The sequence below is a fragment of the Manis pentadactyla genome, chromosome 7, assembly GCF_030020395.1.
Source record: "Manis pentadactyla isolate mManPen7 chromosome 7, mManPen7.hap1, whole genome shotgun sequence".
Lineage (NCBI taxonomy): Eukaryota > Metazoa > Chordata > Mammalia > Pholidota > Manidae > Manis > Manis pentadactyla.
Genome location: NC_080025.1, coordinates 63,737,934 through 63,882,112, shown reverse-complemented (window position 1 = coordinate 63,882,112; position 144,179 = coordinate 63,737,934). Strand labels below are relative to the sequence as shown.

The 144,179-nt window shown below is 37.3% G+C and overlaps 1 protein-coding gene across 2 annotated transcripts; it reads right to left on the bottom strand.

Moving 5' to 3' along the window:
* Window positions 1–41,091: 41,091 nt before the first annotated feature.
* On the bottom strand, window positions 41,092–120,295 carry GNAI1 (G protein subunit alpha i1). 2 transcript variants are annotated; one of them, XM_036897979.2, is made up of 8 exons: window positions 119,866–120,295; window positions 67,299–67,341; window positions 67,069–67,210; window positions 58,322–58,479; window positions 55,199–55,327; window positions 51,047–51,176; window positions 49,946–50,099; window positions 41,092–43,151 (listed from the first exon to the last, which is right to left on the bottom strand). In XM_036897979.2, exons 1-8 carry the CDS (start codon window positions 119,981–119,983, stop codon window positions 42,961–42,963), a joined length of 1,065 nt encoding a protein of 354 aa, XP_036753874.1. In that variant the 5' UTR covers window positions 119,984–120,295; the 3' UTR covers window positions 41,092–42,960. The 2 variants fall into 2 exon arrangements, with proteins under 2 accessions (XP_036753874.1, XP_036753875.1); XM_036897980.2 differs by lacking the exon at window positions 119,866–120,295 and adding an exon at window positions 119,397–119,806.
* Between the last annotated feature and the right edge of the window lie 23,884 nt (window positions 120,296–144,179).

Below are 144,179 nucleotides of genomic sequence, written 5' to 3'. Positions count from 1 at the left end.
GGATTTCATCATGAAATTGCTGACAGCACAGTTGCCAATTCACTGACATGAATGGGGATGGGACACCAGTGACAAGGGCGTGCCTCCTGATGGGATGTCTCTGGCACTTGTGAGGAATGGGCTAAGATACATTCTTTACTTGGGTGGCTATTGCTGATCATCACTGAAGAGAGAGAGGATGGTCTCAAGGTGATAAATCACCAATTAGAGATGAAATGTGAGAGTCAGAGAGCCTCCTTGGCATCCTTATGAGAATCCTACCCTCCTGCAGCCAGACAGAGGGAAAGGAGAGGAGCAGACCCATGGTGTGTCTGTAAGAGCAGGGGAACTTGGAAGAGGGTGAATTCTCACCTCTGAAAGTTCTTCCATACTGTGGTGGAACTCCAGTGGGAGAACTGTCGATACTATTGAGCACCATGGACTCCCAGAGCCCATAAAACTCTGAACCTATAGATGTGACTCATCCCCTCAAATTAAAAGCTAGTGGCTGCTTCCGTTACTTGAAGATTATGCAGAGGCTTCAAATGAGGCAGCTGCCTCACAATGGGATGTCTGCCCCCTGCAGCCTCTCCTCCCCGTTCCCCTGGAGGCTACCATCCTAATGGCCAAACCCACGTGCAGCTCCATGGGTATGTGCTAGGTCTGCCAAGGGAGAGAAGGACTATACATTAATGTACCAACAGATGGGAATAATACATACCAGCAAGAGGTAGGAGTATAGTCTCAATCCTGAGGGCACTAGACCAAGGGAGACCTGGTCTATACACAAAGTTGAATAGAGAGGGTCTACCAATGTGGTCTAATCTCATACTCTGCAAGATTTAAATTCTAACAAGTAGCTTGAGAGATGATGTTAACATATTACTAAGGAGGCTCTTGGAAGCCTGAAGTAAAGTAGAAATGCCAGAACTGTCAGGGAGATGGTGGAGGAAGAGATCAGTGGGGATGTTGGGATCTAGGTTATAGTGTTTAATAGTCTGAGTAAAGTGGATGCAATATATCACAGTGAGTGGCAAGATCAGAATGGGACCTAAGGGGTCCCAGCCCATGGAGAGCTATGCAAATAGTTAATATAACACCATATTCCCAGAGGCAACATTAGGGCATTGCATAATTTAAACAATAAAAATAAATAAATATATCAAGGATTAATGACCAGGAAGATGGGAGCCATTGCCTCAAAATTCAATTTTCCAAACCTGAGCCAGTTTCCTGACTTAGAAACTACTGAGTGAAGAGGCCCTTCCCAGTGGGGAAGAGCCTGCAAAACTGCAGTTATATTCAGTAGTGTTTCCCTTAGAATGTCCCTAAAGGAATCTATAACCATTTACTTGGGTAACTATGCATTGTGGGATGAGGTTATCAAGGTTTTTAAAGGTCACTGGACACAGTGTATGAATATGAATTAATTTGAATCCTGGGGACACAAAGCACCAACATTCATTCCACCCTTCTCCCAGGTGGCATGGGTGCCTATACAGGAAAAGGAACAAATGAAGTCCTGGCTGTATCCAGTTCACAGTCAGTCCTCTGACTCCAGGTCTGCACCCCCACATGGTGGCTATTTCCTTGGTCCCGGAGTGTATATTTGAAATGGACATTTGATGATGGGTGGAACTCTTACCTGCTTCCTTGACCTGTAAAGGAAAAACTGTCTAGACAGGTTACTCCGACCTGCACTCATTCCTGCTCTCTAGCTATGACAATAAATAAAAAGCAATGTCTTATGTCTGGAGGGATGCAATTCTCAGACATTTAAAGAAATCAGTGTGGTTGTCCCCATCATATTGCCATTTACTTTGCAAAATTTAGATTATTGTGGTTGCGATTGGCCTGTGGCAAATTTAACCAAATGTAGTACCAGTTGCAGCTGATATGCCTGATAGGGTGTGTGCTGGGGAAGATGAACACAAACTCTGGCTCATGCTATGCAGCTATCAACCTGGCAAATACCTTCTTTCTCATTCATATGAGAAAAAGGATCAGGAGCTATTCATACTCATGTGTGATAGATGACAGTACACATTTATGGTTTGCCCAGGACAATGTTAACTCTCCAGCTATCTGTCATAATAGAACCTGAACAGTGGATGTTTCAAGAGATATTGTTTTAATCTGATAAGATGAGAAAGCAGAAAACATTATGTCGGTAGTAAACACATGCACACTGTGGGGTGAGAGATAAACCCTCTCCTACAATGTTTACGCAGACTGTCCTATCAGTAAAATTTTTAGGGATCCAGTAATCTTGGGTGTGTCAGGACATCTTTTCCAAAATAAAGGACAATTTACTGCATCTTGCATCTTCCACAAAAACTAAAAATCACAACATTTGTTAGATCTCTTATGATCTGCATTGGAAAAACTGCTGGAACCCATTGTCCAGCTAACATGGGAAATTGCCATCTCTGGGTAGAAACAAGAACAGGAAAGAGCTTTGCAGGAAAGAGCAAGTCCAGGCTGTGGTACAAGCAGTCCTGTCCCTTGGACTGTACAAGTGGGGACTCTCTAGTACTAGCATTATCCGTAGTGAGAATGGATACTGGATTTTGTAACCCCAATAGGAAAGAGCATCTGATCCTGGACCATCAAGTGATTATGTGACCAGTGTCCTTCATAAGCTGCAATCACCAAGTCATAGTTGAGGGACCCCAGCAGTCATGCACTGTGAGATACAAGTGGTGCATCTGGAAGTGAGCCTGAGCAGAGGCAGACAGCATCAGTGAATTGCCTGTGCACATGGCCGGCATCTGCAGTCTTCACCACAGCTCCCCAGCACTCATTCCCTCAGCTCACTTGTACTGCCTCATGGAAAGCTCCTATGGCACTGCATCTACAGAGGAGAAAAAGAGAGGAGCAGGACTAATGGATGGGCCAGCTGGTAAGGTAGGTGAGAACTAAAAATGGGCGTTTTTACACTACAATTAACTCAAGGCTGGCCATGAAAGACACTGGTAAGGAGACAGTCTTGCACGGCCAGAGCTCCCACTGGCGGACCTGGTCAGCCATTCAGCCATTTCATACAGAAAGAGACGTGGGCCAAGAGAGGTGCCTCAACCCTGAGGTTGAGTGCCTCCTTAAATGTCACACCCTAGCTGCCTGCCTTGCCTCACACTAGTCCTGGCCCTGCAGAAGATCAGGGGTTCCACTGGTCCTATCACATTACCACACAACTCGGAACCACTCGGCCTGACAGACATGGATTGTCCTGTTTAAAGCATTGCTGAGGTGCCAGCTTGGAGAAGATGTCTTATGAGAATGGTGCTGCCTTCCAGGGTGTCGTATAAGCTGTGTTCCACGAAGGCAGAGTTCAAGTGCTTGGGAACCCAAGGGTTAAAGCAGGAGCACTCTGGTTGCCGTCACTCATCACCGTCGGTCTGGAGGGGAGTTGTGTTTTCCACTTTTCCACTCATGGTTGTAGGTTCTCCAGCCTTACAGACCCTGCCCCCCAGCAGCAGTACCACTGCACTTCTGACACCTCTGCCGCCCAGCCTCCCCGGGTCCTCACACCGCCAGACAGGCAGAGTCGCCGTCCCCTCAGGGGTGACTGAGCCCATTTCCAGAGAAGGCAGGACAGCTGCCACTCAGCGCAGGGAGTGCGGTATATGTTTGGCCCTCAGCTGGTCCCCTGGGCTTCTGCTGGCACTGCCTCACCCAGTTTTAACAGAGCCGAGAAAAGTACAGCGTCCACAGCCTGGAACGGCACAGTCCCAGGGGCCGCACCTCCATCAGTGACGGTGACGGTCACCCACCGAGCTGACTACCGAGCGCAGCAGTGGGGTAGCTGAGGGGCCGGGATCTAGAATGGGTGCCAGAGGAGGAGACGGTGTTGGTGGTAGGTAGCTTCCAGACCAGGTGCAGCAAAAGGGGCTTGTAGTCCATGCCACCAATCCTTCTCTGTTTCCCCAGGAAACCAGGCCAGCCTGAATCCTGGCAAGGCTTTTCACTGACGGGGTGAAATTACATAAGAAGCAAGCGAATGTGAGCCCCTCAAAGCACAGAGGTAGCGGAGGTCACGGGGCTCCCCCTCCGGGCGATTACTTCGTCCTTCTGCCCGGAATCGCCATCTGCCCCAGGAGGTTGTCCTCAGTTGCAGGGCCCCGCCGTGTATAAGGCAGCCCAGGCGGAGGCCTGATGCGGGGATTTAAAGGCCCACCTCCCTGCTTCGGCTGGAGAGCCCCAGCGCTCCCCCCAGGGCCAGCAGAGGCCTGGGTAGGAGCCACACCGCAGGTCACCTTCCCCATCCGCTGCATCCCACCTCGTCCTTCCTCACCGGGGCATCTCCCGAGGGCGCATCACCACCCCCTTTGGTCTGGAATTCTCCAGTTGCAGAACCTTTATCCAGAAACCCATGTGAGACCTGGGGTGGAAGGCAGGCTTTGCAGGTAGAAGAGACTAGAGGGGAAGCAGCAAAGCCGGGAACAGCAGCTCTTCAGTCAGGAGGAGAGAAACGGGGAGGAGGCGCCAAGAAGCGGGGGGCTCTTGGAGCTTTTACTGTTACTGGCTGTTTGTTTAAGACAGGAAAATCTCATTTCAACATTATTTTGCAGTACTTGGTTCTTTTCCCACTTACATAAATTGCTACTTTTATCACAAACTATATCTTCATATATTTATGAGCCTATTTTTAGATTCTTCTGTTCTTTGTCAATTCCTCATCCAATGTTAATTTGATAAAATGACTGTAGTTTTATGTGACATTTTGATAAGTGGTAGGACAAAATCTTCATTCCCCTTTTATTAAAATTTCAAAATTTATTTCATATATATCATATGCTTTACTTTCTATATTTATTTCCCAGATGTCTTATCTTTGTGTTAATATTCAAAATTTTACCATTTTCAAAAATTTTGTGTTTGAAGAGCTATTGATTTTATTGATCTTTTATTGATCCTCTTATGGAATTTAATGAGTGTTTGCATTAGTTCATATTCTTTGTGGTTTTTTTACAGATAGCAATTTTTCTTTTTACAATAGTTCTTATCTGATTTATTTTTGGTTACCCTTAGCTACTACTACTGTCCTCTGAGATGGAGATTTGAGCTCAGGAAGAATTGGGGGCAGTGCCCTTGGGACGAACACCTGTGGGAGGGAAGGAATCAAGATGGGGCAGAGAGAGAAGGAGGGCAGCACACATCACATAAGTCCTTAGTCACCCACACGGTGCTCAGAGGCTCAGACGATCCTTCAGAGCTGTGGCGCTGGGACTCCAGAAGTCCAGCCACAGATGCTGGCTGACTGTGAATGGAGCACGGCCCTGGGCCAGGTGACCTGTATCACATGATGTAATTCCTGAAGAGGGCGAGGGCTGCAGGCTGTGGACCCAGCGGCACTCACGACCACATCCCTGCAGCAAGGATCTAAGCGTAGCTTTGTTTAACCTCCCATCTCTACTTTCCCATCATGGGGTTACGCTGTGGAATTTTTGTTTTGGTCTTTCAGAGAGAAATTACAATTTTTGTTATGCAGCTTTAATTTTAAGAATTTCAAAATTTATGTTCTTATAATAAATTTGTAATTCATGTTATTTTAGTATTAATTTTGTTCTCAATGGATGGCATCTTCATAACTGTTCTTTAACAGTGACTTCTGATTAATGAATTTTTGTATGTACTTAGGAGTACATAAAGTATACATTTGTTGGGTATTTGCTCATTTGAGAGACTCTGATGCCTTAAATTAATATCATATTTGTGAAACAATTTTTCCATCAAAACTCAGCAGATATCACTTCATTGATTTCTGGTATAAAATGCTGCTGAGAAGATATCAAAGGCCAGGAGAATCATGGAAATGCAACTAATCAACTCTCCTAAATGCAATATTTTAATATTTAAATGACAAATAATTTACTTTAATTGTTTAAAAAACAAAAGACTCAGTATAATATTTGAGTGGAGCTAAAGTGTATAAAATAAAAGACATAAGTCTTCCTTTCTCCCTTTCTTGTCTCCCAGTTTACCAGTGAATGTCTGTCAGATGTACCCACTTAACCAGTGTAACATCTATCTCTCTGTAATCATTTTTTAAAGTTACAAGATGTGATTGTGAATATACATATTATGCTGCACTTTGCATTGTTCATTCAATAATCTATCATAGACACTTATTCCAATATACATTTTTTTTTACATAAAGAGGTTTTAAATTTTAATTTAAATTAAATTATGTTTAATTTAATCTGTTTATTACTGTCTTGCCAATGGGTTTCAGCCCCAGGCAAGTGCACTATGGATTCAGTGAGAACGAGGAATGACAATGAAATGTTCTTTGGGTGAAAAGGTTTATTACCCGGCTTTTTCTCCCAGCGATAGGTCAAGCACTAGAATTACGTCTGCATCCAACAATCTGCAGGTCTGCAATCCTCCTTCATCTCTCTGCCTCTGCCCAGAGCACCTGGTAGAGCTCCCTGTATAGTGACTTAGTCAAGAACAGCCAATTGCCGATGGGTGTGGTAGCAGTAGCCCAGCAGCAGGCCAGTTACATCAAGTAGTTTAGTTTCAGGTGAGGATCCTGGCCATAGGAACCTTCACTCTATCCACAATTATCTTTGTAATTTCTTCTATGTAAGTATTTCTAAATATGTACATGGGACCTAAAATGTGTTGAGATATTGCAGCAATGTAGGGCATTTAATTTACCAAGAGCAAAGAATATTACTTTTTAATCTCCCAAAACATAACTAAAATAAGGATTCAAAAGAAAATTGCAAAGAACATATTGTTTAACAGCCTGGTTCAGTGTTAATGTGATTATCTGATTATCTTGGGCTACCCAAATCAGTGACAGCTTCAATGTCCATTTACTGTCATTTTGTAAAATAGAATTTTTATACCAGAGGTATTCTGTGTTTCAATGCCTTATTTTAAAATGTCTGTATACATGCAGACCTGGCAGAATTCAAGCAGGCTGCAATCTTAGTAACTTGCTTCTTTCCATTCACTGAACTCTGATTTATAACAATGCCTTCTACCTTAACTGTTGCTTTCCCCTATGGTTATAACTTTAATATCCTTTGTTTCTATAGCCCTAAATTTTTTCTTATTTTCATTTTTATCATTGCATATTAGTACATTCATTTGTCTGGGGAGTGTGAGACTTCCTTCTGTATTTTTAGAATGGATTTCAGTCTTCATTCTTTGTATTTTCATTTGAAGCATGCTTTATTCTATGCAAGACTCTATCTTCCCCACACAGATGTGTGGCCCTTCTTGTAATCTCTGTTTTTACTTCCAAAGCCAACTTTTTTATTGATCACTTGCATATATAGGGATAGTTTTTAATGTGTCCATGTGGGTTTTTCCATTTGGTTGCATTGCCAAGAGAGCAATGACTTCCTTCACTGATACACTAATTTTTTGGCTTTGTTAAGTCTCTTGATTGCATCTGTATTGTTAGTTACATTGAGCAGTCTGGTCTCATCATGATCACCTCACCTTAACCTTCAAATTATTTTTTCTCTCTCAATCTCTCTCTTTTTTTTGCTTTTCCTAGACTTTAGATCCTACTAATCCATTCATATTTTTTATATAATTAGGGCTTGACTAATTTCCATAGTTTAGGACAAACTACTACTAAAACTAACCTGCATATCTATGCTACCTTTTGTGTTGGCAAATGAACGTGATTTCCCCTCCTCTAATTCCCCACCCGTCCCCATTCCTTTGTCCCCCACGCTGCACCCACCCCAACCCCCGCTGTAACAGCTAGAAACCTGGGAGACTCATTTGTTAGACTCTGGACTAGGAGGTTCCAGTTTAGAACTAATCAGAATCCACGTCCACTAACCAGAAGTACCTGCTGGAGGTTTGCAGGCAGGAAAAGCACAGAGGCCATTCTGCTCCTCTCTGGGCGGCAGTGGCCACAAGTATGGGCCCCAGCAGGGCTACTACAGCAGCCTCTGGGCATTTTCCTGAGAATCATCAGCCTCCGTTTGCACAGCTTTTCAAAGTATCATCAGGGAACTTGCAACAGGCAAGTTCTTGGACTTCCAGACCTAAGCATTCAAAGGCTCTGAAGGTAAGTGTTTTACTGAGTCCCCTGCTTGGTTCTGTGTACCTGTGACTGAGAAAAGGGGCAGAACTGAAGTAAAAGCATTGATTTGGGGCCTTAGAATTGTGATTTAGGGAGCACAGATTCAGGCAACAAGCCAAATTGTGTCCCACTAGGTAGTAAAAGTTCGGTTATTAAAGACAAAAGGAAAATGCTTGTATACCTTTGTGGATAAAGTGAAGATTCCTGTGGCCAGGATTCTCACCTGGCCCTGGTTGGCAAGCTCACTACACAGGTGTAGGCAATATGTCGTTATTGACCCTGTATAAAGAGCTTTGCCCAGTGCTCTGGGTGGCACGTTGGCATGGCTACAAGGCTGCAGGAGAGCAGAGATGAGACTCGAGTGGTGGCAGTGCCAAGGACAGACACTGGGACGGCTGTGCGAACAGAGAGGCAAAGAGGCAGAGACCAGCTTGCTGCGTGCAGACTCACTTTGAATGGACGGGATTCTACCGATTGACCTGCTACCATGGAAATAAAGTTGGGTATAACCCTTTCAGCTCAAGAACATTCCATTGTCATTCCTTGATCTCACTGAATCCATAGTGAACTTGCCCAGGGCTGAAACCCATTGGCAAGACAATCTTGTTAACAAAAATTTTGGTCTTGGTGGCAGAAAAGCTGATCTTGGCTAAGCATAACTGGTTGCTAAGTCTATCCGTAAGTGTTACTGTAACAAGCTGCAGGTGTCCCTGCAAAGTCTTGGGAGTGTATGTGGTTTGGGCCTGTTCAAAAGTTGTTGGTTCTACCAGCTGAGAATGATCAGGCCTCCTGACTCTATTCTAAAACTCTATTCAAAGTAAGTGACCCAATTTTATTTTGCCTTTCACATACCAATGTTGAGAACCTCTAAAGCCTATTGTATTGCAACAGATTATGGCCAAGTTTTCAGACTTGGTTGTTACCAGAATTACCAGGAGTGATTCTGAAAACTACAGGTTCCTGGGTCCCCCCTATGCCTTCCCAGAAGTAAGACTCCCCAGCTAAGAGCCTATCATTCTGTGTGCTTAGAAGTATCCCCAGGTGACTGATTGTTCGTGAAGTGTGGAGAGTTGGTTGAATATGCTCTGTGTTTATCTCAGTTTCTTATTTAAACAATGCCTCTCTTTCCTTACAGTTGGAAAAGAAGGGAAAAGCGATTATAGTTTAATGAAAAACATGTCATTTGTTTGGGAAAAAATGCTTGCTCAGCATATGTCTTGCCAATGGGTTTCAGCCCCGGGCAAGTTTGCTATGGATTCAATGTGACCAAAGAAATTGACAGCAAAATGTTCTTGGGGTGAAAGGGTTATACCCAACTTTATTTCCAAGTGGCAGGTCAGTCACTAAAATCCCATTCACTCAGAGCAAGTCTGCATGCAGCAAGCTGGTCTCTGCCTCTGGGCCCCTCTGGGCTTCTCTGCCTGTACAGCCGTCCCACACAGCCATCCTCTGGGCCTCTCTGCACAGTCGTCCTGCACAGCTGTCCTCTGGGCCTCTGTCCTTGGTGCTGCCACCACTCCAGCCTCTGCTCTGCTGCAGCCTTGCAGCCCTGCCACCGTGTTGCGCCCAGAACACTGGGCAGAGCTCTTCATATAGAGTCAACAGCCATGTATTGCCCACAGGTGTGCAATGAGCTAGTCAACCAGGGCCAGGTGAGAATCCTGGCCACAGGAACTCTCATTTTATCCACAGCATAAAACCCCCTTTTTAGAACTTTTAGATTCTACATTTCTCCATTTTTCTGTAGAATGACTTGCCTCACAGTCCCAGTGATTTAATCACAATCACTGTTGAAATTGCAGATACCTGGGCTCCATTCGGACTTACTGAATTGGATCCCTGGACACAGGGCATAGTCAACAAACATGCCAGCTCACAGAAATGTGAGAGTCACTGAACAATGTTTCCCTAGTTCACACTCTACCAGAATGTACCCCAGACATGCTGTTTACACTACAGGGCAAATGGATAAAGGGAATCTACAAGAAGTGCTGGAATGAGCCCTGGGCTTCAGGTTCCTGCAGGGTACATGATGGGGTGGAAATAAATCATCTCCAATTTCTCTTCCTGTTCAGAGTTCTGTGAATAAAATGTGTTTTTCAACCATATGCATAGACACTTCCAAGAACCATAAATAATGCAGGGCTTTCCCTGGGCCTCCTGCTGACACGGCAGTGACTGCACTGGCTCGAGGCAAATGTTTCAACTTTACCACGTTTGTCAGTGTAAAACAAAGGGGAGAGTGGTAGTTGTGCCCAAATACTCTGTTCATGCTTTGAGCCATTAAAAAATTTGTGTTTTTTTTTTTACTCAGAATATTCAAAATGGTGATCATACTCTTGGACAATCTTACAAGATGACTGAGGTAGATTTTACTTCCAAGTAAAAATACTGAATACTTACAGTAAACATTAAGAAGTCAATAATGTCCAAAACCATCCCATTGTATCTCAATGTCTAATTTTAGTCAAATTTAGAATAGATTATTGTAAAACAATCTATGTTAATATTTTATTATGGCTAACATGACTACATGTTTAACCATTGAAGCTTTTTATAGTTTTGAGTTAAAACGTGTCCTCTTAACCTATGAACAAGTAACGATAAACAATCTATACACTTAAAGTGACACTAGACCTCTGTTGAGAACCATCTAGGATTGGTATTTAGTAAATGTTTCTTGAATGGTTATTAGGTACTCCACAAATTATTTCTCATGCAAATAATGATTTTTTAAAAGTACCTTTTGTATTATGAATGATTGAATTATGAACAGTAAACCTCTCTATGGGCTTACAGAGGCTTCAGTTTTTTCTATCTATAATTTTTAAGGTATCTTAAAATAATTTCCCATTGCCCTGAAATGCTGAAATTGCTCTGGTAAATTAATAGCTCTTAAGGGCATAGAAGTGACATCTATGAGTTGCAGAAACCACACTCTTTCTTTTGTAATGGAATGTTGGTGTGTGCAGGGACCTCTTATTGAAGATGGGTGCATCAGAAAAAATTTGGGTAAAGGTAAAATCCAGCAACAATCCAAAACTGATGAAAAGTTCTCATTCTTGGTGACTTATCTGGAATGATAAGTAAATAAAAAGTGTTGGTTTGTTGGTATTTCTTCTCAGTCTTTAAGATGCTCCCAAAACATAATTTAATATTCACTTTATTTCTAGAATATTCCAGTCTCAAAAAGCGTTCTGAGTTAATGACAAAGAAAGGGCAAAGCCATGGTTAGTGGTCATGGTCCAGTAAAGCCAAGTGTGGTCACCTTCAAGGTTCTCTGTCCAAGATCCATCTGTTTAGCCAGATTTTTTTTCCTAATTGAGGAGAAGTCAGCCAGTTCCTCAATTTCAAAAGGGCATCATTTCATTATTTTGATGGTTTTACTTTTATATTTATAGTACTGGTGTTTGACATTGGTACATTTTTAGAAATAAGAGTCTGTAGTGGTTATTATATTTTTGGCTTTTGAGTAGATTTTATTCTGTTACTGCTAACAATAATACTGGTGCAATAAAATGTATAGTTTGTACAAAACATGGCAAATATATTTTTAATAGTATTTTTTGTAAATTATTCAATATGAAAATTCCTTGCTATCTATAAGACTTCATTTACTAGTTGGCCTAAGAAATGGTTAATTAATGTGCTAGGTAGAAAGAATAATTTTAAGAAGGTTGACATTGTGTGGCTAATTTTTTTTAAAGAATGTAAGTTACTATATAAAAAATTAAGTTCCTGACCCAAGTTGTACTTAATGTGATTAAACCATGCACAATTTTAAAAAAAGAGTAGACAGTACTTTTAGAAGAACTTGGCAATGATTTGGGTAAATTTGAGAAATCATCAGGCTGGACTATTAAATCAAATTTCCTTGTTGATATTTTGCTGAAAGAAAAAGGACCTTTTGTAAACTAAGCAAGGTTCCTAGAGAATTGAAAGAACAGTAATGCTCCATAAAGAATAAGAAACCAGCTTGCCTAGAATGAGATGTACTTGGTTCTGACTCAGTCATGAGACAGATAAGCCAGCCCCAGGTCCTGGATTTTTTTTTTTCTTTGTAGGTAATTATTTTTTATTGAAGGGTAGTTGACACACAGTATTACATTAGTTTCAGGTGTACAACACAGTGATTCAACATTTATATACATGATAATTCTAGCTACCAGCTATCACCATACAAAGTTGTTACAATATTTTGACTATATTCCTTATGCTATACATTACATCCTGGTTACTTATTTATTTTACAATTGGAAGTGTGTACTTCTTCTTTTTTTTTTTTTTGAGAGGGCATCTCTCATATTTATTGATCAAATGGTTGTTAACAACAATAAAATTCTGTATAGGGGAGTCAATTCTCAATGCACAATCATTAATCCACCCCAAGCCTAATTTTCGTCAGTCTCCAATCTTCTGAAGCATAACAAACATGTTCTTACATGGAGAACAAATTCTTACATAGTGAATAAGTTACATGGTAAACAGTACAAGGGCAGTCATCACAGAAACTTTCGGTTTTGCTCATGCATTATGAACTATAAACAATCAGTTCAAATAAGAATATTCGTTTGATTTTTATACTTGATTTATATGTGGATACCACATTTCTCTCTTTATTATTATTATTTTTAATAAAATGCTGAAATGGTAGGTAGATACAAGATAAAGGTAGAAAACATAGTTTAGTGTTATAAGAGAGCAAATGTAGATGATCAGGTGTGTGTCTGTAGACTATGTGTTAATCCAAGCTAGACAAGGGCAATAAAACATCCACGGATGCAGAAGATTTCTCTCAGAACAGGGGGGGTGAGGTTCTAAGCCTCACCTCTGTTGATCCCCAATTTCTCACCTGATGGCCCCCCTGTGACTGTGCCTGTCTTAGGTTGTTCCTCCCTTGAGGAATCTTACCCGTCTCTGGCTAACCAGTCATCTTCCGGGGCCATACAGGGAAATGTAAAGTTGGTAAGTGAGAGAGAAGCCTTATTGTTTGAAAAGGTTAGCTTTTTACTTCTTTGCAGATTTATGCCCTGTGGCTTCTATGCCCAGCATTTGTCTTGAGGTATCTTTACCACTTGGAAGAATTATGATACTCGGTAAATTCGATATGAGGCATGAATTCTGTTTAAGGGTTGTAATTAGGAAGGAAGAAGAAAAGCTATAGAAGTAGCAGGCGGAAGAAAACTTGGGAAGATTGATTATTTCTTTGACATATCTTCTTGTAGAGTAACTTCAGCATGTATAGGTTTTAAACTACTAATTAAATTGCGCACACATTAACATAATAGGAGTACAGTTACATAACCAAAGCAGACCTATAATTACCAGCCATCTCCAGTGAAACCAAGAAAACCAGTTAGGCACCTTAGGCATTTGTGAAAACTTATCTATGATATGGTGGATATTGTCCAACTGAACTTGAACAGTCTGAGAGAAATCAGACAAATTAAAACAACCCATTCCTGGGGACTGTTCACATCCCATATGTTCTTTTAACAGTAGATAGTCTGTAGTTGTAAGATTTTGGAGCGCTACAATTTGCACTTCTCCTAATTCTTGGTTGAGTTTCAACAGTATAGATCCAGTCAAATTTGTTGTTTTACTGTATGCACAGGCCAGCTTAGATATCTCCTTCTTCATTCCCATGGCAAGTCCAGGAACTGGTGGGATGAGTGCATCTACAGCTGTAGCAGCGCATGGATCTTTGTTGGGGTTTTTTGATGATCATCTTCTGGTATGAGTCTTCCAGAGAGTGCTGATGTTGGAAGTTCTTTTTCATATCGTACCTTAGTTCATTTTTGGGGTAGCCAAATTAGGCTTTGATCCTCTGTATAAACACAAACAGACCCTTTGCCTACATTTTTATGTGCCCTTTATACCATTGTGTAGAACTCATTGGAGGTCACCACACAGGAACTGCTTTTTTGTTGTTGTTATCATTAATCTACACTTAATGACGAATATTATGTTTACTAGGCTCTCCCCTATACCAGGTCCCCCCTATAAACCCCTTTACAGTCACTATCCATCAGCATAGCAAAATGTTGTAGAATCACTACTTGTCTTCTCTGTGTTGTACAGCCCTCCTCTTTCTACCACTCCCCTATGGATGCTAATCTTAATACCCCTCCTTTTCTCCCCGCCCCTTATCCCTCCCTACCCACCCATCCTCCCCAGTCCCTTTCCCTTTGGTACCTGTTAGTCCATTCTTTAGTTCTGTGATTCTGCTGCTGTTTTGTTCCTTCAGTTTTTCCTTTGTTCTTATACTCCACAGATGAGTGAAATCATTTGGTATTTTTCTTTCTCCGCTTGGCTTATTTCACTGAGCATGATACCCTCCAGCTCTATCCATGTTGCTGCAAATGGTAGGATTTGCCCTTTTCTTATGGCTGAGTAGTATTCCATTGTGTATATGTATCACCTCTTCTTTATCCATTCATCTATCGATGGACATTTAGGTTGCTTCTAATTCTTGGCTATTGTAAATAGTGCTGCGATAAACATAGGGGTGCCTCTGTCTTTCTCAAACTTGATTGCTGCATTCTTAGGGTAAATTCCTAGGAGTGGAATTCCTGGGTCAAATGGTAAGTCTGTTTTGAGCATTTTGTTGTACCTCCATACTGCTTTCCACAATGGTTGAACTAATTTACATTCCCACCAGCAGTGTAGGAGGGTTCCCCTTTCTCCACAGCCTCGCCAACATTTGTTGTTGTTTGTCTTTTGGATGGCAGCCATCCTTACTGGTGTGAGGTGATACCTCATTGTAGTTTTAATTTGCATTTCTCTGATAATTAGCGATGCGGAGCATCTTTTCATGTGTCTGTTGGCCATCTGTATTTCTTTTTTGGAGAACTGTCTGTTCAGTTCCTCTGCCCATTTTTTAATTGGGTTATTTGTTTTTTGTTTGTTGAGGCGTGTGAGCTCTTTATATATTCTGGACGTCAAGCCTTTATCGGATGTGTCATTTTCAAATATATTCTCCCATACTGTAGGGATCCTTCTTGTTCTATTGATGGTGCCTTTTGCTGTACAGAAGCTTTTCAGCTTAATATAGTCCCACTTATTCATTTTTGCTGTTGTTTTCCTTGCCCGGGGAGATATGCTCAAGAAGAGGTCACTCATGTTTATGTCTAAGAGGTTTTTGCCTGTGTTTTCTTCCAAGAGTTTAATGGTTTCGTGACTTACATTCAGGTCTTTGATCCATTTTGAGTTTACTTTTGTATATGGGGTTAGACAATGGTCCAGTTTCATTCTCCTACATGTAGCTGTCCAGTTTTGCCAGCACCATATGTTGAAGAGACTGTCATTTCGCCATTGTATGTCCATGGCTCCTTTATCAAATATTAATTGACCATATATGTCTGGGTTAATGTCTGGATTCTCTAGTCTGTTCCATTGGTTTGTGGCTCTGCTCTTGTGCCAGTGCCAAATTGTCTTGATTACTATGGCTTTATAGTGGAGCTTGAAGTTGGGGAGTGAGATCCCCCCTACTTTATTCTTCTTTCTCAGGATTGCTTTGGCTGTTTGGGGTCTTTGGTGTTTCCATATGAATTTTTGAATTATTTGTTCCAGTTCATTGAAGAATGTTGCTGGTAGTTTCATAGGGATTGCATCAAATCTGTATATTGCTTTGGGCAGGATGGCCATTTTGACGATATTAATTCTTCCTAGCCACGAGCATGGGATGAGTTTCCATCTGTTAGTGTCCCCTTTAATTTCTCTTAAGAGTGACTTGTAGTTTTCAGAGTATAAGTCTTTCACTTCTTTGGTTAGGTTTATTCCTAGGTATTTTATTTTGTTTGATGCAATTGTGAATGGAGTTGTTTTCCTGATTTCTCTTTCTGTTGGTTCATTGTTAGAGTATAGGAAAGCCACAGATTTCTGTGTGTTGATTTTGTATCCTGCAACTTTGCTGTATTCCGATATCAGTTCTAGTAGTTTTGGGGTGGAGTCTTTAGGGTTTTTTATGTACAGTATCATGTCATCTGCAAATAGTGACAGTTTAACTTCTTCTTTACCAATCTGGATTCCTTGTATTTTTTTGTTTTGTCTGATTGCCGTGGCTAGGCAGGTCCTGGATTTTGTCATAAGTTGTAGACTCTTTTCAGACAGAAACATAGGTCAGACATGCCACTCTAATGATTATGGCAAATATGCTTTTTCTAAATCATGAGCAAGAGTGGATCATCAGATTATTACATATTTTTTCATTGCATATTCCTCATTCTAATAACATGGCTTTCCCTTGTGTGAAACAGAATAGAGTTTTTAAAAAGCATAATCAGCATAGAAAATATTTTGAGCATATTCTTCAAAGCTCCATATTATGTCTCGCATCTATAATAAAAGCAGACCATAATTTCTCAATCATTGCTTCCATCTTGGTGTTTTTTAGTACACAGGATGGGAAACTAAAAAAACACCACACATCTAAGTCAATAAAAGAATAAAATAAGGAAAGCAAGTTCCTCCAACAAAAATATTTTTAAAATCTCATTTCCAGAATGATTTCCTAAGCCTAGTGGTTCTCAAAGCCTGGTTTCTGGGCCCTCAGCAGCAGCACCTTCCTACCTGCTACAAATGCAGATTCTCAGGTCCCACCCAGACATACTGCATCAGAGACTCTGAGAGTGGGGCCTATGAGTCTGAGTTTTGACAAGTTTTCCATATAATTCTGATGTCTACTGAAGTTTGAGAACAACTACCTTAGACTGGGAACAGAAATTAGCAGAGCTGTAATAGAGGGCTGAATTTCTGGGTTGATGCGTTGATTCTCACTGGATCTCAGTCCTACCCACTGATCCTGCCTGGGAATGTATTCAAGATACCAACCCAAATCAGCTGAATCAGAAACTGTGCTTTGGCATCAGCATTTTCAAATGTTCCCCAGTGGGACTGGCAGCAGGACTGTTAATGAGTCACTGGGCTTGTTCTCCAGGAGAACCACTTGCTGTGCCCTCAGCATAGACTCCGGTCATTCCTGTCGCCCTTTTCTGTTCACCCTGCTTCCTACTCCTCCTCATGACCCTGTAGCTGAAGCTCCAGACAGCCAAGGAGAGCATGGGTCTGCTGCCAGAATAGCTGTGCATAAGTTGCTCCAATTGGGGAACTTTTATATTCAATTTAAAAACCAGCCCACTACCCCTTGGATTATTAAATAGACTCCACTACTGTTCTGCTTGCTCTGTCCTTTCCCTTTTCAGTCCATTCTCCACATAACACTGTAGTCACTGTATTTTTTTTAAATCTAAAACACAAATCTTATGTCCAAGCTCTTAAAAATTGCTTGAAAAGCTCTGCATAAGCTCCTGCCCCATCTGCCCACTATTCCCCTCCCCAATTCCTCCTATGCTGCAGCCATACTAAATGTTTAGTTTAGTATGTTAGTTTGAATCCAGCATGTTCTCTTTTTCTCCTATTAGCAGAAACACGTTCTCTCTACTTGGAACACTACATCCTGACTATTGGTCACCTCACCATCCCTCATTCATCCAAGTCTTTGATACGATTTCTTCCAAGAAAATGTAATCATCCAAGCTTGAGATAACACTCTGAAATACTTTAGAATCTCCCTTATGCCACTCTCTTATAGTTTGCTTACTTATCTGAAATTCCCAGGGGACTGGAAAATTAAAGAAGAAATTCATGTAGTTATTATTAATTTTTCTTTCCTACATCTAGCAGAGATCGTATGCATGTTTTTAATAAACCTTTAGGGGTAAATGAAATGATAAAATAAAGAAACCTAAAGACAGGTAACAGCCAAATAGCAAATGAAAAGTAAACAAAATGTGAACCAAAGGTAACAGCATGCTACTATAGATTCAGTAATGAAAGTTGTGCATTTAGTGTGCAGTGGTAGACATGGGGCCCAGATAACTGATTTCCCAGGTAAATGTCCTTTTTCTTACATCATCCTGATACTTTAATCCTTTTCTTCCATCCTGTGTGAAATAACTTCCCTCTGGCAAAACAGTTCAGAGATGCCATTGTGCCATTAAAGGGAAGTCCATACCTCTTAATTTGTCAGCATTTCCTGTATAGGCATACCTTGGAAATAGTGGGGGTTTGGTTCTGGACTACTGTAGTAAGGTGAATATCAGAGGAAAGAGAGTCAAATGAATTTGTTGGTTTCCCAGTGCGTATAAAATTTGTTTATCCTGTAGTCTATTAAGTATGCAATAGTATGTCTAAGAAAAACAGTACATATACTTTAAATATTGCTAAAAAATGTTAACCATCATCTGAGTTGTCAGTGAGTTAATCTTTTTGCTGGTGGAGGGTCCTGCCTTGCTGTTGATGGCTGCTGACTGATCAGGGTGATGGTTGCTGTAGGCTGGAAAGGCTGTGGCAATTTCTTAAAATAAGACAACAGTGAAATTTGCCACATCAATTGACTCTTTCACAGATGATTTCTCTGTAGCATGTGATGTTGGTAGCATTTTACCCACAGCAGACTCAATCCACTCAATCCCTGCTGCTGCTTTATGAACTAAGTTTATGTTATACTCTAAATCTTTTGTTGACATTTTAATGATTTGTCACCAGGATCTTCACTAGGAGTAGATTCTGTCTTGTGAAACCACTTAATATGCTCATCCATAAGAAGCAGCTCTTCATTCATTAAATGTTTATCATGAGATGCAGCAATTCAGTCACGTCTTCAGGCTCCACTTCTAAGTCTAGTGCTCTTCCTGTTTCCACCACATCCACAGTGACTTCCTCCACTGAAGTCTTCAACCTCTCAGTCATCCATGAGTGGTGGACTCAACTTCTTCCAAACTCCTGTGAATGTTGATATTTTGACCTCTTCCTGTGAATCACAAATGTTCCTACTGGCATCTAAAATGGTGAATCCTTTCCAGAAGAGTTTCAGATCCATCAGAGAAGTCACTATCTATGACAGCTATAGCCTTATGAAATGGATTTAAATAATAAGACTTAAAAATTGAAATGATGCCTTGACCCATGGGCTTCAGAAAGGATGTTATGTTAACAGGCACTTAAATAACATTAATCTCATTGTCCATTGCCATCAGAGCTCAGGTGACCTAACCATCAAGTGCATTGTCAATAAGCAGTCATATTTTGAAAGGAATCTCCTTTTTGAGCTGTAGGTCTTAACAGTGAGCTTAGAATATTCATTGAAACATCTTGTAAACAAATGTGCTGTCATCCAGGCTGTGTTGTTCCATTCATAGAGCACAGGCAGAGGAGATTTAGCATAATTCTTCAGGGCCCTATAATTTTTGGATGGTAAATGAACATTGGCTTCAACTTAAAGTACCAGCTGCATTAGCCCCTCACAAGAGAATCAGGCTATCGTTTGAAACTCTGAAGCCACAAATTGTGGAGATACTGGCCTGAGGCTGACAGTAGCCATCTTCTCTGCCTTATGGAAAAGCTTGTATAAGAATGAACTCACACACAGAGGGAAGAAAATCCCAGAGATCCAGAAATTGAGTCTGACAGCTTTGTTGGAGACCCTGGACTGATGTTCTTCAAAGTCTACCCCACACGTGGACTTTCCAGGTGTATGAGTCAATATTGTATTCATTACCTACTTATTTGCTTACTTAAGCCAGCTTTAATTTTCATTTGGTTTCATTTAGAGAGATGCATTTGCTGATGGGTAGACCCTTTCACTAGGAGGAGGCGAGGAATGGCTCAAGTACTGGAGAAGGTTTTTGTCAGGATCTTGGGAACATGAGTCTAAGGATTCCGGAGGAGTTAAGTGATGTTTTGGTGAGCCACAGACTTGAAGCATTACTAGGGCTTTCAGCAAAGTTAGCAGTGATATTTTATATCCAGTTACACTACTGGGAAGCGATCACTAGTAATGCCATATGGGCCACAATCAAATGATAGAGGGAAAGGGTTTGGCAACCAAATTTGACTCTAGGAGCTTTCCTTGAGGTATTGCTCTCTTGGAATTTGAAGGGTAAGACCAATGACAAGTATTTCATAATTCACCACAAGCAAATGTTGGATGTTGGAACTTTTCAGAAAAAGAAGTCCTTATAAATACCAGCAACAAGGTAGAGACTTGTAGTTATTGTGATTTAAGGCATAGATTTAAGTGTAATCTCAGAGTGCTTATATTGAGAAGGAAGTGAGGAGAGGTCATTCCAGAGAAAGAAGTATTGAAAACAAAACCTTGACACACTCATGAGGCTTTGAGAAGACCAAACTGACAAGACGAGGTGAAATTCTGGAGGAGTTTGTGAGAAATAGGGCTGGCTAGTTATAAGAAGCCAGGGTTAGGGTACAGCTTGTTAAGCTTTCATGGTAGGTTTAGAATGAATGGCATAAGGGGGGTGGTTTATCAAATAATAAGTTACCACCACCGGTTTAGCTTGCTTTCAATATAAATACAATCACACTTTCTATTTTTTTCTGTTGTTTGTGTTTTCAAGTTTCCTTATACAGCATAAGGTTCTCTATTTTCCTTTTTAAGATGTCTCCTTACACTGGTGCCCTACCCCCACTGAAATGTCCAAGCACCAAGGAGCTTACACAACACAAAGGAGATTATTTCAGTTTCCAAACACCAAACAGGAAGAGAGGTCATAAAGTCAGATTTGTCCACATCCACTGTTGGTTTATGCACCGGCATCTCACACAGTCATGTGTTTCTCCCCTGTACAAGGGTGCCCTTGCCAGTCCAGGCACCTGCACAGGATGGAGTGGTGACCATCTTTCAGCTTCAAGGATACAGATCTTAACTAAATATTTGTTTTCTCAGACACTGACACCTAAAACAGGACACCAAAGCACAGTATCTGGGTCTGAAATTCTGACTCACTAGGAAGTAAGAGCACAGAGATGTTCCTAGAGGGTAAACTCAAAATTCCACAAGCTCTGCCTCCCATCAGCTGATCATGGAGTAAACTTTGCTACCCTGCTGCAAATTGGCTACAAGTTTAACAGTACTACATGTTCTTGAGGATGTGAATAAACTGCAGGTTTTATAAAATACTGCTAGGAGTACATATTGCTGCAACCACCTTGCAAAACAATTTTACATCTAAGAAAGTTCAAGACGTGAATATGCTTGTACTAAATAATCCCTCTCCTTAAGTATATGCTTATAATGAGCATGTTCATTGCAGTATTGGCGAAAGAAGGGGAAATGATCAGAATGTCTAGCAATGGAGAATGACTACATAAATTATGATGTGGTCATATAATGAATTAAAAATCAGCAGTGAAAATAAATGAACAAGAGCTCCACATGTCAACATAGATAAATCTCACAATGTTGAACAAGAGCAAGTCATAGAGGAAAACATGCCATCTGAGGCATACATCATTTCAAAAATATGAAAGACAGTATGTAAAGGATATGTACATGTGGTAGATTAACACACGGGAGTGGTAAACAAATCAAGTTTCTGGTTAGGAGGGGATGGAGAGTGCTGTGATCAGAAACAGGCACATGGGGTGGGGGGGCTCCCAAGACATTGTTCAGTCTAACATTAGAGAGAACACAGTGATTTAGTCGTCTTTAAGCCATACTTACACATTATGTTTTGTACACACCCATCTACATACAAACACATATATAATTTCATAAATAAAATTTGTTTAAAGACTCATTTAAGTTGTCTCTGTAGTTATATAAGTACAAGTTCAGTCAGAAAATCTTCATGGCTCTCTGGACACCGTGGCTTGCAAAACTATGGGGAGGTGAAGAACCATTTGCATAAGCATCTCAAGGGCTTTCTGAAAAAGGAGAGACCGAAATACCAAATCTACCCTAGCTGTTCTCTGCAATCACAGATATTTGTGACATGTTATTACACATCGGGATGCTTCCTCTGCAAAGGCTTTCCTGCGGACGGTGACCGTCCACGTCGTCTTCCAGCAGTTTAACCTTCCTGGCCTCTCCAGGCCATCTTGACTCCAGAGAATAGCCTCTGGCTTACCCAGCTACTCAACTACTGTTCAGCATTTCTACTTTTCTAACTTTTCTCCTGCTCTCTTCCTTTCTTCACTTACTTTCCTACCTTTTTTTTTTTTTACTTTAATTCTCTACTTGTCAGTCAAAGTCCAAAGTACGACAAGAAGAGAAAAAGAGAAGTACTTCCAAAAAACTGTTCCAAATATACTCATTGTGTCCTGTAGGTGTTTGAGAGGGGTGAAGCCTCCCTTATTAAGTTAGCATATCTAAACCAGTTTTGTTTTGTAGCAGGACTTAACAGTCTTTAAAACTTTAAGAGGAGGATAGAGTATACTGTTTATATCCAAATTTGACAAAAAATTTCCCTGTTTTCCAAATGCCTATCTTGCCTAATACTATGTAATGGAAAAATTATGGGAAGTCCTGAGTTTGAATCATGACCAAGAATGTTCTCATAGTAAAAAGAGATGGAGTTAAATATCATACTTTTTCTACATTAAATATTGATAATAAAATATTTTAATTCTTTCTACAGTGGATTCTTTGTTGATATGGATATAACAAATTTTCCATGGTAAATACTGCAGTTTAGTGAATGCTCTCTCAGCATAATTATCTTTAAAATATTTTTACATTTTGCTTTCTCTCCCAATACTGAATGAGTCCTTACTCTATATTAGATACTCTAATAGTGCTAGGGACCCAATAATGAACAATACAGGCAAAATTATTGCTCTCATGGAGTTTATATGTAAGAAAAAAAAAATCACTGGAAGTTAATCACCTTTCTATTAAATGCACTTAATATAATAGTAAAATTAGGAACAAAATTTTAAGGCTACTTTAATGTGATTTTTAGTCCCAAGTCTTTTTTTACAAATTATTATACCTCTAATTCAATTAAATGCCTGACTTGGTTACCTGAGTACTCATTATTTGAGCTCTACATAGGGCTCAAGCTGCATAGAGAAGAAAAAGTCATTATACAATGAAAAATTCATTTAGAACTTTTGCTTGTTGGTCCCTGCTCAGAACATCCCCCCTCTATCAGTAGGAGTACACTGCATCACTGACAGCAACAGCTTTGCTCATCCAGGGTTTTAATTATTGTATTTGCATGTTATGACCTGATATTTTATGCAAATATGATTCAACTATGAAGTAAAATTACCAGTGTCATTGAGAATATAAGATTTAATGCAACTGATGAAAATAATAATGGGAAAATACCATAATCAAATCTCATAAAGAAAATTATTTGGCATAGTAAGAATTGTTAATTAAGAAAAATATTTATAATCATAACCAGCCAAATAAATTATTCAGGGATGAATTATTAAGGAAGATGCTTGAGAAATTTGGAATGCCCTTAAATGTAGTTTCAGAAATAACTCTTTAAGATCATTCCATAAAAGCCAAATATGAAGGCAGTCATACTTTATCACATTTTAAAAATAATACTGTACTGAAAGAGTTAACTTGCTTTACTCTTTGTTCAACAAAGTAGAGCGCAGTTGAAATGGTAATCTAAATTTTGTTAAACATAACACACATATTTTTAGAATTTAAAATTTCATCTGTCAAGAAAACAACTTTGTTTATCATTATTTATTGTGGAGTTTTCTCCCTATTCGAAAGGGATCAACTTTAAAAGCCTTTTCCACTGTCCATTATTCTCAGATAGTGATTTCCTACACTGGTATTCTCCTAATTTTAACACATATCTAAAAGTCACATTGATGTTTGGAGCCCTATTTTCTCAGTAAGTGAGGTCCTGATTCTGATTTTGGAAAATGTAGTTAGCTGACCTAGCCATGTGCCTGGGGTTGTTAAAATACTGAACATTTCATTTTTAATAGGATGGTATTTGGCTCCCTTTACTATGCTCTTGGTGCAAAGTAATGAAAACAACGAGTCTCTGCGGTAGACTGACTAATGTCTCCCCAAATATGTTAATATTTTAATCCCTGCAACCAGTGGGTACATTACATGGTAAAAAGAACTTTGCTGATGTGATTCCATAAAGGAACCTAAATTTGGGGAGAATACCTTGGATTATCCAGGTGGGCCCAATGTAATCACAAGAGTCCTTAGAAGAGGTCAGAACACTTACGGAAAATGTAAGGATGGAGGCTGAGGCCAGAGAAGAGATTAGACTGCAGGTTGTTCTAAGATGAGGAAGGAGCCGTGAGGCAAGGAATCTGGGCACCTCCAGCAGCTGGAAGAGGCGAGGACAGGTTTTCCCCTGCAGCCTTCAGATGACATGCTGTCCTGTGGACTCATTGTAGACTTCTGACCTCCAGAACTGTAAGAGAATATATTTATATTACTTTAAGCCACTAATTTGGTGGTAATGTGCTACAGCAACAAGAGGAAACCAGTATTGGAATTTTTTCTGTTTTTGACCTTCTGCAAACTCAAGGGAAACTTAGCTTTCCCCTGTCCAGTTCCCTTTCAGAAGGACCTTGGCAAGGAAGGAGAAATGGCTTACTTGCCTTTTCTAACTGTTCTTTTTAGGGGTCAGTGTGAGAGTCTCCCTCTGCGAGGCCTTAAGTCTATCCCCTGGCCTCTCATATCAGGGTGCTTTCATTTACCATGACCATAGATCAATTCTGAAGTTGCAATGGAATGAAATTAATAATTATGCTAGGAAAATGGGGATAAACTGATACTGTGTTGGGACCAGTGGTCACCCTACTTACATTTCCACTGTAATACTCATTTAATTTTGCTTTAAAGTTACAGTTAAATACAGTTGAATATAATAATTTATATTCTCTCTTAACGTCTGTAGAAATTTAAAAAATTAAAACCACTATCCACCCAAAATGTTGCTCTTGGTCTTTTGAGACCTAAATTTAAATTATTGGAATTGATTTGGGCAAAGAAGTGTTATTGGAAGGAATATATTCATCTTTATTTATTCTGCAGTGTTCTGAGATATATGTAATTGACATATACGTACTATAGAAGTTAAGGTATCCAGCATAATGATTTGACTTAAATATTTTGTGAAATGATTGAAAGTTTAGTTACTATCCTCATCTCATACTGAAACAAAGAAATGAAGAGAAAACAAAGGTTTTTTTCCTTATGATGAGAAGTTTTAGGATCTACTCTCTTACCTATCAAATATACCAGATAGCAGTGTCAACTACAGTCCTGTTGTACATTACATCCCCAGCATTTATTTTATAACTGGAAGTATTTACCACCTTCCTTCAATTTCCCCTTTCCCTCCTCCCCAAGCCTCTGGTAACTACAGTCTGATTTTTCTTCTAGAAATTTGGTTGCTTTTGTTTTTTTTTTAGATATTACAAATAAGTGAGATCATATAGTATTTGTCTTTAACTAATTTCATTCATCATAATGGACCTCAAGGTCCATCTCTATTGTCAGAAATTAAAGGATTTTTTTTTAATGGCTGAAAAATATGCCATTGTATATATGTGTATGTCACATTTTCTTTATCCATTCAACCTTCCACGGACACTTACATTGCTTCTCTCTCTTGCTATTGTAAAAAATAGTGCTACAGACATGGGGGTATAAATATCTCTTCTACAGTATTTTAATTTCCTTTGGATATATTCCCAGAAGTAGAATTGCTGTATTATATGGTAGTTCAATATTTAATTTTTTGATGGAATTCCCATGTGATTTTTCATAATGACTGTATCAATTTACAATTTACAGTACACAAGGGTCTCTTTTCTCAACCTCCTTTCCTTTTACTCTTTTTGATGATAACCATTTTAACAGGTGTGCAGTGATGATTCATTGTGGTTTTGATTTGCATTTCCCAGATGATTAGTGATGTTGAGCACCTTTTCATGTGTCTGTTAGTCATTTGTATATCTTTTCTGAAAAAATGTCTACTCAGTTTCTTTTCTCTTTTATAATAGTATTGTTTTTTGCTATTCAGTTGTATGAGTTCTTTATATATTTTGGATATTAACCCTTTTTAGTTTTATGGCATGCTTAGGTTCCATAGGTTGTTTTTTCACTTTGTTGTTTCTTCTGCTGTGTAGAAGCTTTTTAGTTTGAGGTAGTCTCACTTCTTTATTTTGATTTTGTGGTTTGTGCTTTAGATGTCATATCCAAAAAAATCATTTCTAAGGCCAATGTCAAGGAGCTTACCACTTATGTTTTCTTCTAGGAGCTTTATGGTTTCCAGTCTTACACTTCAGTCTTTAATCTATTTTGAGTCATTTTTTGTGAGTGGTGTAAGATAGGCAGTCTGGCTTCATTCTTTTACATGTGAATATTCAATTCACAGCATTGAAGAGACTGTCTTCTCTGTCTTGTCAAATGTTAGTTGGCTTTATATACCTGGGTTTATTTCTGGATTCTATTGTGTTCCATTTATCTATGTGTCTGTTTTTATGTCAATCCCACACTTTTTGATTACCATGATTTTATAATGTAGCTTGAAATCAGAAGTGTGTTGCCTCCTGCTTTGTTCTTCTTTCTCAGGATTGCTTTGGCTATTCAGGGTCCTTTGAAGTTCCATATATGTCTTAGGAGTGTTTTTTCTACTATAAAAAAATGCTATTAAAATCTTGATAGGATTGCATTGACTCTGTAGATGGCTTTGAATAGTATGGACATTTTAACAATATTCTTTTTATCCATGAACACAGATACCTTCCCATTTGTTTGTGTTGTCTTTGATTTCTTTCATTAGTGTCTTGTAGTTTTCAGCATATAGATCTTTTACCTCCTTGGTTAAACTTAATCTATTGTTGGTATATGGAAACACTGCTAATTTTTGTATGTTAATTTTGTATCCTGCAACTTTAGTGAATTTGTTGATGAGATCTAAATGTTTTTTTGGTGCAGTCTTTAGGATTTTCTATATATAAAGTCATGTTATCCACAAACAGATACTTTTTCTTTTCCAATTCTGATACCTTTTCATTTTCTTGCCTAATTGCTCTAGCTAGAACTTCCTGTATTACGTTGAGTAGGAGTGGTATGAGTGGCCACGTTGTCTTGTTCCTGATCTTAAAGGAAAAGCTTTCAGTCTTACTATTAAGTATGATGTTAGCTATGGGCTTGTTATATAAGGCCTGTATTGTGTTGAGGTATGTTCTTTTTATACCTATTTGTTTAGAGTATTTATCATGAATGCATGTGGGTTTAGTCAAATGCCTTTTCTGCATCTATTGAGACGGTCTTATTCTTTTCTTTCATTCTGTTTATGTGATGTATTGCATTGATTGATCTGCATATGTCAAACATCTTTGCATCCCAAGGATAAGTTCCACTTGATCATGGTGAATGTCTTTTAATGTGCTGCTGAATTTGGTTTCCTAGTATTTTGTTGATATTTTTCACATTTTTATTCATCAGGGATAGTGGTTTGTAGTTTTTTTTACAATAATCTTTTCTGGCTTTACTGTTATGGTAACACTGGCCTCATAAAATGAGTTTGAGAGTATTCTATTTTCTTTTATTTTTTTGGAAGAGTTTGAGAAGGACTGGTGTTAATTCTTCCTTAAATATTTGGTAGAATTTTTCAATGAAGCCATCTGGCCCCCAGCTTTTCTTGATTGAGAGAGTTTTATTACTGATTCAGTCTCTTAACTAGTAATTGTTCTGTACAGATTTTCTATTTCTTCCTTATTCAGTCTTGGTAAGTTCTGTTTCTAAGGCTTTTTCCCTATCTTCTAGGTTGTCCAGTTTGTTGGCAACTAGTTGTTCATAGGTGCCTCTTATGATTCTTCGTATTTCTGTGTTTATAATATACCCTTTTTCATATGTATTTTATTTGGGTCTTCTCTCTTTTTTTCACCTAGCTAAAGGTTTGTCAATTCAGTTTATCTTTTCAAAGAACAAACTCTTAGCTCTGTTAATCTTTTAGATTGTTTTACTGTTCTTTATTTCTGCTCTAACATTTATTATTTCTTTCACTCTTTTAACTTTGGGCCCCATTTGTTTTTCTTTTTCTAGTTCCTTAAGGCATCAATTTAGGTTGTTTGAGATCTTTCTTGTTTCTTAATGTAGGCATTTATTGCTGTGAACTTGTTAGAACTGTTTTCATGAATCCCATAAATGTTGGTATGATGTTTTAATTTGTCTCAAAATACTTTTTTATTTTCCCTTAATTTCCTCTTTTATCCATTTGTTATTCAGAACAGTGTTGTTTAATTTTGATGTTCATGAGTTTTCCAGTTTTCCTCTTGTTATTGATTTCTAGTTTCATAGCATTATCGTCAAAGAAGATACTTTGTATGATTTCAGTCTTTTTGAATTTGCTGACTTGTTTTTTGGTCTGATGTATGGTCCCCATAGAAAATGTTTCATGTGCACATTCTTCAATAGCAGAAGAATGTTTATTTTGCTATTGTCAGATAGAATGTTCTGTATATGCCTGTTGGGTCCATTTGGTCTACAGTGTTTTTCAAATCCACTGTTCCCTTACTGGATCTCTGTCTAGATGGTTACCCATTGCTAAAGTGGGATATTAAAGTCCCCAACTATTATTGATTTGCTGTTTATTTCTCCTTTTATTTAGCTCTGTTGATTTTTGACTTATTTATTTAGTTCTTCCCATGTTGGGTGCATAAATATTTACCATTGTTATATATTCTTGATGGATTGACCCCTCTATCATTAAATAATGACTTTCTTTGTTTTTACCATTCTTAACATCCATTTTGTCTGATATAAGTGTATAGAAACCCCTCTTTGTTTGGTTAAATGTCTTTTTCCATCCCTTTACTCTTAGTCTACGTGTGTCTTTAAGGCTACAGTGAATCTCTTTTAGGCAGCATATTGTTCGATCTTGTTTTTTATTCATTCAGCCATATTATGTCTTTTCATTAGATAATTTAATCCATTTGCACTTAACATCATTATTGATAGGTTAGGACCTTTACAATTTTGTTGATTTCTGTTTTGTAGGCTCATTGTTCCTTGCTGTTTATCCTGCTCTTTTTTTGTGTTTTCATGCCTGTTGGTATCAGTAAGCTTTGACTATTTCATCATGTTTTTTGTGTAATTACTACAGCATTATCATGAGGCTTACATAAAATATCTTAAAATTATAAAACCCTATTTTAAACTGATAACCACTTAACTATGATAGCATTCCTAAACTTCACAATTTTACTTATCATCCCTTTCACATTTTAGGTTACTTGATGTTAGTCTACATGTTTTTTATATTGTGTGTTCAGTAAGATTATTATAGCTACAGTTATTTTTACTGCATTTGTTTTTTGACTTTTAAACTAGAGTTCTAAGTGAATTAGGCACCACCTTCACCATACTATGGAGTATAAGTTTGACTATATACATATGTATATATATTATTACCAGTGAATTTATACTACCTTCTTATACTTTTATGATGTTAATTAGTGTCCTTTTACTTCCACTCAAACTCCTTTTAGCATCTTTTGTAAGGGAAGTCTAGTTGTGATGAAATCCCTTAGGGTTTTTTTGGTGGGGTCGCAGGGGGGATTATCTTCCTTCATTTCTGAAGAATAGCTTTGCCAGGTGTAGAATTCTTGTTTGTAAGTTTTTTTTCCTTTTAATATTTTTAAATTATTTCCTGGCCTAACAGTTTCTGTTGAGAAATCTGCCCAAAATCTTATGGGATTTCCCCTGTATGTAACCTCTTTTCTCTAGCTGGATTCCAAATTCTTTCTGTCTTTGACTTTTGACTATGTCTTGGTTTGGCCCTATTCAGGTTCAGCCTATTTGGGGTTCTTCGGGCCTCATGAAATTGATGTCCACTTCTTGGTCCAGGTTTGGGAAGTTTTCAGCCATTATTGTTTTAGATATACTTTCTCTTTCCCTCCTTCTGGAATTTCCATAATGCAGATATTGTTTCTTTAGTGTTTTTTTTTTTGCTCTTTGCCACTCTTTTTTCTTTTTTTCTGATAATTTCAAATTTCCTATTTTTAGGTCACTTACAATTTCTTCTGCATTGTCAAGTCTGCTTTTGAAGCTCTCTGTTCAGTTCTTCAGTTCAGTCATGTTTTTCAGTTCTAGGGTTTCTGTTTGTTTTGATGGTTTCTATTTTTTTGTTCAACTTCTTGTTTTATTCATGCTTTGTTTTCCTAATTTCATTTAGTTGTCTGTTCTTGTAGTTCAATAAACATCTTTAAGAGAATTGTTCTGAACTCACAGGGTGGCAGAACAGCTCTGAGAATTCCACTGCAGTCTCTGTGGAACGAGACCCCCAAGTGGGAGCTTCCAGGAAGCAATGCACAGTGCTTGGGGACCTGGACATCTACCTGAGGCTGTCTTTTCTTGCTGGATGATGTAGAGACTCAGGGGAGACCTCTCTGCATGGTGCTTCCCTGGCTTGGGGGAGAGGTGGTGAGGTCCACGTGCAGCCGTTCCTCTCACCCCTCTAATACAGTCTGTCTTGGTTCCTGCAGCACGGGGCCCGCCACCATGTTCTAATTTCCTCAGTGACATCTCATCCAGGAATAGCTGTTGGTAGGTTTGTTTGTTTGTGTGTTTTGAATGGGGAGAAAGTTAGGAATGACCTATGTCACCATCTTGGTGTTTTCACTCCTGAATTTTTAAGTTGCTTCTTGGTTAGACAATAACCAAACTGTCTATAAGTAGAGCTGGGAGCTGTATTTTCCTTAACAGTTAAAATACTTCACAACTGGCCTTGACAGTAACTAAACAGGGCATTTCTGCTAATGGTTCAAGGATAAGAGGGATAACATTTAACTAGAAAATATGAAACATTTATATGTTTTTTGCCAAATTTGAGATAATCATATTGAAAAAGAGCCCAGGGCTGGAACTGTGTGAAGTCTTCTGCAGCTTAGTGAAGAGGAAAACCATTTTGATCAACCATTCACTGATGCCAAGAAAAATCATAGGCCTAAAAGATAAAGCTGGACTCTAAGAGATTAGGTAGCAGGATTCACCATGGAAAATTACTGCTTCCAATGTGAACCATGATATATTCAGGTAAAGGTAGGTGCATTCTACTGATTTAGTGATATGAGGGGTAAAAACAAATGGAATTGCCAGATTGAAGATAGGATTTATATTAGTATGAGCATGATCATTTGATTTTTAAAAGTTTGATTATTTTTTTATATAAAAAGATGACTATTTTTAATCAAATAAACTATTTGATATAAAAATATGTATATAAATTTGCTTGAATCTTAATGTCTTTATTAGATACATAATCATTTAATCAAATGATAAGTTCATATAAAACTTCATTTTCTTCATAATTATTAGAGCAACTTACATCAGCTTCAATCATTCAGGCTCTTCTAAATTTAAAAAATGTAACTAGACACATTTCTAAAACGTGTCTTGATAATTTTAAGTAATTACAAATGACATTACTCACACATTCCATTATAGTTAACTTTCATTTGGTACATATTGTGCCAAGTAGAAAAATGAATGTCTCATGGAGTAATTTATATATATATATATATATATATATATATATATATTCTAGCAAGAAGTATAGCTAAAATATGCACATATATATAATAACCTTTCTCAAATTGATACTATTAAACTAATGAGCTCAAATCCTAAGGGAAGTTTGAGAATAGGAAGCTTCAATTCTACAGATAAGCAGATGTGATTTTATTGAAACTTAAAGAACAGATATGATTTTATTGCTATCTTCTGTCTTTACCAAAAAACAGAAAAGGCATCTAAGGCCTTGGAATATTTGATGTCTTATTCTGATTTAAGTCCTGCAGAATATCAAATTCCTGTTCTCCTCCACAGCTCCAGGGACCTATTCTTTCCAAAAAAAGTTCAGAAGCTTCCTTAATGCATGACTGCACTTAGCCCAGTCCTGTGGGAGGTGTGGGGGAATAAAGGAATTTGGCTGGGGGAATTAATACATATTAAAAAACAAAACACAACCCAATAACAACATTACAAAAACAACCATTAATCTTGTGATTTGGCTAAAGAACACTAAATAGATGCATTTGTAAACCAGGGCTTAGCAATTTTCCTGTACCCTGATAGGTCTACTCCTATTTCGTGTATTGGAACTAAAAACAACAAAAAAAGATACAGCTAATTTAAAAACTCAGTTTAAGAGTATGCATTTTAAAATGTGTATTGCTTGCTTATATTTCAGCTGATATATTTGAAATGAGAATGAGAGAGCCCTCCTCTCCCCACAACAGTGAAAGCCATGTTGCATCATAGACCAAATCATAGCATTTTAGAGCTGGAACAGCCTTCAAATCTTAGGTTTTTATCCATGGTATTTGCTTCTTTAAAGCTTTGGAACTTTTCCATGGAATGCAAATAGAGTCGTTATGGAAAAAAAAAAGTATTTCAGTTTCCGAATAGAAATATAATGCAAGTCACATGAGTATTTCATATGTTCCAGTGGCCACATTAACAATGTAAGAAGAAAGAGGAAGAATTTTAAGGATATATTTAATTTAATCCAATACATGCAAAATGTTAGTTTAGCATGTGCCTTCATTTTTTATGTCTTTGAATTCCTGTGGATTTTACACTTGCAGTACATCTAGTTGGACCAGCTACAAGTGCTCTATAGACACATATGGGTAGTGGCTGTTGTTAGCTCATCTCTAGTGTTTGTAAACCAGCAGGTTAACACACACTGGCTTCCTTACTGACATAGACATGCTAATGTACACCAGGCACACTTACCAACTCTGCTTAAGCAACACCACTTGAGACAGCCTGCACTACACTTTGTGGAACTCTTAGAAAAAAACTTGTTTATGCCATTGGATTTTGAAGACAGAGCTAACAAATAACTTGAGGCCCTGGGTATTGCCCTTGCCACTTATTAGGTAGTCAACATAACACCAGATATTTGACCTTTCTTAGTTTGTCTCCTTATCTGAGAAATGGAACTTTTATTGATGACTTTGCAGAACCACGCTGATGACTAAAGGAGAGCATTTGTAAAGCACCATGACAAGTGTGGGGCAAAGAGTAGCCTCAGTAAATATATTCTATATGCATTTCCTATGTATATTTATTATACTAGAAGGGACAGATTCTCTGTAATGTATTTGAAACTCTGTATGAATTTATAGTTTTGAATGAATCCTATTAGTAGAATTTTTCAAAGGACTCAATTTAGAACTATGTTCATTTAAATCTTTACCTAGAAACCTTAGGTATAAGAGATCAGAAATAGGGGTCTCACAGTGAAGAAAAGGCATTTTTATGCTGGCTCTAAGCTTTCCTCTCTAACTTCAGCCAGAAAAACTTATATTATTAGACTTTAGATGAGCATCCTTTTAAAGAAAAAGATACACTGTTAAAAGTTAATTGGAAATCTGTTGTAGTAGGGAATTTAAGAATGGAGTAAAATGAATGCCAAGCCTGCAAAAAATATTCTATTTATTAAAGCTAATTGCCTTGTGAAGTAGGTTGTTATGAGAAAGGGTAGGTATTATGTTTGTAAAAAAGGGAAACCTATGTTTTACTTCAGTGAAGTGCTAAAAATGAGTCCTGTGAAATAGATAACTGAATTTGCTACTGGGATGGTCCATATTCTACAAACTAAAGAATTGACAAATCACATTTTCTTTATTCATCCATCAATGCTTGCTTCCACCAACACTTGTTACTTCTTGTCTTTTTGATAATAGCCATTGTGATTTTGATTTTTTCATTTTTCTGATGATTGAAAATCTTTTCATGGACTAGTTGGCCACCTGTATGTCTTTGCTGGAAAAATGTTTATTCAGATCCTCTGCCCATTTTTTAATTGGATTGTATTTTCTTTGCTATTGAGTTTGAGGAGTTCTTTATATATTTTGGATATTAACCCTTCATCACATACATGGTTTGCAAATATTTTCTCCCACTGTGTAGGTTGCGTTTTCATTTTGTTGATGGTTTCCTTTGCTGAATAGAAGCTTTTTAGTTCAATGTGTCCTAATCTGTTATTACTTTTGTTTCATTTGCTTATGGTGTCAAATCTAAAAAGTCACAGCCAAGTTCACTATCAAGTTACTTACTGCCTAGGGTTTTTTTCTGAGAGTTTTATAGTTTTTGTCTCACATTAAAGTCTTTAATCAATTTTTAGTTAATTTTGTGTATATGGTGTAAGATAGTGGTCCAGTTTCATTGTTTTGAATGTAGCTGTCCAGTTTTCCCAACACCATTTATTAAAGAGACTGTCCTTTTCCCACTGGATATTCTTGACTCCTTTTTGTAAATTAATTGACTATTTTTGTGTGTTTGTTTCTGGCTGCTCTATTTTGTTCCATTGACCTGTGTCTCTTTTTATTCCAGTACCATACTGTTTTGGTTATTACAGCTTTATAATATACCTGGAAATCAGGGAGCATGATGCCTTTAGCTTTATTTCTGAAGATTGCTTTGGCTATTTGGGCTCTTTTGTGGGTCCATATAAACTTTGGGATTGTTCTATTTCTGTGAAAAGTGTCATTGGAATTTTGGTATGGATTACAATGAATCTATAGGCTGTTTTGAGTAGTATGGGTATTTTAACTATTAATTCTTCTAATTCATGGACTATCTTTCCACCTATTTGTGTTTTCAATTTCTTTCATCAATGTCTTAATAGATTTTAATGTATTGGTCTTTTACCCGCCTTGTTTAAATTTATTCCTAGGTATTTTAATTTTTTTGATGCAGTTGCAAATGGGATTATTTTCTTAATTTGTCTTTCTAATAGTTATTAGTGTACAGAAACAACCGATTTTTGTATACTAATTTTGGATCTTGCAACTTTACTAGTTTTTCTAGCAGACAACTGCTTTTACAATATGAAAATACATACAGTCCTGTGGGACCTCAAGCATAAAGCCCACTGGCCATCAGTGGTGACCTAGAGCCCAGTGATCTACAGGTGTGTCTTGGGCAGCAGTCACAAGAACTGGGGTACCAGGTGAATGTACCCCTTTTCCCTTTCCAGGAAATACGGTTGGAACAAGGCAGAAGGGTAGCACAAAGATGATGTCCACTGGCTTTCCCCCGTGAAGAGCAGTTCAGTAGGCCCCTAATGGGTGCCAAATCAAAAGCTTGCCCCTTAGGTCAAAGCTCTAAGACAAGCATATGGGCCTCTGGGGTTGTGTTTCAGTCTCCTCTATGTGCTGTGCACTGGGGGTGGTTAGCGGCCAAAAACTGTCTCTCCCAAGAGAGATATTTTTTACAGTCCCAGGAAACTCATGAATGCAAGCCCTACTGGCCACCAGAGGCAGGCAATCAAGGGGAATCTCCTGGGTGACAGCCACAAGAACTGCGGCACCAGACATGTTTACAAGCTCCCCTCCAGGAGGTGCTGTCACTCAGGAGCACAGTAGAGGGAGAGTGCAATGATAGTGCCGGCTCTCCAAGGTCTCTGGAGAGATTACAGTTGGCTCTTAGATGTGTGTTTAATTAGAAACCTGCCCCTGGGGCCACAGCGATGAACTAACAGGCCTCTTTCACAGAAATACTGGGTGCTTCTCTGTTGCCTCCTGCTGTGGCTAGGGTGGTAGCCGGTTAAGAACTCTGTGTATTACAGTCCTGTGGGCCCCATGAGCCAGGTGTTCAATGATATCCCCTGGGCAGCAGCCATAAAAATCAGGCACCAGATGATGGTACAAGCTTCTTTCCAGGAGATACTATGAGCAGGAGTACAGCAGAGGAACAGCACAAAGATGGCACCTGCCAGCTCCATCCCCACAGAGTACTGCAGTGGGCTTCTAGATGTATGTTAAATTAGATGTCAGTCCCTTAGGCCAATGCTTTAAGCAAATAAGGCTCTTTCACAGGAAGTCTGAGTGCTTTTCAGTCTGCTGCCTCTGTGTTGGGCCCTGGGCTGGGCGAGTCCGTACGCTCAAACCCTTTAAGTATTTCTTAGCTTGGTACAGTCTTGGGAATCTCATGGATGCAAACCCCACTGGCTTTCAAAGCTAGATGTTTTGGGGATCATCTCTCAAAGATAAGTCTTAAAAGTTGGGGGCCTGATGTGGAGTTCAAATCTGCTCCTAAGGGAGAAGTTCGGGGTTTTGAATTGTTTCCCAACTGTGGGTTTCTGTGCCAGGGCTGGGATTTATGGTGAGACTGTGTCTTAGTCTCTCCTAGACACTTCACTGTGGGTTGTTTTTGTCATTCACACAATGTGTAGGAGATGCTCAGCTGGTTCCGGGGGTTTTCTCAGAGGGAATTGTCACACATATGCTTTAAGTTCAGCATATCCACAGGAGCAGGTGATGCAGAGACTTTCTTCGTTGCCAACTTGAATCACAGCCCAGTACTATTTTACTTAATAAAAATTAAAGAAAGAATTGTCTGCAAATAGCTTTGACTTCACTGCTTTTTGATTTTCAAAAGTAAAGAAAGGATCAAAGCTGTTATTACTGTGAAGTTTTCACAGAAAGTAATTGAAATGCAAGAATGCCTAACAGTAAATTCCCAGTAATATCCAATCTTCATTGTGGCTTATTTTTAAGACTAGCTTTACACTGAAATAGTGCAAACATATGTTAATTTAGTAAAAATTAATTGCAAAATTGTAGATCTAATAAGAAAATTCTGGTATGATAGAGAATACACACATATTGTGTTTGTGCAAGAATAAAATTAATTTTAAAGATCTTTTCATAGACACTGCAGGTGGAAAAGGAATTTCTTTGGCCTTGATTCTTAGGTTCTCAGAGTTCTGTTCCAGGTACTACATTTAGGTGAGGCACTATGTAATTCAGGAGCAAACGTCACCTTTTTTTTTTTAAGGTATTGTTGATATACAATCTAATGAAGGTTTCACATGAGCAACATAGTGGTTTCAACATTCACCCTATTATCAAGTCCCTTCCCAACCCATTGAAGTCACTGTCCATCAGCACAGTAAAATGGTACAATCTTTGTCTTCTCCATGCTATACTGCCTTCCCTGTGACCTTCCTATATTGTATGTGCTAATCATAATGCCCTTAATCCCCTTCTCCATTCCTCCCAACCCTCCCTTCCCACTTGCTTCCCTTTGGTAACCGCTATCTCCTCTTGCAGTTTGTGAATCTGCTGCTGTTTTGTCCCTTCAGTTTTGCTTTGTGAAACAGCACCTTCTTTTACTAAATGTAGGTACTCTGTCACCTGTTAAAATAGTAGTTACAACTGGCTTTAGTTGCTCTTTTATGGATGTTTTGCTGAACACTACAGTCTCATTTTTAATCAATTATAATGCATGCTTAATTTGAAGAACTATCTCTTGGCAATGGCAGAATTTCTATTCTTTTTGTTGGTATGGAGACCCAAGATGGCCAGTAAATCAAGAAGCTGGAAGTATTCGACCTTACATATGGTGCTTTGAGCAGATTTATTACCTAGTATGACTGTCTCTGTTCAGGCCTCCTCAGCCGGGGCCTGCATGACTGCAGCAGATTCCTGTCTGTGCATATTTGGGTATTTTTGGACTTGATGAAATGCTTTTCATAACTTTTAAAGCAATGAAAAATACAATAATAGATATCACAACCAACACTAAAACAAGCAATTACTAGTTAAGGAAGAAGTGCCTTGAAATGAGGCCAGTGGAGTCATGCAACATAAAACTCTTGATTAAAGACACCTGAAAAACTCCTAAGACAGGGTTTTGAAAGGCAACTGCAAAAGGAAATTTCCCAACCTAACTTTAAAATAACATAAATCTCCCATGTTTGTGGTTACATTAAAATATCAGAGAAGTGTCCTGAAGTTGATTAGAGATGCATTTTTTACTCCTTCACATTTTCCAGTATCATTATTCATATGAGACACTCAGACATTTTAAGTATAAAGATGGATTTTGGTATTTTGTTTTTGAGGCATTTCATCCGAAGTTCATATCAACAACTAACTACTGGTTAAGCACTGATTGATTTTAAAGGCATCCCCAAATTAAAGTCTTTATAATAAAGTAACAGTAAAACTTACTGAATCTTTACATGCCAGGCTCACTTCTAAGTGCTTAACATGTTTTATGAACTTATAAAATACAATCACCATTAAGTTTAATGGACTGATTATTTAATCTCTACTTTTCAGATGATAAAAAGGAAGCAAAGAAAGATTAAAGATGAAAAAGATTAACCTTGTTCAAGGCTACCCAGTTAATCTTGTTACCCAGAATTTGAACCCAGACTGGACACCAATGCCTAGGCCACCACTTCTTTCTACTTCTAAAATGACACACTAAACAATGATAATGCTAACATCTGTAATATTGATCACATTATTAAATTCACTTACACAAGGCATCATAGATGGTTCTGCAGACAATAAATTATGTTAAAACGTCCATAAATGTTCATCTCCTTATGTGGCTTCAATCTAACAGGTGCTAAGATAATACAGTTTTGATAAAAGATGTAAGTTTCACATGTATTTTTAAGTTTTTTGTTATATTTGACATATTATAAAACATGATTCAAATTTGTAGATACTGCAAAATAACCACAGTAAATCTAGTTAACATCTGTCACCATAAATTTTTTTCTTGTGATGAGAACTTTTAAGACTCTTTCTTAGCAACCTTCAAGTATATTGTACTTTATTATTAGCTATAGTCACCATGCTGTCCATTACATCTACATGACCTATTTATAACTGGAAGTTTGTATCTCTTGACCCCCTTCGCCCATCTTGCCCACTCCTCATTCCCTGCCTCTGGCAACCATCAAGGCATTTTCTGCATCTATGATCTCAGTCTTTCTCTTCTTTTAAATTCTACCTCTAAGTGAGATCCTATGGTATGTCTTTCTCTGACTTCACTTAGCACAAAGCTCTCAAGATCCATCCACGTTGCTGCAAATGGCAAGACAGCCTTTTTTTAATGGACGTGTAAATTTCTATTGTATGTTCTCTTTATCCATTCATCCATACTTAGGTTGTCTCCTTATCTTGGCTATCGTAAATAGTGAACAGCATGAACATGGAGGGGCACATATCTTTTTGAGTTAGTGTTTTTATTTTATTTGAATATCCAGAAGTAGAATTGCTGGATCACATGGGTCTAAATTTTTTGAAGAACCTCCATACTGCTTTCCATAGTGGCTGCACCCATCTATATTTCCACCAACAGTGCACAGGGTTCCCTTTTCTCCACATCCTGTCAACACTTGTCTTTTTGATAATAGCTATTTTAATGGGTGTGAGGGGATAGCTCCCTGTGGTTTTGATTTGCATTCCTCTTGATGACTGGGATGGGCACCTTTTCGTGGACCTTTTGGCCATCTGTATGTCTTTGGAAAAGTGTTGAGATTCTCTGCCCAATTTATAATCAGAGTGCACCTTTTTATCTTTTGCTGTTGGGTTATATGAATTCTTTATATATTTTGTATATTAACCGCTTAACAGTCATGATTTGCAAATATTTTCTTCTATTGCATAGGTTGCTTTTTCATTGTTTCCTTTGCTGTGCAAAAATTTAGTTTGATACAGTCCCATCCATCTATAATTGCTTTTGTTGTCAAATCCAAAAAGTAATTGCCAAGAACAATGTCAAGAAACTTTACTGCGTGTATTTTCTTTTACTTTTATGGCTTCGGGTCTTATAATTTAGGTCTTTAATCCACTTTGTATTTGTGTATAGGATAGTGGTCTAGTTTCATTCTTTTGCATGTGGCTGTCCAGTTTTCCCAGTGTCATTTGTTGAAGAGACTGTCCTTTTCCCATTGTATTTTGGCTCCTCTGTCATATATTAACTTACTGTATACATATGGGTTTATTTCTGGGTTCTCTCCTATTAATTGATGTGTCTGTTTTTATGCCAATACCATACTGTTTTGGTTGCTACAGCTTTGTAGTATAAAGATCAGGTAGTATAATGCCTCTAGATTTAATCTAAAGTATCATGATCCACATAAACTCAGAGGGTGAGATTGGGGATAGTTAAAAGAGTCCTATACATTTTCTAGAAATAAGGGAGCATTCTTTGGAGTTCTCTGAAAGAATGAAGTTGGGGCACCATAAGCTTGAAATCTGATCTAGCTCAAGTTAATTAACTTTTCTGAGCCTTTTTTGATCTATGTCACTCTGTTGGCATTCAGTAAGAATATATATATTTCAGTTGGGACTTTTTCACTAAAAGATTAAACCTAGATGAATTAAGATCAAGCACAGATGTTTTCTAGAAGGGTACTGAAATGAAGGCAATTTTAGAAACCAGAATAGCTTTAGGTAGCTTAAGAATGGGAGCTGGGACTGTGATTGGCTCAGTTTGGGTCACTTGCCCAGTGATGGGGGAGTTAGCACTGGTCAGGCCTAAGCGATGGCTGGAAAGGTGAGAACTGTGATTGGCAGCCCCACCAGAACCATGCAGTTCTCCAAAGGGCAGCCTGAAGAACAAATGCTAGTTGAATCTAAAAATGGAATTACAAAAGTGCTAGTAAATAAAAATAATATTAATAAATATGAATGAACACTTCCCATGTTCAGGGCATTGTTTTAAGCATATTTGAAGTAGTAAGCAGCATATGCTTGGAGCAAAGCCCAGGATATGCATAAAGCACTATTAGGATATAATGTGGGAGAAGAATGGTGTCGTAGTGAAGTGGGCTCAGATGAAGAGCCTTGAACAGGAAGCTAAGTTAGATTCAGTTTTATTGACAAGTCAGAGCAAATGCAGATCAATGCACAGATGATAACACAGCCACAGTTCTGCATAAGGATAACGAACCTGGATTAGAGAAGGGAGAAATGGGAAGTGAGGAATTTAATTAGTAAGTCATCTGATGCAGAAGTTAAGCAAAGACCTGTTTTCAGTAGGTGATAGTGGGACTGGAAAAGAAGAGAAAAAACAAATGTGAGGCATTGGAAAAATGGAACAGTGATCAAATGGTGGCTTATTAGAGATGGGGGTTGAAGGCTAAGAAGAGTTTCAGATGGCTAAAAAGTTCCCCACTGAGGTATTAAATGAATGACGGTACTGAGCAGCTACAATTGCAAAGTGAGGGGGGCAAGAACTTTAAAGGAAGAATGATGAACTTGGTTTTGGGCACACTGAGTTGGAGAGGCAATAAATTCTCAGGAGATATATCAAGCAGACAGTTCCAAATGTGGCACCACATCTCATGAGAAAACTTGGGGCAGGGAAAACTCAAACTTCTGGAGTAGATGAAATTGCAAACAGTGTAGATAAAGAAGAAATGAACATACTATAGACTGGTACTTAAATCCTCATGCAAAAGATGTGTCTAGCCAGTAGGTTCATAAAATTTTAAAAATTGAAATTTATTAGCATTTATTAATAACACAATTACACAGAATAAAGTTCAGGAATTTATCAATGACGGTCACCAATATGTGCTTCTTTGTGGCTTTTTAAACTGTTTTTCTCATGATTCATATTTATTCATAGTACAGCCGAATTTCATACACAACTTCACAACATGGATATTACAGGTCTTCCCTCAGTGAAATTAGTGAAAACATCTCTCATGAAAGGCACATAAAGAATCTAAACTAACACAGTTAAGGAATTTTGATAACTCTGAATCTGTTTACATGTCCAAGAAGAAAAACAAATCCTCCAAATTAAACAGATATAAATGTAGTTTGTGGTAACCCACACACAGACATACACACGTACTTCAACAAGTACACTTCAACAAGATGACAGCACATAACTAAACTTAGAAACTACTTACCCACAAAGCTTACTGGGAAACTTTTTCAAGATGAGTAAAGAAAAGGGAAGGGGAATGCTATTCACTTTGCTGACATGGGTCACAGAGACATACTGTGAACAATCAAAAGAAAAATGACTATCAGAATTCAATATCTAGCTGATTTATAACACTTATTTGAGCATACAATCACTGACTTTATTAAATACTGTTACTCATTTTCTAAGTATAATTGTCCATTTCATTCTCAGAAGTAATAGCACAATGTAAAATGAAATAATATAAACTCAAAGAAGTGCAGGAAATCTGAATAATGTAAGGGAAAAAATAATTTTAATATAGTGTGGTAATTAAATTTGAAACTAGGTACATATATGAATTTAAAGTCTGCATTTTTATATAAGCAGCAGGATATTCAAAGATCTTTGCTATTATCTTCCAAACAGGAGCTATCATGTATGCTAGGTACAAGGGGTTTCCCAAAGGAAATACACAAATGAATGTCTCAAAATTCATTATGCTGACGTATTTTTTACCCACAGAAATGCTCTCGGCATCCACCTAAACTTAGTGATAAATAAAAGTATTATTTAAAGTGTATAAAAATTAATCTGGCATCACCTTTAAGGCAATGCATGAATACCATCTAAATACTAAAATTTGATGAAAACAAACTGAATAAAAGTGTTAGAGTAAGTCTAAATTTATCCTCAAAAATCTGAAATTTCAGTTTCTCAAGCCAAATTTAATATAGAATCAGATCAGCATGCACTCTTAAAAGAAAAATATTAATGCATACAAAGTTTAAATAATTGATTCAAAGGCAGATATATTCATACTCTGTAAGAACATTTCAAGAAAACATTAAATTTAAAGAACAAATCATGTTATTAAAATAGTCTGTGCAATGTTTGTACAAATACCATTTTTATGATTACAAGTATACATATAATCAAGATAAGGGCTGCAATGTTTCCTAATATTAATTATTGTACTTAAAAATCTATAGGACATGAACATAAATAAAGCTGTTTAAAACTGCAATGATCTGTCATCTAGTACAATGTATTTAGTAATTCATTACGAAAGCCATTACACTTGCATCTTAAGTTGCCGCTCTTGAAACCTAATGCAATGTGGAAAAGTGAAGTTATAAATACATGAATACGTACATTTGCATATTTACACTTATGCAGAAATCATCAATACACTAGAGTCCAGCTTTAACATGCCCTTGGTTTCACACTGCAGAATCACGTTTCAGTTAAGAAAGGTCCTTCTGTTACTTTCAGTTCAAAAAAAAAACAAAAAAACAGAACAACTTTGGTCAGGTCCCAGATGCACTTGCTGTATACTACAGTCTGTGTTGCTGCAAGACTCTAGTCTAGAGAGATCCACATATAAGTACTCATTTGGTTTGAAAATGCACTTTACCATTAACTGCAAAACTCAGAAGAGACCACAATCTTTTAGGTTATTTTTTATGATGACATCTGTTACAGCATCAAACACAAACTGCACATTCTTAGTATCTGTAGCACATGTGAAGTGGGTGTATATTTCCTTTGTGTCCTTTCTTTTATTGAGGTCTTCAAACTGACACTGAATATATGCAGCTGCTTCTTCATATGTGTTTGAGCCTGAGATGGGAAAAGGGAGAGCAACGTAAGGCAAAAAGCAAAAATGAGTATACAGCTAAGCAATGGGACCTTACAATTCTGAAACCAGTTTCAGACATACAAAATATGTGGACTCCATAGTTGTATTTTCTCTTCTAGAATAAGAGAAACTATTTCTTCTAAATGAGAAACACCAGTATTAATTTTTAATGACTGTAAATTACCTTTAAAAATCCCCAAAGGATTCCATGTTCTCCATGGCCTTTGTTCCTGCCTCAGTCTCCAAATACCGGATCCCTCCCCCCTTTTTAAATTCTTCTTACTCTACCTCCCAACACCAAAGCTCCCAGTTAGCTGATGGTGACATGGTTTTCAGGTCTAGCTAGCAGATGGATCAAGAAATGTTGGCTGAATGCCCATAACTATTTTTTATTCCCTTTCCTATATACATATTAATTGGCATTTCTCCTTTTTCTTTATTCAAAAATTGTATGGGGTTCTACAATGCAGTTTATGATTATGAGGTTACAGGAAACTGAATGCCACAATCCTGCTTTTAGGTGACTGACTAAAGACTTCTGAGTACAAACACTCCAGAAATTGTTTGGCAGTATTTAAGAGAATGGTACATATGCTCTGTGATCCAGCAGTTCAGTTTCTGGGTGTGCCCTTGACAGAACTCTATACATTATGTTCGACCAGAAGACACGCAAAGACTGTTAGTAACAGAACTTCAACTATAGGAAACAACCCAAAAGTTCATTACTGGATTGGCTAATAAATTCTGGTATATTCATACCGTGAGCTGTCATACATTCCCAATGAGAAATGAGAACAGCCCTAGTGCTACACATAGTAACATGGAGGCATTTCATAGAGTTGAACAAATGAAGCCAGGATCAGAAATATATACTATATGATTCAACTGCTGTTTGAAAAACAATCAAAGAAGCCTGAAAACAGAATTAACTGATGGGGACAAAAGTCCTAATAATAGTCACTCTGTGTGCTCATGCCTGGACGGGGGTGGGTGGAGGTATGATCAATTAAGACTGACAGGAGCATGATGGAGCTTCTGGGGACCTGGAAGTGTTCTCCTTCTTGACCTGAATAGTGGATGTATCATTATGTTCCTTTTTAAAATTAGTGAGCTTCATTATTTGTGATTATTTTATATATAATACTTCACTAAAATGTTTATTTGAAAAAATTGTTATATCTCATTTAGGCAATAGTAACACAAAATTACTTGCCTGGCTTCCACGGTCCTCTTTTACCCACCCTGCTTTTAGTAAAGCCATTCTGATTTTCTCCCCATATTTAAGACTCACTCCATGTCAGCGGGACCCTTCATACAAACTGCCACCTATTTCTGTAGTGCTTCTCCTTCACTATACTTATGTCCACATCTTGGCGACTGTATAAAAGGTTGCAATTAACAGGAGGTGTACATGTCTTTTCAAGGTAGTGTTTTTTCTTTGGAAAAATTCCCAGAATAGGAATTTTGCTGGATCATATGGTAGTTTTTTTTTTAATTTTTTGAAGAACCTCCATACTGCTTTTCACAGTGGCTGCACCAATTTGCAGTCCCATCAATCCTACACAAGGGTTCCCCTTTTCTCCACATCCCGTCAACAAAATCTTGTTTCTTGTTTTTTTTTGATAAGTCATTTTAATAGGTGTGAGATGACAGGTCACTGTGGTTTTGTTTGCATTCCCCTGATGATTAGTGATGTTGAGCATCTCTTCACAGACCTTTCGCCATCTCTATGTCTTTGGAAAAGGGTCTGTAGAGATCCCCTGCCCAATTTATAACCAGAGTGTGACTTTTTTTTGCTATTGAGTTTGGATATGAACTCCTTAACAGATAAATTATATACAAATATTTCCTCTCCTTGCAAAGGCGAGGTCTTTTGTTGATTTCCTTTGCTGTGAAGACTTTTAGTTTGGTACAATCCACTTCCTCAGTTTTGCTTTTGCTGCCTTGCTTTTGGTGTCAAATCCAAAAAGTCATTGCCAAGACGGGTGTCAAAGAGCTTGCTGCCTTTTTTCCTTCTAGGAGTTTTATGGTTTCAGATCTTATATTGAGGTATTTTATTTATCCATTTTGAGTTTATTTTTGTGTATGGTATAGGTAATGGTCCAGTTTCATTCTTCACATATGGCTGTCCAGTTTTCCCAACACCATTTATTGAAGAGGCTGTCCTTTCCCCACAGTATATACTTAGTTCCTTTCTCAAATTAATTGACCATATACATGGGGGGTTATTTCTGGGTTTTCTATTTTGATCCATTTCTCTGTGTATTTTTAATGCCAGTACTATACTGTTTTGATTACAATAGCTTTGTAATATAGTTTGAAATCAGGGAGCATGATGCTTCCAGCTGTGTTCTTTCTCAAAGGTGCTTTAGCCAAAAATATTTCTATATATTTTGTAGTTCCATACAAATTTTAGGATCATTTATTCTTTTTCTGTGAAAAATGCCATTGGAATTTTTATAAGGATTGCACTGAATCTGTAGGTTACTTTGAGTAGTATGGACATTTTAACAATTTCTTCTAATCCATGAGCATGGAATATCTTTCCACTTATTTGTCTTTTAAAAGATGTTATTTAAAATAATTGTATTGACATATAGTTGACATACTAGTTTCAGTTGTACAACATAGTGATTCAACAGTTGTATACATCATTGATTAGTCACCATGGTAAGTTTAGTTACCTAGTTACCATCTGTTACCATATAAAGTTATTACAATATTACTAACTATATTCTCTAGGCTATACTTTATATCTCTGTAACTTATTTATAACTGGAAGTTTGTACCTCTGGATCCCCTTCACTTACTTCACGTATCTTTTCTCCCCTCCAATTTGCTCTCTGTATTTGAGTCTGTTTCTAGGTTTTGGGTTTTTTCTGGGTCTGTTTTGTCTTCTTGATTCCACATATAAGTGACTCATATTTCTCTTTCTCTGTGTGCCTTATTTCACTTAGTAGTCAAATGGCAAGATTTCATTCTTTTCTTTTATGGCTAAGTAACATTGCATTATGTATACACATATATCCTTATCCATTCATCTACTGATGGACATTATGTTGTTTCTGCATCTTGCTATTGTAAGTAATGCTGCAATAAACAGAGGTACATACATCTTTTCAAATTAGTGTTTTTGTTTTCTTCAGGTAAATATCTAGAAGTACAATTACTAGAGTAATATTATTTCTAATTTTAGTTTTGTGAGGCACCTCCATATGGTTTTCCATAGTGGCTGCATCAATTTCCATTCCTACCAACAGTGTAGTAGGGTTCCTTTTTCTCCTCATCCTTGCCAACACTGTTATTTCTTGCCCTTTTTATAGTAGCCATTCTTACTGGTGTGAGGTGATATCTCTTTGTGGTTTTGGTTTGCATTTCCCTGACAATTAGTGAGAACATTTTTTCATGCCTTTTGGCCACCTGTATGTATGTCTTCTTTGGATAGATATCTATTCAGGTTCCTCTGCCCATTTATTAATTTGATTATTTGGGTATTTTTGGTGTTGAGTTGTATGAGTTCTTAATATATTTTGATTAACCCCTTATCAAATACATTTCTTTCATCTCTAGTTTTCAGTGAAAGACCTTCCATCTTCTTGGTTAAAGTTATTCCTAGGTATTTGTTCTTTTGATGCAATTGTAAATGGAGTTTTCTTAATTTCTTTCTGTGTAGAGAAATACAACTTATTTTTGTAAGTTGATTTTGTATCCTGTAACTTTATTGAATTCACTGATTAGTTTCAACATTTTCTTGGATGGATTCATTAGGGTTTTCTGTATGTAACATCATTTCATTTGCAAATAGTGACAGTTTTACTTTTTCCTCTCTAATTTCAATGCCTTGTACTTCTTTTTCTTGCCTACCTGTTCTGGCTAGGACCCCTAATACTATGTTAAATAAAAATGTTAAGAATGGGATTCCTTTTCCTGATTGTACAGAGGAAAAGCTTTCAACTTTCCACTGCTGAGTATAATGTTAACTTTGGGTTTATCATATACAGCCTTTATTATATTAAGGAACAGTCCCTCTTTGCCAACTTAGTTAAGTGGGCATACATGGATGTTGAATTTTGTCAAATGCTTTTTCTGCATCTATTGGGATGATCATGATTTTTATCCTTCATTTTGTAAACATAGTGTATCACATTGATTTGTAGATGTTGAACCATGCTTGCATCCTCGGAATAAATCCTACTTGATCATAGTGTATGGTCCTTTTAAAGTACTGAACTCAGTTTTGTAACATTTTGTTGAGGAGTTTTACATCTATGTTCATCAAGGATACAGGCCTGTAATTTTCTTTAGTTTTGGTATCTGGGTAATGCTATCCTCCTGAAATTAGAAGTGTTCCCTTCTATTTTCTGGAAGAGTTTGAGAAGTACTAGTAATAGTTCTACTGCAAATGTTTGGTAAAATTCACCATGAGGCCATCTGATCATGGACTTTTGTTTGAATCAGTAACCAAAAACCTCCCAACAATCTCCTTACTAGTATTGGTAAGTTGGTCAAAATAAGTTTTTATTAAATCATACTAAGGTTGATTGATCTGAAATTCTAAAGCAATAAAACAGTGTCTTGTTGAGTCACAGAAGCTGATGCTGCAACCTCTAAAAAATATGTTTTGGAAGAATAGCTTGCACTAAGTGCATAGCTCAATCTGGGTAGCTAGCTGGTTTACTGAATCCCAAAACTAGAAGATACAGGAATGAACAATAAGCACAGTCCTCAATCTGACTTTTAAGACTTAGAAAAGAATGGCAATGATGGGGGTGGGGGACTGTGATAGATATTTTCTAACATGGTAGAACTTTCCTGAATAGAGGTAAGTATAAATGATAACCTGGTTCAAGAATGGAGAATTGGGAGGTTGGTGATTAAATTCAACGGAAGATAGAGGAGATTTGAAGAAAAAATGAAAACAAAAACATGACTTCACTTTGAGTTTCATGTTCAACAAGCAGCTGGAAATGCATGCCTGAGGCTCTGAGTTGACAACAAAATTTAATATAGTGAGAACAAATATGAAAGGAGAGAATGCTGAAGGATTATAGGACTGCAGATGGAACGTGGTGAAATGTAAAAATATAGACTTAAAAGAAGAGATGGGAAGAGATGAACTGAGTGAGTGGCCTGGAGGCTACATAGGGTTCTTTTATATAAAGCAATAACCATAGGAATTAAGAGTTGAGGTTGCAGCAAGAGGCAACTGAATCAACACTTAGGGAATACAGTGAAGATTTTAAATTATCTTAACCGTGGGAATGGGAAAGAATTACATAATACTCTCTTTATTCAAAGATTCTGAGATCAGGGTTTCTTCCTAACCTGACAACTTAAGAGAAATTCTTGAACACACTGTATACATCTGGGAAAAAGCTAACATATGTATATTCTTGGGTGCTTTGGAATCCTGTAGGTATGTGATACTTATGGGTTCACTCAGCTACTTTGGTGATATTAGCACAAAAAAGCTATTCCGTAATAGAAAATGACAAATATAAACTGAAGGACAGATGAAAGGGAAAAACTGAGCCACCTTGATTTGAGTAATGTCAATCTTAGAACTATAAATAATCTTATTTCTAATACGCACTAAAAATGTTGAAGGTGACTTAGGATACTACGACTTGCAAAAAAAAGTTTTAAAAAAGGAACTGTGTGAAATTATTTTGAATTGATGTATAACTGGAGTACACAAAAAGGATTGTAATTATGAGTAATGTGATTATATAGACTGAAAAACCTTCCCCCTTTGGTTCCAATGAGAATATAATTAAATGCATGCTGGTGATTAACAGCTTGCATGCGGGAGTGCAGTAGACTTGGGTGTGGGCTTAGACTCTGTCACTTCATTAAGACCCAGTGTTCTCAGCAGCATGAGTGGGACATAACAGCACTGATAACCCAGGATTGTTTTAACACTGCCTGTGAAAAGGTGGTAAATACTCATTGTACAATTCACTCAACATAAAACTAAAATTTTGTTAGAAGTGTAAAGAATCAGTTTCATATAAAGTGGAAGGATGGAGTGAGGGTAACTATTAACTCTTCAGAGTACCTCAATTTAGAGATCATATACACCAGTGGTAGACAAATTGTTTATTTTAGGCACAGAGTTTTCTTCACATTACTCCACTTTAATGAGAGTGAAGGTGTGTGTGTGGGGGGAGAATATGCCTATTCCTTGCATCCATCCACTTACACCAGCATCCCAGGACACAGCCCAAACCTCTGGTGTTATAGATGGGGCATGGGACTTAGGTCTAAGTTCCTGCCTTTTTCAAGACCAAAGGGCTAATTATGGAATCGCCAGGACTGCACCTTAGGTCTCTTTTCCACAGTAGTAAAATTAAAATACCATTCGCAGTCTCTTTACCAGAGTCGGGTTTCTCATGAAACCTTCCCTGAGGAGTTAGCTAACTTATGGATTCCTCCTTTGCAGAAGCATGTTATGCTGCTATTATTTGAGTACACCAGTCTTTGAGATTAAACAGTGGACGGAACATGTCTTAGGTACTCTGTGATGTACAATAAATGACACAAGATTAAATTTATGAAGACTTGTAGTCATTATCTAACAGCTTTTCCATAAGATACTATTTTTAACAATCTCATCCAGGCCTCGAAGAACTACTTGTGCTTGAATGCAGTTTGATAAATAATTTCTCTTAGTTATTAAGCCATGAGTTTCAAAACAACAACTGAACTACTGCCTTAGGGGAACTTTCACTTAGAATTATATAACCTGACAAGTTATCTACAGAAAGTAAAATACCTGCATATTCTGGATAGCATATAGTGAGAGGGCTCTTTTTGACTTTTTCTTCGAAGAGATCTTTCTTGTTTAGAAAAAGTATAATAGATGTATCTGTAAACCATTTGTTGTTACATATGCTGTCGAACAACTTCATGCTTTCATGCATCCGATTCTGTAACAGATAAAAATACTAGTTTGTCACAATGGCAAGGATTTTGAGAAATACTACTTAAAAAAAAATAACAAGTGTTGTAATAAAACAGAGCTTAGCTGAAAGACATACCACAAAAATACATTTCTGCCATTTAGGAACAGGCTCACTTTGAAGTCAGGCAAGATGACTGTCTACATCATTCTTTACATTCAACCAGAATGTGTCACTGTGCTTAGGGACATCATGCTGCAGGACATGGCCATCTAGAGATCTCATTATTACAGAGTCAGTCGAAATTTCCATTAAAAGATAAATAGGGGTTTTTAGAGTAATAAATTGAACAAGCTAAAACACAATTAACCCAACACCCTAAACAAAATGGTGTATTAGGGGAGGAAATCTCCAATCCTATTTCCTGCCCTTTCAGGTTCTGTGGCTTTTGCAAAGGGTACTTACGATGGTGCACTGCACTGAATGAATTATGAGGGCAGACACCTCATTTAAAACACATTTAATGGACATTTCTGCCATTTTTTCCCCTAGTTTGTACTACAGTTAATTTAAAATGATGGAATTTTAAATTTCTTTTTAAAAATATTTCCCTCAGATTCATGGTACATTGGAACATATCTGAAAATTACATGGCAGTAGCAAAGTGTGAGATCAAAGATGACTGAGCTGGTGGAGGGAACTTCCATTTTCTACATGTAGATGGCAGACAGAAAATACAGTTAAGCATGAAGGGCTGAGGTGAGATGAACTCTTGGTCTGTTCTTTTGCCTCAGGACCCACCTGTGTTTCAATAGTATATACTTCCTTTCAGTATGTAAACAGAAAAGTCAGAGGCAAGAGTTCGAACTTTCAAATAATTCAGGCATTAGCAAGAATTTCTCAATCCTGAGAAGTCTTGGCAATAGCCCCAGCACTTCGCATTTCATGCTTAATCTTAAAGTGGTTCTACTTGCCATTTCTTCATCTTCAGCCAGAACCAGGTCATAGTCACTGAGCGCCACACAGAAGATGATGGCAGTCACTCCTTCGAAGCAGTGAATCCATTTCTTCCGCTCAGATCTCTGTCCTCCCACATCAAACATTCTGTAAGAGGAAAGAGTTTGACATCACATTCAATGTTTAAGAGCTCTGAGGAGTTCTGTAATAGGAATGAAAAAGTTCCAAATGACAGAGATAATGTGGAATAGGGAGAAAGGAGAGAAGAACTTTATGGGAAAGAAATAATGTCACAATTTGGTTTTCATAAAAAGAAAAAAGTCTGCTGGTTTTTAAAATTTCTGACTAAAGGGGGGGTATCTCAAAACCAAACCAGAAATACCCACAAAAAACAACACATTCCTTAACATATGGGCAACACTTAGAGCATTAAAACAAATACAAATGAATAGACGGTGCTATGTGTAAACAACTAAGAAGTTACATGAAGTAGGGAATGCAGAAATAACAGATTATATTTAGTTTGCCAAGGTCACAGGACCTCAGGGGTGGAGGATATGGTCCCCTCTACAAAATGTTGTTTTCTCTCAGAGGCAATAAGCAGGTCTAAGACATTAAAAAAGCAAACATCCAGGTAAGAAAAAGCTGACAAGCAGGTCATATTCAGATAAGAGTAAACAGGCTGTCTAAATTAAAAAGTAAAACCATTGTATATATTTAAAAAAAGATGAAATGAGATAGGGCCACCCATTTACTGAACAGTCTTAAAACTTCTGAGTGAAATATAAATTTTTATACAATATATAACAGTGAACCACTGTAGGTTAGTGTACAGGGTAAAGACAATGATCTTTTCTAATTTTTCTTAGAAGAGTTCATAATTAAATAAAAGTTGAAATTCACATAAATCATGTTATGCAACCTAGACATAACCACTTACATAATGAAAACACTATGCAAACTGGTACATTTTTAAAAGCTCCATTTATCTAGATGGTACACTAATTAAAATAGTCCCTATTTAATTCTCAGGCAAAAAGAATTTTCCCTGCAGAGTAGTACTGGCCTATAAACCAAATCTGAGTACATCAACTAGTATTTTTACTTTCATCATCATTTAAGTGGCTTTCGCTCTATTGGTTTAGCTAGAGAATCGTTCACTGTTTAAGTATGCTATATGGCAAAATGATTCTACCACAGGATAAATTAAAATGGGTAAGATACAAGAAGGACAGCTGGTAATAACGATCAAAGACAAAAGCATTATCCATTTGTTAAACTGCCAAGGAACACAATTTGAAAAAAACTTTTACCAAAATGATATTTTAGATAACTACTCTAATCAAATGTCACATTTTCCTGACCATACAATATAAAATAACAACCAAACCTGCCCCATCCAACATTTTCCCTCTGTGGTGGCTATTATGTATCAATTTGGTTAGACTATCATACGCAGTTATTTAATCAAGCTCTATCATAGGTGCTGCTGCGAAGGTGTTTCAGTGTTGTGGCTAACATCTACAATCTACTGACTTTCAGCAAAGGAGATTAGTTTCTGTCTAAATCTGCTGTTCTGCCCTATAAACATTGGACTTGACAGCCCCCACAGTCATGTAAGCAAATTCATTGAAATAAACTGATTCTACTTGGTTCCATTTCTTTGGCGCACCCTGACTGATAAGTAGCTCCTTACTCTGGGTACTAAAATTTCCAACAAGTTACCTATAAATGTGGAAGTAGCTTTGAAATTGGGTAACAGGTAGAGGCTGGAAGAATCTTGAGCCTAACAAAGTCCAGACTGCCTTTAAAATAAGGAAATACGGACATTAAATGTGATTTTAAAAAGTGAGACTTAGTCAGAAATTAAGAGGATGGTAGAAAAAAAGCAAATGATCCATTCATTTTACACAAATGGCCGGTCACAGAGGTGGATGACATATATTCTTAAATTATAATGCCTACTGCCTCATTTTGAATTCATTAATTCCAATCAAACCCAAAATAAGTGAAACTCAAATTTTGTATCAGCAGTTAAAATGATACAACGAATTACAACACAAAACCCACAAAATGATAAATACAGTTAAAAGTTCCCAAAATTATTCTAAGTATATTTTTGCCCTCATTTGTCTGAGGCTCATTTAACACATAAAAAGCAAAACTGGAGCCATAGGTTTGTTATGGTAGTAATTTAAGAGAATTCAAATCTAAAATAAGACACACTTTATCTGAAGTTGTTGACAAACCTATGTTTAAGTCAGCAACTGAAAACAGTAACTAAATATATCTTGCGGAATTCCACCTCACCAAAGAGACTAAACAGAATAAGATAAAGGGACTTCCTGGAAGGCTAATGGTGAGAGACAACTTTACTGAAGCCCAGGTAGTTGCTTCGTGGTAAAATGACAATTTTGAGAAACCCAGGTGGAAGTGAACAGTGTGGCCTAGAAAGTGAAGGTTTAAGGGGAATAGAACCAAGATTGAAAGTGAATTTTACAAAGTGAGATATTCTTCAGTATGAAAAGATTTGACTTAACATTTACCATTGCCATATTCTACCATTTAGAGAGCTCTCACGTTTAGAATGTTTTCTTTATAGGTAACAACTCATTTTATGTTTAAACCTCTGCCAATGGCCAAGACTGACATACTCTGTTAAGGGATCCTGATACCTAATAAGGGAATCTAAGCTGAGAATCCTTACTTGCTAACCCCAACTTCCTTCATTTTTTCCTCAGATTAGAACAAAGCCTTTATCTGCACATAACAATTTAAGTTTGCTTTAAAATATACAGTCTTTAAAAACAAAGTAAATAAAAAGCAAAAAAAACCCTGAAGTGCACTAGGTTAAAAAAAAAAAAAACTTTGACACTTCATTCTATAACCAGGACCTTCCCTATAATTAAAATTTTATAATTTTAAATAAATATGACAGTAGTTCTCAGATCGGACATAGCAAACTATTTAAAATGTTAGTATTTACTATTCCTGAGTTTGGTCATTTAATATTCTATAAGTAGTAAACAGATCAAAAGAAAATAAGTGATTTCGATATGAGAGAATGCCAGCAACAAAAAATGCCCACTGATAGCGTAGAAAATATTGATTACAGAAAACAATTAAAGCAGATGCAAAACCATATACTGTGTATTAAAGCACAAAGTTACATGGTCAGATGAACAAATCATGACCTACATCTCTGTTTAGAAAAAGAAGGGCAATATTTGTTTTTTGAAGGGATGCTGTCATGGAAAATTTGGTTTGAGTTTTCTGGAAAACTCAATTATATGAGTCACTGAATGTGGGATACGTAAGTGACAAATGATACCAACAAATGTAATTAAAATATTTATGGAAGGAATCAGAAGTAAAGATGCATATATTTAACTGTACTTCCCATAACTTATAATAGTGAGCTTCTATAGGAGGTGAGCTTTTTTTTCATCTTTGACTAGTAACTTTTTAAAAGATGCTTTCAGAAATTCTGCTTTATTGTCATTACCCTTTCCAAGCATTAGATTTAACTGAAGCAAGGCCCAACAGTTCTTCCCATACTTTGAAAATTGTTATTTATTACCGTGGAAGAGAAATGTAGTCCTGTAAATTTGCATTTAATGTGTAAGTGAACTTCCCTGAGCCTGGCTCATTATAAAATGAGCAGACTGGACAAAATGAATCCCAAGATCTCTCCCATTTCTAAAGGTTACAATTCAGTGCTTCTCTGCTCATAATATTCAGTACACTATAAATTAAACATTTGCATTAATGAAAATTTTCATGAAAAATTTCAAGTTACCCTTCTTTTAAAATATTTGTATAAATAAGATATATTCTATCAGTAAAACTTTTTAACCTAAAAACGAATGGGAACATTTCCCCCAAACATATAATATTAGAGCAGTATTTTTTACTTATAAATAAAACTCTAGAACTACTTTTACTTTAAAACACTGTGAAAAATATAGGCAAAGGAATTTGTATGGCTAAGTATTTATTTCTCCTAAGAATGTTTCTTGCCCCTTTTCACTCAAAAATTATTTTGCCTAATCATCTGAGAAAAGGTTTTTGTAATTTCCAATTCTAAATTATTAAAAACTTTTACTATTATGCCTTTTTCCAAATATGTGTTTTATATCTAAATTCATAAATCACACGCTTTTACTCACTTAAAATGCAGATCCTTGAAAGTAAAATGGGTTTCAACAATTCCTGTAGTTTTCACTCTAGTTCTGAGAACATCTTGTTGAGTTGGGATATAATTTGGTTGTGCTATTCTGTCCAAGTCATTCAAATAGCTGAAAAAGTAAACAAAACAATATGCTAGAACTTAATATAGCCAATAAAAATCATCTAAATCAAAGAGTAAAACATTTTGATGCATTCAATGTTACAAACTGCAAGGGCTGGATGTGTTTACATTTCTGTAAAATGATATAATACAACCAATTTAAGTTTACTTCTTAGACAACTCCCACCGAACTAAAAATGTTTATACTTCTCCAGCCACACAACTATTTTAACATTTTTTAAATGCTACCCTGTGTACTTTGTGTCTTAAGGGCAGTAATTGGTAATTCTCCTTGGTGGGAAAGAAAATCAAGTAGTAACTTCTTTAAAAACACTTGAACTAACTGCAACCATGAGTTTATTTCTTAAAATTCTTTCTTATACTTTCTTGATGAGGATTTAGAAAGTTTTCACTTCTGAGAACATAGTGAGAACTCTGGCCAAAGGCTGAATTCTATATTGCTCCCTGTCAGCCAGTCTTATGTTACACACAGGGAAATACCACACATACTCCTTCACTCTTCACTCTGCAGCTACCGGCTCACTCAATCAGTATTCGGATTTTACTTCTCACTGACCAGTGTAGTGTAGTCATAGCATACAATTATTTTGTGTTACATTATACAGCAAAATATATAGTAAATAATGTAGTGGAAAGCCCAGGTATGGAGAGATTAATGTGAGCCTGAGGGGTTATAGAAGGATTCATAGATAGTGAGGAATGTAAGTAGAAATCTGAATGATGGGGTGAAATAAAAGGGAAATGTCATCCACATCAGGAGAAGCTGTAAAACTATGGAGGGGGAAATAGTCTCACACCTGGTTTCTCAGAAAGTAAGGCCACTGGGCTATGCATAACCAGATATGAGAAGTCTGGAATCAGTCCTAAGGTTAGCTGATGTGGGGAGATTGACTGCAGTACTTTCTAACAGAACTGAAGGGCCAAAGATCATTTCAAAGACCCACCTGGGTTTATTACAGAGAGGCACCAACTCTTGCAATTTTAATTAGTTATCCTCTGAAACTGTTGCTTAGTTATTTAAAATGCAGTCTTACAAACAAAAGGAGCATAGTAAATATTTGATTTGTGGGGCTGAGAATTGTAAAGCTCTTCAAATACTGAAGTAATAATAAAAAATGTCTTAGTTAAGTCCACGTGGTGTTGATACTAGAAATGGAGATAGCTTGAACAATTGTGAGCCTGTGTGCCAAATTTTACTGAATTTAAAAAATCTTATTATTACCCAGAACTTTATCTGTGTTTTTAATTCCATATATATAACATTATACATTATTGTAAGAAAACTGATTAAACAAACAAAACAGGCCATGGCAAAATTTTACTACTTGTCGTTTTGAAATACTGAGCTACTCTTATTTAAAATGTGCTCTCATTACTCATAGATAAAGTTTCTTTGCTTAAAATCATTATAGGTCTAATAGTCTCTAAAAATAATGCACAATTTATTTTTCGACAAGACAGAAAAGAAAAATAACATCATGAAAAACTCCAATTGTTTCAAATGGTCACAAATTTAGAGTATAAACTGCAGGTCAGATAGCCTTAATGGACAACTTGGCAGCATCCTCTCTCAAGAACTCAGAAATCAAGATGCACTTGAAAAAGATTTCTATGACTTCCTTCATTCTTGAAAAACAGCTCCATTATTGCCACTTTAAGGTCAGAATTACTAATAATGAAATAATGGGGAGCCAAAGTGACATTTTTCTCAATGCATGTCCAAGCATTGTGCACAGGACACGGTGGGGGAGGAGGTCTTGTCAATAAACTGGGGAGGTCCAGGAAATCCCCCAGACTTCAATCACTCATCCCTGGGAAGCATCCCTTCATTACTGAACAGCTCCCCTTGCAGGGCTTAGCTCAGAGCAATCTTCCCACCATAAAAGTGATTTGCTTTTAGATCTTTTTGCAAGTGCTGGTGATGCCGAGGCAAGTATTATGGCCTAAGAGATGTGCTCTTACTCTCATTTTGTTTTTCTCATTTCTCTTCTAGGGTCTCTAAAGTTTGGCTTATTCATTCATTATTAAACATGGGCATACTGAGTGACAAGTATGGGTCAGGCCATGGAGACAGAATGACAGACAAAAAAGATCTTACTAAATTTACACTGTAAAGGAAAATAGAGAAAATAATCAAATAGTCTCAGTGTAAATATAAATCTAATTACTTCAAAATAAATGTCAAGAAAATGGAACAATCTTGGAAAGTAAAATGAGTACATAGCACATGTTTTAAGAACAATTCATGCTACTTAAATCTTATCTGACAATTGTGAGCCCATGTGCCAAATTATGGAAATAAATACTTAATATTTTAGTTCTATATAATTCACCAAGCAGAAAGCTCCCTACCTAAGTTTTAATCACAATTTGCTTTACCAATTTTCTGGGTCACTGCCTAAAAAGTCAGGGCAGATTTTTCTTCCCAAAACCCATACTCAGATATCTATCTGTAAACAACATTTAATGCAAGAGGCATATGCAATTGACAATTTTCAAGAGTAATTTTTCTCAGGGAGAAAATATCTTGGGATCACTGGTAGGGTACAAGTCACTCAAGGTCACTGACACTGGACAAACAATTCTTCTCAGGCACCATTAATATAATGAAAAGAACCAACCAAATCAGTTATCCACCCCTCTGACAGTCCCAGGCTGACTAGAGATACACCCTAATTCACAGTGAACTCTGGGAAGTTACAATCATTTTCCTGGAAATATATTAGAAACAGTCCTATATCATGTTTCAGTTAGAGTCACATAAGTGTACGTCTGAGATACTTTTGAACCCAAAGGAAAGAAGAGCACTGCTATCTAAAAACACACAAATGGCAGGGAACATTTTCAAATACTGTCCCCTGAATATCCCGAGTTGTACAAGAACGTATCAGCCAGTTCTGCAATAAACTTGACTTGGACGTATATCTGACTTGCAAGTGATCATTCATGATGGGTTAGTTCTGAGGTTATGAGGACTTACTAGGCTGCAGAATCATTCAGCTGGTACTCTCGTGATCTGCTGAAACAGGCTTGCACGCCAGCATCCTTCCACAATCTCGTTATGACTCCGGCAAGCTCTGCGGTCATAAAACCTTCCTCAGCAGCTCCAGCAAGCACGAAGAGCTGGCGGGCATCATCCTGAACAGTTAAAGGCCATTGTTTTAAAAAGGAAAAAGGGAGACATTACAGATAGAAAGTACAAATGGGGACATTCGAGATTACAAAAGGTATAATAGTGAATTTTCTTTATGTTTTTTATTGGTGTCATAACTTTTATTTTGCTAAAGCACCTCTTTAAAAGACTGGCTTAGCCAAAATAGCAGAATCTTAAATCATGAGTCTGTTTTGTGGTATCAGTAACAGCTATCAAGGCCCTGGGAAGCTGGAAGAATGACTAACTTACAGCTCAGGAGGGGATAATTAGCCAATGATCCACTGCCAGTGTGCTGTGCACTAAAGATGACCACTTTTGAGAAAACTGAAGAATGTATGCCTTGCCCCACACTTTCAAAAGTGTTTCTCTTCTAAGAAACACCTTAACACCAGTAGAGATTATTTAAGATGGGATATAATTAAATGTTAGCTTTCTGATATGCTTAATAGAAGCAAAATAAGGTCAGAAAAGGGAGAAGTCAATAACAGAGAATCTAAGATTTTCAGGGGATCTTAATGTGTATATACACTAAAATAATGGGCCTGAAGGTGAGATAGGTGTGGCAGGCATTGGAAGCAAAATAAGCACAGCGCTGGAGTAGAAGTAGTCCTGCTGAGCACAGAAAACAGCATGCAAAACATTTTAAATGAAGGAATACTGCATATAAAGTTAACTAAATTTCCCTTAAGTTTTGATGCTACAAATGATTTCTGATCGACAGGTAATCAACCACACTATTTCTAACAGCCACAATGAGAAAAAAAAATAACATTTTCTTTAACCTATATAATTATTTCAAAATATGTAATCAATATAAAATCATTTAGTCTTTGAAATCTGTTGTTTATACAGCCAAGCACATCTCAAATACTCAGACACATTTCAAATACTCAGTAGCTACATGTTGGTAGTAGCTCCAGGACTAGATAACATAACTCTAGACCTTCAGAGAATAACATATTAATCCACAGACAGGGCAGAGGTGAAGTGGCTATCTTCATAGAGATTCTCTTTAGCCTGAGACTTGTAGCTTTACGTTAAGTGGGTGAATAATCCCCAGTTTTTCTCAAGGGCATTTTTCCAAAGTGTTGTAGTAGATGTTTATAAAGTGACGGCACACATTATAACAAGAGGAGAAGCGTCTGGTGACACAGGCTAGCAGAGGGTACTAGCTGACAACAGAAAGTCATTCTGCTGCCAGTTTGTGAAACATTTTCTTTCCAATGGAACCCATCATGGAAAATAATTAAGTCTCTCAGCATAGGAACATATTATTCAAGCATATGCTTCCCTTTGTAGTAAATCACAAGAGAAATGCATGCACGCAACATGTATACAATATCCTTAATAAACCCCAACATAACATGGCTTCAAATCATCCTTAGCACAATTTACCTAATTCCAGGAAACAATTACTCACTTTTCCAAATAATTACTAATATATAAGACATTTCTAAATTTGGTCATTTGTATTAATTAAACATCAAAAATTATCTCCATTTTAGAAGAGCATGTTTCACTTAAGTGAGCTATTTAAATGTGTTTTCATTATGATATATTTATTCAATTTCAATAAAATTTCTTGATAAAAAAGACCAGTGCCCTCTAGTATGGTTCGTAAGATCACATTCTATTTAAATTCTCTAGGAAGAAACCTGAAGGAAAGACATGAGAAACTTTGGAAGCTGTTATTTATAAACTGTACTCTCTCTGGTAGTCAAAAATGTCCCTTCACAAAATGTAAAACAAGTCTTTTAACCTTGAAAAACTAATTAGAATATTCACACTTCCATGTCATTAGCAGGACATTCTGATGTCTGTATGTGAGCTTTATGGTAATAAATTTAAGCCGGATGGTACTTGAGAAATTATTCTACCTAGTTTTTTGTTTTGTATAAAAAGAACCCAAGGCACAGAGAAGTTAAGCAACTTATTTAAAGTTTCACAGCTAATCAGTCACCTAATCACACACATTTGTCAACATTTAGTAAGTAGCCATTGCCTAAGCCAGAATAAATTTTAAAACTGCAGAGTAATGACGATGATCCTATCTTGCCATGGAATGAGATCTTTACAAAATTCACCAAAGACAATATTACTTGAGAACATTTAGAAAGATAAACATAAGTGATGACAGAGGGTAGATAAAGGACAGTGAAAACTACAGAAAAGGCTGGAGTTAGTCACAAGGGCTAGGGTCAGTGAAACAGTTTCCAGGTACTTTTGTGGTATTAAAAAAGGAAGAAATGTTATCTGCCAGGCAATTATTTGTGAGTATCAAAGAAAGTTCCTTTTGTCAGTATGTAGCCAAGTTATGTTTTCAACCACTAAGAACTAAATGAAAATAAGATGATTTATAGAATCTAAGTTCCAAGTCATGTAACTGTGTGGGATCTGGGAAAGGAGATAAATACTATTGTGCCAAGAGACACAGAACAGGGCCTTCTTCCCACTGTTGGTCAGGGAACACTTAGCATACTGTATTTAGTTTAGTGATAGCATTTTGAAGTTGTCATACACATTATATGAACTTGGAAGAGTATCCCAGGATGGGGAAGAGATTGAGGGCCATGATGGCTGTCTTCTGACATATATTAAATAAGGATTGTTCCAAGTAAGAAAGAGTAGACCTCGTGTTTAGGTATAAGCAGAAAAAGGAGAATTCTTAGGGCAAAGAGCAAATTTCAATCCCATAAGAACACTTTTAACAATCCGAGCCATCCAAACAAAGGAAGAGGGGGAGACTGAAGTTTTTAAGCAAAGGCCACATGATTATTGTGATATAGCAGATTTATGAATGAGATTGAGAGTTTAAATAGAAAACATCAGGAAGCTCTTCTACAGTAGAAACTAAGTAGTCTTAAAAAAAAAAATCAGTGACAGCTCTGAATTTATGGCCACAAGGATAACACATTGATGTCACAATTGATATTATATATGGAAGTATTTTGCTTCAATGGTTTAGCTCACATTTCATTAACAATATTAGTCTACAATACTCAACCACACATATGAGAACTACTCATATATATATACAACCTATCACATTTCTACAGTATATAATCACTCCTATAAATTTGAGGCAGCTCTTCTGCTTTTATGAGTTAGTGTACCCTTAAGGAAATCCTGAGAGAACTTTTAGTGGAGTCACCACTCCATGGCTTATGTTGCTATAATCCCAGATATTAAAGAATTCCTTTAAAAATTACATAAATGTATAATACTGTTTTCTCTAAAAACACACATTATCAGTGTAAAAATAGCCAAGACAAAGAAACAGGAAGTTGTTTTTCTTTTTTCTATATAGCACCGCTTAGAAGGGGGGAGCCTAAAAATAAAATATTCTAAGTTAATTTTAACTAAATTGCAGACAGCAAAAAAATTTGACTAAATTGCAGTGAGCATGAGCTTCATTATGCCAAGAAGGGAAACTATGACAAATGTGTTACACAAATATAACTGTTATGCATACATTTATGGATCTTACAGATGTATGTATTTTTTTAATTTTCAAGTTCAGTGTTCTTTGTGTAGACAACAGAACCTGTTGTCAAAAGAGGTATAGAGATATGTGATAATCAATGCATGAATTGGGGGACATAGAAAAACACTGTGCTGGAGGCACATAATGTATTTCAAAGAAAGGTTAATCTCACTTTGCCACATACGAAAATTGATATGTCTCAGAATCAAACAAGAACTATGTCATCTTAGTTCTCAAACATAAGCCAGAGTACAAAATGAATTCAAACAATCACCTTGAAAAATAACACAGAGCAATAACTAGGAACATTTTGAAGGAAACAGGGGAAGGAGGGCTAAAATGATCAGATATTAAAAGCCTACAATATGTGGAACAATGGTATTAATGCAGATCAATAGGAAAAAAAAATCCCAAATCTGAACTCATTATATGATAAAGCTGATAAGAAACATTAGCAGGGAATTACTCATTAAAGAACAAATGCAAGAAACAACGGTAAAGTTTACTCCCCTAAAGAACTTTTAAAATAGCGTGAATATTTGGTAAATCTCTTGTTGAGGGAAGATCTTCTAAATTTAAAAATAATGAAAGAAATAATAGGGGAAGATTTAAAAACAGAAAACCATAAGATTAAAGTCCATAGGCAAAGTGTGAGAGAACATTTATATTAGTGGACAAAGGGTGAATACATATGTACATACAAACAAGCAAATAGATTATCAAAACACCAAGACTCCAAGAATCATGTGAGTAAGGGATAAAATACACTAACACAGAGAAATAAAACAGAGTCAAACATACAGAAAACTGCACAATTGCACTAAAAACTGAAAATGCAAATTAAATTGAGGTAATATTTGCTAATAAATTAGCCAATGTTTTAAAAATGTAAGACTTCTAAATTTTGGCTGCCCAGAGTACTAAGAAGAGGCACTCTATCCAGTGAACTGCTGCAAGGAAGGTCAGCTGAAACAACCTTTCTCAAAAGCAATCTCGCAAACAGACAGCAAGTAACTAATGAAATAAATTGTGAAATTGGAGAAACAGAAAAGTGGCCATTATGCAGAAGCATGCCAAGGCCTGGGGGAAAAAGGGAGCTGTTTAAGACAATTCAAGGCAAGGTCGTCTGCTCCTTACAGCCTAAGCTACTCCATGTAAGTGCTTCTCAAACTATCTGTGATGAAGGACAAGTCTTGTGTTTTATTTATTTTCATTTTCCCATCTCAGATCCTAACAAATCCTATTAGAAAAACAATATAAGTGACAGAAAATGTAAGTCCATTTTCTTAAATTATCAGAGTTAATACATAAATTATTCTTCCAATTGTTGTATAAATCTGTCTAAATGCTTATCCTGAATTTTTGCACCCACTTTGTGCATGACATGCTCATGGCCAGACTGGGCTACTAACATGCTTTGAGCAGTGCTATTTGAAGAGATGTGGTGCCTGAGACATGCTAATAGGCCACTACACAATTGTTTCCTAACCTCACATCATTAGAAACAATCTAATTTATCAACATGTTATCATCCACAGACTGACTACACTCATTCGGAGAGTTTTGAAAGGATGTTCGGCACAAAATTTGCCTTGTGCCAGACTTGAAAACAATTTTGTTTCCTCTCATTTTGAATAACTAATGTATAATCTGCTTTGCAAATCTGTAACTGCCAAATATGAAGCAAACCACAGCAAATTAGTCCCCATCTCTTAACATTTTACATCTTTCAGTCAGTTCTCACCAAATTAACCTATATACTAAGTTATAATTCCAATCAAGATATCAACAGGCCTTTCTCCTTTGTTTTGTTTCAACAGGGATGCAGAGAATTAAGTTGATTCTAATGTTCATCCGTGAGAGAAATGCATAATAGCTTTGCTATTTTGGTAAAAGAATGATAATGGGATGGGTGCTCTTACCCTACCAAAAACCAAATAATCCCTATGAGGCAACAGTGATTCTGACAATAATAATAGCAGTATATATAATATATATGACATGTGTAATTATATGTCACAAAATATTACATGTAATAATAGTATATAACATATATAATGTTAATATAATGATAGTATAATAAGTAACAACAGCAACACCAAACATTTACTGAGCACCTACTATGACCAAGGCATGTGCTAAATGCTTGATGTTCATTATGTCATTATTCTTCACATCCTCCAAGGTAGATGTGTCTATCTTATTATGATGCTGAAACAAACTTACAAACTTAAGTCATTTAATAAGTGCCTAGACTATATCAATGGGAAAAAAACAAGAGTCCAAAAAAAATATCCAACTTAATACTAAAGGTAGCATTTTCAAGTCACTGAGGTATGGAGTAAGGCAAGAGATGATCAGCTTGTAAAATATGCTGATATCCTACCTACCAACACACAGAAATACCACTTCTAGGTAGGTGAAGAGAGAAATCTAAAAAATAAAACTATAAACATTCTAGGAAAATAAAGAGTAGTTTTAAAAATAGTTTTAAGTTGAAAAATATCTAACAGGACACAAACATGTAAGTCAGAATTGAATATAAGAGTTCTGTAACAAGTTTTCAAAAGAGAAGAGAAATATATTGAGCAAAAAAAGTATCTGCAAAATATAAACAAGGGTTAATATCTCTAATATTTTGAGAGAATTAATGTGAAAAGGATAAGTAATTTAGCAGAATTGAGTAAAGATACTAAAAGGAGTTCACAGAAGAAACAGAAAAAGACAAGAAGATTCTCTACCTTCACTAAAAATCAGGGAATATAAAAAGGGAAGACTGTATTTTTCAATTGTGAGATGTTAAAAATTAAAATGCTGATAATATTTAAGTTGATGAGACTCTGGTAAACACTGATGCACAGTTGCTAGAAAAGATGATTCACATTTTTTCCTTCTGAAAGCAAATCCGTGATACTTATCAAAATTAAATATCTGCTTGTCCTTCGACTCAGGGACAGTATTTCCATGAATTGATACTAGAAATAGAAATATATATTCTGGTTCATAGAATGTCTTTTCCTTATTTTTGTCCGGAAAACTCTTAGACATTTCAACACCAGGCTCCACTGTCCCTTCCTCAGGCCCAGCCACATTTCATTCATCCTTATATTCCTTAGCACAATTCCAAGAGCCTCGTAATAGTTTAAAGTTTATTTAGAGGTAAGGCAACACAAGACATGGAGTAGAGCAATCAAAACCAATGAGAGGGCAAGAAGACATCTGTGCAAAGGAATTAATAACAATGCTAAAGCAAACACGAGTAACAGCCTGAAGGCTGGAAGAAACAGTCACGACCTACAGCTAGAGTGTGGATCAAACTAGCACCAGTGAGACAAAGGAGCAAAACAAGTCCACATGTGGATTTCAAAGCACAGAAAACCAGTCTGGGAAAAAAAGGCAGAAAATGGCAACGTTCCTTGAAAGAAAAATAAGAAAGTAAAAAGACTTCATAAAAAACTGCTTACGTTGACCCTCCGCTACCTCCTAGTAGGCTACAAAACCTTTTTAATGATCACATATAAGATCTGAATGCAGAATACTATATATGTGAATTTGGTAAAACGTTTAAATTATAGTATTTGGGGTTGTTGTAAAGTCTAATTTGCATCAAGTCTTTCTTTTATGTAAGGGTGGTTCTTGTCTGTTTAAGACTATGAGGTCAAAAAGCAATTGTTGAAAGAATAAATGATAAATGCATGAGTTATAGATTGGTGGACAGTAGGTAAGAAAAAAAAGTCTGGATATGATCAAATCCATTTCAGAAAAGGCAATTTAGAAGAATGGTGTGAATTATTAGCAGAGATGATCTTGAAATCCACTTAAAATCTTTACTTCATTACATTAATCTATTTCACCTTCATTTGAAAGGAAAAGCTTAATAAATTAACATGGCCCAGTAACTTCATAGAAATTTTAGAGTAACTTAAAAAATAAAACAGGTTTATTTTGCAGATTTCTCCAATGTATATTTTCTAATATTGCTATCATTTGCTTTTTTCCTCTTAAGCATGAATTGAGCCTCTATGTCAAAAAGAAATTTAAAAATCTAGCAAACACAAAAAAGACAAAGAGTTACAGTCTCTACACAAAAAATCTTCATGGTAATAAGGCGGCAGCACAGTCACACGTATTGATTACATAAAAAGCAAAGGAACTATAAAAAAGTAACAGTGGTAATAACAATAACAATAATATACACCTATTTTATTAAAAAATTAAACAATAAGCTAGAGATTCAGATAAAGATTTGGGGGAAGGTCAAGTTTTACATTGGTCATTAAAAAAAGGAATCAATGAAAAAAAAAAAAATCCAAAAACTAAAACTTTAAATAAACAGATTAAGCAAGCAAATAGGGCCTGGTCGAAAAGAAGAAAATGCAAGTCCAACAGACTCGACCAGGGCTGCTTCCAATCAAGTCGAAACAAGTCAATGGGCCAAACGAGAAAGCACCCGCACAGGGCCTTGCTCCCCACCAACCTGACGGCAATCTTTCCGTCATGAAATCTCATGGGTGCCAGTTTCTTTACAGATAAAATCAAGGGGTGGAACAAGCTTGTCTTGTAAGGTCCTTATCTGTGTAGCTGTGAAATTCTGACACGTGTTTTCTAAGAGCCAATGTTTTCTTATTCCAAAGATAGGCAGCCTTTTCAACCGTTTTCATTGTATGAGATTAGATGCTTTTTAGTCTGGGCACAAATACAAATAATTAAATCTTTTCAGCATTCCAAATTATAAAAACAAATTCTGAAGAGTGCCAGTGTACACAGTTTATTAAACTCAGTAGTAACTAATAAAAATTATTTTGGAGATACAGGGGTACCTGATATCACGTGTTACATCAAAAATTCTGCAATGATGACTGAGTTGTCCCAATCATCTGTAGGCTAAGGGAAGTATTCTAGCTATAAAGAGATGACACAATTCTGTGTATTTTTATTTCCCTCATTTCTAAAGCTTCTGACTCACTTTACTCACTATGATCCTTTTGACTGGCCTGGGATAGCTGATAAATCGGTGACGTAGTATGGTATCATATGTAAGATATTCTTTTTACTCCTCAGGGCTGCTCCAATGAATTTAGTAACTTACCGCCCGAGCTGAGTCATCAAAATCTATCTTCAACCTCCCCATTGCCCTAATGATAGCAATGATCGACTGGATGGTGTTACTGTAGACCACGGCTTTGTACTGTTTACATTCCTCTTCTGAATAACCAGCTTCGTGTATAATTCTAATGAGACAAAAGAATAAAAAGAAACACTTCCTTAAGTTAAGTCTACTTAAACATAAACACAAATTTAGTATTTCAAATCACTTACTTCATTTGCTTCACAATTGTACTTTTCCCAGATTCACCAGCACCTAAAAAAAGTAAAATAAAATAAAACAAGGGATTTCCAACTTCAACACTTATGTATAGCCAACGCCCAACACACACACACACACACACACCTATCTATATATACTCTCTTACAATTGAATTTTGTTTTATATAAAAATTATGTTTCTAAACTTAAAGAAAAGTTGTCAAAAACAAGTCCCATGTGCTTATTACTTCATAATAAATTTAATACACTCAATTGAAAAAAAAGTTTTCGTTGTTTGTATGTATTCTCCAAAAAAAATCCAATCTTCTATAGCTGAAACTGAAGCTCTCTAAAAATGTTTTATTCAAGATTTTGCTCCCCACTTTGGAAGATGTTTGGCCAATCATAATTTTAACCTTTGCCTCTGGTGAAGTAGATAGCAGTGGTGCCAAGAAGCTACATGAAAAATGATGTTAAAATATTATATATTAAAATAGCAATGTCTCATGCAATGTATATTTATCCACCATTGTTAAACAACTGACAGCCAGCATGGTCTGCTAGCACTGGGGATGAAATGGTATGCAGGGCAGAAATGTCCCCCCCTGTGTTTTTCTAGCCTTCCTGTCACCCAAGTCATAAATCCATTTTCAAAACTCTCCCTTCATATGCTGGTCTCCTCAAAGTTTAAGTCCCTAGCATTATACCATCCTACTACGAAAGTGTTACTAATGAAATGGTGATTTATAAAAGTAGAGCCCTCTTACCCTGCACACTTAACAGTAGCTACTATTTTTACATCAAGTTAGAGCAATTATTTGTTAGGCTCCTCCTGAATGCTAGATACTGAGACGATCGAGCATAGGACACAAAACAAGGATGATACAACAAGCCTATCATTGGGTTTGTGCTGTCTTTGTCCAGGGATACCTCCCCTGCAGGTATTTATTACAGTTTGAGGGACACGGCTGAGGATTTTCATTATCTGGGCCCCATATTCCCATTTTCCTAGGGCTGTTCCTGCAGTGCTTTATGATCAGCATTACTGAACAACTTACAGTTCCCAGAACACCTACAGTGATCACAACACAAATCTTCAAATGGTTTCCCTGCCAAAATGTAATTTGCTCTGCTTCTTCCTGCCACCCCAGTGATGCTCTGTCAACCATCAAATGTTACCTGCTTCCTCATCCCTTCCCAACCCACTCCCCCGTGATGCCTACTGCCTCTCCCTTTGCACATTTGTTTGAATTCTAGGCAGCTAACTTGTGCTAGATACACAGCTAGAAATGTACTTGAGTTTATTTAAGCTATTTGTGATGGATACAACCAGCTGGCAGACTCCTGGGCCCCATTCCCTTTGCCCTTTCCCCTCCAGCCACAGACACATGCGCACATGGAATCATCAGAGGTAACTGAGAACAGGCCGTAGTTAAATGGCCTATTTGAAAATCTGTGGGGAAAAAACTTTTTAAATTTTACTTGTGATTTGATATTCAAGAAATTTTCCCAAGATACCAGCACATTAAGTAGAAAAGCAGGAGCTGAATAAACAATGAGGATTTCTTCATTTACAGACAGCCTGTGAATTTTCACGGCAGCTGCCAATAAAAACAATTCCAAGATAAACAATCCATTATTTATTAATCAACAACAATGTACTTGGCTCTGTGGAAAACACAGTCGTAGGCATTATGGCTCACACATTTCTCTAATTCAAGAGAGATACACCCACGGAACACACCCTAGGCAGTTTCCAGCAGGACCATCTTCAAGGCGGTCCTCGGTTTCTAGCACTGCAGACTGAGTCAGCAGCAGCCACACTGTGACGAGGGGACATTCTAGATCCCAGTATCCACACCCAGAGGTGGTGATTCCATAGAGACAGGAAGCTTTGAGGACAGCCAGCCATGGTCCATACTGTTAGTGAAACAATTTAAAGGTCCAGAGAAATGCTCACATGATACAAGCCAGTGAGTGAGGTCTGGGAGCCAGATAAGGGGAGAAATCAGAAAGGGTGAAGAACAAGATTGTTGTCAGGTGAACTATGTGAACACAGACAACAACTTTCAAATCTTAATGAGAAGAAAACATTTTTCTGATGTTGGATATTATCTTTACATTTTTATTCACTTCATATCTCTTAAAATAATTGGTGGCATGAGACATTTAGCTTACTTTGCAATGAGCATCTAGCAATGGCTCATGGTTCAAAAACTCCTGAAATCTCTTTTACATTAGAGTGGGGATGGCCATGTTATTACTTGGATTTCTACCTAATTCCTTTGCTAGTCACAAGCTACTCTTTGTGGAATCGATGTCCTAGAGCCAGAAATGGTGAAAAAAAAATCTCTCAAAGCTTAGCAATTTATGTAATTAGTTTTCAATTCTCACTTCCATGCAGACAGAATCCTAATAGGAAAATTAGGAATGTTGCATGGTTAGGGTTCCAAAATTCTAAATACTGGTATTCCTTCCACATAGCACATAGGAAAGTGTTAAAGGTTGTTCTCTACAAATGTCAGTCAGCACAGTCACATTTAAGAGACTGGCAGGAATTTTTAAAAAAAATTTCAAAGGGTAGCAGAGGGGAAGGAGAAGGGAGAAAAGGATAAATTTTGCTAGCAGTACTCAACTAGGCAGCTATTGCTTTTCACTTAAATCCAGAGGCAGCATTAAAAAGGTGGGGGCACTCTTCTATCAAGGAGAAACAAGGAATCTACATTATGTATGGGCCAGGCAAGATCAAGGCATGTGACCATTGTGGTCACACGGCCAGGCTGGTCAAGGTGACTCAAGTCTGTAAAACAACTGTCAACAAGCTGCTTCACTGTGAAATAAGAGCAATTTTAAAGTAGTGGGAAAGGAGAGCTGAACTCCGGAGGGCCCAGCAATATGTCATGGGAGGCCAGTAGGCCAATGGCTGTAAAGCCAAAGGTGGGGCCACTAGGCGGTCCCTCAGACCTCTTTTTAAGGAGGAAGAGGCTGATGGAAAACTTCACCTCTGAGAGCAAACACTGAGCCTAGTAGGTATATGAAATTAGCCCAGCAGCTGATGACAACCCTCCGTACAGGTGGTGGAAGGACAAAGGAGCACGGTCACAGTGACACCAAGAGGGAAGCCATCTGCAGCTTGGGGTCACCCATGTACAGCTGCCTGCATGATCTGGAAAGGGAACAACATCAAGTTAGGACAAGAAGAGGGAGGGACGGGGGAAACCTAAAAACAAATCAAGGTCTAAGTAAAGCAATCCTTAGCTAGGTTCTAATTCCTTGATTAGGATTATGTCATTTATCATCATCAAATCAAATCAAATCAAATCAAATCAAATAATGTCTGCTCCCCTGATTCTGTTGAAGGCAGTTTAGGAAATCTAAAATCCAAAGGTTTAACTGCTAGCAAAGTTTATGAAACAAAACAAATCTCTAACCTTAGTAAATACTCCCAGCTCCCTTCCGTCTCCGCCCAGGAATATTCCTTGACCAATTCTCTGCTTAAGGTCACACTGTTTTCCTGGTTTCAAGGTTGTAAACTGCCCAACATCACAGACTATTCAGGTATTAAAATCATGATTTAGTCAAGTTATCTTATGCTGAATTCCTGACACCACCACTACAATTTTAAGAAATCCTTATGCTTATATAGAATTGAGCAATTAAAATTTTTCATACTGAATAAAAGTACATTTAAAACCACTTGTTTGTCACAGTGCTACTATGAGATTAACAGGATCAAGGTCCTTTTATATTAAGACAGAAGGCATTAGAGGATGTAGGGCAAATATAAATTCAAAATAAGAGGTTTAATCATCCCTGTTTAAAGTACAGAAAATAATTTTCCTCTTCTCCTTTTCCTTACAGTATTTACTTTAGAAAAATTTAAGCACCTCCTCTTCTCTGAAATATAAATGTTTATGTATATATATATAAAGGCCAATTTTGTCAGCTTGGCCTTTTTGGTTAGCTTTATGACCTAGAATGTCTTTCTCAAGGACCTGGGAACCATTTCTTTGAAATGTTAACATCAGGGGGCCAGGGTACCCCTATCTCCTACTTTCTGAGGAAGGGCAGAGGCCCAACTTGGGTGGGCGCCTTCCTCCAGACTAGCAGACTGCCTCGTGTCATGCAGATACGAAGTTTGCTTCTCTTCTGGATAAGACCAATTAGCTGACACAGATGGTCTCCTCAACAGGTAAAGTCAGGATGAACTATGTGTGAATATGTGAGTATTGTCAGGCCTCTTATTTGAGGACTAGTTGTTTATCTTGGAAACATGGATGTACTGAGTTTTGTCAGCTTGCCTATATAAAGGGTTCAGATTCTTTTCCATCTTTGCGATCTCTTAGCAGACTCTCTGACTGCCTGTGATGCACCCCACACTCAGGTTTAGTGCTTATTCAAACATAAAACTGTTTTCTTTCTCTACTGACTTTGTGAAGAGGATTTCTAGGTTGGGAGAAGATTTTGCTTCCAATTGTAATTCCCCACTGGTAGTTGGGAATAATCTAAAAATCTTTCTTATATAGCTATAAGATCTGACTTTATATTTAAGTAAATATATACATATCTGATATTCTGGGATATAAGAATAATTTGATAATAACTGTAAAGACCAGAATCTAAAGACTTCACACACAAGACTACTCAAGTGAGGTAGGACAAAAGGGGAATGGTGGGCAGCACGGGAAGCTTTCTCCTGGCAGCCCAAGGAGACCATGTAAGTCAGCTAACTGAACTGAGTGATCTATGTTTCTACAAGTTCAGTCTACAGACTCAAAAGGAGAGGGTGAGGAAGGACAGAGGACTAGAACACACAGGCATATTCTTAGGGGTCAGCAAGTTTTCTGTAAGCATCTTTCAGTGTTGTTATTTCTATAACGATAAATAATTTAAGAAATTCTGAGTCATTTGAATGATGATTCCATATGACTGAACAGAGCCACACAATTTCATAGTACATATTTGAGCTTGTGTTTATAGGTGCCTAAGATACTTACACAAGTGCCAAACTTTGTATCTTGCTTGGGAACCCATCCATCCACTACTCTAATCAATTCGGCTGTCAATCACTCATCCCCTTACCCAAAGATGGGGTCATGTGTTTCCAGCTGGCCAATCAGAGTTGTGTGATTGGGAGTAAAATTCCTTAGGCTTATAGGTGTTACATACAAACCACTGAACAAAACATTTTACAAATTAACATATGCAATCATTTCTATATGACATATATAAAACTTACAAAATAATCACTTTGGATGCAGTGATTTTTTTTTCCCCCTCCGAGAAAGAAATGACATCTAAGTCCCAAGATCAGAGATCTTCCCTAATCTTTTACGTGAAAGCCAGAAAGAAAAATCTCAGCAGTGAGAGGATAATGTGAAATCTGGCCCAGAGAAGCCATTTTCCATGCTCACATAATGAAGACATCATCAAAGGATAGAGGCAAAACAGAGGGAAGCCCTGAGAGAGAGCTAGGATGTGGGAAGACTGACAGCACTACTTGAACCTTTGGATGAAGCCACGCTTAGGGAGACTGTAACAATTACCATCCAAACGGGGACACTCTTGAGAGTTAAAGGGGGTACAGGACGGACTGGGGAAGAGCAGGGAATAAATCAACTCTAGTCATAACTGAAGACAATTTCCTCTTCATTTCTAAGCTACAAGAGCCAGTTTTGAGTTTGCTTTCTGTTCCATAGACCTGAAAAGAGCTGGACTAACTCTGTGCCAAACCGTATTACTTAAATTATCTTTAGCTAGTGAGGGAAAAAGAAAGGAGGTTAATGATGCATTTGCACCAAGTGAAAGGCAAATGGTAATTACTGCATGCTTTACAAAGAAAGTTACAGAAGTTTAGACAGAGTAAAGAATGTGGGAAAATTAGTCATTTTATAGTCCCCTGTAAGAGAGGTATGGTAAACCCAAAAGAATCATATTGTAAGTACAATTTATTGTGGCTAATATATCATCATTTGTCATATTAAATTAACTTCCTTTTAAAATTTTTATCTATAATACTTTATAAAATTTTTGTTTTATAGTTTATATAAGACCCATTAAATATTAAGAATTTTGATCCCATGACAATTACATACATTTATGAAAATAATTTAGAACCAGACAGGGGGAGAGTGTTTTCCTCTAACAGGGAACCATACACTGCTCTAAAACTGAAGTATAATTACTCTTGTGGTTTTGCTCTGCTGTTTACTATTAAGGACCAGTAAATAATTAACATATAAAAACTTTCTCAGTTTTTCCTATGTCAACCCACAATTTACTATGGGTCTCTCTTGAATTTCTGAACATGTGTGAGCAGAGGCACTGACTGTCTTTGTTCCCAACCATCTTTTCAAGGATATTTATATAGAGAACAGTCTTGACAGCAGAGATATTACTTCCCTCTGGAGCAGAGAGCAGGTCTGTTTACTGCTTAGATTAATAGTCTCTTTTGGGCCAAAGATCAGGCATGCTTACTGAACATTATGAAAAAAAATTGGGGATCCCTAAGTTCAGGATTCCTTCACCACAACATAATCCATTGCTCCTGCAGCCACCGCCCAATCTCTTTATGCTGCCCTCAGGGAACTGGGGCTTGGTAAATGGCCATAAATGCAGACTCTCTGGCAACTACAAGTGTTGTCATCAGGTCCTTTTTGCCTCTGAACCAGAAATCTCAAGTCTTCAGCTCACATCATGACACTGGGGTAGGCTAACTTGTTAGCTTCTAAGTAGGGTAACACCTCAGACAATGAATAGTTCTCAACATGCTGTTCTGCTTAATTTTTAATTAATTCCTGTACTTCTAGCAACTAAGGACACTTCCAGCCATTGCATTGTCTCTACACCTGTATCTTTTTCCCTATCTTTAAAAAAGTTTTTCTTTTTTATCTTTTTTTTCTTTCTCTCAAATGGCAGCTCAAACAGGTTTGTCCAGTAAATCCAAACAGAAAAGTGGTTCTCAAAGTGTGATCTAAGGACCAGCAGTACCAGGCACACGTAAGTGCACATTCTCAGGCCCCACCCAGGACTTGCTGAATCAGAAACTTGGGGTGGGGCCCATCCATCTGTGTCCTGACAATCAGTCCCTCTAAGTGATGCAGATGCAAACCAGAGACTGAGAACCAGTGAGGAAGAAAAAGGGTCACCTGTTTTTTTCTTGATTAGTAATCAAAATTATAGTTTCCTTTAGTAGTTGACTATAAAAAGCAATATATTATTTCTATGAAATATTCATATTTCCCTCCTCCTCTAGAAACTGAGACAAGTAGTATTGTTATACATTTCTGCACACAGCTTATTAAAAGGCAGCTGGATTCATATCTACTTCTGTGTTGAATATGGTACAATATGTTACTTTGGTTAAAATATATGAAGACACTGTTTCACAAAATTATGTTGTTAGAAAAGGGACGAGCATTTTTATAGTGTTCACAGATAACGATAGTCTTCTTTACTCCTATAACAAAATCTGAAAATGGTGGCTTAGCTTGGTTATAAAATACATAAAATCCACTTGTCTATCTTGTACTTGGAATGAATGTTTTACTTATGTCTGATTTGGAATTCAGTTCAGAATTATGCAGAATTGAATGCTGATATATTTTCAGTATAGAAAGAATAATATATTTATGTATATACATATATATGTATATATATATACACACATATATATGTAAGTACATATATATAAATATAAAAACACTGTGTATGTATATAATTACACATAAATATATACACATATTTAATAGCCTTTTACTATTACCCATGATTTCATCAGAAAAGGCTTCTGGTCTTGGGAATATGTCAAACTTTCAGTGGTAGGGACATTTTATAAATTTCAATTTTTTGTTGTGTTTTGCTTGAAAGCTCAAATTTTATTATTGGCAACAAATACTGCTAGCTGTTTTCTTTGAAGTGACAGACTAACTCTGCCAAATCCCCAAGTCAAATTAACTGTAATTTGTCTATCAGTCATTCCTTCAAGTAAAAATGTCATTCCAGGAAAAGAGCAACTAGTTCAATTCACAACTTAAAACAATCACACAACTGCTTTTCTTCAGAGAGCCAACATGCTTTGGTATACAGCAGAAGTACTCTGGGTGTACTTTGCATTTGACCACACAGAATATTACAGGAGCATGTACCTAATGGTCAAGATTTTTTTAAAATAATGATTTTTATGACTTCGGCACTGTGACAATATGACATATGACATCACAAGTGCATAGGAATGAAGAATATAATGACTACTAGTGCTATTTAGATAGACTTGATGTGACCTATTATTACTTTTGTACCATCAGAACAAATAACACAATAAAAAAGACAAGCAACCAGCATTGTTATGAAATGGTCTCAGGGGACCCCAGGATCCATGGTCACTGCTAGAATTGATGATTTAATGTCTATCTCATCCACTGGACTATCAGTTCTGGGAGAAGAAAGCCCTTGGCTTTTTATCACCATGATGTCCCCAAGCTTACTCCTATACTGAGCACACAGCAAGAACACAATAAACATTTATTCACTGGCTGGATGACAGATGGACAAAGGAAGGAAAGTGGAAACAGACCATGAAGAGAGTATAAGGGAATCTAAAAAAAAAAAAGTATAAGGGAATGTAACTAATACTTATAAGAACTATAACTGTGGAAAGGGAGAATTCATTTAGAAGACCAGAAGAAACAAAGAGAAGGTGTGGCAGGAGCCTGTTAATGCCCATGAAAACAGGCTCCCTCCTTCATCCATCGCAGCAAGAGCACTGGCTGGGAACACGGCAGCAGGGCATTTTTCATCTACCCTTGCTGTTAGGTGTAAGCCACATTTCTCACTTAGCCATTTGTGTGTAAAAGAAAAAAGCAGCCTCGGACTCTCTCCTGCTCCTCTCCATAGCTGGGAAGTGGGTGTGCTATGGCCATTTCAGCCTTGTGGGTTAAGGCAGCGCCCAGAGCACGAAGAGGCAGGATGAGGCAGGGGTTCCAAGGGACCCCACGCTTTTGGCAGGTAGACAAGCACCTTACAGTTTTAATTGGGGTTCAGGCAATGGGGCTGATTTAAAACAAAAGAGAAAGAAGCCCATCTCTCGTCCACACAGCAGTCTGTGTAAGCAGACCAAGGCTCACAGAGGATAATGTTAGGGGTCAAGTACCTTTTATCTTATTGCTAGGCCATCTTCATGGCATGGCCTCCAACTCAGGTGTAGACATCTGTTTGTGATGCCATGTGCACAGGAGCCTTGTAGTCATGGGGAGGGAGAACAAGCAGGGGAAGTGGGAAATGCTCTTTCCCTTTAAGGGTATAACCCCAAAGCTGTAACCATTGCTTCCACTCATGTCCCCAGGACTAGAACCTAGCCTGCTGGCCTCACTGGCTGCCAGTAAAGCTGGGAAATGCAGCCACCAGCTGCATGGCTACGTGTCTGGAAAACAGGTATTGAGGGAGAGTGGACATTGGGGAAAACCTGTTCTCCATAAACCTATTCTTTTCTTTCATTTGCTGTCTGTTCCACATTTAAGCTAAAAATATTTTTAAGTTAAATATTATGCCAATCAATATGTACAAAATAGAAGAGTTGGGTTTGAGGTTTGTTTTTATTTGTTCAAAGGTTTCCTCCTGAAAACTTAAGTTGGATGCCTTGGGAAGACTCAAGAAAGCTGCTAGAAGGGCTACTGAATGAGAAGTGCAAGATATTATTAAATAGAGAGGAGAAATTTTTTTAATGTGAAAGGATTCTTCATTCAGAGTTCTTTGTAGGTATCTTTAAATTCTCAATAAAAAGAAACAAAAATGGGAAAGGAGCAGTCCATTTGGGGTATGCAGAAATGACTGTGCTGAATAGCCAGCAACATGAAAAAAGGGTCATGACCCTACATGAAAAAATTGCTGAAAGTTACTTACATTTTCAACTAAAAGAAAATATTCAAGATATGTTTGCTTTTTTTTTTTATTTTTTAGGATTTCTCCTTAAGGTAGTTTTTGACAGGTAAACTCTAATCCCATCAGAACAGAGAAAATCTCCCCCTGCATATCAACATACTCAAAATTTAATTATCTCAATCTCCCAACATTTGTACTCTTCTCAAAACTTTTCTTCTTAAATGTTTGAATTTGTATTAACTCTTTAATGCAAACTTCTTAGCATGGCATTCCTGCAACCATTCCCTACCCATGTAAGTCTTCAGAATAACCTATCTAATTTACACAGCCAGAATTCTAGCATCCTTGTGTCAGCAATTATATTAGGCAATCAAGTCAAAGTTAAGTAAGCCATGGGTCCTGATTCTATAAAGTTATATCCAGAACATGAGACCATCAAGGAAATGAGCAAATATTTTTTTTCATTCAAAACATATATATAATGTATCCACTATGTGGCAGGCACGATACTAGACACCAAGAACAGAGTGAGTGGAAATATGAGTTGGGGTCTTTGTTCTCATGATGGGGAGGAACTGGTGGCAGGAAACACTTGAGACTGCTTGGTTAAGGGAAGGCTACTTGGAGGAACTGATTACTACGTGCAGTTTGCTTAAATAGCCACACCTGCTACTAATGCATCTAAATTAATGCCTCTAGTAATTCACTGGAAGAACTAAATGAAAAGGAGGAAAATGACAGCAAAAAGTTACAGAAAAGTCAATACAAACAAACATGGACAGGGACTTTTAATTCCAAAGTACAAGAACTGTAGCCCAGGTAGACAGACTTTTTATTGCTCTACTAACATCTGAAATACCCTCTGGAACCACTCTTCTAGGAAATGAGCTGGAGAGGACTAAAAGCCTGAGGGAGAGAGGAATGTTTAGGGAATAAAAACATTAGGGAAAATAGGATGTCTGATAAAAAGCTGAATGTTTCCTCATGTAGGAAAAGCAGTTACACACTGTGACACTCAAGAAGGTTGAATTAAGATCACACCAAAAATTACACAGAAGCAAATGTGGCTCAGTAAAAGGAATAACCTATTAATAATCTGATGCCAGAATCTATAAACATCATCTGTCAATAGGTTATTCCCTGAAGCTCTCTACTGTAGGAAGCATATACATGTAGTTTCACTAGACACAATTTTATATCATTAAGATATAAACTGTTTAAAAATGGGGTGAAAAGATGCTCCACATCACCTCACACCAGTTGGAATGGCCACTATCCAAAGAAAAGAAACAACAAATTGTTGTTGGTGAGGATGCAGAGAAATGAAAACTCTCCTGCACTGTTGGTGGGAATGTAAATTGGTGCAGCCACTGTGGAAAGCAGTATGGATGTTCCTCAAAAAAATAAAAATAGAAATACTATTCGATCGAGTAATTCCACTTCTAGGAATTTACCCAAAAAAACCCCCAAAATCCTGGATTAAAAAAGACATATGCATCCCCATGTTTATCGCAGCACTATTTGCAACAGCCAAGAAACAGAAGCAATCTAAGTGTCCATTCAGTAGATGAATGGATAAAGAAGATGTGGTACATATACACAGTGGAATATTATTCAGTCATAAAAAGAAAAGAAATCCTAACATTTGCAACAATATGGATGGAGCTAGATGGTATTATGCTCAGTGATAAGCCAGGCAGAGCAAGACAAAGACCATATGATTTCACTTATTGTTGGAATATAAAAACAAAGCAAAACAGCAGTAGACTCACAGGCAATGAGAAGTGACTAGTGGTTACCAAGTGGGAGGGGTTGGGGCAGGTTGGGCAGGAGGGTGAGAAGGATAAAGGGGCACAATAATTTGCAATCACAGTATAAGTTAGTCATGGGGATGGTAGTACAGCACGGAGAAAATAGTCAATGATTCTGTAACATCTTACTATGTTGACAGATAGTAATTGCACTAGCTAGGGTGAGGATGTAATAATATGGGTAACTGTTGAACCACTGTGCATTTGAAAACAATATGATTGTCTATCAACAACACTTTCATTAAAAAAGAAAGAAAGAAATGGGGCAACTGTCCTTCCATTTCCCATAGTCAAAAATACTGTATTGTACACTTAACATTTTGTTAAGAGGGTAGATATCATGTTAGGGATTCTTATAATAAAAGGAGGGTGGTGACTGGAGGGAAGGAAGGAAAGAGGGAGGGAGAGAGGGGGAGATCCATGGAGATCAATAAAAGACAAGACGGTTTTTCCTCATCAGCTGTCCCCACCAAACAAGAGCAAGTCTAACAATGATAAATAATCTGTAGCAACCAAACAAGAGCAAGTCTAACAATGATAAATAATCTGTAGCAACTTTAAATCCCTGTGCTACATGCACACTGACGCACAGAAACCTAAGTTTATAAAGAAGAAAACAGGCAAAAACTCTTGAGTAAATAGCCAATAAATTAATTTTTACAAGGAAATAAGGAATTATTTTTATTAAAATTGAGGATAAATAATGCATCAAATCCCTCATGACTGACTAGCACATTATGAAATAGGTAGGCAAGTATTGGTATACTCATCAGAAAAAGCCTTACATAAGCAAAGAGGCTTCACACGATGCATTATTTAAACATGTAATCTGAGGAACTGAAAGAAGGAATTTTTGGCCCTAATTTTAGGATACTTTGTTTAGTTTCGAGTTGAACCAGTTGCTCTAGAATGACAATCAGTAATTTCTTAAATGTCAACTGGATTTTCTTTTTTCAAACTGTTTTTACTAAAGCCATATTACACTTGGTATAAGACATGGCTTCAGTGATGTTAAATGTGAACAATGTGTACCTTAGAATTAATGGAACAAGAGATTCCCCTTTGAATCTCCTTACTAAAAGATCTAAATGCCAGGTTAGGGTTTTACTCCAATGAGAGAAAATATCTTCAAATTATATATCTGATAAGGGATTTATATTCAAAATATATAGAATTCCCACAACTCAACAACAAAAAGAAAAAAAACCCCAATTAAAAATGGATACAAGATTTAGAAACTTCTCCAAAGATACACAAATGCACATGAAAAGATGCTCAACTTCATTAATCACTAGGAAATACAAATCAAAACCACCATGAGATACCACCTCACACCCATTAGAAATCATAAAATGGAATAATAAAAATGGATAATAACAGGTGTTGGGAAGGATGTGGAGAAATCGGAACCCTTGTACATTGCTGGCAGGAATGTGAAAATGGTGTGGCCACTGTGGGAAACATATGGTAGGTTTAAGACTAAAAAACAGAATATTGCTTATTCCAAAAAATAAAAATGAAAAATAGAATTACCACATGATTCAGCAATTCCATTTCTGGGTACAGACCCAAAAGAATTGAAAGCAGAGTCTTATCTTAGAGAGAGATTTGTACATCCGTGTTCATAGCAACATTAGTCACAATTGCCAAAAGGTGTTAGGATCTGATATGTCTATTAAGGGGTGAATGGATGAATGAATTGTATGTGGTTTATACATACAATGGGATGTAACGGAAGTATTCAGTCTTTAAAGGCAAGGAAATTCTGATAATATGCAACTGCATGAACTGTGAAGACACTGTGCTAAGCGAAACAAGCCAGACACAAAAGGACAAATAGTGTATGATTCAGTTTATATGAGGTAAACAGGATAGTCAAATTCACAGAGACAGAAAGTAAATGATGGTTGCCAGGAGCTGGAGGTGGAAAGGGGAGGAGGATTTATTGTTTAATGGGTACAGATTTTCGATTTGGGATGATGTAAAAGTTCAAAAATGGATAGTGGTGATGGCTGAATAATGTGACTATGCTAAATGCCAATGAACTGTATGGTTAAAGATGGTTACAATGGTGAATTTTATATTATGTACAATTTATCATAAAAATTAACTTAGAAAATTGTTAACTGGTGTTCTAAGTGTGACCTCTGTATGTATGCCTGGGGTCTTGTTTTTAATAAATTTCATGTGCTCTTAAAATAAAATCTAGTGCATTAGTGAAAAAGTGTTAAATGCATGACTAGAGATTTCTAGAGCACCTTTCATACGCATAGATTCATCGGGGGTTTTGACCTAAGGTGCTCCTAGATGAAGTTTTCCTGAAGTTACTGTAGGGCCATGATTTTCAAAAAGGACGTGCTGCCCCATTGGCAGAGTAATGGAAATTTATGGGAGCATTTTTGGGGTGGTTGGGTGTATTACAGAATATACAGAGCAATCCTATCAATGAAACATTGTCCTGTGTTCTGCACAATTTTCAAATGATCCTCTGGACATCCTTTTGGTTTATAAAAAACAGAATTATAATCTGAGCCTAGAACTCAACCCCAATTTTCCATATGAACACAAGACTTTTTCTGAGTGGCTTTTATATATAGTAAATTTTTCCAGGAAATATTTCATCGATGGACAGAAGACTATCTCCTTATCATTTAGAAATTTCAGAAAAACTATCTATTTCTGATAATGGATAGTCTCCAAGGCACACCAATTGCAGTTTGCACGTGTCCCAAACTACAAATGCCTCCATGTATATGATTTCTAATCATGGCTGAGCATTTACACACTGAAAAATATATTACAAATTACCTTCTTTTATTGCTCTAATATGTTACAGTGAGGGTGTCATATTGATAATTTTTTAATAAGGATATAAAGATAGATTATTATCTACACATTTTATTTCAGGATATTAGGAGGCATTGAAATTATCTGCTATAAAAATGTATACTGTAGATACTGTAAATGTCTGTTTTCCACAGACTGTGAAGCATCACAAGGAAGAACTTTCTTCTCTTCCTTCCATTCATTCATGTGCAGTGCTCAGAGGAAGGATGTCTACCAGTTAGAGATGGAGAATAACAAAGGTCATTCTTACATTAGCTGTAAGGCTGGGCAAGTTTCTTTCCAACTCTAAGAAGCCTACGACACTACCAATGGTTCTCAGATGCTTTTAGGTTATGAACAGTACAGGAGCCAGCAATCTATTAACCCACTCACTCTCACTGGTTATGGTTTATGCCATCCATCTCTCAACTCCTACAGGCAACGTGATACCCCAGCTGACATACCCCAATGATGACAAGTAAGCCTGTCATAACAACCTTTATAGACCTTGTCAACTTACAAACCTAGGCTAAGAGAAAAAGAGCACCTGGAACCTGCTTGGGGAACTGTACCAAATCACTAAGAAGCATAGATACACATTTTTGTAGAACATTATGTCATTATGTACAGTAGAAGTTCCATTCCCACCCCCAACCAATGACATTACGAATAGTGGGGGGAAAAGTGAAACTGAAAATAACCTTATAAATACACACACTACTGTCAAAATTCCCACATAGTTTAAAAGGACTAAAATTCAATTACAGTATGTAGAATTAAAGGGCCAAAATTAGAATGAAAACTTAGTATGAGTAATCATAAAGTCAACCTAGAATACTAAATACCAATATACAAACATTCACAATGGAATTATTGACGGACTCTGCTTCCTCCAACAGTGCTCTACAATCATTTCTAGTCAAGCAAATGCAAAAAGTACTTCTACTACTGACCTTACGATTATTTATAAGAATAACTGATCAATTTTGCACAAAGGAAAATGAACTAAATAATATTTTTTATTGAATGATTTTCAAGTTCTGTTTTTCCCAATGAGTATGTTAAGATACTATCCAACTCTACTTTCTGAAAGATTGCATTTCTGTGATCACTCTTTTATCACAAGTACTAGTTTTTACCTATGTTTCCCATGCAAGCAAAAGAGTTCCCCCAGAGTAAGAACTGAGTATTTTAATTCTTACATGTTCAGTGCCTAGCATAATGCTCAGTAAGCAGTAAACTCTATCAGTTTTTGTTAATGCATGAAAATGACTACTTTATAGTTCTTATTATGTGACAAGTACTGTTAAGCATTTAGCACTCACTGCTTCCCATCAATCTTAGTAAGCATTATGTCATTATCATGTTATAAATGGCACAACTGAGGCTAAATAAAAATTAATCAAGTTGCCCAATCCCACACCACTTATAAGCAGAGATCCAGGAGTCAAAGGTTTTCTATGAATTTAACCTTCTCTTTGATTTTCAACGAAGTAAAACATAATGCAAGTCACATGGGATGACACTGCCAAAATGGTGCAGTAACTGTTATGGAAATATTTTTGAATACTTAACTTTAGTATTTTGATTCTATCTATGATTTATTTTATTGCCAAGCCAGAAAAAATTAGGGCTCATAGCCCCAAACAGCATTCATTCTTTTTTGGACACAGAATATGATGTGTTTAATAGTAATCTAGTTTTTATAAGTACTATATATAGTGAAAAGTACCTCCAGTAAAAGAACAATTTAGTTAAAAGAACTAACTAGTAATAAAATAGTTGAAGAAGTAAAAATAATTACATGGCATATTTAATTTCACAACAGACAGAAAAAAACCTCTGCCAAAATTCTGCAGGTAAACTGAAAAATAAGGACTGCCATTAAAAATGCTAAGTATCTCATGCCATGTAAATTAGTGAAACATCACATGGAAGTATTATATCAACACTGAAGTAGGGTTTTATTTTTACACTGAGAATAGCACAGTTACTTTTCCATTAGCAGCTTCATGATGCAATATTAACACTTTAAATGACAAGAAAGAGAAAGAATTAAGAGCGACTCTAATGCAACAGATCTCTAGATCTCTAGATGGGAGGTGCGATTTGTGCAAAGACAGAATCACTGAGCAAGAAAGGACATGTAAAGGTCACCTAATATCCCTGTTGGCCTCTGGGAGCACTATAAGACTACACCATTACTGACAGATGAAAATCTGTCATTTGTAGAGATTTTACAGGAAGTGAAAAAAATATCCAACTTCCTCTAAGGTCACTCCAGAGGTGAATGATATTTAGAATCATAAAAATTCCTACTTGTACCCAAGAGGAATCTGAATACCCCATCTTAAATCCATTTACTTTTGCTTAGTCTTTGTGGAAAGTGTTAAACGGCTGGCCATTACAATACATCCTCACAGTCTTTGGCTTTCTCTTTTGAGGGGACAAAAATGTCATCTTCAGCTTCCTCTCATAGTCTTTATACCTGTTATACATCCTTCTCTCTGGTGCCCCTCTATTACACTTAAAAGGACCAGCATTAGGTGGTACCCTAATGCTCTGAAGTATCCATCAGCTATTATTAAATCCTCATTCTCAATTCTCCAATTGCTGGTTATCTTTGTAAGTCATCAAATGAAAGCTGAGAAATCACAGAGAATGTTAGAGAAGAGATGGGCAAGGAGGAGTGAGAAAATTAGGTAAGCCTCCAATAATTTCTGATGATTTTGAAGGCAACCCATTAAAAGGTAAATTGTGAGTGCTCAGAAATCAGTGACATGAGTAAGTAGCATAGGTTCGCTAAAAAAGCTCATTTCTATTTTGATCAGATTATGAGAGAGAAAATGGCATAACTATACCTGAGACTTAGAATAGATTAATTTCAGCAAAGCCTTAACAACATGTCCCCTAATACACTTGTGCTCAATGTAAGAATGCAATGCTAGAGTCTAGTTCATTTAGGTGGGTTTGTATCTGTATCTTTTAAATTTATGTTGATTAATGAGTTACTATCAGTGCGTGAATAATGTGCTATAAAATTCAGTATTTAGTCATGAGGTGGGCAAAAAAGACTGAGGGAATACCAGTATCTCTAAATATCTCAAAATTCAGTAAAAATAGCCTAGAATAAATTATTTCACATGTTAAAATGGATATAGGATACAGAACCTAAACTCAAAATGTCCAGTTTCTCAAATGGATGCTACTGCTATGAGCTAAGTAGTTATATAAGGAATTCTAGTGGAATAGAATTAACATGTCAACAGTTTACTAAACACAAAACTGAGCGATGGAGAATCTACCCTAAACAGACCAAATTACTAGAGGTCATGTAGAGATCAAAGTCTAAGCACTTGCTATTTTTCAAATATATCTGGGTTTTGCAAGTAGGTATGGGCCCACCCACAGAAGGGCTACTAGATGTCTAGTGGTAATGGGATAAGGATGATTAAAAAACTAAAATCACTTAGCTTAAATAAAAGACTGAGGGGTTCTAGAGTAGGGACCATTCTGTAATTCAAACATCTGAACTCTTTTGAGATGCTATATAAAAGAGAACTTACACACATACTGCCAGAGGGAAATGAATACAAGGACCACAGAGCCAAATGGAACCTCGATGTGTCAGCCTCCCGTGGGTGGCCTTGCAAGTCGGCGCTGAGTCTCCCCTGAAGCTGCAGTCAGTACTTGGCAACGTTCCCGAAGGGAAAAAAAATCCAGCTTCACAAATTATTTTTTAAAAAGTTCAGTGAAGATTTTGTGGGGAAACAAGGAATGTGATTCACATCACACAATGGGTACCAGAAATCTAACAATATTATGTAACCATGTGCATCCGTTCTTCACCATTTCACTGGAAGTCACCCAAACCCTCTCCCATGCTCTTGGTGTCTCAGAAACCATCCTCCATGATCAGACACAACAAATACTAGTATGTGACTGAAAAAGGACCATCTATTATTTTTCCTTGGTTTTATAAAAATCTCTCCCCCAACTAAAGGAGCTGTTTAACGCAAGAAGGGTTTCTTTCTAGTTGGAGTGATTTTGATTGCTTTTGAAATGGTAGTTCTAAGAGCAAAACATCTCTGAAAACATGAAACTGAAGAGAATTCCACTGATTTTGCTTGTGCATCAACATAGCCAAATCTGGAAGATAATAGCATAAAAGTTCTTTTCCGGCTGTTTGTATTAACCTTGGCATACAGGTGTAAATCCTCAGTTTGAGATGTATGAGAGGATCTGTTTCCTATTCTATAAAATGAGATGATAATAATACAAACTTCCTCAGTGAGTTGCTGTAGAATTTAATAAAAATACTTGAAAGAGTCGGGCAAATATGTGGCACATTAGCATATACTCAATATCTATTAATGAAGTAAGCTGGTATTTATAGATCCCTTCGGACACTGCCTCACAAATGGTAAGCACTGTGTAAGTATCTGTTAAGAAATAAAACAACTGAACACCTTTCCAGTGACTTTCAACCATGCAATAAAATTCCATGATCCAGTAGGAATATAGCAGGGATAATTTCAGCTTTTTGAAAAGAAGGATGGACTAAGTGACCCCAAAAATCATTTTGGACTCAACTTCCTATCAGTCTATGACTGAAAGTATTTTGAAGTGTGGCGCTCACATGTTAGAAACAAACAGCCTGCCTTAACATATAGATTAACTTGTATTTTAAAATTTAATAAGAACCCAGAGCTTATAAAGAATAATAATGCATTTCTAAATACATATGACATTTAAAGAAATTCTTTCTTGTTGACACAAACATAATTAAGGAGTGGAAAATTTCACTAGCACACCCAGTGGTAAACAGTTGACATTCTTAAGCTCTCAATCTCTAAATCAGTGCCTTCTAACAAATTTTTCTCTAATCACCAAAGCCATATTCAATTAACTTCTCAAATACTTCTCAAAACAACATGCTGTTCCTGATTTAAGATCTAATTTCCTTCTTAACATAATCTCCAACGAAGTAAATATGTGTCTTCATAATGTAGCCAGTTTCTCTAAGGTTCATGTACCTCCCATAAAATACCACCTAATAGGGGTGTGAGAACCAAATGAGGTTAATAATACAACAGCATATAAGCTGCAAAATACTATATACGAATGAGCTTCTCACAGACTGTATGCTTGGAACACTAATAATATGAAGAATGCCAAGAGGTGTTCTGTGAATTCCATGGCTACATAGTATAATAATGTATGTACCTACCTATCAATAATCACTCTAAATGTAAATGGACTGAATACGCCAATCAAAAGACAAAGAGTCACTGAATCGATAATAAAAAAACAAGATCCATCTATATGCTGCCTACAAGAGACTCACTTTAAACCCAAAGACATACACGGACAAAAAGTGAAGGGATGGAAAAAGGTATTTCATACAACTAATAGGGAGAAAAAAGCAGGAGTTGCAGTACTTGTATCAGACAAAATAGACTTCAAAACAAAGAAAATCACAAGAGATAAAGAAGGATATTACATAATAATTAAGGGGTCAATCCAACAAGAAGATATAACCACTATAAATATCTATGCTCTCAACAAAGGAGCACCTACATATGTGAAACAAATACTAACAGAATTAAGAGGGGAAATAGAATGCAATGCATTCATCCTAGGAGACTTCAACACTACACTCACTCTGAAGGACAGATCAACCAGACAGAGAATAAGTAAGGAGACAGAGGTACTGAACAACACATTAGAACAGATGGACCTAACAGACATCTTCTACAGAACTCTACACCCAAAAGCAGCAGAATACACATTCTTCTCAAGTACACATGGAACATTTTCAAGAATAGCTCATATACTAGGCCACAAAAAGAGCCTCAGTAAATTCAAAAAGATTGAAATTGTACCAACCAGTTTCTCAGACCACAAACGTATGAAACTAGAAATAAATTATGCAAAGAAAATGAAACAAGTGGGACTATATCAAACCAAAAGCTTCTGTACAGCAAAGGATACTATCAGTAGAACAAAAAGACATCCTACAGTATGGGAGAATATATTCATAAATGACATATGTGATAAGGGGTTGACATACAAATTATATAAAGAACTCATGCACCTCAACAAACAAAAAGCAAATAAGCCAATTAAGAAAAGGGAAGAGGAGCTAACAGACATTTTTCCAAAGAAGGAATTCAGATGGCCAACAGGCACATGAAAAGATGCTCCACATTGCTAATCATCAGAGAAATGCAAATTAAAACCACAATGAGGTATCACCTCACACCAGTTAGGATGGTCATGATCCAAAGACAAACAACAAATGCTGGCGAGGATGTGGAGAAAGGAGAACCCTCCTACACTGCTGGTAGGAATGTAAACTAGTTCAACCATTGTGGAAAGCAGTACAGAGGTTCCTCAAAACATTCGAAATAGAAATACCATTTGACCCAGGAATTCCACTTCAAGGAATTTACCCTAAGAATGGAGGAGCCCAGTTTGAAAAAGACAGATGTACCCCTATGTTTATCACAGCACTATTTACAATAGCCAAGAAATGGAAGCAACCTAAGTGTCCATCAGTAGATGAATGGATAAAGAAGATGTGGTACATATACACAATGGAATATTATTCAGCCATAAGAAGAAAACAAATCCTAACATTTGCAACATGGATGGAGCTAGAGGGTATTATGCTCAGTGAAATAAGCCTGGCGGAGAAAGACAAGTACCAAATGATTTCACTCATCTATGGAATATAAGAACAAAGAAAAAAACTGAAGTAACAAAACAGCAGCAGAATCACAGAACCCAAGAATGGACTAACAGTTACCAAAGGGAAAGGGACTGGGGAGGATGGGTGGGAAGGGAGGGATAAGGGGGAAAATGAGACATTACAATTAGCACACATAATGTAGTGGGGGGGGAGGGCGGGACACAGGAAAGGCAGTATATACAAGTAATGATTCTATACCATTTCACTAAGCTGATGGACAGTGACTGTAAAGGTATATGTGGGGGGGACTTGATAATAGGGGGAGTCTAGTAACCATAATGTTGTTCAAGTAAATGTACATTAACAATATCAAAAGAAAAGGAAAAATCCCATAAACACATGGAAGCTTCACAACATGCTCCTAAATAACCAATGGATCAATGACCAAATAAAAATTGAGATAAACCAATATATGGAGACAAATGACAACAATAATTCAACACCGCAAACTATGTGGGATGCAGCAAAGGCCGTGCTAAGAGGAAAGTATATTGCAATACAGGCCTACCTCAGGAAAGAAGAACAATCCCATATGAACACTCTAAACTCACAATTAATGAAACTAGGAAAAGAAGAACAAATGAGGCCCAAAGTCAGTAGAAGGAGGGACATACTAAAGATTAGAGCAGAAATAAATAAAATTGAGAAGAATAAAACAATAGAATCAATGAAAGCAAGAGCTGCTTCTTCGAGAAAATAAACAAAATAGATAAACCCTTAGTCAGACTTATTAAGAAAAAAAGAAAGTCCATACACATAAACAGAATTAGAAATGAAAAAGGAAAAATCACTACGGACACCACAGAAATACAAAGAATTATTAGAGAATACTATGAAAAATTACATGGGAACAAACTGGATAACCCAGAAGAAATGGACAACTTTCTAAAAAAATACAACCTTTCAAGGCTGACCCAGAAAGAAACAGAAAATCGGAACAGACCAATTACCAGCAACAGAATTGAATTGGTAATTAAATAACTACCTAAGAACAAAATCCCTAGACCAGATGGCTTCACCACTGAATTTTATCAAACATTTAGTAAAGACCTAATACCCATTCTCCTTAAAGTTTTCCAAAGAATAGAAGAGGGAATACTTCCAAACTCATTCTACAAGGCCAGCATCACTCTAATTCCAAACCCAGGCAGACACCATAAAAAAGAAAATTACAGACCAATATCCCTGATGAAAATATATGCAAAAATACTCAACAAAATATTAGCAAACCGAATTCAAAAATACATCAAAAGATCATCCATCATGATCAAGTAGGATTTATTCCAGGGATGCATGGATGGTACAACATTCAAAAATCCATCAAAATGATCCACCACATCAAGAAAAAGAAGGACAAATACCACATGATCATCTCCATAGATGCTGAAAAAGCATTTGACAAAATTCAACATCCATTCATGATAAAAACTCTCAACAAAATGGGTTTAGAGGGTAAGTACCTCAACATAATAAAGGCCATATATGACAACCCTCAGCCAACATTATACTTAACAGTGAGAAGCTGAATGCTTTTCCTTTAAGATTGGGAACAAGACTAGGATGCCCACTCTCCCCACTTCTATTCAACATAGTACTGGAGGTCCTGGCCATGGCAATCAGACAACACAAAGAAATAAAAGGCATCCAGACTGGCAAGGAAGAAGTCAAACTGTCCCTGTTTGCAGATGACATGCTATTGTACATAAAAACCCTAAAGAATCCACTCCAAAACTACTAGATCTAATATCTGAATTCAGAAAAGTTGTGTGACACAAAATTAATACACAGAAATCTGTTGCATTCCTACACACTAATGATGAACTAGCAGAAAGAGAAATCAGGAAAACAATTCCATTCACAGTTGCATCAAAAAGAATAAAATACCTAGGAATAAACCTAACCAAGGAAGTGAAAGACCTATACTTTGAAAACTACAAGACACTAATGAGAGAAATTAAAGAAGATACCAATAAATGGGAACACATCCCATGCTCATGGATAGGAAGAATTAATATTGTCAAAATGGCCATTCTGCCTAAAGCAATCTACAGATTCAATGCAATCGCTATCAAAATACCAACAGCATTCTTCAATGAACTAGAGCAAATTGTTCTAAATTCATATGGAACCACAAAAGACCCCGAATAGCCAAAGCAATCCTGAAAAGGAAGAATAAAGCAGGGGTATTACGCTCCCCAACTTCAAGCTCTGCTACAAAGCCATAGTAATCAAGACAATTTGGAACTGGCACAAGAATAGAACCACAGACCAATGGAACAGACTAGAGAGCCCTGACATAAACCCAACCATATATGGTCAATTAATATACAATAAAGGAGCCATGGACATACAATGGGAAATGACAGACTCTTCAAAAGCTGGTGTTGACAAAACTGGACAGCTACATGTAAGATAATGAAACTGGATCACTGTCTAACCCCATACACAAAAGTAAACTAAAATGGATCAAAGACCTGAATGTAAGTCATGAAACCATAAAACTCTTAGAAGGCAACATAGGCAAAAATCTGAATATAAGCATGAGCAACTTCTTCCTGAACCCATCTTCTTGAGCAAGGGAAACAAAAGCAAAAATGAACACATGGTACTACATCAAACTAAAAAGTTTCTGTAAGGCAAAGGACACCATCAACAGAACAAAAAAAGGCATCCTACAGTATGGGAGAATATATTTGTAAATGACACATCCAACACAGGGTTAACACCCAAAATATATAAAGAGTTCATATGCCTCAACACCCAAAAAGCAAATAACCCGATTAGAAAATGGGCAGAGGATATGAAGAGACAATTCTCCAAAGAAGAAATTCAGATGGCCAACAGACACATGAAGAGATGCTCCACATCACTAATCATCAGGGAAATGCAAATTAAAACCACAATGAGATATCACCTCACACCAGTAAGGATGGCAGCATAGAAAAGACTAAGATCAACAAATGCTGCCAAGGATGTGGACAAAGGGGAACCCTCCTGCACTGCTGGTGGGAATGTAAGCTAGTTCAACCATTGTGGAATGCAATATGGAGGTTCCTCAAAAAACTAAAAAGAGAAATACCATTTGACCCGGGAATCCCATTCCTTGGAATTTACCCAAAGAATACAACTTCTCAGATTCAAAAAGACCTATGCACCCCTATGTTTATCACAGCACTATTTACAATAGCCAAGATATGGAAGCAACCTAAGTGTCCATCAGTAGAGGAATGGATAAAGAAGATGTGGTACATATACACAATGGAATACTATTCAGCCATAAGAAAGAAAGAAATACTACCATTTGCAACAACTTGGATGGAGCTGGAGGATATTATGCTCAGTGAAATAAGCCAGGCAGAGAAAGACAAGTGCCAAATGATTTCCCTCATTTGTGGATTATAACAACAAAGCAAAACTGAAGGAACAAAATAGCAGCCAACTCACAGACTCCAAGAAGAGATCAGTGGTTACAAAGGGGAGGGGTGTGGGAGGGCAGGTTGGTAGGGAGGGAGAAGGGGATTGAGGGGTATTATGTTTAGTACACATGGTGTGGGGGATTACAGGGAAAACAGTGTAGCACAAAGAAGGCAAACAGTGAATCTGTGGCATCTTACTACACTGATGGACAGTGACTGCATTGGGGTATGGGTGGGGACTTGATAATATGGGTAAATGTAGTAACCACATTGTTTTTTCATGTGAAGCCTTCTTAAGAGTGTATATCAATAATACCTTAATAAAAAACAAAAAAAAACTCTAAGAAAAAAATTACAATGTATGTACCATACTTTCTTTATGAGGGTTCACAATGCACATCAGCATTTTAAAGATCAAAGTGTCCCACATTAAAACATCTGTTACCTTTAACTCAACATTTCTTAGATGTAACAGACTGGGGAGCCATTTTACTTGATTTATGAAAATTCAGTGTTCTGGAGGAAACTGTTTGGAAGATAAAGTACTATATACAACATCAACTGTTATGTTAGTTATCAAAAAAAAATTTTTTTTCTGAAAAACAGTATCAGTAAATGGAAAGAATTTTGAAAAATGCTTCCTGCCTTCCCTCAGAAATACTCAAATTGCATAACCTAAAAAAAAAGACAAAAAAACAAAAAAACTATTGCTCTGAAGAACATCATACTGTAAAAATTCAAGTTAACATTATTCTTACAAGTATCAACTGATAAAATTACTTCAGATAATACAGAAATGAAGCCTCTAATTTGCAAATGATTATCTCCCTCTTTAAAAATGTCATGAAAATCTGTGAAGTCCACAACCAAAAGGGTCAGCTGTCTGATCAATTTCCAAACTCTTGATTTCTACTGAGTTTCTCCTAGACACTTACTATCCACAATGGAAATACCAGAATACACTATACTTACATGCAAACTTCTTGTCTAAATACAAAATTGAACATAGTAGATCTTGTCTCATAGGAACATTTTTCTAACATGGAAAAGTTCTTAAAGGATCACCTGGTTCATTCCTCCCATTTTTCTTAACTAAACTGAGGTCCAGAAAAATGACAGAAAAGCTGGTCTCTGTGAGCTGTTGTGTTTTAATCTACTTTCTGCCAACTGTCACATGCTCACATCACGTGCAAACAGTTATAATGTTTCCCCCCACATCTGTAAGAAAAACTTGTCTATAATGAGCTAACCTAAAAGAGAGGCTGCCTATGTAAAAGTCACTTGCAGGGTGCTGGTGGGATCATTTAGAAGAGAAGCAGTCATCTTCCAGAAGAGGACACAGGGAGCTCATTTGCAACAGAGCTGCCTCTAAGCACAGACTTATTTAGGAAGCAAAGCAACAGGAGGGATTCATTTATTTACTGATGGGTAAGGACTGACCCAACCAACCAAAGGAGCTCAACATTAACTACTACACATCGAGCATCTAGTGTGTGCCCAGCACTTAACACATTCTAATCCTAACTACAAACCCTATGAGACAGATGTTTTCTGCCAATTCCACAGATGAGGAGATCAAGCTCCCCAGAAATTTAGAAATGTACCATGGCCATTCGGCCAGTTAAAGTGTTGAAGTTGAATTCTGCCTGAGGACTTAGGATCTCTGAGCATAAAAAAGAGAGATGGAGAAAATCTACCTGGAGATAAACACAACTAAGGATTCTTGGACATTCAAACAAGAAACAAAGCATATTTCCAAATGTTATCCATTTGCTGAAAAAGAAGACAGTAAATAGAAATGTCTCAAGTGCCTGCTATGGACCACCCACTGAGAGAGTAATGCTTGAACATAAGCTGTGCTCATTTTCTAGGATTTAGGCTTTTCTAGAAGACACTATTTCAAAAGAAATGTTGGTGGCGGGGGAGGGGACTGCAGAGGATTCAATCCATAAAGTCTTGCTCAAACACAAAGGACTGGCCTCAGAGCGATGGTTCCTGCGGTGTCACTCTGTCAAGCCCATCTGGAGTTGGGCCTGAACAGGGCACAAGGGCGCTGTAATAAACAAGCAAGGAAAGCCTACAAAGAGCTGTTTCACCAAGCCTCTGTGGGGCTCTGAGGGCACACGGCACTGGTGCCAGCAGCTGTGGCCTGGATAGTACTCTCACCTCGGCATGGGAAACATCACAAGGACACAAGACACCCACAGCAAATTCATGCGCAGCCTATCTGGGTGGGCAGGGAGCACTGGCAGAGGCCAGGCCACCTCTGACCTCAACAACTTTAGAAAACATCACCACTGTGAGCCACAGCAAGAGTGGAGGAAAATGGTGGAGTCCCTGTGGAAGCCCAGAGCAGAGACACAGCTAGGAGATTCGCCCTCAGGAACACCAGGATGAACTGGGAGGAACTTGAAGGGATGGACTTCCTGAGGTGGCAGGAGAAGCACGGTGCATATGAAGAAAACAGTGTTTAGCCATTTGCACTGTGACTTTTTATGCAAAGGTCCCTGTGGAAAAGAAAAAAATTATCTATAAACACTGTAAAAAAAAGTAGCATGCTGACTAAGCATGCGAACACCTCATTAAAATGAGTTTTGGAATTAGAAATCATTTCATCTCAATTCTCAAAAACCCTTCTTTAGAACAAGTGTACTTTTTTGTTAGTGATATCAGTAGATGCATAAAATTTTCTCAAGCAGTGTAACAGCCTGAGCTTAAAGAGTTTCTCTTTAGAAGTCTCTATATATTTCCAACTTAAAATTAAAATAAAGAGTACTTTCAGTTTTGAGTAAGTAGAAAGTGACTCAGAGTGTGGCTATTCAAATGTTTCGTATCGTAAATGAAATTTCAAACCAATTAATTCTGAAGTTCTCCAGAGTTATCTCTACTCGCTTTGCCATCTGCCTACCAGCCACTATGATCTATGATAATTTCATTCAGGAATTTGAGGTGGACATATATGACACAGAAAACAATGTACATGTGATTTTCCAGAACAAACAAATCACCATGGATTAATGGACTCCTGGAAAGTCAAATTAATTAAATACTAGGTCAGGGTTATCCAAACTGTTACCCCCTAAAATAAGATGGTTGAGTTTATGAGAAAGCATTAAGAAGCCATCCTAGGATAAATGTATCACTCATTATGTAATTATGATAACAAACCTTATACTTTTAATGCTTTTCAAGCTCACATAAGTAATTCAGATGAAAATTTTTCAATTTTTAAAAGCAAACCTTTTACTTCTGAACCTTCTCTGAAGTCCAATTTCCTATTTCTCTCTTATTCAATCTATTCAAACCACAGTGAACTACCACTTTAGTATTCCTAAATATACCTGGCATATTCTAAGTCAGGGTCTTTGCACTTGATGTTTCTAATTCTTGGGACTCTTTTCTCCCAGTCATTATTGTAGTTTACTCCACCATCTCTTTTTAGGTATTTGCTCAAATGTTACCTTCTCACTGAAGCTTTCCAAGAACAGTGATTGAAAATTTCAACCGCCAACCCCAATTTCTCTTTTCTCTTCATTATCTCTCTTTTCTGATTCATTTTTCTCCATAGAATCTAACACTATATAATATAGGTTTAACTTACATATCTTGATTACTGTCTCTTTTATAACCCTTTCTCTGCTCATTTTTTTCAACCTCTTCTCCATTCTCTCTCTCTTTTAAAAATTAAGTTTATTTAAACTAAAAGAAAAATCAAAAAAATATTTACCCATTCCACTCGACCACCCCTGCAGGCAGCCACTTAATTTTTTTTTTAGACTTTTTTAAGATTCCACATTGTGGAATCATATGGCATTTGTCTTTCACTGACTTACTTCATTAACACAGTGCCCTCAAGGTCCATCCATATTGTAGCAAATGGCAAGATTTCATTCTTATTTATGACTGAATAGCATTTCCTTGTGCATGCATATATAAAAATAATCACATTTTCTTTATCTATTTATCCACTGACGGACACTTACATTATTTCCCTACCTTGGCTAATGTGAATGCTGCAGAGAACACAGCGTGCAGATACCTTTTCAAGTTAGTATTTTTGTTTTATTGATATAAATTCCTAGAAGTGGAATTGCTAGATCATATGGTAGTTCAACTTTTAATTTGTTGAGAAATCTCCATACTGTTTTCATAGTATGGATTTGCATTCCAACCAACAGTACAAAAGGGTTCCCTTTCTCCCTATCCTTTCCAACACCTGTCATTTCTAGTTTTCTTGGTAATAGACACCCTAGCAGATGTGAGGTAACAGATAGCTCACTGTGACTTTGATTTGCATTTCCTTGATGTTTAATGATGTACAGCATCTTTTCACATACCTGTTATCCATTTGTATGTCTTCTTTGGGAAAATGTCTACTCAGATATCCTGTCCACTTTTGAATAAGGTTTTATGTTTTTGTTTTTGCTATTGAGCTGTATGAGTTCTTTATGTATTTTAGATAAGCCTCTTATCAGATCTATGGTTTGCAAATACTTTCTCCAAAATTCAGGTTTTCTTTTCATTTTGTTGATGGTTTCCTTTGCTGTGCAGAAACTTGTTAGTCTGACGTAGTCCCAGTTATTTTTGCTTTTGCTGCCTTTGGTTTTGGTATTAGATTTTAAAAAATCATCACTGAGATCTATGTCAGCAATGCCTGTTTTCCTTTAGTTTTATGGTTCCAGGTCTTTAATCCATTTTGAGTTAATTTTTGTGTATGGTGTTAAGACTGTGGTCTAGTTTCATTCTTTTGCATGTGGCTGCCCAATTTTCCCAACACCATTTACAAAAGAGACTGTCCTTTTTCCATTTTATATTCTTGGATCCCTCATCATAAATTAATTGATTACATATGGTGGATTTATTTCTGGACTCTGTAGTCTGTTCCACTGACCTGTGTGTCTGTTTTTAATGCCAACATCATGCTGTTTAACCACTACAGCTTTGTAATATAGCTTTAAATCAGGGAGCAGGCATCTTTGTCTTCTTCTCAATCTTGGAGAAAAAGTTTTCAGCTTTTCAAGATTGAATATGGTGTTAGCTGTGGGCTTGTCATATATGGCCTTTACTATGTTGAGGTAGAATAAGTGAACTTACATACTTGGGGATTTGGTTCACCTTACAGAAGGGTATCTTAAATCTCTCATTCACCACTAGGTCTAGGGGATAAGAACCTATTCTTTCCTTGTTTGTTTTTTTCACTTCTTCCAACAGGACGCATGGCACATATCCAGTACACAGTAAGTGCTCACTGAACATATTTATAAGAGAGGAAAAGTGTTTGGGAGAATCACGAAAATGAACATGGCACCCTTGACCACTAAGGCCTGCTCCAACAGCTCCAATAAATCTGCCTGCTCATATGTGCATTAGCTTTCTAATAGTCTGCTCGGGGACACACTGGATTTTTTTTTACTTAAACACCTAACTGCATAACTCTGTTATCATTCTTTCTGGAATGCCATTGCTACTTAAAATTTCAAAACCTCAATTATAATCACTGATCTTTAGTAATAAAGACATCAGCCTACGCACTGACTTTGACACCTTAATGACTAAGAGTACAAAGTCTTGAGAACTAGACCACTTAAATATATTTAAAGAAGGTAAGCACACAGGAGTTTTTGTTTAACCTTGAAATCATTTGATTTCAGAATAAAAACAACATCCTTAACCACCAACTTTTTAAATCACTAAAACCTTTAACTGTTACAGACCTGGCATACCCCCAAAAAAGACTTAAAAAATCACTATATGCTTTATACAAATATTGTCTGACAGAAATACAGAATTTAAATTGCTAATACTATCAGAGAAATTTTAGTTTCCTATTTTATATAAGAAAAAATAATCCAATTATGATTACAATATCCAAAAGAGAAAATAATTCACGTGTTTGATAATATAAACTCTGAATGGTTTGTCCTTATTCATGTAAGACTCTATTAAAAGCATTAATCTCTTCCTTTCACCAAGAAAAGCTCAATAATTCAAACTGCATAATCTCATGGAGCCAATAACTTTGAAAAATCTCTGCACTTCAGTTAGAAATACAATATTTACAGACAATCCAATTCAAAATGAATTAAAAAGCAGGTTAAAGCAGAATAAAGAATAACTGATGTATTATTATACTTTTTTCTGTCATATATAATAGGTATTTTTGCACTAATATTTCTCATGAAAGATGAAACTATATTTCAGAAATAATCTACTCTAAAAATATTGTGTCTATAACCTAATAAGATATAAATCTAAGTCTTTCACAATTAGACCCTACATATAATTCTGGAGCACAGCCTAGTAAGTAATTGCTGAGGCCAAAGCTCTAGTTACAAAAAGCAAAATCTTTCTGAGGTCTTGCAACTTGGAGAAAATACCATTTGCAAGAGGTATTTTAGATTTCTCTAAATATGGTACATGTACAATGTACCCATCATTTGTTTTACTATAAAGAAAAAACTAAAAAATTCTGTAATAATTAAACTATTATTTGTCAACCATGAACCTAAATAAAGTTACTCTAGTTAAGAATATAAATTATGACAGAAGCTTGTTTATCTAAGGAATATCCAAATAAAAAAATGAAAGTCTCAGAAATGCCAGTCTGGAAATGATTGTATAAACAAGAGTTCACAGAATCAGTTTATATGAACCCATTCCCGCAAGTGTTTCCAGGGCAAACACCCAAGAGTTGGAGGAAGATTAGAGCTTTATCTTTAAATCCCCATGCACCAGTTCAATCTTAGTTTATACTAAGTGCACCAAAAACAAAACTCACACTATTTGCACAGAGGCTTAAAAATACACCCTTAACAAAACGTTTACGATCCAGAACTCAAACACGATACATCACAACCATAAAAATAAGAATTAAAATAAAGGTGTGTCTATTCCTTTCTTTCCTTTAAAAAAATCAGTTTACACCAGTAAGGATGGCTACCATCCAAAAGACAAACAACAACAAATGTTGGCAAGACTGTGGAGAAAGGGGAACCCTCCTACACTGCTGGTGGGAATGTAAATTAGTTCAACCATTGTGGAAAGCAGTATGGAGGTTCCTCAAAATGCTTAAAATAAACTTACCATTTGACCCAGGAATTCCACTCCTAGGAATTTACTCTAAGAACGCAGCACTCAAGTTTGAAAAAGACAGATGCACCCCTATGTTTATCGCAGCACTATTTACAATAGCCAAGAATTGGAAGCAACCTAAGTGCCCATCAGTAGATGATTGGATAAAGAAGATGTGGTACATATATACAATGGAATATTACTCAGCCATAAGAAGAAAACAAATCCTACCATTTGCAACAACATGGATGGAGCTAGAGGGTATTATGCTCAGTGAAACAAGCCAAGCAGAGAAAGAGAAATACCAAATGATTTCACTCATCTGTGAAGTATAAGAACAAAGGAAAAACTGAAGGAATAAAACAGCAATGGAATCACGGAACCCAAGAATGGACTAACAGGTACCAAAGGGAAAGGGAATGGGGAGGATGGGTGGGTAGGGAGGGATAAGGGGGGGAGAAGTAGGGGGGTATTAAGATTAGCATGCATAAAGTGGAAGGGGAGAAAGGGGAGGGCTGTACAACACAGAGAAGACAAGTAGTGATTCTACAGCATTTTGCTATGCTGATGGACAGTGACTGTAAAGGGGTTTATAGGGGGGTCCTGGTATAGGGGAGAGCCTAGTAAACATAATATTCTTCATGTAATTGTAGATTAATGATAACAAACAAACAAAAAAAGCAGTTCCTGTGTGGTGACCTCCAATAAGTTCTTCACAATGGTATAAAGGGCATATCAAAGTGTGGGCAAAGGGTCTGTTTGTGTTTATACAGAGGATCAAAGCCTAATTTGGCTACCCAGAAAACGAACTAAGATATGATATGAAGAAGAAGTTCCAACATCAACATACTCTGGAAGAGTCATTCCAGAAGATGATCATCAAAAAACGTCAACAAAGATCCTGGTGCTGTTGCAGTTGTAGCTGCATTCATCCCACCGGTTCCTGGAATTGCCATTGGAATGAAGAAGGAGATATCTAAGCTGGCCTGTGCATACAGTAAAATAACAAATTTGACTGGATCTATACTGTCGGAACTCAACCAAGAATTAGGAGAAGTGCAAGTTGCAGCACTCCAAAATCTTGAGACTACAGACTATCTACTGTTAAAAGAATATATGGGATGTGAACAGTTCCCCCGAATGTGTTGTTTTAAATTGTCTGATTTTTCTCAAACTATTCAAATTCAGTTAGACAATATCCATCATATCATAGATAAGTTTTCACAAATGCTTAGGGTGCCTAACTGGTTTTCTTGATTTCACTGGAGATGGCTGGTAATTGTAGGTCTGCTTTGGTTATGTAACAGTATTCCTATTATGTTAATGTGGGGGTGCAATTTAATTAGTAGTTTAAAACCTATACATGCTTAAGTTACTCTACAAGAAGATACGTCAAAGAAATAACCAATCTTCCCATGTTTTCTTCCGTCTGCTACTTCTATAGTTTTTCTTCTTCCTTCCTAATTACAACCCTTAAATAGAATTCGTGCCTCATATCGAATTTACCGAGTATCATAATTCTTCCAACGGGTAAAGATACCTCAAGACAAATGTTGGGCATAAAACCCACAGGGCATAAATCTGCAAAGAAGTAAAAAGCCAACCTTTTCAAACAATATTGCTTCTCTCTCACTTACCAACTTTACATTTCCCTGTATGGCCCCGGAAGATGACTGGTTAGCCAGAGACGGGTAAGATTCCTCAAGGGAGGAACAACCTAAGACAGGCACAGTTGCAGGGGGGCCATCAGGTGAGAAATTGGGGATTAACAGAGGTGAGGCTTAGAACCTCACCCCCCCTGTTTTGAGAGAAGCATCCGTGGATGTTTTGTTGCCCTTGTCTAGCTTGGATTAGTACTTAGCCTATAGGCACACACCTGATCATCTACATTTGCTCTCTTATAACACTAAACTATGTTTTCTACCTTTATCTTGCATCTACCTACCACTTCAGCATTTTATTAAAAAGAAGAAGAAGAAGAAGAAGAAGAGAGAAATGTGGGATTCACATATAAATCAAGTATAAAAATCAAATGAATATTCATATTTGACCTGATTATTTATAGTTCATAATGCGTGATCAAAACTGAAAGTTTCTGTGATGACTGCCCTTGTACTGTTCACCATGTAAGAACTTACTCGCTATGTAAGAATTTGTTCATCATGTAAGAACTTGTTCGTTGTGCTTCAGAAGATTGGAGACTGTTGAGAATTAGGCTTGGGGTGGATTAATGATTGTGCATTGAGTCCCCTATACAGAATTTTATTGTTGTTAACTGTTAACAACCATTTGATCAATAAATATGACAGATGCCCTCTCAAAAAAAAAATAAAATAAAATAAAAAATAAAAATAAATAATAAAATAAATAAATAAAAAGGTCAGTTTAGTGATTATATATATAAACCTGATTTCGAGAGACCTATGCAAGTTGGCTACTTGAAATATTTCTAGAAATTATTCTAAAGGAAATGAAATAAAAGTCACAAAAGATAAGAAAACTAGATACTCTTTTAAATGCAAGAAAAAAATTATTATTTTCAATTCACCAAGATTTTTCTCTCTCCTTCTTGGCCATGGCACAAAGGATATATCTTTTTGATGGCTTCTGGAGTAAAGTATCTAGAGCTATGTTTCAGAACATTAAGGCCATTAACTAATACAACCCCTCAAAACAAGCTGACCAGAAATACCCCTTCATATATTTACAGTATTTTAGCACTTTGGATGGAACAAGCATCCTATCCCAGGTACCTCTGACTCGTTTATTAATAATCTTACTGTTTTTCTCCTATAATATCAAAGCAAAATTACTCAACATATGCCTGTGTAACCTGTAGAAATGGAAATGGTTTTAATTCCAATTTGATAATTAGATCAGTGTTCAAATATATTTACAAAGTTATTAGAAAAATACAAGCATTAGCTATAGCTTACCAATTTTTAAGATACACACTTTGTAACACAAACCTTAAACTGGGGATGTGAAACTATGTATAATGCCTGTATCAAAGAAATAAAGGATGCAAAGTTAAAATGAATAGTTTGATTCTTCTTGAAGAGTACATTAGATGTCACTAACTTGATTAATTTAATCTGCCCTCGGTGTCTCCATCATCATCATGCAGGGCCAGCTTCTCAAGGATTAGAGTATTTTTACACTGCAGCATATTCTTACAAATTTAGTATTTCAGTTACCTGTCTACTCTTTACCAGGACCTGTCCTCCCAATGCAAGAGATACCCTTTAATTTCACAAATGCGAAAGCCCACGTGAAATAACAATGTCGTAAGATTATATTAGGTTAGATTCAAGTATAGGAAAGCACTGACAGGCAGTATACCAAAAGGGTTAAGAACCTGGAATTCTTGTCACGGGGATGGCAGTGCAGCACGGAGAATGCAGTCAATGATTCTGTAATATCTTTCTACGCTGACAGATAGTAACTGCACTAGAGGGGGTGAGGATTTAATAATATGGGTAACTGTTGAACCACTGTTACGGTTGTATATAAGATTGTTTAGCAATGATACTTCAGTTAAAAAAGAAAGAGAGAGAGGGAGAAAAGAACCTGGAATTTAATGAGGAGGTGTACAAAACCCAGCCAGGCCACGTAATAACTGTATAGCCTTGAGCAAGTTATGTACCTTGTCTAAGCCTCAATTTCCTACTTTAATTAATTACTAATTAATAGTACTTACCTTAGTTCTAGAACATGGAAGGAAATAAGGTCCATGGAAAAGAAATGACGAGGCAAAAAAAGAATGAAGAACATAAATATAAAAGTAGAGAAATCAACTCAAAATAAATCTATCCACCTAATATCCTTGCTTGTGTCCTTCAACAGCTAAAGGGCTGAATATGAAATTCAAGCGCCTCCCTGTATAAGTTCAAATCTCACCCCCAGCATTTAACCTTTCATAAATAATGTTTCCTTTTGCTTTATTTTGCCACCAATTTTCTTGAGGGCAGGATGCGTGTTTGATGAATGTTTGGATCCACACACTGGAGACAGCCCATAGCAGATAGCAGCTAATTTAATATTTACTGAATACTTGCATTTAAGTCCAAAGATATTTTTTTCACCTATAAAAATGAGGTAGGATTTTTTTTCCCCAAACAGTGGGAATACTATTGAGCCTTATGATTCACTTACTCACAGATGATCCCTCAATGAAGCATTTATTTCAATGAAGGTAGGAGCACCACAGGAGTGAGGGTTTTGCAGCCACTCAGCTAGAGAAAGGGGAGGAGAAAACGGAGACATCCTGTGGCATTCGGTGGTACGGGCACCCCAAATTCGTGAGCAGTCTACACTTGATTCATATCCCAGCTAGCACAGAATGAGTAATGTTAGTGAGAACTGTAGAGTTTGTAGTTTTGACAGTAACTTCTTTGGCTTTGAGGCTGCACAGGAGTTAAGAAACATGATTTTTATACCCCATTATGTGTTTGTATAATTGTATACATTTAGTGATACTGCAATATATTTAAATCAAAATTAGGAATAAGAATTGTTTCCTTTTTATTAATGATCCAGATAAATTCAAATTTTGACAAAAACTGTCCCAAACTCTATTCGCGAATATATATGGGCAAGACTAAACATAGGTAAGGATGGAAGGGTATTCCTAGAAAGGGGAACAGCACGAGCAAGTGTATCAAAGCGTGGAATTGCTCAGAGAGTGCCAAGGCAAAGTCATGGGAAGTGAGGAAAGGGGGCCAAGCCACAGAGGCTCCTGACCACGATGCTCATCAACAGGGATATGTCCCGTAAGTAACTGGATCTACTGGTGACCACTGAGCAGATGCTGATAAGATCAAAGATGTCATTCAGGAAGATTAATTTAGCATGAAGAGTGGAAAATGTGCAGGTGGGAAGACCAGGTAGAGAGATTAACTTAATGTGAAATTGGAAGAAAGAGAATGATGGGCATTGGATTGGGAAATAACCAGATGGGAAAGCACAGAAACAGAAGATGCCAGACTGACATGAGTTAGCTTACCATGACGAAACTTCTGTTTACTTATGAAATAGTTCAGCCACACAAAAATATCTAAGAAATAAGGGAATAAACATCTGTGTATCCAGCACCCTGCTTAAGAATTAAAACATTACAGCACCCTGGGTACTTCTCCCTCATCCACTTCTTCTCTCTTTTCTCAGAAGTAACCAGCACTCCAAATTTGATGTTTACCTTCCTGCACATTTCTTTATACTTCTGCTAAATATGTTTGTACCTATAAACATATGGTATAGTTTTAAAGATTTTTCTTAACTTTAGATGAATGTGTCATAGAGCAAATCATTTTCCAAACTGCAAATTGCATACACTTAACATTGCCACTGAGATTTATTATATACTCACTTTGTATAGTATTTCATTTGTATAGTTGTGTACAATATTTCATTTTTAATACAGGCTCTCATTTATTTATTCATTCCTGCTCATTCATGCCTGCTGATGAATAATTAGGTAATTCTGAATTTGCTATTCGTAGCAATACTGCGTTTTTCTTGGTACAAGTGAAACTCTTTCTCTGGAGTCTATACCTGTGAGTGAGATTACTGGGTCCAAGGGATGTATATGTTTAATAGATATGTGTATCATTATCCAAAATGGTTCTACCAACTGATGCTCCCTGCAACAGGGTATTAAAGTCATCCAATGACTTTTGGTACTGATTCCAACAGGTGTGAGATGGTACCTCATTTTAATCTGCACTTCCATGAAAATAGGTGATGTATGGTATGCTTTTTGCCCCACTTTATGGTACGCCATTAATATTAGCGTGAATGAATTAATCTCATCTATTGTGTTGCATGTTTTTCTTCTTGTTTAAGAAAATCTTCTCTACTTCTGATGAGAAAATTCTTGGGCTGTATATCCTGAAAACATATATAATTAAGTGAATGTAAATACAACATTTGTTAAAATCACTCAAGGCACAGTAGTACGAGCCAACAATTTAAACAATTCTAAATCTTGCTATTTAAGTAAAACAAGCAATGTGCCCAAAACTTAACAAAACTAAGATACACACAAGTGAGAAAAAATTTACAACAAATAAGCCAAGTATTAGAGGACAGTTTCTGATGAATCTCAAAAGGGGCCGAATTCACTTTTTTGGAAAAGGAAGTCCTACTACTCCAGGACAGCAGATTGAAGTAACGAAGTCATTTCTACACAGCAGTTTAGTACAGATAATTATAAGAACACTTAATGCTAATGAGGGAGAGATGAAACAGCAATTCCCATACCACCTGTTGGGGTAGAAACTGGGATATTTGAGGAAAGTAATCTACCTGGACACATCATAAGCTTTAAAACAGTTCAGACCTTTTAACCTAGTAGTTTAAGGACATAATCAGGAACACATATAAATATAATATGATGACAGCAAAATATCTGATCATAAAACTGGAAGACCTCAATGTGACTGTGGCAGATCTATAAAATGGATTATTATGTAGCTACTAAACTTGAAATTTACAGAAAATGTTTAGTGATAGGTAAATATACAGACCAAAAAAAAAAGGCTGTTATATTCATATACAGTATCATATCAAATATTCAAAATGCAGAGAAAGGAAGCTTACTGACTTTCCCAAACATCCAAAGTACACATATAATACTCAGAGAATCAGCATTTAAAAATAGATACTAAAAGAAAAGAAAGCAAGGCCTATACTTTCATCCTACAATAAAATAATGCTTTACATAGCAAAGGACATTCACATGTACTAGGATATTATTATATATTATATTATAAACAGTATCTTATATCTGTTTTAAGATTGAACAACCCAAAACATGTGAGACAATGAACATATATGTTATCACTGATGGAATAGCTTAATTAAAAGCTACTTCTTTGCTCTTTAAAAGGCAATAAATATACTATTTTCTAATAGTGGATATATAAGGGATTTGGAAAGAACACCGTATTTTTTGTTGTTTTTGCAGTCTGACAGCTCTTTCCCCAGCATTACTGAGGAGCATGCTCAGGGATCCTGCACTGCCCTCCCACCACAGCTGCCCAGACCAGAGAAAGGTGAGTACCTGACCAAAAGGTAACCCAATATTCCCCTGCAAAAGGCTGGGGGCACGGCAGCTTGGGGCAAAAGCTGAGATAGGCAGATCAGATTTGTCTGATTTGGGAAAACTAGAGTATGAGGCAATGAGTAGTAGGAAGTGGGCTTAGAAGTTCATGAAGTGAGGGAACCAGACGGCTGGAGAGAAATCGCTGCAGCCCCAGAGCCAAAGGTACTGGTTCCCAATCTACCAACTTTCAAGTTTCAGCTCTGGGTTTCCCGTGAGCCCCCTTTTAAGAATGCCCTCTTTACTAGAGCTAGCCTCAGGAGTAGCTCTGCCTAGCAGGTAAAGTACCCTACCTAAAAACTGAAGTGTTCTCCAACCCTTACCTTGCCAATTACAGCACAGATGTCAATTTATTTTTATAAGAGAGTATCTTCTCTTCTCTTATAAATAGTTCATATACAGAGAAACAGCTAGAAAGGGGGAGAGATACTTTGTGGTTATTTTATGCCCAAGAAACTTGTAGAATGTGTCTTTTATAAAGTCTCTCTGCTGAAGTTATAACAGTAGGTTGCATTAAAGTATGAAACAATCTTGGATCTATATCATATAATCCATTATTATTAGAGGAAATGTATTTAGAAGATTACTGTAATAACAGAAATGCTCTGGTTGAATGTTTCAATGTAAGTCACACATACACCAAGTTTTGGAAACTTAATTATAATAAACTAAACCTCGAAAATGAAGCAAAAGTAAATGACACATACATTATTAATAACCGACCCTTCTTCATTCAGACTACATAGACAGTAAATATATCACAAATAAGTTACACCTCTATGCTTTTACTCAAAATGCTCTATAAAATAAGCTGGCTACCTTGCTTGCAAACTTATCCACATATTTAATGGTTACAACTATCACGAAACTAAATGCCTAATCTTAACTTTCAGAAATCCAGGCAAACCATTACGCCAGATGATTTCTAGAATTATACAACTATACAACTGTAAACACATTAAAGTTCAGTTCTCAACTGGAAATGTAACAACCTTTGGGAAGTCGATATTAAGGTAGGGAAAACATTCTTTTTAAGCATTACCATCAGGTAATAATGATATTGTTATTTTGGCTCAGGTATTTAAAAAATGGGTTCCGGGTCCATTCTACAAATTCTTCGTGGTATTTCCTATTTATATTCAGAAAAAATTAAGTTGCCTATCTAACAGTTTCATTCTAATGCTTCAATTTTCTAACAGTTTTGTTTTTTAAACAAACATTTGCTCACTGCTGAACAAAAATATCCACACACATCCGAGGATAATTCAAAATCTACAAAAATCTATGAATTATAAAGCATAAGTTCTGCTAACGGATTCTCCATAAGTAGCCACCACTATGAGTGTGCTAAGAGTTTTTTTATTTTTCAGTCACTCTTTTTATACTGGTTATTTTTTGTATTAGAGTTTAAGTTGTTTCAGAGGTGACTGATAAACTGCAATAGGCTGCATTCTTGGCTGATAACTTTTTAGAAAATTTGGAAATTCTAAGCATCACCATGTATGTGCACAGTATAAATTACTCTAAAGCTCACAACTTACTCCTTGCTCTTAAAGTTTTTGAATAGCTTCTGACAAAAGGCAATAAAATTCAACCTGACGTATAAAATGCCATAATTCAAAACAAAGTTAAAAATGATCTACTACAAGTATAACAGGAGAGAGAAGAAACCCAGAACCCATTTTTTAAACACTTAAGCCAAATAACCACATTGTACTTGCTTAATGATAAATGTTTAAAGAATGTTTTCTCTATCCTACATCAGCTTCCCAAAGATTGTTCCATTACCAGTTAACTAGACAATACAGGCCACAGAGTTGCCCTGCTGTAAATATTTGCTGAATGAATTTATACAAGTCAGAAGAACCAGGAGTCATAACTAACTTAAAATTAAGAAGTTAAGCCTAAACAGCAAATGATACATTTTATATTTAGTAGGTACTTGACAGTAAATATTAATGTGAAGTATAGTTTTCTAAGATCAGAATTCCCTTTTAAAAGCAATGGAAATTATGTTTTATGTGTGTGTAGATTAGGAGAGCCAAGGTTATATAAAACTAGCATGATCTATTATTCTAAAACCAAAGTCTATCAACTTTGAGTTTGCAACCATCCTTTATTTCTGACAAAGCAATTTCAACATGAACATCACCAGACGAAATGTTCATAAAAACATTATTATAAGGTCACACTCAACCTGACCTAAATAATCATATCATCAAAGGAAGAACTCCACTTTAAAAATTCTTGCTATATACACAGAAGAGTCATCATCACTAATTATAGTTTTTGATTATTCTTCAGGAAGCACATGTTTCCATGAAAGATAATATCAAATAGTTTCTCAAAATGCACTACAACATGGTTCCATATTAACATTAGACAAACTATGCAATGATAATAAGTGTGGCAGGCATTATATAAGTGTGTACATATATATGAGTGTATAAAACATAATAAGCACTTAATTTGTGCAAGGCAGTATTTTGAATACTTGATTAATAAGGTTATGGGAGACTTCATGGATATGGCAAAGACAGGATTAGTCTTGAAAAAGGCTTTTGAAATGGATAAATGGAAAGGGTCCAGGAACATCACCTACTCTAGGACTTTGCTTCTACAAGTGTGGACTGACTGGGGATCAGCAGCAAAGGCATCCCCTGACAGCTTGGGAGGAATGCAGAGTCTCAGGCCCCACCCCAGACCTACTGAATGAGAAGATTCCATCTTATTTTCATGCATAGTAAAGTTTAAGAAGAGCTGCTTTATGAAAATAAGGTGAGTACACATAGAGCAGCAAGAACATACAGTAAGGGCAAGTGTGGGGAAAAAAGTAACTTGAAAGCAGGAATGTAAAGGACAACAGGGAATGCAATGTAGGTAATATTTTGAAAAGTATTAATGTGGTTTTTCTCCTTTGCATTTACATGAATAATGGGGGAAGAGGCAGACAGGATGCATTAGTGCCATAAGACAGAAAAGGGATGAGTACAAGGCATACTTTCCAGGCATCCACAGCACAGGCAGGGTAATCAGTGGCTCAGGAGAACCTGCAAAAGGTGGATGCAGATAAGGGAAGCAGGCAATGCCTCTCCCTGGACCTCCTCTTCAGTCCAAGTTTTCAGAAGTGAACGGATGTCAAAGAAGATAAAGAAATGGAAGCCTATGTGGGATCCTGTGAGAAGAAAGTCGCTTAGGCAGCAACACATCCAAGCGGCCTGGCAAAGTGATTAAGCAGAGGGAATGCCTGAGCTCATCTCCCCCCAGCACCGTGTCACCCCTGCAGAATGCACACAACGTGTAATTTTCCACAAGTTTGGGGTGAGCAGAGAAGGAGAGCACTCAAGATAGCTAAGAGCCTGGCCACCTCCCAGCTCTGCTGCAGAGGGCTGCTCAGCAAAACAGAGATGGGGAGGCACAAAGGAGGGCCGAGGCCGTACGGGAGATGGTCCTGGCTGTGACCTAAATGAGACACAGTGGACCAACAAGGATACTCACATTTCAGCAGTGATGCCAGCAGACAAGAAACAAGCAGGCTGCAGGGGCAGGGACACGATGGAGGTCAATGAGGACCCCCAAAACAGTACTGGGAGACCACCATCCCACCACCTACCTCTCACTTACCTCTCATCCTGAGCACAGTCTATATGAGCAAAGGATGGAGGGAGGCAAAAACCCACACTGTAAGAAGGGAAAGCCTAAGTTCAGTATTGCTGGAGAATAAAAAGTGAGGCAGGAAAATAAGGAAAATATTTAGAAAGATGAAGTCAGTGGAGCTTTTGACTAACTGGGTATGAGGGCAAATCAGAAGTCAAGGATTAATGGTGCCACACTAAGGAAGAAAACAGGAAGAAGGAGAAAGTGGCTGAATAAGGGGGAGAGAGATGCCACCTTTGGTTTTGGAATACTGCCTTAAGGAAAACTAGAACTAAACCTACCTCCACTCTCCACTCTTGAGACTGGAAGGACAACTGCAGCCCATCCGGTTGCACAGGATTCACACAGACAACGTGCTGGTTACTGTCTGCTCATGATACAAAATAACAGGACACAATCTACCTATCACGAGATGCAGTCAAGAGATTGAAAGTAGCTGAACCCCAAGGACTTCAAATAATAGAATTTTCACAGAGAGACTATATAGTATCATGAAAGCAACTTTTTAAAAAAGCTAGAAAACAGAATAAAAAACTAATTATAAAAGAAAGATTAGAAATAGTTTCCAGAAAAACTTTCCATTACAATTAAAAGTTCAAAACATCAAAATGCAGATTAGGCTATCACTGGATAGAAAAAGTGAATGAAAAGATATGCAAGCAGCACAAAAAGGTAAGATAAAAATCTGGAGAGAGGTGGAGAGATACAGAAGTTGGAATGAGAAGTCTAACCTAATTATTAAAGAAACCCCAGAAGACAGAGAATAGCCACAAGATATTATCTTTTAAAAAATATGTTGGTGTGGGTTACATAAGTGTCTTTTATTTCTCAGTGCTTCTATATCATTGCAAAAGCCCACAATTTTAAAATAAAAAGCAATTTAAAGAGTGAATGGAAAGTGAAGTAAAAATGGGAATGCAGCCTGACATTTGAGCAGTTTAGATGAAAAAAAACTAGAGATTAAAAATTATTTATGGTGAGTATGAACAGTTTTGCTTGGATTTTATTACTTTCTATGTTGGGCATGACTAGAGGGTGTTTACAGACAAGGACATAGCAGTCTTTAAATAAATGTGAAGATGGTAGAGAGAATCAGAGTGGATAGAAAGGTCTTGGAGACAAGAGAGGATGAACAAATAGCAGCAAGTAAAGAGTGCTGGCCTTGAATTGGGGGAGAACCATCTCACCAGTTCTGGCGACTTCACTGACCAGCACTACCACTTTCTACAGTCACAACACATCCCCTGCATACATTCTTGATCTTGTTGCTGATTACACTGATATGCTCAGTTTGTGAAAATTCAATGGATCAATTTTAAATTGTATAGAAATAAATGTCATTCTTAAAATTGGACTGACTTCAGAACTACTAATAAGAAGGCAATTTTCTACTAACTCTTATTATATTGATCTTAACTGTGGTTTACTTACAGGTTCTGTGCCTCTTGAATACCATGAAAGGTTGTCAAATAAGAGGCATTAGCCCAAACAAGAAAAAATATAATACAGATTAGATAAGTAAATTACTGGAAAATAATTCAGGACGGTACCTTAGAAAAGGCCAGGTAAACAGAAGGAATTCTAGGTAATTCAAAGCTATGTCTTAAGGGACTCATTTGAAAAATTATTAAAAGGCATAAATACCATCACAGATTTAATGCTTCATTGTTTCCATATCAAGGTTACTACCACTTTTTAAGAGATTCTTCTCTCTTTAAAGTAAATTTATGTTACTTCTGGAGTTTTATTATGAATCTCTTTGAGTCATCAGTACAGGGAATTTCAGGAAAGTTTTTAAATTTGTGGGAAGTAATCAAATTTCCCTGAGAAATGGCACAGTCACTTCAATCAACTCAAATTATGTTTCATAATTTGTACTAACAGCTTTGCTTTAGTTTCAAAAAGGAGAAAAATAAAGTTTGCAGGAAATTACTGCATTTACTCTAAAAATCGGTAATAAAACGGAGAGAAAATTACTTTTAAACCATTTGTAAAGTATTCCAATTACTTAAAATTCACTATCTATAGAATTCCTAAAGTTGTACAGATATTTACCAAGTCTATTCCCAGTGGGGAGACTGTTAACAGAAATCCAAGTCTCACAAGGAAGCTATGGTGGGATCAGGAACTAGTAATTGATTTTACACTTCTTAAAGTCTTTGCTATGTACACACCCTTTGCTAAGAGCCAAGAAAAGGATTTAACATTTATTACCATATATGGATCAAACTGCAAGGAGGGAGAGGAAGAGGGCTGACCCCAAAGAGTCTCTAAAGAATTCATAATAACAGTTTATATGTATTAAGAACAGTTTACATTTACTAAGCAATGCCATGAACTAAGTACCTAGGATACATTAGCTTACTCTGCCCCCAGTCCTATGAGGTAGGTATACTTATTATCTGGCATTCATAGAAAAGAACGCTGAAGCTTAAGAAGTGGGATAACTTGCCCAAGATCTCAAGGAAAACATTTTACTGACAGAGTTCTAGGTCAACTGGCCTTCCCTGTCTAGAAAGTCTCCCTACAGAGCTAATAAACCTTGGAAGGATAAAATTCCTTATACATTGAGAACGTAAGAAAACTATAGATAGCAAACTCTCTTCTACATTGTAAGTTTCTGTACAACACAGAGCTTACAGCCAATCAGGATCACAAAATAAACTCAGAAATACAAGAAGGACACGGACTGATTTATAACCACCACAATTTCAGAGACACATGCCACCTCCATCCTCACACCCACCCCCAAGGTCAACAATGAAGACCACAATATATTAAAGCTTACCTCTCCTAGTATCTATTACATCATTTCTTCCCTATTTGCCACTATGAGGAATTATTTTTATGTACATACTTTATTCCCCTAAGTCAACTGTAAATTCTCTTAAGGATCTGGTAAACCTAAGGCATTAACTCAATAAGAATATTACAGAAAGCACGTTGCAAATGCCACTGCTAGTAATTCTCACCACATAAGGATAGGCAAAGGCATAAAGAAAGAACAGACACTGGGGACTTCTGAGCTCCCTGCTGGTTCCTGAAAGCCGAAGTTACAATCGCACCGTCCCATGCAACAGATGCAGCAGTGAGAATACATTTAATGCACTGTTGTATTATTTGAATGAATTTTAAGAAAGAACCCAAATAACGTGAAATAGCAATGCGACAATCCTGTTTAAAACAAAGTGTCTGGAATATGCAAATATAAAAATCATGTTTCACTCTAACACTTAATTTACCAAGTCACAATATTTTTCTGATCATACAACCAGAGTTGGGTTCCCCACCTTCATTTCTTAGCACTATGTGAGAAGTAAGGTAGTACATTTTAGTCCCTAATCAGCAAGTTAAAAAAGAGATAAATGGTGATAATATCACTGAGACAAAATTCACTAAGGCACATCCAAGGCATAAAGAAAATGTATCAACTTTTCCCTTTAAAGGACAATTAGTCAAAATTAATGTTTTAACATTAACCTAATTAGCCATTCATTTAATCAACATTTATAAAAAGACCATGTGCCCCCCATTCGGTGATAAAATGAACAGGATTCATGGAGCCAACCCCACAGACAGATGCAACAGACAGTAAAAAGTAAGTGCACAAGATGATTTCAAAATAGTATAATTAGGAAGGGAGAAGAAGGAAGACTAATTCAGACTGGATGGTCAGGAAAAACTTCACTGGAGTAGAGCAAACAAAGACAAGTCTTTTCTTTAACACTATGTCTGCAGTGAAATACCATGGGTTCAGTATGAAGCACCAGGAACTGGTGGATTTGCTGTTACCATGACAGTCACCAATACAAAGAACTAAAAAATATAAAATTCCAGTCATTATGCATTCCTTGAATTTATAGATGAGATATTAAGTAGTCTATCTAGATAAGTGGGGAACTGCTCCCAACAAATACTAAAAATGTGAAAAGGGCTTTGGAATTTGTCAATAGGGCAGAGGCTTAAAGAATTTTGAGCATGAGCATGAGCAAAAAAAGCCTAGATTGCACTGACACATGTTAAGTTTTCTCTAGTGAGGGGTCAGAAGGAAGTTAAGGAATATGATCTTAGAAAATACCTACACCGCCATGAATGGACTGTTGATAGACTTATGGACTTTAAACGTGCTGGTGAGGACTTGGATGGACAAGAGGAATCTGTCATTAGAAACTGGAGGAAAAGGTCTCCTTGTTATAGAGTGGCAGAAATCTTGAGTGAATTATGCCCTATTGAGTGGAAAGCAGAACTTGTAAGCTATGAATTTGGATATATAGATGAGATTTCCAAGCAAACTGTTGAAGGTGTGATCTGTTTTTTTCTTGCTGGTTTTAGTAACACAAGAGCGGAAAATGATAAATTAATAGAGTATTAATGAAAGAATGCTGTCATATCACCATATAGACAAGAAACACGCTGATAAAATTACTCAGCAACAAACATGTGCTACCTTTCATTGAAAAGAAAGGAAACTCCAAGGGTGGAGTCCAGTGCCCAGAAAGTGGAGCAGAGTCACAGAGCATTATTCCTAAGCTTTGGAACCTAATGTAGTTTGGAAAATGCATGGGACTGATGACTTGTTCTTTCCACTTTCTCCCTTTTTTAATGGGAATGTCTAACTGATATCCTATGCCTGTCTTGCAATTATATTCTAGGAGGAGATAATGTGTTTTCTGGTTTCAGAGGTTCATGGATGAGAGGGGTTTTGTCTCAGTATGGATTTTACCCAAATCTCATCCATTCCTGAGTTAGTTATGAGATCTGGATGAGGTTTTGGATATTAAGTTGATACTGTAATGGGTTGAGACTTATGGAGATGTTGAAATGGGGGTAAATGCATTTTGCACATGGACATACATGACTCTGTGGGTGCCAGAGGGCAGTAGGTGGAGAGCAGAGTAACAGCCCTCAAAGACACCCATGCTCCCATCCTTGCAACCTGTGAACATGTTACCCTACAAGGCAAAAGGAACATTGCAGATAAGATTTAGATAAGAATCTTGAGACAAGGCTGTGATTATCTAGGTGGGCCCAATGAAATCAGCATCCTTACAAGTGTAAGAGGAAGGTGGGACAGCCATGCTACAAGAGAAAGACTCCACCAGCCATTGGTGGGCTTTGAAGATGGAGAAAGGTGCCATGAGCCAAAGAAAGCAGGTAGCCTCTCAATAGAGGTTAGAAAAGGCAAAGTAATGGATTCTCCTCTAGGGCCTCAGAAGAAAATAAGCCCTGCTAACATCCTGGGTTTATCCCGGGAAAACCATTTTGGACTTCTGATATCCAGAAATGTAAAGTTAATAAATTATGCATGCTTTTAAGCCGCAAAGGGTATGGTAATGAACATTCATTTTAAATTATTTTTGCCTACTTCTATTAAGGTTTTTAATTAGTATTTAACAAGTTGTGACAGAAAGCCTAAGCACTACAAGATGAGGGGCAGCTGACCTTAGCTCATACAGCTCAAATGCCACCTGGGATCTGAGCTTCACCAATGTCACACTCTGGGAAGTTACACTTTGGGGAGCTGCATGCCAGAACATGTGACCAAGAAATATGTGACCTAGAAATGTGACAAATACATTTGGTCTTCCCATGTGACTTTGTGTTATCTTGAATTTTCCAAGGCATAAGAAAATAAAAAATAAGACTCTGGCTGGATATTCAATTTTTGTTTAAAGAAACTTGTAGCTATCTTTTTTCAGGTTTAAATACTCCCACTAAGTCCTATGAGACAGGCATTATATTTTCTGTTTTCTAATAATTTCCACTAAGTCCCATAATATAGGCATTATAATTTCCTATCATTGATAAACTTAACATGATTCATGCTCTTTATTTATGGCTAAAAGAGGCAAAAAAGAAACATCAGGAAATGAGATCTTTACAAAGTATAATTTTTTTTAAGGATTAACACTGCAACATGGCAGACCCTCCTCCAACAAATATTCATTGCCATTTTCTCTCATCTCTCTAACTTATCAAATAATATAATGACTGTGAAAAGTTCTCACAAATATGGGAAGAGAGTCTTAAACCAAACAATTTGCTTTGACATACTATATGCTTATTTTGATCACCACCTACTGTTACTACTCCCCTTCTGTTTACACTGTTTGGCAGGGGAGTTATTTATTCCCACCCATACTAGAAATGGCAAAGTATATGGTTTCTATTCTAGGTAAGTCCTAATTCTACACAATGAAGAACTAACTACACAGCAAAGTAAATGGGTTGTCAGGGATACCGGGATGACCTACAAAGAGTCTGCCCTTAAAGTGCTCACACTAATGGGGGGAAGGCAGGGCATAAGCCTGAACCCCATCAGAAACCCAAGTGCAAACGTGCTCTGTCATGTGCCCACTGTTCCTGCTTGGAGAAGGAGGGTGCCCTGAGGAAAAGAGTGTAAGGAGTACCTATTCTGTAGGCAATGGGGAAGTCAACAGAAGTTCTCAGCAACAGATGAACTTGGTACCTAAGGTAGGAAGAAGAGGCTAGGGGCAAAGACCAGAAGCAGGGAAGCCTACTGGGATCAGGCTGCTGGGGCAGAGGACAACTTGCTCTGCAAATGTGAGAATGAAAAAGAGAAGATACAGAAAACTCAGCCCTCTCAAACCATAGTTTAATACCACCTGTGGCTTCTACCAAAGTAACTGCTAATACAAGGTACACGTGTGCGAGGCACAGCATCCCTTTTGAAACACCAAGTCCGTTTATTTACAGAAATGGGATTTCTGACATCTAAGATCCTCAGCCAATTCTAAGGAAAGAGCTAAAGCTGTGCAAAACCCAAAGTCCTGCAATGCCATAATTTCTCAACTAAAGAAGTCACAGGGCAAGTTTAAAGGGGCCAAAAGAGATTAAAGAGGTAGTTTCTCAAACAGCTGGTTGGTGGAAGCAATGTAAAAATATTCACCAAGCAGAGGAGATCTAATTCCTCACTTCACTTTGGCTCAGTCTGTATTTGTAAACCAAACTAAAGAAGAAAATAAGGGTGTGGATTTCTGTTTGTGAGAATGAGAAGAATGGAGAGGAGAATTAAAAACTCAAAGCTTTAGTGTGAAACGATTCATGAAGAATTCATTAAAGTTTAAATTTTATATCATCTAATCCCTTCTATCTTCAAAAATTATAAAGTAATATTTAATAAGTAGCCATATATACAAAAGTTTCACTGAAACAGCAGCCTAGGCCTTATGATACTACCCTTCATAGGAAGATAAACTCTAGCATCCTCAACGATATCCCCAAGACAATAAGCTATATATAATAAAAGAAAACTTTCACTATTAAAATAAGTTTCTCTATTTAGGATTACTATTCTAATACAAAAGCCCAAAAACTAAACCTAAAGATTTGAACTACCCAAACTCTGACCTAATTTCCTTTAGGTCAATGATTAGACTAAGTCCACTCTTTTTTTTATGGTCTGATTCACTGCACTTAGTAAGGATAGTGAATTACTTCTGATTTTAAAAAAGGAATAAATTATAATAGGCACTCAGTACTCAAATCTTTTTACTAATAATGTGTATCTCATAACCCAGATGTCTAATAAGACAATATACACATGCCTTAAGAAAAAATGCAATATAATATATTGACTCATACTTATAAAAGTTTTTTGCCTTAAATGAAAAAATTATTTACTAAGAAAAAGAAAGTAATTAAAGAGGAAACGATCTGATGTAAATGGAAGTGACACCGGTTATTGGTTATCTAGAAACCATTTTTCTATCTCTGACTCAGTTGCCATGCTTTATATGTACTGATTTCACTTGCACTGCCTACACATATGACTTTAAACATCCAAAGAACCATCGAAGGTCAGCACTTCACTACTAGAGTCGAATGAGGAAACAAAAATGTTTGCAAACATTCCAAGAATTAAGATTTACGAAATAAGTAAGCCAGCATTTTGTTTATAGGAAGTAGGGTGTTGGAACCCTGAACAAAAGGGTAGAGTGGGAGCAAGGCAGTTAAGGACGAAGAGGAGGGACAGCTGGGCCAACAAGACAGGGATATATATCATAGGATATCTACAGAGAGATGTAAGAAAAAGCAAAAAACTAAAGCTAGAAAAGACAGCTCAAGGAACTCAGTTACCTAAAGATTTTTTAAAATCATTTTTGAAATCTTTCTAACGTTATTGGTATGGAGAAACAGAAGCTCCCTTATTTCTTCTGAAAATCACCACTCTGCTATACCTTTCTCTTAACTTTCAGTATAGCTGGATGTAGAGATGCAACTTCTTTCCTAACTATATTTATTAATCTCGAACAGCAGTTCTCATCTGAGGTTAATTTTTGCCCCCAGGGTACATATGGGGATCTCTAGAGAAATATTTGAGGGTCACAGGTTGAGGGGGCTGTTCTGGCATCTGGTGGGAAGAGGTCAAAGATGGTGCTAAACCTTAAAAACGCACGACAAAGAACTATCCTGTTCAAAATGCCAGCAGCGCTAAGACTGAGAAACGCTGCTCTCTTTTAAACATAAGCAAAACCCAACTCCTTGGACCTTTAACCTAGTCCATGTCTCTAACAGACATCTAATTCGAGCATAAAATAACACCAGAGGAGTCATTTTTCAATTGCTTAAAACATGGTGGATGGCTGACTCAAACTAGAGTCACGCTGAAAGAATATATCCGGGCAGGAGAGCAGGAAAAGAAGTTTTTGATTCTCCTTTTGTTTCATTTTTGTCTCAAGCACATTCGGTTCATAAAAGGAGTATCTACATACATCCTTATCAAGGTATGTCTCTTCTCTGCTCAATGCACAAAAAATACACTGACCTCGGCAAAATACAGTTATTTCTTACCAATATAAACACTTAGGTAAGCAGGATTAACTGAGAAAGATTTACGCTGGAGGTGAAGGTGAAGAAAGCCACCCAGGTTTTTCAAATGCAAAGTTATTTCACAGTTTGCTCGCAAAATGACGCACCTCATTATTACTTTTAGTCATGCCAAGTTTGCTGCTTCTAAGCCTACTAGTAATGGAGAAAAAAACCCACCATTTTTCCTGCAGTCAGTAAACCAATGAAACAGCAGCTTACAGAAAAGACGTTTGTGCAAGATTTCTCCTTTATTACAACTGTTATAAAAGCAATCACTGAAGTGCAAACCAAGATTCTGAGATGTCTTTCATCTACCTAAATATCTATGGAGGGAGGGAGAACATGCAACAAAAGAAAACCCGAACTCATAGACCCACAGATCTTATGCTGTGAATATTTTCCTAATGTACCCTCAGTCAAAACCCTGGCTTACTCTTTTTATGTTCTCCCTCTTGAAACAACTGGAAAAGACGTCCACATAGCGTTTCACCAAGAGAATACTAAGAACAAACAGAAGCCCAGTTGGTGTGTAGCTGGCAAATCTCCTTCGTCAGAAACCGTGGCAGCTGAGGGAATCCTGCGTGACCCTTTTGCACCTTTCACACCGGTTTTCACTGCTCCAGTATCTGCCTCAACTACTACAGAGAAAATGTTACCCAACTCTGGCGGCTTCCAGATCCCCACAGTAATTAAAATTAAGCATCCAGCGTAGCCTCCTTCCTTATGCAAGGTAAATATGTAAGGTGGTCCTTTACCACTTACTGAGCAGCCATAGGAAGTTAACCGGAAAAAAACATTTCAATCCCACGAAGGCTCCACAAAAGGTGCACTGATTTCACAAAATGAGGCATTCTAGACCTGGGAAAAACCACCACCGCGACACGACACTTTGCAGGAGGGTTTGGGCCGGGGGTGGGGGGTGCTTTAACTTCCCGGCCGCGAACGCCCCTTCACCTTTCCAGGCTGAGCTGACTTCAAAGGGAAAGGGTTCACTCGCGCTGCGCTCCTCGGCTCCCGGCGGGGCGCACACGGAGGCCAGCGAGGAAGTGGAGCTTCTGCCCAGCGCGCGCGAGTTCCCAGCGGCCGGGGTGAGAGAGGGCGCGGGCCGGGAGTGGAGCATGCCAGGCCCGGCAGCGCCCCTCCGCGCAGCGGGACGCACCCTCGGCCGCCGGCGCCCCGGCCCTCCGGTGTGCCAGCGAGCCCAGCCCCGCGCCCGCGGCCCGCGCCTCACCGAGCAGCAGGAGCTTGACCTCGCGCGCCGCCTTCTCGCCATCCTCGCGCAGATTCCGGTCAATCATCTTACTCCGCTCCACCGCCGCCTTGTCCTCGGCGCTCAGCGTGCAGCCCATGGTGCCGGCAGCGAGCGCCCGCCGCTCCCTCCGCGCTGTCCCCGGACAGGTGAGTCTTTCCTCCGGCTGCCGGCGATGCGATCTGCCGCCGGCCACACCACCCCGGCACTTCCTCAACGGAGCAGGAGAGCGCCGCCTGCAGGGGAGCAGGCAGCCCCGCGCGGCTGTGCCCCGCGGCCGGCTCGCTCCAGGCTCCCCGCGCGCCCCCGCAGTCCCGGGTACTGAGACTCCGGCGTCGGTGACTACCGCCTCCCGCCTCGGCCGCGCCGCAGCCTCCAGAAGCCGCCGAGCTGGGCGTCCGCTTGACGCCGCGGCCCCGCCCCTGCCACCGCCCCTCGACCACTCCCAGCGCGCTCCCGCGCACGTGCCCCCGGACGGCGCCCCCTCGGACGGGAGCGCGCGGGCCGGCGCCGCGCGGCCCCGAGAACCGGACCCCGCCCCGCGCGCGCCCCCGGAAGCGGCCCGAAGCCCCGCACCGGCCAGCTCGCGTCGGCACCTCGCTTCCTCCGCGGAAGTGGGTGAATGTCTTCCCGTGTACTCCCTCGCCCCGAGGGGCTGTGCGGACCTAAACCCTCGGGGTGCGGGAGGGAGAGCTGCCAAAGTTGCAAGCTGGAAAAAGCCGGGGCTGGGCGTTTGAGCATGCCCAGCTCCGGCAGCCGCGCAAGGGTTTGCCGAATGTAAGCCCTGCCGGCTGGCCTTCGGGGCTGTGGGAAAGGGAGCGGAAGGGAATGGAACCTTGGTGAAAGCAGAGGGGGGCCTGGGGAACAGGAAAGTCGGGGAGAGGGGTAGGAGGTCAACTTTTACCCTCCTTCCGTGTACCTTTCCTTCCATCCTTACCTCCTTCCTCCGTTCTCAAAATACTTTTCACAAGCAGAGAAGGATTTCCTCATATCCTGAGAAAACGTGAGACAAAGAATCAAAGAGCAATAAAATACACCCTTACTAACAAATCTGCTCCACACCATAACTGAACTCTTCTGGGGCGGCTTCTAAGATTCCGAGCCAAGTTTTGAATCAGTATTTATGACAATGTTAGTAAATCATAAGCCACCAGGCAAGCAGGCCTTAGCTTCCTCACCTGTGAAGTGGGATGGAGTTGATCCACATTATTGCTCCATTCCTCTAGCTCTAACTGGTCTGGGGGAGATAAGCGCCTGGGGCTTGCAGAGCATTGCACCTGTGGGTAAAACTGCAGTGTTTCCAGAATCTCTCACCCCGCCTTAGTATATCTCCATATCAGTAGGTGTTTCCAAGGGGTGGAGAGAAGTGGTACATCTCCATATCAATAGGTAATTGGGAGGGGGGGCGAGGGCAAATCCGGACCAGAGAGGTTGGGTGGGGCCCCCATTTTGCAGCCTGATGGTGAAAGAAACGGGAGAACAGAAGTGGACCACCACTTGTAAGCAATAAACGGGTTTCTCCCACTTTATTTCTCCCTTTGACTGATTTTGGTTCAAAGGTATTTTGCCCTGGTTTGGGAAAATATTTTCCCCCGGGTTACACCACCCAACTTCCAAGAGTGGAATGAATAAACATAGGCTAAGGTCTGCTCTCTCCCTGTCACTTGTGCTATGCCTTTCTCTTACAGACATCACAGGAAAGTTGACTGATTAGAAGAAGGAGATTGTAGCAAAGAAAACCATTTTTGATGTATTAAAAATTAGGAAACTGCTCTTTGGTTACCATCTGGAAGTTTTGTTCTCCAGGAACCATTTGTAAAAACTGGGCTTGAGTTTTCCTAGAAGGTAGGACTGAGCTGATGCTACAGGCAGAATAGCTTTTGAGTGGGTCAGTTAAGCCAGGCCTGTGGGCTACCAGAGATTGCCAGGTTCCTCTTTACTGGACATGCCCTTTCTTGTTTTCCTACAATAGTCAGTGTTGCTGGGCAAAAAAGATGCAATTTCAAGAACTGCCTCAACTTTTTCTATAACAGCAAAAAGGAGCAAGCCTGAAATTGACCCTCTTGGTATTTCTTGGCACTCTAAATGTTGATGCTTTTCAGAAACTCTGCAATTAAGACTTGATGGGGTGAACTTTCTATGTAGTGTTTTTGTGTATTGGCCATTTTTTATTATCTGTTGTCTTTCCTATAAGCTTCAGGCCATACAGAGTGTGGGACCGACAACTGCAGGGACAAAGGAATTAATCGTGACTCTCTGTGGAAATGAATACAGATCTTATGTTTTGGAGTATGGGAGGTATAACCAAATTATACACATTACTTCTCTCACTGGATAAACTCTTCAAGTAGGTGAGGAGTTAAAATATAATATGTGGATTAGGAAGAAATGAAAATTAGCTTTATATGAAGTTAAACTTCTGAGAGTATGCAGAGTAATGGAGTGACCCATATGGGGTGAAATTCCAAGAGAAGAAAGTTTTGAAAAAACGTTTGAAGGAAGCCAAGGCTGGGGATTGGTGGGGAGTTTCAAGGGGTATGTATTGGTCAGCTTGGGCTGCCATGACCAAAAGCCCATGGATGGGTAGCTTAAACAACAGGAATTTATTTCTCACAGTTCTGGAGGCTGGGAAGTCCAGGAGCAAAGTACAAACCAGTTCACTTCCCCGGTGAGGACTCTTCTCAGCTGTCGGACAGCCCCCTCCTTGCTGTGTCCTCCCATGCGGAGAGGAAGAGTTCTGGCCCTTTTCCTCCTCTCATAAGGACTGTAATCCCATCATGGGGGCCACACCCTGCACCTCATCCAGACCTGATACCTCCCAAAGGTATCCACCTCCAAATAGCATCATACTGTAGTTAGGGCTTCAACATATGAGTCTGAGGGACACAAACATTCAGGTCCCAACAGGGCGCATTTTGTTTGAGAGGAATAACCAGCTAAAAGGATTAATATGCAAAGTAGGTGTTGGAGAAAGCAATTGTTTTATAATTGAAATGTAGTTTGGCTGTAAAGAATGATAGTAAGTGTGGGATAAAATCGAAACAGATTTAAACATTAAGGTAAAGAATTGAACTTTATACAATGGGTACTAAGTGTCCCTTACATTCTCCTGTGTTGAGTAAAAAGTATTTTAAAAAAGTAATCTTTTACCCAACAGAACAAATGGATTACCAACAAGTGGATTGTATTAGTAATCCAGATATGAGTAGTAAGAGTCACTTAAACTAATAACTTTCATAATTACGATTTTGTAAAATGTGGTTCAACAACCTTGTCAAGGAGGTGGAGCAGATACTAACTCATCTATTTTATAGACAGTTAAATTGTAATACAGAGGTTAAAGCAATCTACTTCAGAGTACTGTTTTCCCTTCTGGACATCATATTTTTAAACAAGTATATTGAGGTATAATTCACATACCATATAATTTATCCATTTAAAGTATACAATTAAGTGGCTTTTAGTGTACTCACAGAGCTGTTCTACCATTATGGTGACCAGTTCTAGAATGTTATCACCCCAAAAAGAAACCCCATAGCCATTATCCCTCCAATCTTTCCACCCCTCACTCCCCACCCCTGAGACCTAGGCAACTGCCAATCTACATTCTGTTTCTTTAGATTCACCCATTCTGGACACTGTATATAAAAGTATGTGGTCTTTTATGACTGACTTCTTTCACTTAGCATAAGGTTTTCAAGGTTCATCCATGCTGTAGCATATGTCATACTTCATTTCTTTTTTTGCTGAATACTGAACATCAATGTTAAGACTTAGAGATACGTTAGATGACAAATTGGGACATATTCAGCTGAGAGCATCTAGGTCTTAAAGTAACTCCAAACTGTGTTATTAGGAATAATTAAAGAAACTGTGGGTATTTAATTTAGGAATGAAAAGATACAGAATGACATGACAGCCATTTCCAAATTACCAAAGACATATCACAAATCAGAGGGAGTAGACATATTTTGTCTGGCTTCAAGGTAGTAGATTTAGAAGAAAGATTTGAAAGAAAGCTATAGCAAACAAATTTTACCTTGATGTGAGAAAAAATGGTTTTCTTCCAAGGAAAATAGACAACCTTAGAAACTCTTCCATTCTTGACTAAAATGTAGAAAATCTTGACTGGGTGATCAAATATTGGGAAAGATCTAGAAATAGATAAACTTTTAGGATACCCTCCAAACTTGAGAGATTCAGTATTTCTCAGAAATCAAATGGGATTAGAGTGAGAACTGAGATTAAAATTCAGAAATTCCTTCTGGCCTCCAACCTTTTCCCAACTCATCCTGCCTTCAGGCAAACAAGCCGAAGTGGGAAAAGAGAGTTTATCTGAGATTTGTTGATGGACTAGTGTGGGGATAAGGAGGAACTACCCAAGAAGGCAGAGGCACATGTCCACAAAGAGAGAACCAAAAGCACGATGGGACCACTGTCTGGCTTTAGGTCAGAAACAGACATGGCATGTGGACACCTCTCCATTGTTGACACTGAGGTTTTTGCTTTCTAAATAAAAAGGGTTTGGGGAGAGGCCAGGAATAATTAGTAGAGTAGAGGGGCTAGCATGGCATCTATACCCTGCTATAGTTAGAAACATGAAGGCCCCAAACCCAAACCATGTGTATTAGAGCTGTTGTGAGATTCTGAGCAAAGTGTGAAAAACAGGAACCCATTGAATTACTACTGAGAGACTTTATAAGACAAGCAGCACTCACTGGGTGTGCAGATTACAGCTTTGTGGGGCAGAGAATGCACAGAGGCCATCGTCTCTGCACAGAACTGCCACTACTCAGGCGCCAGAGCACTGATGGACTGAAAAATCCAGAGACAGAGCTTCCTTCGGTGCAGACATTCTCAGTGCACCGTTAGCGATGCTCAGCCTCCCTTAGGACCTTCATAGATAGTGGCCAAGAAAAAAAAGAACTGGAAAAAGGAAAAAACAGGATATCAGGCAGATTTTGACCAATTGACTTGTTTGTGTGCACATGTGAATGTAAGGCCACCGTGATGGAATCTCAGAAATATTTGGGCAACATATTTAGGAGGCTTAATTTCCTGCTGAAGGAAGTTAAGTCTTGAAGTCATTGTCAATGAGGCCAGGGAGTCTTGAGGGATATAATAGTGCATAAGTAAAAGAGGGAGAGGTTTAAGAAAAATAGGTAAAAAATGATTTCAAATGCATCAAAAAATATCCCCAAGGATCTAAAGAAAAAGAGAATTGGCAATGATGGTATGGGAGAAGAAGCCCTAGGCAGATAATCAGATAACCTAAGGGGTGATTCAAAGCTCTGTTTTCAACTCCCTATCTGTCTCGAAAAGTTCTTTAACCTCTCTAAACTGCTGTATCCCTATCTATAAAAGTGAGTGTATTAAATTAGGAAATTTGCAAGATCTCCATAATTGTAAATTCCTGTGAGTCTGTCATTTGAACAGGAGATGGTTGGCAAATACAACAAAGCACTTGGATACACACTCAGAATGCGGAGCTTAGTGAGGAGGGTTTCAAGAATTTTAACCTCAAGTGTGGTAGACACATGGAATGGTAGAAGGAGAGGTAGGTTTGCCATTTGTTGTTTCCCTTTAGGCAAGACTCTTCTCAAGTACGATGCAGGGATAGGAAAGGAAATTATTATGATACAAAAGAAAGAACATGGCTGCTCTACTTTCGGACCTCTACCTCTGATGTTTCCATCTCACTTCCTCTGATACCTCATCACCTCCAGTTTTTCAATCCCACAAAGACCTTCCATCAATGACCATTTGCCTTTTCCATGTCCCTCATGCCCTGTCATGTGCTAATTTTTCTCCCTATGCAACTTGTGTTCTCTCTTCCACCAGAACAGCCGTTCTATCACATATACCCTCAAAAGACATGAATCATTGTATTCAACAGGAAACTCATCAAATCTGGTTAAACCAACTCCTTGCCTATTTGTGTCTTCCTGTACAACTGAGCTTAACTGGAGGAAAACAGTCTCAGCAACTCCATCCTTCTATTTTCTCAGGCCAAAAACCATAATCTGGCTAAGGATCACCACCCACAGATGTACTGTACTTGGAAATAACTATGGAATATTACAGTAGCCTGCTTTCTAGTCCCTCTGCTTCCTCCATTATATTCTACTATTTTCTATCTAGCAACCAGAGTCACCTTTTAAAAATGTCATTTATATACTGTCACTCCAAAATTATCCGTTCACTTTCTGGCTTACTTAGAGAAAAATCCCATCTAAAGTTCTTATGATGACATATAAGCACTTACCTGATCTATCCAGTTCACCTCTTCTACCTCTGGCATTATTTCCTATAATGCTCCCTGTTCTCTGCAGTTCAGACTCACTGACTTCCAGGCCATTCCTTGAATTTGCCAAACACACTCCATTATTGGGCCTTTGAACTCATGTTCTCGCTGCCTGGAACACTCTTCTGATATCTGCTTGGCTCACTTCCTTATTTCATTCAAATCTCTGTTCAAAATGTCACCTTATCAAGGACATATATTCCCTAACCACTCACCTGTCACTCTTCATTCCCTTTCTATGTACTAGCACTTTTTCTTTATAATCCTCATGATAGCACACATATTTTTGTTTTTTTTTATTGCCTGTCTCCCACACCTGAATGTAAATTTAAAGTAGCTTTGTGTTTTTTGCTTACTGTTTTATCTCCAATAGCTAGAAGAGTAAATACCCATAGTAAATGAACAAAGGGGAGGAGCTGGATTTAGAGTATAAATCTAGTCTTTTAAACCATGAATTCTTTCATTCACTATAACTGAAGACCTATTATGAGCCAGGCAATGTTCTTACCCTGGGCATAAGGTGATTAAATAAGACATATTACACTGTGGGGGGGATAGGGAGATGAGATGAGATGTTAAATAAAGAGGTAAATGGATCAATTAAACAGGATACATTTTAAAAAGTTGTCGTCAGCGCAATGAAAACAGAGTGTATTACAAGACGGTATACCAGTTCAGGTCTTCACAGAAGCAGGCACCAGGACAGAATTAGACATGCAAGATATTTATTGGGGAAGAGCCTATGGAGGATGAAGGATGGGGGAGAGATGGGGAGAGCCTTCAAATGGGATGAAGCCCAATGTCTGGGGAAGGAGAGAGGGAGAGAGGAAGGGTGGGTAGGACTATCCACAGACCATGCTGCAGCTCAGAAGATCTTAGCCAGGCCCGTAGGTTCCCCCATCCCCTGGGAAGTGTTGCTCATTAGAGGCTTCCTGCTGTGGACAGAAAGGCCATGGCATAGGACCTGTATTTTGCTCAGCCTTGAACTCTAGGCAGCCTCAGAGGAGTAGGGCCTTATGCCTCCATGTGAACACTGCAGTGGATCCAGAGAGCACAGCTGGAGGCAGTTACTCTGGGGAAAGAATAGGTACTTTCAACTGAGTATTCAATGAGATCATTCTGAGGAGGTGACACTTTTGAGCTGAGAATTGGAAGACAACAAGGAAACGTATTTGGGGAAGGTTCCAATCGCTCATTGGCAAAAGTGCAAGTGCAAAGTCCCTGGGGTGGACCAGAGGTTGGCCTAATCAAGGAAGCTAACTGAACTGTAATAGCGAAGAGAGGTAAGGGCTGTGAGGTAGGCAGGGGCCACATCCTATAGAGCTTGCAGATCATTCTCATCAGAATTTATTCTAAATTGGAATTTGTAAGCCTCAGCTTCTACTTCAAAACTGGATATATCAGCAGAAGGGTTGTGATGATTAAATAACAAAATGCATAACAGTTCCTGGCACATCATGAGCCCATAATTACAGTACTTTTTCTTTCTGGTTTGTCAGATTTAGAGTTTCTGTTCTCTTACACAGAATAGGAAAAGTGAAGAGATTAGGTGGAGAGGACAACTGAAGGCTTTAAGGGCCAAGATGAGGGATTTGGATAAAATCCAAAGGGGAGAAATTACATTAAGGTCAAATTCAAGATACAGTATCCATTTGTATCTTGGAGGACATCACCAAAATTTGGAATATATTTTTCTGAGTCCTATTTGTCTGTCATGGTTCTCATGTTTCTTTTGTTGTTGAGAATAAGCCCAAGAATGAGGACATTTTTTCTCTCCCATATTTGTCTGACTTTATCAAAATTTCAAAAATGCTGTTCCAATAATCAAGTAAACCTTGAGCCATGCTTGAAGCACAGGCTAGCTTCTCAAGGGAAGAGCTACCTGGCTTTATTAAAGTCTATGTGTTTATTTACTATGTTGAATGGAAAAGTAGCTATATTGACACCTCCCCCTCAGTTTAGGCTTCCTGCTTCTTCAGCTGGTTTTCCTTCACTGTAGCTCTCTGTTTGAGCTGTGAAACTGACATGTGTCTCTTGTTCAGCTCAGCAGGAACTGCAACAGGAGGATTGATGGAGGACTGGGAGTGGGAGCCTGGCCACAGGAATTCAGGGAAGCACCGAGTGCTTTTCTGTCCTAATGACAATTATTGGCAATATTATTCCAAATGATGGTAATAAGGATTTTAGCAAGCATTTGTTGAATATCAACACCTTATTAGGCTATATATGGATAGAAGCGAAAAGGAACAAAATATATTTTATATAAATATAAAGAAATGAGCTCTTTACAAGAGTTCAGGGTCATTGAATGGGGGAAAAATCACATATGAGGGACTTTAAGCCAAGAAATTATCCAGATTTTCCATATAACCAACCACAGCAGCGGGCAAAATGGAGAGCCAATCAGTCAAATGCTAGAGATTAAATCCTCAATCTCCTGTGAGATCTGACTGGGGTAAAATACATGTCTTGGCAGAAAATCTTTAATCACCTCTCCCTGTGCCCCACCTATCCCTGCTCCCTTTATTCCCAGTTTACTGTTACTCTGTCCCTAGCACCCAGGATCAAGTAAATAACTCAGTACCCCAGAGACCTGGGAATGGAATGGGTTCCAGGTCACTGCCTTCTTCTAAAAGCAGGTGTCTTGCCTGAGGGTTTCAGCCCTGGGCAGATTCATTATGGATTCGGGGAGACTGAGGACTAACAATGGAACATTCTTGGGGTAAAAGTGTTTATACCTGGTTTTATTCTCATGGCAGTAGGTCGATCACTAGAATCTGTCTGCATCCAGCCGTCTACAGGTCCGTAATCCACCTCCATCTCTGCCCACATGCAGAGCACTGGGCAGAGTTCTTTATAGAGTGACTCAGTCAATAATAGCTTATTTTCAAGGGTGTGGAAGCATTAGCCAAGCAGTAGGCCAATTATGTCATCAAGTAGTTTAGGGTCAGGTGAGGACCCAGGACATAGGAACTTCCATTTTCCCCATAGCAGGCTTCTGGAATCCATGCTCTCCCCTGCTCCCCTCACTGTGGGGATGGCAGGCAAAGGCAGGTCTCTGCAGGGCTTCTCTTTGCAATTTGATGTACATAGGTGAGTAAATGGGCTCAAGGCTTGCTTGGGGCACACTCTTCTTCACAAACAAGCCTGAGCAGGTTGGCCCACAAATTTTTAATATGAGTTGACTGGAAGGTGCCACTTAGCCCTCAAGCTTCAGCCACAGTTCAACCTCATCCTTTTACGAAGTTCTGCTCTAGGTTTCTGGAGCTGCACAGCCACCTAACAGAGGAGGGCTTTGATTCCCAAAGCATTCGTGTCCTTTTTCTAAATGGCTCTTTTAAACCTCCTGAATAAGGAGGAGTGTTTAGATTGGCAGCCACTGTCCAAACATTTCTTGGTCCTAGAAGATAAAATTTAAAATAATTATCAAAGCTTTACCCTTACCTCTAACAATTCTCAAAGCAGAAATGGACAACTGATCTATATTATGTTATGCCATTAACAGTTGCTTTTCAACAACAACAAAGTTTATTTCTCAGAAGAGTATCACAAAATAGAGCCAGAATATTGAAAAAGGTAAAGTAGGGCATCAGATCTGTTTTAGAAGTTCTGCTCCCATAAGGTTATTGAGACTCCTTTTAAGCATGAAGTGGCTGACTGGAGGAAACTTTGGATAGCCCAAGAAAACACTGAAGAGAAAAAAGCAGCAATGGAAGTCCTGTGATTGCATTGTGGTTAAGTGTTCATTTTGGTACTGATTTTATTGTCCTGAATTTATACACAAGTAGAAATGGGTAGTTTAAAAAAAAAATTGTATCCATGTATCAATTTCACCATTTTACAGTATATAATTCAGTGGTTTTTCATATATTTGCAAGATTGTCAAGCCATGACCATGAATTCTAGGACATTTTTATAATTCCAAAAAAGAAACCTTATACCCTTTAGCAGTCATTCCCAGTTTGCTGCTCACCCCAGCCCTGCCATTGCTAATCTGCTTTCTGTCATTATGGATTTGCTTATTCTAGATATTTCTTACAAATGGAATCAGGCAATATGTGGCCTTTTGTGTCTGGCTTCCTTCATTTAGCATGTTTTCAAATTTCACCCACATTCTAGCCTATATCAGTACTTCATTCCTTTTTATTGCTGAATAATATTTCATTGTATGGATATGCCACCATATGTGTGGACATGTCCATTCACCAGCTGGGGGACATCTGAGTTGTTTTCCACTTTGGGGATGTTGTGAATAGTGCTGGTGACATGAACATTTGTATACAAGTATTTGTCTAAATACTTGTTTTCGTTTCTCTTGGGCATATACTTATGAGTGGAATTGCTGGGTTGTACAGTATCTATGTTTAACTCAGGGAACTTCCACACTGTTTTCCAAAGTGGCTGCTCCATGACAGTCCCATGAGCAGTGTAGAAGGGTTGATGTGGTTAGTTTTGGATTCTTAACTATTCAATTCTGCTGATGAAACCAGATCAGACTTTGTGTGATCCTGCAATTTCAGATTACAAAAAAAAATCAAGCACATTGTGAATTACATGGTCCTCCATTACTATTTAGTCATTTTATTTCACAGTTTTAGGATTCACTTTGGTCAAACTTACTCATAAGCAAAGGACTATCACCAATATAGTGCTGGGCACAGAGTAGGAATCCAACACATATATATTAAATGAGTGGATGAATGAGTAACAGGTAATCTTAGGGGTTTCATGAAAAGCATTAAAAAAAGCATCAGAAGCATCTCATCAAAATAAAAGTCTTCATTTCTTATCACTGCAGTATGCTACCACTGTTCTGTTGCCATAACATTTGAAGGACACAAAATAAATGTAATATAGTAACATGAGCCCAGGATGAGGAGACATGTAGTTCCTCTCTGAGACTAATTTGCTAGACAATATTGGATAAATGATTGTCTTCACTTTACTCATCTGTCAAATGGTGATATCTGTTTTAATTACTTAGCAAGTTATTGGGGCAGATCTTAGGAAATAATGCATTTATAATGCTGAGTCAGCTGCTCTTCCCCTGCCCTTCAGGTCCTGGGAGGTGTACGCAATGCCTCTGCTTCTGCTTTGGCACACATTTCTCTGTTCCATATTGATTCAGTCCAGACATACTCAACTTAGACACACACACACACGCACACACACACACACACACACTGTACTTCATTCATATAATGTCCACAGAGCAAACATATACCCAGATTACACAGAAACCACTGAAAAATCACATACTGATTATTTTTTTTCTTACAGGGTGTTTATCCTACCACCTGGGAGATTTTTACAAGTCCTTTACTCCACATAATTTTGATGCACAGTGTTTCTTGCTCTCTCTTTCCCTCCCAGTCTCTTTTCTTTTCCTCCTCAATCCTCTAGGAGCAAAATCCAAAGCCTTTTGTTTTCTGCAGCAGGGCACCCTTGAGCACTCTTGTTCTAAGGACTCAGCTGGCACCCATACCTCAAGATCTCACTTCTCTTTCAAATAGCTCACCAAGGTCTTTTTCTCAACAAAAAATAGTTTCACTCTCCAGAAAAAGTCTTTCTAGCTGATAAGATAATACAGTTGGCCTTGAACAACCCTGGGGTTAGGGGCTGTTGAAAATCTGCATATAACTTGACTCCCCCAAAACTTTACTAATAACCTACTGTTGACTGGAAGCCTTACCAATAAAATAAACAGCTGATTAACACCTATTTTGCATGTTAGATGTATTAAATCATTTTCTTTCAATAAAGTAAGCTAAAGAACATATTAAGAAAGTCATAAGAGAAAACACATTAACAGTACTGTACTCTATTTATTGAAAAAAGTCCATGCAGAAGAGGAACCGGGCCATTCATACCTGCATTGTTCAAGGGTCAACAGTTCGGTCTTTCATTTCATTCGCATGTGAAAGTGCTTTGGAAAATTAAGGAGAGTAGTGAGTAGTGAATAACTAAGGGATTTTATGTTTGACAACCTCTTTTCTTGGGAGGGAAAAGGGTCTTTCTTTCTAGTCTATTGGAGAAGAGCAGTATTCATCAGCCATGTTTTTTATCTTGTCCTTTCTTGTTCATCACAATACAAGACTGCATGCGGGTGGGCACATAATTCAAGCATAACAAGATTCTCAGTGAAATTGTACTTGGAAATGAAAGAGAGATCTTTAGGTGGCTGGATCTGTACAATATACATTTTGGGTCTGTGGGTAGCCACATTGCCATTCAGGGAGAAGCAGAAGAACTCTATTTTTAGACATAAAAAAAATGCTTCAGACAGAACAAACAGAAAAGAGAAGGAGAAGTAACTGATACCATTTCCTTCCTGAGACAACGATGTGCTCCTGGTTTCAGACAAGAGATCCTTTTGTATCCTAAGAATACAGTCTCTCTTCACCTTTTGCTCCCCATACGCTACTTTGATTTCTGTTGCTTGCAATGATAAAAGTTCTAATAAAAGAAATATTTATAAAATGAATTGTTATTGTTACTACTATGAAAATTTTTCTAAGCTTCCAAGAATAATCTTTTTGTTTTCAAAATATATTTATATGTTTTACCTCATTTGATTCTCATGACAGTTCTATGAAGTAGGTAGCATAAGATTTATTATGCCCCTATGAGGAAGTTGACTTTCAGAGATATTAATAGGTACACCTATTATTTTGGTAAAATAATCAATAACTGGCAGAGCCAAAAAGAGAAGATGAAGCTTCTGGGTGCTTCCATGACACCACCAAAATGATGCAGAGAGGAGTGGCCTCTGACTGAATTCCGACTGTATTTTTATAAAAGGTGTAACTCTTAGGAATCTAATAATGCTTAGATCCCACTTATTATCCATGTAAATTATGTAAAATTATAGTCAAATTCCAATGTAGGACACAGGAGGCAAAACCCTTATTGATGGTACCAACAATGAAAAAGCCTCAACTGTACTGAAACAGTCATTTTATTTATAGGGTAAATAGTATAACTGGTTCAAATTTTAAAAGCCTTTTCTAGCAATGCTAAATATAGTATTTATGTTTTATTTTCATATAACAGCATAAAATGTTTCCTCTTCTGTAGCTATAGTATTTTCTCTATATTAAACTCGGCAACTTTTGCTGTCTAGGAACCTAACCATGGCCTGAGAACACAGGGAATGTGCAATTTTACAACACTGGAACACTTAGCAAAGAGTGTACCCAAAATACTTGGAAATTCAAGAGAGAACTACTCTGTTTTATTTCCTCTAATGTGGAGTGCATTATAAGTTCTCTGGAGACAACACTGTTATACAGATCTGGGTACCTGGAGCAGCTCTAACCGGTAGGATCCCAGATGGTAAAGGCCTACCTGAACTGGTCTGAGAACAATTCCATTCCACATCACTTCCCAAACCCATGGGGTGGCCTGGGTGTGTAAACATAAGAATGGAAGTAACATGCTCTCAGGAGGGCTGGTCTGGGTACCTGTTCATGCAGGCTCTTTGTCTTCTGAAGTTGTACTCAGGGCATCTTCTCAGAGACAGATGTCACTCAGAGCTTTCAGCCTCTTATATCCACAAACTTGTATTCTATTTTTTAAAATAGCAGTATTTTATTTACCTAAAATCTTATTTAAAAGAGTGTTCTTAGGCAAAATCATCACTTATTTTCTGCCAAAACTAGAATAGGATAGTCTTAAATAGAAATTTTAAAAATCTATTGTTGCTAGAAATCATAATTTATGTTATTTACTTTCTGTCTAATAAACAGAAGGTATAAAACATATCAGGTATAAATGTATCTTTAGGAACACCCTTCTATTACAACAATATATGTAGGAAGTGATTGGGCAGGGTTATTTGGCCCAAATGTCTTCAGGCAGCCCTGATGTCCTGATTTTAGCCACTTTTGCCCTCTGTTACTGCTCCCACAGTTATTGGAAAGTCTTCTTGCCACCACTTGTGTTCCTCCTGGTTCCCACTGTGACTGATACTCTATCCTATTCTTTTATCTTTACACACAGTAATAAATCCACTATTGCTTTTGCTTTCCATTATTCTCATTACCTCATTACTTAAATGATTTTCTAGAAATTTTCCTTGGCTTTCTCCAAATCTTTTAAAATTTAGCATTAAAGATACTTGGCTTTTATAACTATCCCTCACAAACAAAAACATCCTGCAATGTGTTTCCCATAGTATTGTATATAAAACTGAAAATTTAGAAACCATCTAAATATTAAGTAATAAAGAACATACCTAATATTCCCTTCAGTGAAATACTGAACAATATTCCAAAAGGCTAAATGTAGATCTGTTTACTAACTTCAAAAGATATTTGTACAATATCACTAATTTAAGGAAGTAGTTAATAAAAGAGTATGTTTTATAAAAACCCTGCAAATCTGTGTGTGTGTGTGTGTGTGTGTGTGTAAATATATAAGTATATGTATAGAAGTGCTATTCAGTAAAAATAGCAGCCACAATGTAACTTAAAATTTTCTGGTAGCCACTTTAGAAAAAACTAAAAGCAAATAGATTACATTAAATATATTTTGTTTAATTCAGTATATCCAAAATATTATCATTTCCATAGTAATCCATAGAAAGGTTACTACTAAGAACTTTTGACATTTTTTATATTGTCTATAAAATCCAGTGTATATTTTGTATTTATAGCATATCTCAATTCAGATGTTATATTTTCAATAAAATGAACTGTATTTAGTCATACCAAATAAAGTGGTTTTTTTTGAAAAAAAATATTTATACTGCTTCCTTTTTTTATTTATTATTATTTTTAAATAAATAAATAAACGGAAAATTCAGTTCCTCATTTGTACTAGCCAAGCTCAGTGCTCAATAACCACTTGTGATCTCCTTGGGAAAAATATGAAAATTGTGTAATAAATTATTAATTGAGATTTTAGTCAGTTGATGGAATAGCATGTAACCTTAGATTGTTTTTCCTTATATATATTTGCTAAGATTTCTGCTATTACGTATACATTTCTTTGTAACTTTTCAAAAAAGGAAAAAAAAGGTCCCTCTGAACTTAGCATATTTGTTTTATTTTTATTCCCTCAGCAGTGCTTTTGCTCCATGTCTTCTTGGATTTTTATATTTTCTGAATTTTCTGGACAATTGTGAGTACTGGATCACTTAGTTTGGGTTAGCTTGTGTTATCATCCAGTTTCACAAATCCTTGACCTTTTTCCTATAACAAATATGCCTTATAAATCATCTATTCATTTAGTCATATATTCATTTATTCAACAATTACTTATCAATACAGGGCAGACACTGGTCTAGGCCTAAGAAAATACAGAAGTGATAAAGACAATGTTCCCGTCTGGGGAGCTTCCATTCAAATGAACATTCAAATGGTTAGATAGTGAACAAGAAACCAATAGGATGTTTTCAGGTGTTACGTGAGGGCAAAGTAAACAGATGAAAATATAAAGAGTAGTAGGCAAAAGCCCCTTTAAATGGCATGGGGAGGGGAAGATTCTTCATAAAGGAGACACATAGGCTGAAGTAGGAAGGATAAGGATGAGCCAGGTGAAGGGCAGGGGTGAAAGGAAGATCATGTCGAGCAGAGAAAGGTAACATGAATACTCCAAGAGTAGGGTGGAGGCCAGGTGGCTGAAGCATGGAGTGTAAGCAAGAGGTGATGCAGAGGACCTGTGTTTGCACAGGTGAATAGGAGCTTGATCACAGAAAAACACAATGTGGGACAATTGGAGGAAAATAAACAGAGAAGTGATGGGATCTTATTTATTTTAAAAGATCACTCTTGCCACAATTTGGAGAATGGGAGAATTATTACTGAAAGCAGGGATTATAATTAAGTTTTTGCAATATTTTAGAGAACACAATTAGATACTTTCAGGCAGGTGCAGTTCAGGATTAGAGATGACATCTTTTAGATAAATTCAAGATATATTTTAGAATTAAACTAACAACTCCATGATGAAGTAGACGTATATGGAATAGAGAAGAATCAAGTTTGATTTTTAGGTTTTTTTCCTTTAGTAGCTGGCAAGGCCATTGCATAAGACTGGAAAACAAGGAGAGGAATGGGTCAGTGGAGAGAATTACCAGCTACCTTTTGAACATTTCAACCCAGTTAGGTATCTAAGGGAAGATTTAAGATAGGCAGTTGAATACATGAGTACAGAATTCATAATCTAGAATTCAGACCCGGGGAAGAGGTCCGAACTGGAGAAGTAGATTTGGGATGTGGGAGCACAGGAATGCTATCTAAAGCTAGATAAAGAAGATAACCTAGGAAGATGTGGAAGTTTCCAGAACAGAATTGCCAACGTGTTGAATGATATTAAGAGGCTGAGTGGGTTAAAGACAGAGAAATTCCTATTGGAACTGGCCACTCTGTAGTAATTGGTGACTTCGAAGAGTCAGTGGGAAGGGGAATAAAGTTAAATATGTGTAGTTTGATGGATGAACTGGAGATACAGAGCTGGAAAGAGTTAAGTAAGGTAACTAAATAGCAAATGTTTTTACTGGGAAGAGGAGTAGAAAACCAGGGCAGTAACTGGAGGAAGTGAGGGGTTAAGGAAGGGATTTTTAAATGATACTAGTGGAGAACAGCTGCATGCTGACGGAATGACTCCGCTAGAGAGGAAGAAAGTGGTGATGGGAAGATGAGATGAAGGAGGCATCACTGAGGGACTGAAGTTCTTGAAAAGGCAAGAGGGGATGGAATCCAGCGCACAAAAAAAGACTTGATAGAAGAATTAGTGCCTTTGTATGAGTAGGATTGCAGAGAAAATGAATAGACTTCCTGTCTGGAATATGAGGGAGGTCCCTTGTAGCAACTTTTCTCAGTGAAGCATGAGGTGGATGGGTTAACAGCTGAGAGTGAATGGCTAGGATAGAGGGGAGTCAAGGGTAAAGTAAGCAAAGGACCTGGCAACAGTTAGCTGGGGGTGTGCTGAGGAAACGTTCGCCAGGAGCAGGAAAGGATGTTCTATTGTATTTTAATGTCATAATAAATAGGGTACTTTTCAAGACATGAATGGATGAGTGCATCAAGTTATATGACTGACTTTTTAAAGGGTCAAGAAAATAAGACCCCATGCTAATTTTAGAATTAGCTTTCTAAAAATTGTTAGGCTCTAATTAATTTTGTTTCCATTTAGCTCATTTGTTTTCTGTTCCGTTTTTAGTGATCTGGGAAACATTTGATGATCTACATATACTGATGCCTGGTCAGACTAAATGTCTTCAATAAACAGTGATGTTTCAATAGAATCCCTCAGATACAATATGAAGTCTTAGAACTACTATTTACTGCCCTATAAATTTGGACATTATATTACTGAAGGATTCTACATCATATTTTTCACAAGGATCTCCCAAGATAGGCACATATGCACACACATGTATTAAAAAAATGAATTAAATAAACTATAAAATAATTCAAGACCTTTAAAGATAGAAATCACAAAAACATGGATTTTAGTAATAATAAGATAATAAAAAGAGCTTAATATGTACTGAATCAATATCTAGTGACTTACACTAAATATATCAGATGAATAAAATTAGCCAGGTTAAAATTTAAAATAGTCTTTTTTGAGCCTTTGAAATATCAAATTGCCCCAGCTTTATATGTTGTATCTGTATATTTTGACTGGTATATTACATGGACTGTGATTTCAGTATATGTATGTGCGTTTGTACATGACAAAACAAAGTTTTTTTTCACAAGTAATAAAATAAGTCAATAGAGAACACAAATATATTAATTTTTAATTTCCTTAGTGCACTGACTTTCAATGGATTTACTTTTTAGTTGAATTATGTATTGTGTTTATTGGGTAAGTGGAATTATAAAATTACTTTTCTCTATGTTATCTCACTGGACTCTTAATTGATTTGCCTAGGTTTTACAGAAAATTAATATGTAAAAATTTTAATCTTGTTTATTTAATTGTAACTAATATGTCATACCAACATAAATGTAGAAAAAGTTATATCTTTATCCTAATAGTTTCAAAACAACTAAAATATCTCCATTTGGAGGCTTGAAATGAAGCAATATTGGATAAGAGAAATGTTTTTTATATGGTCATTTATGAAAGATGCTATACCTTCAATTTATATTAAAGCTTGTCTCTGAGGCTTCAAACCACCAAGACACCGGGGGCTCTTGACTCTGCTCACTTGAAAACTGGTCTCCTGCCAAGCTATCTCTTTATGCCCTTTCCATTTTTTTTTTTCCTTTTTTTAGTCCCATGAAGGCCAACACCATCAATGAACTGATAAGTTCCACCAACCAACTAGTTCTACTAATCAACTAGTTCCATTAATCAAAATATAAAATCTAGAGATGCTAACTTCACCTTCTATTTATTTTGCTTCTTAAATACAATTAAGTTCTATCCACATTTCTCTCTGCCAATTACCATCTACCTAGTTAAGGCTACTGTCTATCATGTCATGCCTATACCACTGAAATACGGGTTTGTCCATCTGTTTTAAATCTCAGTCAGGGACAATTCTGAAAATAATTTTTCTTGGCACATATTCATGTTCTGTAGTAAGTTTTTTATATAATGCCATTGATGTTTTTCTTAAGGATGTATTTTTTCAGCATTTTATCCTAAGAATGTCTTAATTATTTTCAATTTTCATAAAAATACCTGCAATATTATGCAAGGTTGTATTTTATGATTAATAAATTTGAAATTGTTGACAATTTAGATAAATATTTCTCTCTGGACCATCATATTTTGAATTAAACAAAAATCTCTTTACAGATGTTAAGATGTCTGGTAAGATCCAAGCAAATTTTGCTAAGTGGAAGATATTATCTTCTTTTTTTTATTCTTGCCATTCAAATGTGCAAATATTTAACTTAATAATTTTGACAGGTTTTACCTTTTTGCTTCCATTCAAAAAACCTTTCTTTGATGTCTACTTTATATAGAAAAAAACTTTTCAGAAGTTATCTCTTTTTATTATCTTTTGGTGTTTCACCATTTTTTAAATTGTAGATATTTTATCCAATTTCGGTAGAAATGATAAATTTATCCACTAAAAATAAGGCGTCTATCAAAGATTCACTCTGCAAATCGAGATATTTCAAAGTACAATTATAGGACTCAAAAATTAAATTGTGTGCACTGTTTGAGCTGTCTTTATTCAGTCTATCCCTTCTTCTGACACATTTTAAAGCCTTTCTGATTTTAGCATTGTTTCTAATACTTCTACTTTTCTAAAAGCTTGAGAAGCTGAAGTTTTTTGTTGGTCTGTTTGCAGAACATTTCTATTAAATATTTTCAACTCTAATTTTGAACAAAATACAACCATAATTGGGAGTTTTTTTTTTAATTCAATTCCACCATAGGCCTTTTAGATTGTTTTACAAATTATGTCTTCAAAGTCTCAAATATTTCTTAAAATCCTTTGATGATGAACAACAAAGAGAGAAAGCACATATTTCAAGGCTGAAGTATGTCTATTTAACATCAGTTTTATACCCAAATTACGTACTTCATCTACACTTTGAACATATTTTTAAAAGTGTAAAATTTGACATCTGCATCCTTGATTTTGACTATAGAGTACTGCACTTTTTGGGATTCACTTAATTATGACCAGAGCCAATTGCAAGTATATCTGTTTTTGAGCTCATTACTTCCAAATGGGTTTGTAGATTGAATAATTAGCCCAAATCTTTGCATCTGTTTTTGTATCCACCCCCTTCTCATCCTGAGCAGAGTCTAATTCTCCACCTCTTGGCTTATTTTGGCCATTGGCATATGGACAGATTTGATAGTTGCTAGTTCTGAGCGTTGGCTTTAAGAGGCCTGCAGTATTTCTGCTTGCCCTCCAAGGCCTCTGCCAACCACAAGAAGAACAGGTCCTTGTCTAGCCCATTTGGCCCATGAGAGGGATGATAGATACATAGAATAGGGTAGCATCTGAGAGTAGCCCAGATCAGTTGACCTGAGCTGCCATAGTCTGCAGCAAACCTGAGTGACATTTCTCAGCCCAGTCACTCACTGCTTACCGCTGTCCAAGTCCTCACTCCTTTATTCTAGGCTGAGCCACCATCATCTCACTCTTGATTATTACATGGTCCTCCTGCTGTCAGCTAATCATACATCCATGCAAATAAATAATTTTGTCTTAAGCCACTGAATTTTGGAATTATTTATTATGCAACATGAATGTGGCAATGCTGATTGATACAATAGGTTTCTTAAATGATCCAGAATATTGCTTTTTTCACAATGCTTGCTCCACCAAAATTTGTATTCAAATATCACTGGAAAAATAAATAATTGTGTCTTAAGTATTGAACTTTTAAACTGAATTTATAACTTTCATTTACTGTTGCAAATGTCAGATGTTTCACCCTTTCCAAAGTTTTTGCTTTGATCCAAAATTTAACTGGGTGGAAAAAATCTGAAACATTATTGTAATTAACTTATATGAATTCTTATTAGAAGCTTCTAATGACATGTATAAAACCGACATCAGAGCTATAGCTTCATTTTTTCATACATGCCTAAGAAAAACGGGTTGAAAATCAACTAAACTACTTGGAAGAACACTCATTTGATCTAAATGGAAAGTCATGTTTCTCAGAATGAAGGGTATCAGCTACATGTATTAAATTACTGTTTTGGGAACATTCTTCTTAAAATAGGAATCAACTTTTGAAGTAGATGTTGATGTTTGTTTGGGGATTTGTGTTTTCTGGCTTTGTAGTGACAATTACTATGGCTCCTGTGGTAGAATGTTATGCATTGATAAGTTTTTTGTGCCAGTTCCCATTCATTATCTACTAGTTTAAAAAGTACATATTTAGTATAAAAGTTTTCTTTAAACAGGCTTTTCATATTTTGAATTCACTGCTGCCACAAGAAACTATTGCAAAATAAAAAAACTTTACAAGCAATAAAATACATACTTGTAATTTACAGTATTTAATAAATAACCAAACTACTATAGCAAGAGATTTGAAAGTACTCTTTAACTATACTGCAGAGATAGCATGTGTATCTAACCTTTAATTTTCCATATTCCCCATTGACTTTGCCACCTCTTGACTGGTGGCTTCATGCATCTTCCAGACTGTAGCATATGCCACAAAATAGCTGGCTAGTTTACCAAGTGTCTGGCAGAGACTTCAACTTCAAAAGCTCCCATCACCACCTGAAACTGCAGTGAAGTGCCCCAGCCACTCGTGTCCAGCATGCTTGGTTTTATCAGTGAGCATCCTGTATGCCATTCTTGAAAGAGAAGTGTTAGTTACATGGAATCTGAAAAGGCTCAGGAAAAGGTAGGTGGCTACTAAGGGTGGTTTTAAAGATATAACCATGTTCCTGACTGACAATGACAGAAGCTAGAAATACAGAGAGTAGATCTAGTGTACTCAGACCTGATTATTTTAATATACATATTAACACTAATATTTGATAAAAATGAAAAATCCTGGACAAATGCTTAGTAGATGTAAATGAGGCCTATTCCAGCCAAACTGGGACACACACACACACACACACACACACACACACATACTGAAGCAATAGGCTCCTGATTGAACTGGCATCCTTCAATCAATTCTTCCTTCCATTCTAAGCATTTGTCCAAAGGAAAGGAAAAATCAGAGGGGCAAATAGTAGTAAAATGTCTCTCATACTGATCAGATGAAGATTTTCCCCGAACCCAGAAAATCACAGATCTGTTCTGCAGGTTTAGTATATCTCTTATGGTAAAAAGCTCTGCACCAGTTTTTCAGGCTTGATGGCACTAGCATTTAAAATCACCCATTTAATGCCTTTGGCTCACAGTAACTTTCTGATTATCATGTTGCTTCCCACACACATTTGCCCCAGGAAGATTATGTCCTGATCAGCAATGATGAGTATCCTTTCTTATCTATAATGTAATTCTTATTTTGAAAGAAGTTGCCTTTCTGCTTTTACAAATAGTTAAACAAAAACATTTTGAATGTATCTTCTTTTTGATACTGCCCTGTATCTTTTTATGTTATAGTTTATTTTAGGAAGAATCTTTTTTTTTTCTCTGATTCAAAACCAATTCATTCCATTCAACAATTGTTTATAGAGGACTCAATACATGAAGGGAGGGAGTCTTCTAGTCTATACATTTAATGAATTGTCAAAATAGGACCACATCATCTGTACTTTCTATTTATCACAGTTTCTTTAGATTTGGAAATCTTCTCAAGTCATGCAAAGAAAGTGAAAAGAGTGCTCAATAAACTTGAATATTTAAGGATTTTTAGATTTGGTTCAGTGACATATTGGATGTTGTTGAAATTATGATTTAAAATGTTGAAGAAATTAACCAGAAAAATATATCACTAATAATCACTTGATACATTTTTCTATTTTCTTTACAGTTTTCCAATCTAGAGTACTATGTGTATAGATCTCATTTCTACCCAATTCTGAACTATGCCTATTTGTTTAAATGACTCACTCAATGGCCCAATAATAATATGTCAGTTCTAAAGAAAGCTCAAGATGTGAAAAAGTAAAATTGAATGTTATTTGAGTCAGATTTCTTGGAATTTATTTTCTTTCCATACCACCTGGGACCTTGAAACCTTCTAGTATATTAGGTTTTTAATTCCTTGAACATTTTTGCTCAAAACCTTATGTGCATGCAAATCACCTGAGGATCTTGTTAATTTAAAATTATGATTCAGTAAGTTTGAGATGGAGCCTGTGATTCTAAATTTCTGACAAGCTTCCAGAAGGTGTGGATATAATGATCTAGGGACCACATTTGAGTAATACGACCTCAGAAGACAGACTAAGATACTAAAAACCTGAGATGTTTTGTAAATAGAATTCTTACTATAAAAACAAAAGCAAATTGTGATAAATAATCTTGGTAATATATATTGCTATGTCCTTAGGGCTTACGAAGTGGGCCCAGCATTGCCTAGGGATGCAAAATCATAGATATGAGCTTTTTGTTTTAAAAAACAGAGTTTATCTAAATTACTGCAAACCGGTAAGTTAATCATTCAGTCTTATCAGATATTTAGGTATGTACAACTATGTTAATTAGTATATGTGATAAATTTACAGGTTTCTTAGGTGCAAACGCAAGACTCAGTTTGCATACGACACTTATGGAAATTTTTTTAACATGGAAAATTGCCAAGAATCTTAGAATAATAGCATTATTAAGGTCCTATGTGTATTCTCTCATTCTATTACAAATTATTTAACATACTACTATTAGTATTTGTTGCTTTCTCCGGTTGAATTATTATATATTTAAAAGAAAGTTTCTATTGTGTAATATGAATGTTTTAAAAAATAACTATGTTTCCTCTTTTTAAAGGAAAATAACAAATATGGTATAAAAATACAAAACATAAAATATTATAATGTAATGTTTTATCAATTAATTATCTATTGAATGAAGTATTCAAAGTCTTTGAGACTTTATACTGCTTCGTCTACCTCTCATTAACCTTGAAATGTCTTGCTATTTCCCTGCTGTAGGAAGAAGAGGGGCATTAAGCAAACTCAATTATTCTATTTCCATGGTAATCAGAATTCTCAATTTCTATCTGATTTTTTGAGTCAAAGCAGTCTCATTTATATGAGTACAATAAATGTTCTTAAATGTGGTTAGGATCATTTCCATAACTCTACATTTTTAAAAATCTTTCTTTAGTTTTCTTGAATCTGACTTTGTGCTATAATTTGCAAAACTAAAATTCATTCAGGAATAAAAATCCTTGGTAGAAAAAAAGTAAAAGCCAAGAAGACAGCACCACATTTAATGCAGCTTTTCTCTTTCATCATTAACCCAATGGACAGGAAGAAAAGCATCACAAGTAGTTCACCATAAGGGCAGGATTGATTAACTTGCTAGAAATAGACATCATTTTCATCCAAGTTTAGATTGGTTCAAACCAAGTACTGTGTGATTTCATTTGGAAATGGAACCAGCTACAAGGAGGTATGTGCCTGAGTCGAATACAGAAAC

Bases quoted from the DNA above. Each gene is read 5' to 3' on its own strand.
- GNAI1 (XM_036897979.2), bottom strand. From the start codon at position 119,983: ATGGGCTGCACGCTGAGCGCCGAGGACAAGGCGGCGGTGGAGCGGAGT. The intron at 58,480-67,068 runs GTAAGTTACTAA...TTAACTGTTCAG, and splicing joins TTGATGACTCAGCTCGGGCG to GATGATGCCCGCCAGCTCTT. The intron at 55,328-58,321 runs GTAAGTCCTCAT...TTACTTTTTCAG, and splicing joins CTGAATGATTCTGCAGCCTA to CTATTTGAATGACTTGGACA.